Below are 143,679 nucleotides of genomic sequence, written 5' to 3' on the forward strand. Positions count from 1 at the left end.
TGGCCATTCAGCCAGTTCTTCACCCAGCACACCAAGTATCTGCTCATCTCACAACTGGACAACTTATTCAGAAGGATGCTGTGAGGGACAGTATCAAAAGCTTTACTAACACCCAGAAAAACTACATCCTCCGCCTTCCCTTCATTCCCTAAGATATCATAGAAGGATATCAAATCAATTAAACAGGACATGCCCTTTGTGAACCCTTTGTGACCATGCCTGATGATTGCATTGGCCTTTAAATGCTTTTCAACAGCACCCAGTACAATCTTCTCCATGATTTTCCCAGGAACTGAGGTTAGACTAACAGGTCTGTAGCTCCCTGGGTCTCCCCTCATGGCCACCTTGTAAACTGGAATAACACTGCCTAGCTTCTACTCAGCAGGGACCTCGCTGGACTCCCAAGACCTTTGGCAGATGATCGAGGGATCCTGCCATAACATCCACCACCTCCTTCAGTACTCTGGGATGAATCCTATCTGGACCCATGGACTCACGAACATTCAACTGATACAACTGATACCTTACAATTTCAGTGCCCACAAATGGAAAGTCACTGTTCCTGCAGTCCTGGTCCTCCAACTCAGAGGACCGGGCAGCCCAAGGTCTATCATCAGTATTAAAGGTTGAAGCATAAAAAACATTGAATGCCTTAGCTTTTTCTTCATCCCTATTTGTCAGGGATACTTTCCTATTTGGTGTTTTAAAAGGTGTGTGTTTCTGCAAGGGTTTGCCAGTACACAGCCAACTCAGTAACACCACAAGGCAAAGGAAAGCTTTCAAAATATCAGTTTGAAGTAATTCTGACACTCCTTTAATGCATACTATCTTTCCATAATGCTGCAGTAAGTATAGTTGGAAAACTACGTGTTTGAGAGTGTATTTTGCTAAAAATTAGCAAGAACAATGTATACATCAATACATTTCTGATAACCTAGAACAATTTTCTGTATTTTAAAATTATATAGTGAGCAATTAAGCCACAAAAGAATTTCTACTTTCATTTACTTTCTTAATGGAAATGTTAAAACAGAAAGAACATTCAGTGCCAGTAAAATTAGAAACTTCAAAATTTTATTTATTTTTCAGGAAAATGAAAATTACACATGAAAATTGAACTGATGTGGCACTACTAAGATGGGCATTCCTCATCGGCACAGCTGGAATTCCCCGGAGCAGGCCATGTGCCAGCCGGGGCACCTGATGGTGACGGCTCCCTGGCGGGCTGTACGCCCCTGCCACCCCTGGGACATGGCAGACGTGGCTGTGTACATGGCTGTACATGTACACGGCTGCATGCCCCCATGCCCCAGGTGTCGCCGAGGCCTGGGGCTGCGGCTGTGCGTCCCCACAGTTCTGCCAGGACTGCGGGCCCTGTGTCTGTGCCCTCTGCGGGGCCCTGGGCCTGCACCGCGGGCACCGCGTCCACCTCCTGCCCCACGCCGTCTGCCACAAGCAGACGAGTGTTGCCAAGGGCTGCGGGCCATGCGGCAGTGGCAGGCCTGGCCCGGCCAGTCGGGCCCACCTGCCTGTGGCCTGGCTTTGCGTTGTTAGCCAGTGGCTGTGGAGCTTGGCATTTGTTGTCACAGCGGTTTTGAGGGCTGTGGCAGTGGGCAGTGTTTTGACAAGTGCTTTGTAAACCCCATGCGGAGAGGGGCCAGCATGCTGTCACTGCACAGGGACGTGGTGGTTCGTGTGTGAGAGGGAGGGAGCTGTCTCCGAGTGCAGTCACAACCCAAGCACACACATAATGGGGACAAGGGGGAGGTGACATGTCAGGTCACACACAGCAACACTTTCTTCTCACACCTTGTGTAGTTGCCCTGGGGTGGGGTGGTGGTTTTTGCATTGCTGGGCTGGAAGTACCTTTGTCAGAAACACAGAAAATCAGGAGACGAGGAAAGGCCATTTCTATTTATCCCTTCCCCCGTTGCTGTAGCTTGCCAGACCACAGTGAATCCCCATGCAGGGAGCCTGTTCTCTGACGGCTCCATAGGGATGAGGGGCAGGGGCTGCTGCAGGTGAACCCTGGGAGGCAGCTGAGCACCACACGGCTGCCTGCTCGCTCCCCCTGCCCTGCCTGGTGGTACAGAGGAGGAGGAAAGGAAGACTAAAACCAAGAAGACTCGTGAGTTGAGATAAAAATAGTTTCATAAGCAAAGAAGAAGTGGAAGAAGAGGGAAAGAGAATAAAGCGAGTCATGCCAAGGCAGTCACTCACCACCTCCCATGGGCAGACCAGTGCCCAGCCAATTCCTGGGCAAAAGATGGATAAACCTACCTTAACCCCCTTCCTTTCTGTTTTGTTGCTGAGCATGACATTACATGGAGTATCTCTCTGGTTAGTTTGGATCACCTGCCTGCTTGTGCCCCCTCCCACCCTCATGTGCACTGTAGTATAGTCACATGTAAAACACAGCACCATGGGAGCTGTTATGGGGAAAATTAACTCCATCCCAGCCACAACTAGCATAAGGCTCTTCCCTAGGCTTTTTTTATTCGTCCCAGTTTAGCTGTCCATTGAGCAGCCCCAGGAGGTTTTGTAAGCTTGCTTCCTCCTTGCGCTTTGTTTTATTCAGGAGAGCATGCTGAGGCCTGCATGCTGAGATGCTAAGTTTGGAGGCTTAAAAATTAGTAACACAGAGGTTTGATGTTTGGAAGCTTTTTTTTTTTTTTATCTCCACAATTTCAGAGAGCTCCTTCCCATTCCTACTCTGGCATTCTGGAGCAGCGTTACTAGGAAGTTCCCTTGTTCCCTCAGACAGTTGTCAGATGCACAGGTCATGCCAAATTACTCTGGCATTTTATTGCACTTTGTGTTAGCAGTATGAGGGCAGGGGGCAGTACACTAGGCTGCAAGCAAACAGAAGCACAGGGGAAAGACCACTGAAGATTTCAGAGTGACTCAGAGCACTGTTCCTGCCTGCTGGTACGCTTTCATGTCCCTCTTGCAGCTGGGAGCTCACTACAGCGTTTGCATTCCCTTCATGACACCAGGGCAATGTGCAGATGCAGGTATCGTGTGGTGGCAATGTGATCTGAGCCAGGGTAAGGAGCACAAAGCAACAAGTTATGTTGGTTCCCTGGGAGTCTGTTGGCCACAGGGGAGCAGGTGCTGTGGATAACTAGCTGTTTGTCTCTGTGCCAAAAAGGAACTGAGCAGGGTAGAAACTTGGGTCCCTGTGTGACACTGTCCCTTGGAAGTGTCTGCTAACATCTGCTGGCTTAGGGCTGCAGAGATTTTGGGCACAAACTGTCAAAAGTAGTCATAGCCTAAGAGATAATATTTTGAGTAGTGATTTTCTTTGCTGGGTGAAGTTATTTTTTGCAGCCTTTGTGATGTGACATCAACCACAGCATGTGAGAATCTTCCTCAGTGCTTTTAGCAAATCCTGGCTGTGGATCCTAAGAAAAAATGAGAACCGTTGTGCAGGGTCCCTCAGCTAGTTCATCCCTGGATCTAAGGTTGTATAAGATCATCTAGAAGGAAGCTCCCTGTGCTCCTGAATGCAGGGCACAGGACCAGCATGCTTATGTCATGGTTTAAACCCAGTCAGCAACCAAGGACCACACAGCTGCTCACTCACTCCCCCCTCACCCAGAGGGGCAGGGAGGAGAATCAGAAAGGAATGTGAAACTCAGAGTTGAGATAGGAACAATTTCATAGGTAAAGCAAAAGCTGTGCATACAAGCAAAGCAAATCAAGGAATTCATTCACTGCTTCCCATGGGCAGGCAGGTGCTCAGCCATCACCAGGGAACAGGGCTCCAGCACACGGAACGGTTACTCAGGAGGACAAACACCATAATGCCAAATGTCCCCCCTTCCTTCTTCTTCCCCCAGTTTATATACTCAGCATGATGTCATATGGTATGGAATACCTCTCTGGCTAGTTCATGTTAGCTGTCCTGGCTGTGTCCCCTCCCAGTTCCCCGTGCCCCTCCAGCCCTCTCACTGGCAGGGCCCGAGAGACTGAAAAGTCCTTGACTTAGTATAAACATTACCCAGCAGCTACCAAAACCATCTGTGTCCTGTCAACATTGTTCTCTCACCAAATCCAAACCAAAGCACTGTACCAGCTAAGTAGAAAATTAACTCTGTCCCAGCCAAAACCAGGACAGCTTGATATGTATCCTGTGAGCGTGACTGGAGCTACAAGTCTCCTCTCTCAGAAATCCTTGCTTTTACAGTGTTTTCACTTGCGTGAGTTGGGGCATCCAGGCAATCCCTAAAGGAATGTTTCAGAGTTGGTTCCTCAGGGTGAATGACATGGGTTGCCTGCCACCATTGCAGACACAGTGTCTCCACTACCATGAAGCAGCCTGTTCATTTATCTCGGCAAAGCAAGTAATGCTTAACCATAAATGCTTGGGGTTGACATAAATATTTGCATATGATCATTCTTCTGAGGGAGTGAGTGCCTGAGGTGATGTGTTTTACTAGCAGCAAAGGAAGAGTGGGTTTTGTTTTGTGGTCTTTGTCAGTCTTAGAGGAAGAGAATGACATCTAGGTTGTAAAATAAATTGAGGAAGGCTGGTACATAGTAGAACTCCTGGATCTTCATGTGCTGCAGAACCCTCATGGCCCTTCAGGAACAAGACTGAAAAATTGTGGCTGGAATGAACAGCATGACATGAGTGTCTTGCTCCATGCAAGAACATTTATCTGTTTGCACAGATGTGCCTGTGCCAAGGGAATTCCAGATGCAAGTTTCTGACTTTATCTGGGAGCCCAATTTCTTCTGATTCTGTCATAATGAGTGAAACATTGCATGTGTTTTCAAAGGAGCACTTGTCAGAAATGCAAACTGTTGCCCATGAAGCAACAGTTACACTCAGTTTTTCTACCGGGCAGAGTTTAAATGCCATGCTGAGCTGGGGATGTTGCACTGAGCTAGTACATGTGCACGCACATGTTTTTCACTGGGTCCCAGGGGCAGAACAGGACACTAATAACAGCTACAGCTCTGGAGCTTGTCTGGTGTTTACTGACAGGCTCTGTTACAACACTGGTGCACTGAGAGCGTGGGGCAGCATTGCCTGGATCTTTCATGGAACTAATGACAAAAGTGCATCACCAAGTGCACCAAGACTGTTAAACTTGCTGGACAGAGGACAGCCCATTTTGGAGGGCTCTTGGTGAGAAACTGTGGAGGCTAGACATAGCAGAATATTAACGATGCTGTGCTGCTCAGTGCATCTCAGGGCACACCACAAGTATCACAGATCACTGTGTGTAGAGGGATTTTTAAGGGACCAAGGACATATGTTACCATTGTCCGGGTTGGACAACCCAGGCCTGTTAGTTGAAGCTGCAGAGCAGTTTTAAATCGTCCCGGGAACAAGCAGTGTGAGAAGGAAAACAAGCTATGCACAAACAAGCAGCTAGGTGCGGAGCAAGTCCTGGGAACCGCAAAATCAACACAACTCTCATCGGCACACTCTGATCAGGCGCCTGCAGCATGCCCACCGGTCAGCCACACGGACGCCCGCGTGGCCCAGAGACTTTTATCCAATCACCTGTGTGTAAAGTCTGGTGAGCGGTCTGTTTAAGTTATAAATATGACCTGTTTGTTTAATAAAGTGAGCACGGCATGTAGCCATATTGGTGTGATTGTCGGGACTTGGCCGACTCTCCACGGGGGACCCTCGTCGACTGTGATTACCAGCCAAGCTGATAATACTTGTTGTTGCAGGCATTCAGACTACATCATCACTGTAAGTGATAGTGGCATCTTTCTGATTGGTCTTTTGTACACTGGGAAGCATCCTGAACATTCACTGGGGTTTGACTCTAGACAGAGCCTCCCACTGGTGCTTTCAAGAACAGTACTTGGCTAGCTGCCCTGCAGCTGCTAAATGCACAAGCATTTAGTCGTCTTGAAATACACAGTGCCATGGATTCAAAGATTAAAATCTTTTTTTTTCACCCATAGGTTTCCCTGTTCCTTATGAAGATGGTACTAATTTTGTTATGAGGATGGTACTAATTTGCAAGCTCTCTGAATCTTTCCAGTATGAGGACCAGGAGCAGGTGGAAATCCTTATGTTTCATCACTACTGTCCTTAGTAAGCCCCGTAAACTGGGTGTTTCAGTGACATACTCTCCTATAGGAAAGCAAGTTGTATAGATCTCTGGTTTTTACATATGTTGTTTTGATACAATATTTTTTTATTTTGTTTCATTGCTGTATAGAAGCTCATGGCATTGTGCTTGAAGGATCTAGAAGAGATAAAAGAGCAAGAAGCTGGTAACCGATGAAGTGTAGAGCAGGCTGCTAATGATCTGAAGGTGAAGTGTGGTTTGCTTCTCCACTGGATGGTCATTTTCCAAGGACAGACATTTTGCTTTCTCTGTAGCTATTCAAAGACCCAGGCAGCTACTCCTTCAGGAATAGAGTCTATTCCCTGTATCCATCACAACATATTACTGCCAAAGGGAGAGAACAGGGAAAGAGTTTCCAAAGGCCTGGCCCTCACCCCCTGATCAGCCGAACATCTCTGGAAGAGCGGTGTTGAAATTTTTGTGCAGAGGAATATTAAATAGCCCCAACTACATTTTATTCTGGCTTCACTGATGTTGCATTGCACTGAACTGCATTATTGAATAGTCTGACTTCAGAGCTAAGTAAATGCAATTACAGTTCTTTGATTCTGTCTTAAGAGTGGGAACGTATGCTAAGCTCCATGTCACTTATAGAGCATGAAATGGCTTTTGCTCTGAGGAACATCTCTAAGCATCTCTGTTACAGAAACATCAGTAAGACATCTCTCTCTGTAGAGTTTTGGGACATTGTGGTTTGATGCCACTTTGTTTTGAAGTGGCTTTCTTTTCCTAGCAGCTCCCTGACCCTAGCTTGCTTTAAAAGTGGGCAAAGTGTTGCTACTGAAGGACCAGATCTGCTGCTTGTAGCATTTTGACCTGACCCTATTACATTCCAGCTGCAAACAGCCTTTTCTGCAAAAATAAGCATCTTGGAATCTGCCCTCAAGCTTTTCCATCCACGACATCAGCAAGTAAATCCTAGCTGCTCTCCCTTAAGCGGTAAACACCTGTTCCTCAAGAAATGCAGCAAATCAGTAAAATTCAACCAAAAATGTAACATTGAAAGCCTGGGAGAGAAATGCCTGTAAAGTTTATGGTCTGTTGAGTAGCGGGGGGACACTTTTCTGCTTCATCTATAGGCATGTGCCATTATGAGCAAAACGCAGCTGTCAGACAAAGTGACTGAGCTCCTGTTACTTCTTCAGGAAGAGGAGAGTCTCACAAAAAACTTAATTGATGGAAAGACTCAGGAAGCCCCGGAAGCACATGATCAGCAGTTGGAGTCCTGTCGACAAAAGCTTGTAGCCCTAGAGACTTTCTCACATCGAATCAGACAAATACAATAGCACAGTGATCCTGTTCGGTTGCTGGAGGTGGTATTGTATGGTCTCTTTCTACCTCTTACCCTCATAGTCCTTGGTAAACTGCCTTAGTGATCTCATCTGTAGATTCTTCTGTGCATAAGCAGCATCTTTCTCACTTTTTAATCCTTTTGTTCGTATTTTGGTGTACCAGTTTGGTTCCTGATTTTTGAGCTGTTAGATGTTCCTTCTATGGCATTGATTTCAACTCTATGAAATTCATGAAAACATATATGGAACAGAGTTAGACACATCTCTTAATCTTGAAGACAAATGCTGTATCAGGTCTTGCGTTATGTACTGTTACATGAAGGTCTGAGGAAAGACAGTCCTCTTAGGAACCTTAGGAGGAAGGCTAAATTTTCTCATTTTTTTAGTCACAGGAGATCCTAATCACCCTGAGTAATAGCCATTATTTTACTGGAGGGGAGCAGTGTTTTTCTTTTTGCCTACAGATAAATGTCAGCTTATCTTGCCTAATGAAATTCTTCTCCTTGCTTAGGAAGGGTGTGTTGCCATGTGCCTATGCCCTGACACAGCCAAAGGATGCCATTCTCCATGGGAAGGCCTGTGGTGCATTTTTACATCCTTGCAACTTAGCAGACTTTAGAGGTTTTGTTGTTGTGAATGACATGGTCCTGGCATTCTGCCAGGTGTGCTAGCAACACACCTCCACGTGGGAAGCTGCTCTCCATGGTTTGGGAGATATTTTTTGTGGGGGATGTTGGGTTCTATTCTTTAGATTGCTTTTAAAACTTAGTGGTTTAATGTTCCCGTTGTTGGGATTTTCGGCTGAGGGCCCTAGCCAGGTTAAACTCATTCCCATCTTGGAGTGTCCCGGAAGGGCCTCTTTTAACAATGACTGCTGGGTTGTCCATCTTCGAGGTAGGCCCTGGCTCCACTGGCAGGAGGAGCTAATGGGCAGGCTAATGAGCTAATAGGCAGGTTCCATAATGATGGAGTTGTCCTTGCTCTGTGGTGTGTGGGAGCTGGGAGGGAAGAGTCCATTCATGTCACTGTCTCTACTAACTGGAGAATTTGGTTTTCTGCCTTCAGCAATGCACAGAAATCGAGAAGGAAATGCAGGAGCCCAGGTACCTGTTGGAACAATGGCATCCAATACCTCTCTCATTTGAGCACATACTTGAGCACTTTGTGACATTTATTCAGTCCATTCTACAGAAACCACTGGAAGCCTGGCTTAAAGAAGGTACCTGGGAGAACGCTGTGAATTTTGCTTTCTCCTGGCCTCCTTTTAAATAAAGTGAGGCCTGTAAGTAAGAGCAGGACTTTTTACCAAATCAGATGGAGAAAACAGCAGCTTTTTGGGCATGGGTACTGTTCTCTAACAGCATTTGTGTAATGTTCCTATAGCGGTGGTGGTTTGGGAACATAAGAGCTTCCTCTTTCAACTCTGAGGATGGCCTTTTGTGCCTTAGAATTTGTCTGATGCTTTTTTGCAGCTTGATCAGTTATTTCAACACACCTACACAACGTAGCTGTTCTATGCTTTCAGTCACTGCTGGGTGTAAGTGCTGTGGCATGGAACATCAGGTATCTGGCAAATTTGAAAGCTTTTTCTAGTTGATGTACCTGGTGATACCTGTCTCAGGCAGAAATTCTCTAGCCTTTGGTACTTTAAAGATGGATTAACACGTTCAGCTTAGAGCTCCTTCTGTCTTTGAGCTGGTATTTCACCCTTAAGTGACCTTTGGCATGATTAAGGCAAGGAGTTTCCTAAGGAGACACATTGCCACAAAGCCAGATAACCATGGGGAAACCTTGCCACTTGTTGAGTTAGCAGGGCAACACACCAGCCATCACATTTCACTGAACTACTTTTTAATAATCCCTTTTCTGAGAGTTGCCACCAAGAACGGTAAAGCAGGGTGCAGGGGAAAATGGTCAGACCAGATCTGAAAGGACATTGCAGGATGTGTGATGAATTGGTAGACAGTACCGTGCAGGTACTCTGTAGCTAGCATCTGCCATTGCCTTTAGCTGCCTGACTCTGTTCTCATCTGATAAGGGTGCTTTTTGAGGTTTTTTGACGCATTTTGAGGAATGGGGGGTGCTTACTTGGGGTTGTGTCCAGTTGTGTGGTTCCTTAGCAACACTGGGATCCAGCACCTCCATACTGTCTGAAGAGTATAATGTCAAAAGCATACAGAATGATAGCTCTTCCCCAGCAAAAGTAACACAGTTTGTCCCATGAAGTTAGAAAATGGAGTCTGGCAGCATGTCTTTCCCCAGAACATGGGTGACATTCACACCGAAGAGGCAAAATCCAAATACCTTGTCCAGCAAAATAGTCCATGGTGTTCCATTTTTAAAATCTTCTTGACAGTACAGCCATGTTCTTCCACCGGCAGACTCCCTAAACTGTCCCTTTCCACCTCTGTCCAGACATTTTCAGTAGCCTTAATGCCACTGCAAAGAAGGAGCCTGGAACGGTGTTGAAAACCATGTCTTCTGTTGATTGGTTGCTTTTCTTAAAACGTAAGTATGGTTGAATTAAAGTTAGAAGCATTCCAAACACTTGTGGCTCTTGTGTTCTGTACAAACTTAATATCCCCATTGTTTTCCTGCTGGAAGTGACTTGGAACAAAGAATCATGATAGTCAGTCCTTCAGAAGAAAGAATCCTGTAGTGTGCTGTTTTAACTGCATAAATAATTCCTGTTTCCTGTCTTTTGTCACCAGCTGTGTGCACAGGTGTGACTTAGGACCTATTCAGGCCACATGAATGCCAATACTAGCTTTTCTAACTAAAGGGTGGTGGAGATCACAGGAAGATGTTGCATGTGTGAGATGTACCCCTGTAGTGGTACACTTTTGGAAGTTTTAACATTGTTTACAGACATAGTACCAAAATCAAAATCCTGAAGTCTTTCTTTTTGTTTAGCAAATGATGATGCTTCAGTTAACACCCACTGCATGTACAGTGCAATATATTTGCTTCTCCATTTCACTGCAGATTGCAGCGGGTAGAGTATCAGTAGCTGGCGCTCTAGCACCATGGCATGCATTTCACACACGAGCATCATTCTGTGCATGTCTTTGCCTCAAACGAAGCAACCGCTTCATCTCTGGTACCCAGGTGTGCGCAGTGATCCTACCCAGATGAAGATGATCTGTTAGTTAGGCTCCGTGTATAAAACAACCGACAATGGTGCATCACTGGTTCCTGTATTTTAAACACAGCTGATGTCAGAGTCCAGACCAAGGCAAGGAGGATGTGTGGGGTCCTCTGTATCTTATAAAGTATGTGTACTGCTTTCTTTTCTGAAACACTACAGACAAGTATTAGAGCGCAACTCTTTGTTGCAATTACATGTGTAGTGAATGGATTCTTGCTTAATGCAAGGTGTCTGTCCTCTCTTGTGGGCATTTTAACAGGCTACAGTGTGGGTGCTTTTTCACGGTGAATTTTGGGAGACCATACTTACTTAGCCTTCCCTGCTCAGGCAGGAAATCGTGGGAGAGTAACAAAGGACCAACAGAGAGTGAAGGGGAATGGTTTATGCATTGCTTTGATGGCAGAGGAGAGGATCCCAGACTGAATGAAAACAGCTTCTGGGCTTTAGACTGTGGAATATGCCAGTCAGTCCTGGTTAGACATATTTATTTTGGGGGAGAGGGCTCTATGCGACAATATAGGAGAGGAAATAGCAACAAATTCATTCAGTTACAAAGGCAGATTTCTCTCATACAGTAACCTGCTGTATAATTACCTTTCATTTCTAAGTTCAACACTGAAGAGCAAGGAAAATAATGAAGTTCTTGCTTCAGTGGGTCTGTTGCCCCCTATTTTGTGTTCCTTTAGTACTATGCTGCCTGTAAAGCCAAGTGAAAGACTGTACTCTGTGATATCACAGGTCCAGATATGTCATTTCAGATATGCAATACTGCAGAGAAATAAAGAAGTCTGGATTTTGAAATATTATAAACACTTGTTTCCCTAAGCCTAATTTAAAAAGCAATTTACTTAGTGTGAAAAGGAGATTCAGGATATTAAATGTATTTGTCATCTTTAAACATCTGAGCTTCAGAGTGTATTTAGACAAAGATTAAATTCATATTTGGTCAAAAAAAACCAGCTATGAACTGAGTGAAATGTGACTCAGACAGTTTCATTGCAAGTATACTGCTGTTCAGTCCGTGTCTGGATGTATTGTTTTCTTCATTTACGAGAGAAAATAGATGTGCTTATTATTTGGAATAGTTTTAAGATTACAAGTTAAGTTTATATCTAATAGCCAGTACTCTAGAAAGTACTGTAATTCATGAAAATGTATGTTCTTTTAGGTACCAAACTCCTGATGCTGGTTTTGTCAGGCTTGACAGAAAGAGTGAAGGGGATTGTTTAAGGATGCCAGATGCTGTTTTCGAAGGGAGGATCTAGATTGTTTCTAGAACATGAAATCAGAAAAAACATGCTAACACATGCCAATTATTGAGATAGAGTAAGTTATGAAAACTTTTGTGGGACGTGCAGCAATTCAACATTGTAGGACAAGTGTCTTGAGAAAAATCTAATCTTAAAAATCTTGTAGCTTTTTGACCTATCCTCTGTGATTGTGTCATTTCAAACTTGTTTGACTGTACTTTTTTTTTTTTCCCCTGGCTTTGTGATTTCTGGTCCTGTGACAGCTGCTTCATGGTAAAAATATTGTAAGCTGCTGCTGACTAAGACAGTGATTTCCAAGGTGTAGTTTCAGACTGTGATTTTTCTTTTCTAAATGTCCGGTCAGGTGAACTGCTATAAATCCCCTGGGAGCTGTTAAGTTGTTCCTTTGCAATGTACATGAGAAACAGACTCATAGTGCATCTTCACATGGGATTTCAGCGGAACGGGATCTCACGACCCATGAGTCTGCTCTAGTGCCCTCTAAAACCCTTAGGCTGCAATCCCACCAGAAGTCTCCCAACTATTCTGCATAAAGCAGCGTTCGCTCCCCACCTAGCTGTATTCATCTTCATTTGTAAACCATGCATATACTGACTTATATATGTCTTTTACTGACCTGCTTTATAGCCTATACAACTTTAAAGCATCGGTGCATGTAATAGTGCAATGCTTTCTATTAAAAATGTCAGGTTTTCCCTTGCAAAACTGCAGGTCACAAGACATGTCTTCTGCAGGTTTTTTATAACTTGGACTTCTTTCAAGAGTCATGATAAATGTAGTAAATATGTTTATGGCTTTGACTGCAGATGCAAGATCACCAACCTGGGAATACGACAGCCTTCATCCAAGGCTGACATTGTCTGACGACGGTCTTGTATTAAGCTGTAACCGGAGGAGGGTACTTTACCCTTGTGGTCCCCAGAGATTCGATAAAATTATGGCAAGTGCTAGGGAGAGACGCATTCCTCTCCAGAAGCCATTACTGGGAAGCTGATGTGCTTCACGCTGGAGCAGGATAGTGGATTGGCACAGCCTACCCTTCCACTGGCAGGAAAGGAGACTGAAACCTGTCAGCTGGGCTGGAATAGAGCACCTTGGTGCCTTAAGAAATTTGATTTTGAATACTGGGCATTTCACAAGGGGGAGAGAATCCCTATCTCGATAGAAGATGATCCTGATCACATTGGCATTTTTCTGGATTATGAAGCAGGAATCCTTTCATTCTACAATGTTACTGATGGCGTGGCTCACTTGCACACCTCTGCTGCGAGTTTACAGAACCAGTTTACCCAGCCTTGAGGCTCTGGGAAGCGTCCATTGGAATATGCAAACTAACATTAAGGATGTTAGTTTGCAAGCAGCAAAAGCAAAATAAAGCCTTCTATTTCATGCTTTGTCTATGAAAGCCATTTTAACAATGAGATACATGAATTAAATATCTTGTCATATGAAAATTGTAACTGTGATGCTTTCAGATGGTAACAGATAAGTTCAAGAAAACCAACTGTAATTTCTAAAGTATATGCATTTTTCAATGGGGGAAGGTGATCTGCCTTTTATAAATTATGTTGATATAACATTTAAATTGCCATATATATTTCTGTACTTTTTTCAACTTGCAAAATGGAAAAAGTTCAGTTGAAAGAAGCATATTACAACTCAGATTTGAACCTGAATATTGCCGTCTTTTTTTATGAACTTCCTCCCCTCATCTGCCTGGGGAGGCTGCAGTTGTGTATGGTGATAGGTTTAATTTGGCTCAAGTTTCAAGTTCATATATTGCAGATTGTTATAATTGACAAGGTCAGATTTGGATAATAAATGCACCAAGTGAATTAGCTCATACTTGAGTATCATCTTGGAAGAATCAAAAATTGGCACTGACTGTTGGGAAGGTCCTTTCAAGTAAAGAGTAGGAGCTTCTGTAGCCACACTTATTAGCCATTACCTGGTCTTAACTTGCGACACAGCCTCTGTACTGGGCTTCTGGGTGGCCCTGTTCTTCCTGCACAAAGTGGAAGCATGAGAAACAGTTCTGTACCATCCCAAATAGAAGATGAAATACCTGAAGGACCCACAGGTGCAATAAAAACACTTGGTCAGTAGGGCACTTGTGTTTAATCTGGTTTTGTGTCCTGTTTGCACAGGCTCTTTAACTGCAGCTGGATAAAGGTGTGCCCACATAAAACTAGAAAGAGAAACTTGCAAGTTTCTGTATAGGTATAATTTATTTTTTTCCCATTACATTAATTAAAGTCCTGGAAACTTTTGGAACGTATGTCTACAGCAGCCACTACCAGCCCTGCTGCAGTGAAGAACCACTGCTACTTGAAGCAGGTCAGGTAATCTTACGGTGTTAAAATACTGAAGGCCCTGGAATCATCACTGGTGCTGCCAGAGGAAAGGTCTGACCGTAGGCTGAAACACAGTAACAATGGCTTGTTTTATAAGCTAAATTAATTTTTCAAATTTGAAATAAATAAAAAAATCCTTCAACAATTGAGTAGTTTTTTAATGTAAGGCAAGCACACTGCATCAGTCAGAGCTCACATACAGTCAAGCACATGATTCAAAGAATCTCTGCTTCCTATATATGTATCCTATATAAAGGCAGTTTCCTCAGAACTGCAGAAGGGTAGACATATTAAAAGTTAACAGCTCACAAGTACAGAGACACCACCACCAAATTCAAAATACTTCACCAACCCAAGACAAAGAGGTAGCAAGTTCCCAATAACCGTCACTAGTAAATGATTCCACCACAGAAAAATGCAGAATTATAGCAAAGCAGTTTTAAGTTCTATGCTAACCAAGCTAATTGAGGGATGTTTGGTTTGCAGCTGCTGCCATATGGCTTCTTCCTGGACAAAGGGAAGAGCAGCAAGCTGACAGGAGTGGAATTGCATTTCTTGAAAAGCGAGAAGCTGTGATGCAAGAGCAGAACACACAAGAGGAGCACTGACAGTCACGCTGGAGCACAGTGATGTGATCTAGTCAAGCTGCCAGCCTTAGCTGCCTAAACCGCCAGTGTCGGGGGGTGGGGAGCAAATCCAATGTATTTTCTTGTTAGTACAGGAATAAGGCTGCTGAATATTCACAAGTATTTGGCCTCCTAACTGAGAGGTTGCGCCCAGGTACAAACAGGTACCCAAATGAATTGCAGAAGTGATTTAACATTCCAGGCATCACTCCGCTAACAACAGATGCTTTTGACATTTGTTTTTAAGCATTGGTTAAGTTTATTTCCACTGACCCATCCCAGATCTACTTTTCCTCCCTTAATCTTTCTCTTGACCCTTAAATGGGACCTTTCTACATATCCAGTTTGCTTCCTTTCTTGGTGCTGTCTCTTGGGAACTTAGCTTTCTCAAGCACCTCATTTTCCCCAGAGCGCAGACTCCTGCAACCCACTGCTTTATCTTGAGACTCCTTATCCTAAGGCTTTCATTTTGAGACAGATCCATCGGGTTGCATGTGTAGTCTTCTGTTCAGTGTATGTAAACTTTCACTCATCTGCATTCAACTGCAACTAGCATCCTGTTGGCGTAAGGGTAAGGAAAACGGCATAAAAGAGAGGAACATCAGAAGATATGGGGTTAGAACAGTTCAAAGGGCAGACAAAGTTATTGTGATTTACTGTATTATTAACAGAAAAGGAAAGCTGGAAAGCAGCAGACTGTGGTCTTAGGTTTGACAAAACTCCAAATTAATCTAGGTTAAGTGGAATGGAGAAAGGAGGAGCATGGTTATTTTCTAGACATAATTCTATACGGTTTCTAACAAAATTACTCTTCATCATTTAGATCCACTTGCCTCAGAACTTCCACTAATGAGAACCTGAAAATTCTAACCTGCTTGGATCTTCGTAATTACACCTCTTCTAATCTACCATGCTGCTATACTTAAATATGTTGTGCAGTAGTGCAGTACTATATAATGAAAATGGAATGGAGTGCTTTGGTTTAGCACTTCACTTTCTTGAAATGATTTTCCACTGCTTCCTCAGTGATGGTTTCATCTTCTTCAATTTTGTTCTTAACCTTCTGGCCCACCAGATCAAAGATGGCTTCTGGGGGAAATCCCTTAGGCTCTCCCACCTTCACCGTCAGCATATCAAGTGTCAGTACTGCACCTTCAGGAATTGTCACTTTCGCCACAACAGACTTTCCCAGCTACAGTCAAGAAATGAAAAAAAAAACCAGAAAGTTTTGTCAAACACATTCCTAGGCTCAGTATACCAAAAAAGGCTAAAAAAGTATTCTGCGGTTGTTGTGAACAGGTTGTGTGGAACTGCCCTCCCCATCAGTTCTTATTCCACATGAAGGTTGAGTTAGCCTGGAAACCTGGCCTGTAACTAGGCTGCTGGGAACATCCAGATCCTTTCTGAAATCAGATAATGGCTCCCTGAAATTTTTCTGAATCAGAATGGAGGGAATCTGATTAAGACTGACTAGTATTCTAACTTAGTGTAAAAGCAGCCCGTACACAGTCATAGAGACCTATTATTCCTATTTCTATTACCAAGTACTTTGTACTGCGTACTGGTGAGGCCACACCCTGAATTTTGTGTTCATTTGTGGGCCCCTCACTTCAGGAGGGACGTAGAGGTGCTGGAGCAACAAAGCTCATGAAGGGCCTAGAGAACTAGTCTTACGAGAAGTGGCTGAGCAAGCTGGGGTTGTTTAGTCTGGCAAAAAAGTGGCTGAGGACCTTATCACTCTCCACAACTGCCTGAAAGGAGGTTGTAGTGACACGTGTGTCAGTCTCTTCTCCCAGGTAGCAAGTGATAGGACAAAAGGAAATGGTCTCAAGTTGCATCCGGGGAGGTTAAGATTGGGTATTAGGAAATATTTCTTCACTGAAAGGGTTGTTAAGCATGGGAACAAGCTGCCCAGTAAGATGGTTGAGTCACCGTCCCTGGAGTTATTTAAGAAAAAATGTATAGATGTGGTGCTTAGGGACATGGTTTAGTGGTGGACTCTGCAGTGTTAGGTTAGTGGTTGGACTCAACTGCCAACCTAAATGATTCCATGATTCTACCCAACTTAGTTAATCACTGAATAATACATACAGAACTCCATTATACTCAAAATTGCCAACATTATGCTTTGCCAACAATGGCTACTGAGTGCCAGAAACAGCAGTTTATAGGAAATGACAGGTCTACACTTAACGTTGCAGTGGGCTAAGCATAAACACCACACATGCATTTTTGAGTGCAGAGGCAGAAATACTGCTGCAATAAACAATTAGCAAGCTATTTCTCTGAAGAGAGAGTTATTAGCTATAGGTCTAAGTAAGTTTCAGCTATGCATGAATCAAAAGCAAAAGTTACCTTTTCATTGCAAGCCATTTCACAGGGCAGGAGTTGTTTGACTGGAGAGCCCATCGCTTTTTCCACAGTACGGATGGCTTTCACTAACTCTACCAGTTCATTTGGCTCCAGGGATGCTTGGTGGTCACTTCCTTTCCATGTTTTGTCAAGAGTCACATGGCGTTCCACTACTTTAGCACCCATAGCCACAGCTGCCACTGAAATGGCTATGCCAGTTTCATGCCCCGAATAGCCAATGGGGATATCGGGAAAAGCCGACTGATATGCCTTGAATCATGACAGAGTTGGTCTGAATTACCAAGGTAGCAATTTAAAAGACAAAGCAAATTTAACAGTGATAACTGCAATAAAAACCATGGACACTTACTGTGCATAAATAAAACAAGCAGCTGGTTATGCTAAGAATGAATTCTTTTCTATATTCAACAAGTCACACTACATTACGGACCGTCATGTTCTAAGAATTTCACTAGGATTATCAGTACTGACAAGGAAAAGGCGTTATGTTCTATTCTTCAACTTCTCTTACACTTTTCCTTTTAATTCAGTTGTACTCTTCAAGGTCTTCAAAGCCTACACACATCACTGTAAGTTACAGTAATAAGAGTAGTGCTCAATTTTCATCTAAGAACGCAGTGGACTGGTTAAACTTAACCTGTATCCAAAGCAGATTTCTTCAACCTTGTATTTAAAATTTGAACCAATCCTTTCAGCCATACATAAGGGACAGTGACCCAATCCCAAAAGCAATTAAATGCATGCATGTCCTGTTCCACTAAAAATAACATACGTGTGCGTAAAGCTAGGCAAGTGCTTGAACACTGGCCTGTCTGGGGAAATTTTCTTGCACCATTATCAGGCATATCCAAGTAATATTTTCAGTGAAGGAAACTGTACAAGGTCCTAATCCATTTTCTTCATTGCTCTGAAACTCACATGAAGCGTTTTTAACAAAGGTTTGTTCTAGCCCTCTATTTAGGATTACGTCCTTAATTAATGGTAACAGTCTACATACTTTTTCGTTGCACTAAAAATCACAGCGTTAACCTGTTAACCATGTATCATATTTTCCTCTGTTTAATTGTGAATGCTCCAGTAATATCCTTTATCATATTCCTCAAAGCTGGATTCTTCTAAAAGAGGATCCAATGGATAATTTTACTTCAACACTTGCATGAATTAGAGGAACATGATACATCTTCTAACTTCTCAGAAGCAAATTCCAGCATGCCTAAGATCTGGAAATACATCTCAACAGAAGTGCACAGCCCCTCTCTGGTACCCTACCCATGCCACATTCTGGGTTATTCACTGACCGATATAACACGGAGATTGACATCCTCTGGCTGAAGTGGGTATGCACTGGTGCACTGCAGGAAGCAAAAGTTTGGATTGATGGGCTTCACGATCTGATAGACCTGATGCATGGTATTCATTGACTGCATCCCACTGGAAATCACCATTGGGCGACCTAGCCATTAGAAAACATGCACATGTTTTGTCCTACATCTGTAAGAAAGCTACACAAGATAAATTCTTGAGGTTAAACTAGACAAGAAAGCTGGGTGAACCTTTTATTCCCCAAGTCTGAGGGTGATTTTCTTCTAAAAGTACTGTGGAGTTTTTTCCAAAATCAACTAGAGGAAAGATCTAATAACTTACCTACACACAGCAATGTTTACCAAGATGGCTCAAAAGAAAATGCTTACCTTTCTTTGCAGTCTTTTCCAAATATGGAAAATTGTTTGTATCTCCTGATCCTACTTTGAAAAACGGAACATCTAGTTCATGTAGAAATTCCACTGCCATCTACAAGGAAAAGAAACCACTGCATTTTAACACACCAGTTCAGCTGTTATCAGAGTAGCACCATGCTGGCAAATATAGAACCCTTTAAAACAGCAAAGCCAAAGCTTAATTAAATAGGTTATATATATATATCAGAAATATTCTGCTCCTGAAATAATGCTTACTATTCAGAGGATATTAGTTTCTGACTTTCCTCCAGGTGAAGTATTACCTAAGTGCCTTCTTTTATACTTCTACTACAAAACCAGATTTTCCACAGGTTTTTGACTGTGATCCCTGTCCCAAGGCAGTCTCTTTGGTCTCCCAGCTGTAGCTGCTTAAAACAACTGTAGGTACAGCTTCTTAGTACAGGTGAGCTCCACTGCTCCTCTGACTTCAAAATGACCTTGCAGGCCACAGCATTCTTGCTTTCTTTTTTTGGCACTACCAGAGACAGCGACTACCTGCAGATGGGAGCTTGGCTGTTGAAGGGGAAAGGTACTGCATGCAACACAAAGAGTCTTCCTGCCACATACTTTCTGCAGTTCAGAAATACTAAACCACAAACAGTGTTTAAAACTGCAAGTAGTTTACCTGAGTAGATCTATCACTCTAAAAAACTGTCTGAGCACACTGAATAAGCACTTGTAAAAAAAAGTTAAGTGCCCCAAAAGGGAAATCCAAAATGCATGTGCTTCTGGGAGAGAGACTAGAAAATAAATATAAAATATGCCAAAAACTATAGAACAGCTTATTCAAATGTTAATTATACTTTTCCTTCTTCTAAAAAACGTGTATGCTATATTCAGAAATTATTGGAGGCTCCATGTAAATCAGTATTGCACCAGTAAGGGGCCTTTTGAAAATTAGTACTTTTAAGGGAGAAAATCCCAAACCTGTCACAGGCAAAAGATACTGAAATCCTCCATTCACATCCAGGGGAAACAATGAAATAGTTACCTAGCTTTGTCCCCTTTCAACCACCCACGAACACTTATTACTTCAGCTCATTCTTTGTTGCAGTCACAGTTACTTAGTGCCAGAGAAAGAGCACTAATATCCAGAAGAGAATCACACCTTCTTCAGTCTAATTTTTATATTGTCATTATGATGCCGATTCAATTTCTTGTACCTAGGATGCATAACATCTCCTTTATATAGTTTATTCACTAAGACGCATTATGCATGAAGACAATGACGACACTATATTAAAAAGCCACGTATCTAATCTGAGGAGATTGTACAAAATTAAGTATGATGGATAAACCTCATAACTAAGACCACTCTTTATTAGGTAAATACGTCTTGAAAATTGGCAGCTTTTCTGTAAGAGAATTAAGGAACAGGAAGTAATCTCAAATAACAGGGACGACGTTAAAGGGAGTGGTTCAATGGGATCCTGTTTTGTCTCCAGTACACACCGGAACAGAGCAGATAAAGGAGTTACTCATAGCTTTTATATTTACTTCACACATCACTTCATCGATATCCTCACACAGTTAAACAAATAACCTCTTTGACATAACTGAAGTTCCAGAGATTATGTTCAATTTACAGAAGTTGATGTATTCGCAAGGACTTATGAACGTCAATTTATGTGATGATGCTTGCCAAAAATTCCAAACCCGTGTCTTGCAGAAATGCCACCAGAAATCTTAGGAGCTGTGCAATGTAATTACTGTTCAAAAAAAAAAAAAAAAGCACAAACATGTACCAGTACTCAGTACTGTTACTTAGCTGATGAGGCCACACACAAAGGAGCACTGCATCTTGAGAAAAAGAGGGATCCCAGAGGTAGAAAGTGATCTTAGCTGCTGCATATGAAAGGTGTTTGGCATCGTACTATAGCCTTTAGAAGCTGGAGGTTTCAACATCGGAGTGTGATTTTTTCCCCCAAAAGGCATATGGGCATTTAAGATCCCAAAGAGAAGTCCCATATAGATCCCCTACAGAAGTCCAAGACTACTGGATTTAATTACTCCTCTTAAAAGAGTAGGTGGTGTTCACCAGGTCTCCTAGTCATGAGGGCAACAATAAAAAAAAACATCATAACACCCTCTTTTCACATATCTATTTCTAAGCCCATGGCATCAGGCTGTTGCAATACATGCAAAACACATTTTTGTCGGTCAGATGTCTGAAGCAATCTTTTATGGCATTTGGTGCTCACACCACCTCAGCTGGCACACAGCAATTCAAGGATTTTGGTCCATAGGGACAGCAAGTTAATACAAACAGTAACAGTGGTCAGAGACTGGAAAAGACAGCATAAAAACATGGAAGAAATTTAATTTGCTTAGTCCAGAGAACATAAAACAGAAAAGAGATGTGATAACAGAGTTCAAATACACAGAGAGGAGAGACAAGAAAAGTACAAACTTCTATGTCAGATGAGGGAGAACAAAAAATTATGAGAAAGGAGATTAAGCTGACACATCAAGAATTCTCTCTGATGGCAAGGAGAGTGAGGCACTGAACAAATCACCTTAAAACATTAAATACCCATTCTTGTCCCATCCTGGATAAGGCTACTTGCAGAAAGACAAGGACAAAGCTGTGCTTTGCCTTATGCAAGAGTGGCTAGCTTACTTCTGGAAGGCCTCTTTCAATTTGGTTCTCTGTAATTTCTAGGCCACGAAGAAAAGTAAAACAGTCTGCAATCTGATCTATATTGAAATTTAACTGTCACCTGATCTTTCTAGTTTACACATTTCAATTGTACCTTGCATTTGGTAATAACTGTAACTATCATTATTTTGAGGTAGGCAACAAGCAACAGTTAAATCTGAGGCAGAACCGCAGCAGGTAAGCTTTATAGAGTTTACAGGCTGCTGAGCGACTGTTCAAGAGCCCACTGACAAAAATCAGTAAATGCTTTAGGAGTAACAGGGCAAGGTGGAGACCCTCTCCAAGAGATTAATAAAAGAAAAAGGAATATAAGCATTTCTGCTGCTTAAAAACACCAGCTGAGGTCTAGTAAATAGTGGGGTGGAGTGGGGGGGGGAAGAGGAAGGGATTAAGTTAAGAAAGGAATCAGGTTTAAATACAGAGGGAAGTTTGAAATGCTTGGAGACAATATACCAGGCACCACCAGATAGTGGTCAGATTGCTGTCCTGATCTGAACTCCCATGATTGTTCATAGAGTTCAACTGAGCCCTGATCTCTAACAGGATTTACTATGTATAAATACCTCAGCATAAGTGACAGGCCTTCTGAAACATTCAGCCATTTACTCAACCACTGTAGAGACACAAATGAACTGGCAGAAGCACAGTTACTCTAGTTTCCTCATTTACACTCAACATCCGCACGTGTTTACTCTTTTTCATGTAAGAACTGTCACACCTAAGTAATCACCAACATACAGCAGCTGGACTCTGCGTTTCATTTCAGTACAGTTCACATACCTCATCCATGCCAGAAGCTGTGAAGAAAATGCCAATTTCCTCTGCGTATTTCTTTAGCTCTCTATATTGGTCATGACTAAACTCTAAGTGGCGCTTGTGCTCCCCATAGGTCTTTCCCCAGGAGTGTTTAGAGGTATAGGGCCTTTCTAAGGCTTTCTTGTTGAATTTGTACTCCAGTTCACTCTTCTGGAACTTGGCACAGTCCGCTCCACATTCCTGCAAAACAAGCCGGTGCACACTGAGTGGAACTCCAAGTGAAACCACACTCATCCCAAGTTTGAACACCAGGACTGTGCAACCAATGGGCCCATTTGCAGTGGAGTTTTCACATTACCAAGAGAAGCAATCACAGGAATAGTACAGAGTGACAGAGGACCTGCACAGCCGTGAGCCCTTTCATTTCAAAATGCCTGTTACACTTGGTAAAGCAGCGATCTAGGAGATCATACTAAAACTACAAAAGTGAACCGCCTCTTAGCATGCATGCCACTTATTTGAAGAGCTGATTTCTGTGGCATTTTCCAAGCTCAGCTCTCATGCAGTAATTTTACAAGAAAACAAGTGACAGGACTCTGTAGAAGAGGGATTATGAATCCAAAAGTTGTACGAAGTGACAATTAACAGTGAAGTTACATCCTTGCTGAGCTATTTTGCCCTTACACCACAGTCACAGGCCAAGTGCATTACACCGTGACTTCTCCCTCAGGGAGGATATGCTGTTTGCTAACACTGGTATACCTGATGTATGTGGCAACGCATTTTAAAGCGGCGTGGCCGTCTTCTGGATGACACCAGCATTCCCTCAAACACACCCTGAACTGGGGGCTGGCGAGGGACGGCTCAGCACCCCGGCCTCAGCCCGCGGCCCCTCACCGGCCACACACCGGGTCCGCGGCCCCGAACGCCAGCACAAGGGGGTCGCCGACTGCGAGGCACGGCCCGAAGGCCACCAAGCAAGCAGCCGCCTCGCGGGCCCTCACCGCCACTGTCCCCACGTAGCTGCTTTAAAAATTCCGCCCCGTAAGTCACCCCGCGGCTGCCACCGGGCGGAGACTGGGCGGTGCGGCCCGACCGCGGTGTCCCCCGCGGGGAGGGGCCCCTCCCGCCTTGTGCCGGTGGCCTGGGGGCCTCCTCACTCGGGCGAACGGGCCCGCCACCCGGCGCGGAGCGAAACTCTGCGGGGGCCGGGGCCGGGGCAGCCCTGCCCGCCGCGGGGCCCCGCCGCGCCCCCGCCCAACCCGCGCCACCTTGGCCATGCAGATCATGCGCTTGGCGATCGCCAGGTCGCCCTGGTGGTTCTGCCCGATCTCCGCGATGATGAAGCACGGCTGCTCGCCGCCGATGCGACGCCCGGGGCACAGCTCGAACTCCCGCGACATGATGGCCGCCGCCGCCCCGCGACTGCGCCGCCGCTCCGCGGCCCGCGGGACGCCACCGCCCGCCCCGCCGCGAGCAGCCAATCCGCGCCTGGGGGCGGGGTCGAGCGCCACCGCCTTCCGCCCCGGGCGCCGCCGGGCGGGGCTGCCGGGGCCGCTACGCGCGGGGTGGCCGAGCGGCCCCGGCGGGAGGGGCGGACGCGGGGGCTGCGGGGCGCTTGGCTCCGTCGGGGGCTCCGCGGCCGCCGCCGCGCTCTGGGGCGAGCGAGGCCGGCGCTTGCGGGCGGTGCGCGGCAGGGGTCCGGCGCTGGCGGAGGTTTCCAGCTTGGCGCCCATGGCGCGCAGCCGCCGGCGCCCCCCACCCCGGCCCGGGCTGGGGCACGGAGCGTGTGTCCGCGCTGCGCGGGGCCGCCGGCCAGTAGCCAGTCCCGGTGCGCCGGCGGGGGCGTCCCCGGCCTGGCCACGGCAGCTCCTGTGCGGCGGCCGAGCGGGGCGCGGGAAGCCGTGCCGGGGCGGCCTGCGGCAACCGCTACTGACACAGAGGCTTTACGGGGAGCACTGGGTGCTGACAGCGCTTGCACGGTGACGCCAGGATAACCCCCGGGCGCGCAGCAGCGCGGCGGGGCCGAGACACCGGAGCCGTCCCCGGGACGCTCCCGCGTGGCACCTACCGTGTGCCAGCGCGGCCCCGGCGAGTCACGCGTTACACCGGGCGGCGGCGCTGCCGGCGTTCCCGGTTGTTACCCAGTATGCCCTTTCAGCTTCATGCTTTTTATGACAGGGTCGGTTTCTTGGTTTATGATTTGCAAAAAAAAAAAAAAAAAAAAAAGGTTATTTTCCTGACGGAGAGGGATGTTGATTATATTAACACGGTCAGGATTTGCGTAGATGCTGGATATACTCGGATGGATGTGCCCTTAGCAGAGGCTGCTGAATATATTTACCCCCAAACTTACTACAAACGGTTCTTCATCTAATCTTATTGTTGTCTTTCCTTGCATAGAAGTGAACCTTGTGGAAACTTGGATTTCTGTTCAGTGAGAAATGCCAGAGCTTTGCACATTTTCAGGGAGGTGCACAGCAAAAGTATTTTAACGTTTTCAATTCGAATTACTTGAATGGATCAGAACGTTCTGACTGACTGCATTCTGATTTTGCCTTAAAATATACAGATAAGTAAAGTAAGACTACTTGTAATATAAAAATATTTTAACCGCATAAAACATAAACGCACAACTAACAACAATCAAATGGAGTATGGCGGTAAAAAATTCTTAATTCCTTTTCCCTTGAAGCAAAATTGACTCAAAATGGGATATATTGCTGTGGTTTCAATTAAACACTATTGTACCATAGAAAAAGTTTGTTACAACCATGTTAAGTAATGCTGCCCATATAGCCCTTCTTTCCACTCAAACTTTTGCTTTCCTTTTTTTGTTTTTTCCATGGTAAAACACTTTATACCCTTTGAACAGTGGTTTACGATTATGTTTCATCACGCTTAATTCTCATTCGCCCTTACGAGACTCGTCTCCATCTTTTTTTGCTTCCCCCACCCCCAATCTGGCATGTTCTGTGCGAGGGGGCTTTCTTTGCTCGGGGGTGGAGCTTTTGGTATGCTAATTAGGATAGTTCAGACATGCTGTCATTAACCATTTGGTTCTCCTTGAGAAAAAAGCAACCAGTTCTCTAGAAACAGGCGAATTTGGAGGCTGTTTCATAGCCAGGAAAGTTTCATGATAACTGAACCTGTATTTAGCCATTTCTACGGATCAATTACATTGACTACAGTCATAGGTGGATACAAACGCAGGCATAGCTTATTTAGGGGTGCCAAACCACAGTTACAAAAAGAGATCCGAGTAAAATACAGTTTCTACAAAAATGGTTACATTTTATGTAATGGATAATACATATTTTATATGTTTTTGAACAGTTTCTAGAGAGAGAATAAAAAGAAGTATTTTGCAGCTATTACTAATATACCCCACAATGGACCATAATAATATAATTTCAGGAATTATATAGGGTTAAAAGCCATGCCACAGTCTGTTGGATTTTAAAACTGCAAAAATTAACTATTAAAACACCTCACACTCGTTATTGGCTATGCCAAACAATTTGTGTCACCTTAATACAAAATGCATATAAATGCTGAGAATAATTATAATTAAATTTCCCCTGAAAGTTAGCTGATTGAAAAAGCAGTTCATTAAGAAAGTATTTCTTAATGGTATTATTTGAAGCAAGTCTCTAATGTGCTACATCTTGCTGAGTTTTGGTCTGCATTCTGAGGTACTACACTTGCCTATGAGACACCTCTCCAACTAAACAATATGGCTTGCAGCCCAAAGACCCAGCTTGTTCTTTGAAGTTCGTTAAGTGCTCTACATTCTTCCTACACAATGCTTACCACCAGCTCCAGAGAACAGACACGCCCTTCTTCCTTGGGGCAAGTTTCTTGTTCAACCATCAGGTGACAAGTAGGAAAAAGATGCCTCCAGAACAATTAACTCCTGGATAATTTTACAATGACAGAACATCGTTTTGCCTATCATAGTTCAAAAGTATAGAAGACTGAGCCCCTGTGCTTTTCTTTATCCAGTAATAGTAGAATTGGAGATAAAAGAATACAGAGCTATTGTAGAATCACAGAATAGTCAGTGCTGGAAGGGACCTGGAGAACATCTGCTCCAAACCCCAGCTAAAGCAGGTTCATCTAGAGCAGTTGCACAGAGTTGCATCCAGGCAGGTTTTGAATGTCTCCAGAGAAGGAGACTCCAAAACCTCTCTGGGCAGCCTGTTCCAGCGCTCTGTCACCCTCAAACAAGTTTTTTGTCATACTCAGATGGAACTTGCCGTGTTGCAGTTTGTGCCTGTTGCCTCTTGTCCTGTCGCTGGGAACTGAAAATAGCCTGGTCCCATCCTCTAGACACTCGCCCTTAAGATATTTCCATGTTGATAAGATCAGTCTTCTTTCCTCCAGGCTAAACAGGCCCAGCTGTCTCAGCCTTCCCTCATAAGGCAGATGTTCCAGTCCTCTCATCTTCACAGCCCTCTGCCAGACCCTTCCCAGTAGTTCCCTGTCTCTCTCGAGCTGGGGAGCCCAGCACTGGACACAACACTCAAGATATTGTCTCACCAGGGCAGAGCAGAGGGGGACGATCACCTCCCTCCATCTGTTGGCCACAGTGCTTCTAATGTACCCTAGGGTCCCATTGGCCTTGGCCACCAGGGCACATCACTGTCTCATGGGCAACTTGCTGTCCACCAGGACTCCCAGGTCCTTCTCCACAGAGCTGCCTCCCAGCAGGTCACCCCCAGCCTGTGCTGGTGCCTGGGGCTGTCCCTCCCCAGGTGCAGGACCCTGCGCTTGCCTTTGTTGAGCTCCATGAGGTCCCTCTCCGCCCAGGTCTCTGGCCTGTCCAGGTCTCGCTGAATGGCAGCGCAGCCTCTGGTGCATCAGCCGCTCCTCCCAGTTCTGCATCATCAGCAACCTGCTGAGGGGACACCCTGCCCCTTCACCCAGCTCATTGATGAGTAAGCTGGACAGGACTGGAGCCAGTACTGACCCCTGGGGTACACCATCAGCTACAGGCCTCCAGCTGGACTCTGCGCCATTGATCACAACCTTCAGCTCTGCCATCAGCCAGTTCTTAGTCCACCTCACTGCCCACTATACATATATAATGTAAAGTACAAAAGCAAGAAACGAATAGTAAAAGTACAGAAGCTGTGGAACAGTGAGAGAACTATTCCAACTCAGGCAGTTTTACAGTACCTACCGTTTACTTCATAATGAGGGTATGGCCACACCAATTCCAAAATTGTATTCTGTGAAACTCTGATGTCTAAACCCCTTGTTCTGTTGGATGTTTGTCTTTTATTTCAGTGAGAAAGCCATCTCATGCTGAGGATTTTATGGATATATTTGTGCATAATAATGAAAAGTATACTTTGAATAGAACAGAAAATTAGAATAAAATAGAACATTGAATATAATAGAATAGAACAGAACAGTTCCAGCTGGAAGGGACCTACAACAATCATCTAGTCCAAGTGCCTGACCACTTCAGGGCTGATCAGAATGTGACAGTTGTCACACTAGCCAAATTGAATTTACACGCAGTAATGCTTTATTCAGGAATTACACAGCTTGAGACAAGTGTGTGTAGTTTATGCACTCCAACACAAACAGATTTTCCTGGAGCTTCACTGGCATGATAAAAGACCTTTGACAAGTCATGGTCCTTGAAGCAGGTAATGTGGTTGCATCTTTGACATAGTTTATAGGAAGAGAATTCCATGAGGATCCAGTGATGATGACCATTTGCCAGCAGCAATTACTTTCAAATATCAATTTCTAGTCAATCAATTGACAAAATGTTTGAGTTTCTCAGTGGATTTTAAGTCTTTGGTCTCCTTTCCTTGGCCTATATGCTGTGCAACGCTGGTGGGTGTTAGCTTCCCCTGGCAACACCATTTTCTTACCCTGTTGTCTGATTACTTCTTTGACCCTTTTGTCATGTCTAAAGCAGCGTTCCCAGCTTTTAAGGTTACAATTCTTCAATAACCAGAGACTTAAACTAGCCATATTTCTGTCAGTTACTCAAAGGTACTTGTCAGCATTGCAAAGCAGTACAAAGTAGCATTCTAGCAGATGCCTCCCTTGTTCTGCATCTTTAGAGTCCTAAGTGCCCGTTCAAAATCCTAATATTTCCTGGGAAAAGTAACATACTTTGATAGATAACTCAGCAAACAGAAGACAGGATTTATTTCCTGCTAGCAGTTACCTAATAAATTTACTTCCCTGGGAGGCCAGCATGCACAGCCCCTGCCAACGCTGTGCCAGATCTTGTTCTTGTCAGTGTTCAGCCTGTGCTCCCAGCTGTGGGGCACTACTGGCTTTCTCTGACACGCTACACATAGCTCTAGTTATTTTACTCCAGACTGTTGAGAAAGGAGGTTCATCAGAAGTGAGCCTAATTTTATTTTTCTTCTACCTCTTGTTTGGCCTGTTCCATGTTCTCATGCTTGAACTTCACAAATAGCCCTAGCTGATAGACCGTTTTCCCCTCAGTGCTGCAATACCTGTAAACCACAGTGTCCTGCTCTAGCAGCTGTATTTTATGACAGCATGCATCTCACCATAACAACTGGTGTTTGAAAGCTCATACTATCATCTGTTATCTTGGACTTGCAAGACTAAATGACAGGAGATGTCGTTCACAGAAAAGAAACAATGCTATTAAAATAATATGGAGGAACTGCTGGAAAAAGCGATATAGTTCCATGAAAGCTCACAGTTCTGGTTTTATCCTCAGGCCCTTTGTGGAGAAAAGCTGCCCGTTCTACATGCTCATAGGCTACATGTGTGAGGTTAAAGAGGCGGTGAACAGCACCTATGCAGGGACCTGTGGGTACTTCAGAACTCATGCTCAGCCCACCAGAAGGGTGGCAGGCTTCTCAAAGAGGATGACCTTCATGTACAGAATGAGAACGAGGTTTCCCTGGCCCTGGTCTAGTAAGGGCAATTCAGGAAAGAAGGAAGATAAACATATTATGTCACAGCACTCTCAAAACTAGCCAGCTGTAACAAGGTCTTTTACCATCACGTACCAGGTTAACTTCAATAAGTAGCTAGCACACCTTGCCCTGGCACAGCCACCAATCCCCCACAAGGTCTCAAAGGTCCATCTACTCTTCGTGCTGTTTCTTCATACTCTTAAGGCCAATCCCTCTGCTTCTTGAAGGTCTCTTTTCATTGGCTGCTCCCCCTCCATACAGACCTTAGAGCTATTTAACTACTTAGCAGGAACCAGCCACTGCTGCATCTTATCCAAATCAGCCAACCCACCACCCCTGAAGCTACCCCACAGCTGTATATTGTCAATGTTAATTAACCCACCTTCATTCCTCTACAATTCCCGCCCCCCTTTTTTTTTTATTTTTCTTTTCCTTCTTAACATTTCATACCTTAAGTTTTTAACAATCATCGCAAGCATTTTACAAATAAACTTTTCATACAGTCCGGACAACTTGTCCCTGAACTCTTTTTTTCTTCTTAACATTTCATGCCTTATGTATTTAACAATCATCACAACTTTTTCACAAATAAACTTCTCAGTCCAGACAATTTGTCCCTGAACTCATACACATATTTCTTCTTTGCTTTTCATCTTCTGTGGGCTGATCACCTTTCTTCTCATCTGCTTTCTTGACATCTGAGATTTTGTTTTCTTCAGAGGGGGGTTCTGATGAGCTTATAGTACCTCGTCCTTTCACCTCTTGGGTCACACTGGACAGTAACCTGAGTGAGCCTGCAGCAGCAGCAGATCTAAAATACAGCACTAACACATCATTCTGTGTCCTGAAAAACTTCTTAACATCCTTGTGGTCGCCCATTTCTTCTACAAGTGGAGACACCTCAACAAGCACATAAACCCTGGCAAGAATAATATTACAATATGATGTTTGCCTATGCCCGTTTGCCTGGGGTCCCAACCAATGCACTGGTGGCTACCAGCCACGGCATGCTGATATGAGCTCAGCAGTCATTTTGGTCCTCTGGCTCAGATGGAAATGATTTTTTCTTCAGGAAGCAATGATGTGCTCAAAGACTGCTTTCCTTTCCAGAGGAATTAATGACTCTGTAATGATTTCAGAGGCCAGAAAGAGGGAGTAAGGTTTAATTATGAGAGGTTTGCTTATACTTTTGTGCTTCTGTGTTTTGCTTACATATGGCTGCAACTGACAGAGATGCTATGTAAAGCAGCTGCTCCTAGTGCAACATCAGCAGTAAGTGCCACTGGAGGAGTAACAGACCAGGTCACTGCCTCAGACAATTCAGAGGCATGACAGGAAACAATTGTCTATAGGTTTGGTCTTCCACATCATGATGACCTGTGGAGGAGTAGTGTACTCCCTTGGGATTGTGCTGATGAACAGAAATAGGTCTCAAACAGTTGCAAGTATGGTGATGGGAGGAAAGAGAACTGGACTGTGGGAAAATAAGCAATCCTGTGGATACTACTGTCTTGACCTCCAAGGGAAAAAAGTCAATTTATATTGTGACAAGGCAGGTGAATGGGTGCTTCCTATATGTTCAGATGACACATTATTGAGGAAGTGGTGCAATACCTTACCTTCTGTATTGAATTAAACCATAAACCTGTTGCTGTCTTTTCCACAGGAAAACATCCTGAGCGTGCACAGCTCCAAAAAAAATCTGGGATATCAACTTGCAGAGAAAGAAGCGAGCATATTGGTGAACATGGTTGTGGTATTACCAAATACATGCACTTTGGTTTTGTTGCATCTGGTGTGCTCAGCTGGAGATCACAAGGTCCCTTCTGCCTGAGGGCATTGTTTAGGCAGATGAAAGATGACCTCAGGAATATTCTGTTAGTCCAAATACCTTCTGACTACACCAGATGGAAAGAAGGGAAATGGGAAAATTCTGGCAGACCTTCAGAAGTTCTTGAACTCTTAAGTTTCCCATACAGTCAAACTACCTTTCAAAGTTCTTCTAAAAACTGGAAAGGTAAAAAGAAAAATCCCTGTCAATAAAGAATGACTTTTCACTTGTACCAAAACTACCTTCACTTGGCTTCCTCACCTTGCAACAATCTGCTGTAAGTTGTTTTTCTACTCAGCATGTACTTCAACAATACCTTTATTTCAAGTGGCTGACATTTATTTTAGGGTCAATTAAACCAATTTAAAAACATCACACTTTGAAAAGTAGTTTACAGGAGAATTATACTCAGAGTTAGAGAATTATATATAGTTGCTTTCTTGCATGAGTTGTTTCTATGCAGCCAGATTCATCTCGAACATTTGTGACCTGTGCTGGGTTTGGGCAAGGTGAGATACTTGTTCTGCACCTCATGGAATGCTTTTGTGTCTACAAATCAAATCAAGAAAAGGACACTACTTTATTGTTTCTAAGGAAGCCAACAGGAATTTAGTCCATGGATGTAGTATTAGGATATTTGCTAATATTTCAATTGGCTTTACTACATTAGGAGTTGCAGAAGTTCTACTGTCAGTGATACTGAAGGATTCAGAGAGTGTAGTGTGAAGAAGGAGCCTCAAGAATCCAATCTGTGGAACAAAGTTATAATAGAAACTGTCCAGAAAACTTGATGGGAAACAATTTAGTGAATTATTTTTTTTATATACTACTGAAGGGAAATTTTTCACTGAATACTTCTTTCTCACAATGAGAAATTTACAATTTCTGCTGTAAATTAAATAGGTCCATTCAGTTACATCAGAGAAATAAGAGGGTGAGGTCACAGAACATAAAGATATGGGCTTACTACCTGCACAGTTGCAGTCAGTTTGATCAGACATGCTAGGAAGGTAACCCCTGAGGAAAACTATTTTTTCTCTGAGGTCAGTTCTGTCAGGCAGGCTGACAAGTCTTCCTTTGGACAGAAGAACTTGACATGCAGGGAATTCTAAAAGGACAAGAAACTACGGAGTCAAACATACATATCACTGCTTTGCGGAATCAGGACTTCTGTGATATCTTTTACTAGTGAAGAATTCAAAAGGTTGTTCTGTGAACTTGTTCTTGAACATATGAATGAAAATTGCTCTTTTCCAGTCTTAAGGAACTCTCTCAATTGCCATGACTTTCAAAGATGATTAAGTAGCCTCACAATTACATCAGTCATCTTCTTTGTTAGATGGATGATGCCAGAGGAGAACAGATTAAACAAATTTAATAGGCCAGGAATTTGGGGCTTCAGCTGATCTACATGGTAACATTTTCTCCTGGTGATAAGCCTGTAACCTGAAAAGGGGAATCAATCAGCTGATTTGCAAATGTGTTCCAGAAATGCCTGCAAATAGGTAGTTTTTTCTTCTGTCTTTACATATTGCTTCTTCTTTCTGATAATTAACGGGTTTTGTATCAAGAACTAGTATGGACCCTTTGGGCACATTCTTTCTTGTGATTTATTTCATACAGGTCTGTCATGACAGCACAAAAATGCTAACCCTCACTATCTTTATAGAAATGGAACATGGCATAGGAGTAGCTTTCCTCTGTGCATTTCCTCTGATTTTGCCTCTTCCTTTCAGAAAAGCCGATGCTCTTATGAAAACAAATGGCAATGGCATAAAAAAGCTAGTCCTAGTTTTCTTTGTGCTTCTAAGGAAATAAGATCCATGGGGAGCCACACAACTATTGTTTCAGTATAAGACAATTGTCTCTATACTGGATTTGTATTGCAAATAAATCAAACACCTGGAATTACAGGTAAATTTGGAGCACTGTATTAGGTCTGCTGTAAGCATGATCCTACCATTCAGGAATCCCAAGGCTCTTCAATCAGAGTAAAAGTCTGCAGCAAGGAGGACTTACCCTGGGTGGAGGAGGATCAGTTTAGGGACCACTTCCTCATGGGTTGCACCTGCAAGTGCTGAGAAACCTGACTGATGTTATTGGGAGGCAACTTTTGATAATCTTTGAAAAGCCATGGCAACTGGGAATGTTCCTCAAGACTGGAAGACAGCAAGTGTCACACCTATCTTCCAGAAATGCAAAAAAGAAAAACAAGTAAACAAGAGGCCAAACAGCTTTATGTGAATCCCTGGGAAGGCAATGGAGCAACTCATCTTGGATATTTATTTCCGATCTCAGGAAGGACAAGAAAGTGATCAGGAGTAGTCAGCATGAATTTACAAAGGGGAAGTCATGCTAACCAACCTGATAACTTTCCACAGTGAGCTGATTAGCTTGTTGGATGAGTGGAAAGCAGTGGGATGTTGTTTATCTTGGCTTTATGTTATGGTTTAACCCCAGATGACAACCCAGCACCACGCAGTCACTTGCTCACTCCTCCCTCACCCAGAGGGATGGGGAGGAGGATCGGGAAGGAATGTAAAACTCAAGGGTTGAGATAAGAACAATTTGATAGGTAAAGCAAAAGCACAAGCAAAGCAAATCAAGGAATTCATTTACTGCTTCCCATGGGCAGGCAGGTGCTCAGCCATCCCCAGCAAAGCAGGGCTCCATCACACATAACGGTTACTTGGAAAAACAAACGCTATAATGTTGGATGTCCCCACATTCCTTCTTCTTCCCCCAGTTCATATACTCAGCATGATGTCCCATGTTATGGGATATACTTTTGGCTAGTTCGGGACAGCTGTCCTGGCTGTGTCCCCTCCCAGCTCCCCGTGCCCCCCCAGCCCTCTGGCTGGCAGGGCCTGAGAAACTGAGAAGTCCTTGACTGAGTATAAACATCACCCAGCAGCAACTAAACACATCAGTGTCCTATCAGTATCATTCTCACACCAAATCTGAAACACACAGCGCTGCACCAGCTACTAAGAAAATTAACTCTATCCCAGCCTAAACCAGGACACTTAACTAAGTCTTTTAACACTGTCTTCCACAACATCTTAATAGGCAAGCTGGCAAAGTATGGATTAGATAAACATGGACAGTGAGGTCAATTGAAAACTGGCTGAACAACCAGTCTCAGAGGTTCTGGTAGGTGGCACAAAGTCGAGTTGGAAGCAAGTCACTAGCAGTATACCTCAGGGATTGACACTGGGGACAATATTGTTTCACTTCTTCATTAATGCTGGAGAATGGGGCAGAATGGTACTTCAGCAAGTTCACAATCATACAAAACTGGGAAGAGCGGCTATTACACCAGAGGGTTGGGCTGCCATTCAGAGGGACCTTGATATCAGCGAAGAGGAATCTCATGAAGTTCAACAACGGGAAGAGCAAAGTCTAGCACTGGGGCAAGAATAACTCCAGGTGTCGGTACATGCTGTGGGCTGAGCAGCTGGAGCATAGCTCTGCAAAGCAGGACCTTGGGGTCAAGAAACTGACAATCCATGAGCAATACGCCCTCATGATGAAGGCAGCCAACAGCATCCTGGGCTGCATTAGGAAGACCATTGCCAGCATGTCAAGGGAAGTGATCCTTCCTCTGTATTCAGCCCATCTGGAGCGCTGAATCCAGTTTTGGGTGCACAGTGCAAGAAAGACATGGACATACTGCAGAGAGTCCAAGGCAGGACTACAAAGACCATTAGGGGACTGAAGCAGCTTTCTTATAAGGAAAGTCAGAAAGCTGGGACTGTTTAGCTTGGAGAAGTGATGGGTCATGGGGTTCTTATCAATGTGTATAAATGCTTGATGGGAGAAAATGAAGATGAGGGAACCAGGCTCTTTTCAGTAATGCCAGTGGCAGGACAGCAGCCAGTAGACACAAACTGAAAACAAAACAAACAAAACCGAAATTCAATCTGAACACAAGGAAACAATGAGGGTGGTCAAACACTCTAACAGGTTGTCTGGAGAGGTTATGCAGTCTTTGTCTGTGAAGAATACTCAAAACCAGACTGGAAACATTATTTAAAATAAATAATCTTCCTGTTTCTCCTAGAAGATGGAATTCAGGGAGGTCTAGTGTCCTGTCATGCCAGATTCTGAGTTTTCACAGGAGAAAGCAGGCCTGTTTTAATTGATAACTGAAGTGAAGGGAGCTTTCTGTCATACAGCATGAGTGTGCTTGCTCTTTTTTCCCTAGGAAATGATCTTGACAGTAAGGAAAAAAAGTGTAGCTCAATGTGCAGTTTATCTCCCACTGTTCATTTAGCACAGGAAACAACTGACGTGCAGAGCTACACTTTTTTCTGAATTTGGCCACCTTCTTAAACACATTGGAATGGGATTATAACATAAAACCTGGATAGCATACCTGTAATATACCAAGAAACGTACACACAGAAAGGCAATGGAGTTTACCAAATACCTCTTGCAGGAACTGCGCTAGCTTAAGCGCTGCCAGCATAATTTCCTTCTTTCTACATCAATATTTTTTCCTTCCCCTTACTCTCTGTTGTGCCAGTAAACTATTTGAAAATCTGTATGATAAACCAGATATAGAAACTGATCAGAGTAACTTTGTCATGAGAGTTGTATTGGAAATCACTGCCTTTGACATGCATACTTTTGTCAATATAGGGTTAATGCAACACAAGGTACTTGAAATGACACTATTTCAGGCTTCCTAACACCAGACAGGAGATATGCAGAATCACAACATAAAACGACTGATGTGTCTATTGACTTTAATCTGCGAGTTGGGATTTGTCTCCAAGATGCCCATGGCTCGATGTTCTGTTGGCACTGGTGTTTACACGGCACCAGTATCCCGTCTGCGCTGCAGCTCCTGCTCCGGTCCTGTGGCACGAAGCCAGCACAGCCTCCCCCTGCGGGGTGGTCTGACAGAAACGCAACGGAGAGTCAGGCCCCGCCGCAGACCAAATGTCGGTCGCTGCCTGACGCGGGAGCAGAGGCCGGTCAGCGCCGACCGGGCCTGCCAGGTCGGGCGCTGCGTGCCCGCGGCTAAGGCCCCAAGGCCGGGCCCCACGGCCTCGCCGCCTACAGGTGCAGGCCGCGGGCCCGGCTCCGCCGCGGGCCGCCTGGGCTGGGGGCCGAGAGGAGCGGAACGGCCCGGGACGGCCCGGCCACGACCGCGGCCCCACAACAGCGGCCCGGCGGCGCGCCACGCTCCCCCGGCGGCGCGCCACGCTCCCCCGCCGCCGCCGCCGCTCCTGGCGCTGATTGGCTCGAGCCCGCGGCATCGCGCGGAAAGTTCCGTTAGCCCCGCCTCCGCCGCCCGCTGATTGGCTGTTCCTCGGGGCGGTGCCGGCACAAGCCCTTCCTTTTCCGCGCCTCTCCTCAGCGCCGACGCAGGAGTCGCAGCCGCTCGCGTTCCGGCCGCCTCGTTTTTCGTCCCGATGGCCGATCAGCAGCAATTCAGTGCCCAGCCGGCGGCCGCCGCCGATAACGGGGTGCTGGACGGCGCCGAGGAGGATCCTGCCGCCGCTTTCCTGGCGCAGCAGGAGAACGAGATCGCGGGCATCGAGAACGACGAGGGCTACAGCATACTGGAGAGCGGCGAGGTGCCGGCCGTGCTGCAGGCTCCGGAGGGCCTCTACTTCGGTGCGGGCGGCGGGGGCCGGCGGGTGGGGTGGTGCGGGGCGGTGCAGGGAGGAGAGAGGTCCCGGCCCGGCGGGGCTCCGCAGCTTCCCTTCTCCCTCGGCGGCGCCGTGGCCGGGAGGGGGCGGTGCTGGCGGGCCCCTCGCCTCGGCCATCCGCCCCCGGCACCCGCCGCGGGTCCCGGGGTGGTCCCGGGGTGGTCGTGCCCTCTGGGCCGCCTCGGGCCGCCCTGCCGTGTGCGGGTTACCCCGGCTCCCTCAGATTCGGTGCCTGTGGCTTACATCTGCCACTGGAAGCAGGATAAGGCAGTGTCTTGTGTTCTGCCACTTGTGTTGCCGCCTTCACATGCAGTGATCGTAGTATTCTAGCAGTTGAGCTAATGTTTAATCTTGCTAAGCCTCTAGCCTTTGTTCCTTGGTAACCTTTGTACTCAAGATGAGAAAACTGGCACTGCAGAACACACTGTTGCATCCAGAGGAGTGGTGGCTACGTGTATGGATCTATACCAGGGGCCCTCAAACTACAGCCCGCGGGCTGGGTACGGCCCCCCAGGGTCCTCAATCCGGCCCCCGGTATTTACAGACCCCCTTGCCCCCCCCGCCGGGGCTGGGGGGGGAAACCAAGCAGCCGCAGATGGCTGCCTGCCACTGCATCCGCGCCGGCCCCTGGTTAAAAAGTGTGAGGACCCCTGGGCTAGATGTTAGTGTGTTTTCAGTTAGTCTAACGGTGGCTAAAGCAGCCCTTGAGGAATGCTTCTGATTACAAAAGGTTTAGGGTTTTTAGCTGAAGTCTAGGAGGAAAGGTGTGAATGTAGGATGCTGCTGCACCTAACTGATGTTGCAGCAGTCTCAGAAGACTTCGCTTGTCACTGAGTCCACAGGAATGTATCTGCTCTCATGTAAAGTTCCTTTGTCATGTCAGGAAGATGCTGCTCTTATGCAGCTTAGTCTGAAGAACTTTGCTTCCTGGTTTACTGTGGGAACATCTTTAGAATTAAGTCTTCATTATGCAGCCTGATTTCTGAAGTTACTAGCATATCTTATGTATGAGGATAGAGGTTCATGGTATCTCTTGGAATAAAGCCCAACTAGATAGACTGAGTAATGGAGACCTGCTGCTTTCAGTGCTTTTTTAGTGGTAGCACAGCCCTTAGAGTCAACTCATTCATAAAGTTCAAAACGTAGGGACAATGTATTTCCTGTAAAAAGGGTGTTTACAGGGGAGTATCTTGCTGAAGCACTAGAACATTAGGATAATTGTTATCAGAACACTGTCCTGTTTTGATATCGGACATAATGTGACTTCTGTATTCTATGTATAGTGCAGAAACAGACATAGTGGACACTTCCCCTCTTACTTTCAGAAGCCTTAGACAAACATTATGCCTTACATAGTCTTTACATTCCAAATAGGCTCTGGAACAGTAAAGTAACTGTTTTAGGACTAAATTCTTTGGAGAAAGTTCTGACATTGGCCTTTCTCATGGTGTGTGCAGCTAGGTCCATATGCAATGTGGGTATTGTAGAGTGATTCCTTATTGAAAAATCAACTTGTTAAATAGATATAGATTGGCTTAATATGTAAAAGTAGTTCTTAAGCTGCTTTTCAAGAGTGTTTTTTTTTCTCAAGTCATGGAAGTTCACTTGTCATGGAATGTAAAAGTGTTATTGGAGAACTTTCTCTAGAAAGAGGGTCATAAAATAATGAATATGGTAATTTGATGATCTAAGGATCTGTGAAGTCTAGGTGTGTCATCTGTATGTCATTCTGCTTTCTTGTATGCACTGGAATAGCATTTATGCTCTGGCCTGTTAAACAGGCATAGCAGATTGTTCTTGCAAACCTTCAGGGGTCCCATTTTGTAACAGAACATTAATTTGTTGACTGTTGGCACCTGTAACTCCCTCCTTGTGAAAAAGTGTGGACTGCAGCAGTGCAAAATGTACTGGTTCAACCACGGTGACAAATGATCTGATGAATTCTGTTGCCATTCGTTAGAGATTTCTTATAATCTGATCAATATCCTAACAACAAAATCAAACAGCTCTAGTCTATAGAGCATATTAGTTTATTAAACTGTTTTGTAATTAAGTTAAATAGGTGAATGCAAATTTCTCCTTGAACTGACACAAATTCTAATGTAAATCCTTTAAGCATTGTGATCAGGGGTTTGTGGATTTACTACTTTTAACTGCAGCCTTTTTGAACTCCTTATTTACAGGTCTGTTGGATAAGTTTTCTTTCTAAACACTGGGCCAAAAGTCCTAACTTGGGCAGCCTCACAACTGAAATTTGAAAATCTTCAGATATTGTGAGAAGCAGTCACCAACTTCTTGAACCACACTTGTAAGAAACATGGTGTCTCATATAACAAATGTTTTTTCAAATTGCAGCCTCCTAAAAAAGAATTAGACAAATATGTGTATGTATATCAGTAGTATGAACTGTTAATATCAGTATCAGGAAACTGATACTGGTTTATATTTCTGTTAAATGTAGTAATGGTAGATACTGAGTGAGTATGGGGAGAATGGCAGAATGTTGCCAGGCTCATGTGTCTCACTCAGCAGTGCTTCATGCTGCCAGTTGGAATACCAGCCTGAACCAGTAGGCCATTTATTTCTTAAATATATATATATATCTCCTGTTCAAGCTTCCTGGGCATGTGAAAATTAACTTTATTTCCCTTGACAGATGAAGTATCATCACTGCTTCAGAAAATAGGAAGTACTGTATAAGTCAAGTAATACAGTGCTGTTGCTGAGTTGTTACAAACTTGGTCTTCTGTGATATTTCCTGTTCAGTGATAAATAAATGCGTGCATTTATTAACAGTCAAATTCTTCAATTCTCTCCAATCTGACAGTACTAGGTCTTCAGGTTATAGCAGTTCACTTGCTACATCCTTTGACCAGGAGACTGTGAGTTCAGGACCAAGTGTATGGCTTCTAGAACCTGTATGTCAATATAAAAACCTTGTGACAGCTTGTCAAGTAGCTTCTTACAGAGGATTACATTCGAAGACAAGCAGTCATGTGTTAACATGGATATACATAAAAGTTTAATGTAAGCTGTCTAGCCTCAAACATTGCCTTCACTGCTTCAGGCTCTGTCATTTTTGTGTGAACTTGAATGAATGTTGTTTCTCCATCTGAAGAGGCTCATGACCCTGTAGCAATTAAGAGGCTTAATTGGGTTCAGTCATTTGTCCATAAACCACATTTAATAGCCTTTCAGGGACTGAATATCATTGCTTGAAAATTATTTTGGGAAAGAATTGTTTCCTCCTGTCTCTCTGGTTAGCACTAGAGAGGGAAAGTTACTTGTTTGTGACTATCAATATCTTTTCTTGGTCATTTGAAAAACCATTGTTCTGGGTTTTGCTATTTAGTCAGTATCTTGAGGCCTCAGAGCACCATGAGGTAGTACTGAGAAAGATATAAATAGGTGGTATCTGTTTAACTTGTATTTGCTGTCACATGTTGATACTGCATTATCATCAAGCTCATCACAGGAAAACATATTTTTCTGTTTACCAAGAGGATGCTGCATCGGTTGGGAAGTTACAGAAGCTTTTATGGTGCAGCATTATTGGAGAGAGAGGAAGGTATGACCTGGTACTAGCCTAGTGATTATATTGAAAATGAGTGCACTTCAATGGGTTTTGTTACAACGGCAGGTTAGAACTAAAACACAGGAAGGAAGCAGCCTTCCTGACCTGCTTGCTTTGCTTTGCATACTGGCATGAAATTGAGTTATGGCTGGAAAAACTATTTCTTCTCAGTTTCTTGGATAACTACCTAAACGAAAGCTTCAGAGAAGATTCTTCTTTCTCATCCTCTTATGGATGAGAGGTAGGTGAAGGGGAAGCATGATCTGGGCCCAAAAGAAAAAGGATGGGAAAGTAGCCCTTGAGCGGTGAAGTTACTTGATGTTATGCTGGAATGTATTAAACTTGATTATGGGCTTTTCTTGCTGGAGCTATAGCTACTGATTCACTCAAAGTAGCAGTGAAGCAGTACATATTGTTTAAAAGAGATGCTGAAAGTAGCTCATAAAAGTACTTTTATGTGTGGTGATACTGAAGTTCATTTTTCCTTATGAGGGTATTGGCCAAAGCATAGCTGGATAGGAAGACCTGAGGAGGAATTAATCCATGTGTTAGGAAATGGTTGGACTTGTGTCAGAAGAGCTACCTCTATAAATTCCTGCCTCTGACTGTTCTGATAGCTGTCTTTTGCATTGAGAGTAAGACCTCAGAGAGGCAAGTGAACAAGACTAAGCAGACTTCCTTTTATGCCAAGTAGTACTGAGTCTGGTATTTATGCAAGTAATTGTCTTCAGAGCAGTTGATCATCACTGTGATAAGCATCTGAACCCGTATGTGACTTGTAGGACAGAAGTGACAAAACTGTTGTATTTATCTTCAGGGTACCCAGCCTATTCTTTTGTAAGCTATAGTACATGTGGAGGGCAGTGATTCTAGCTGTCTGTTTCCGGCAAGCTTGGCTGTTTTTTCTCTTCTGTGAATGCAAGGTAGCTGACATGGCTTATCCTCTCTGAACCCTTCTAGACTGTAAAAACTATCTGGGTTGCTATGTGGAAGTTCATTATTACCCTATTGTCAGCACATGTTACAGAACTGTAGATGTTTGGACATGTTCTTTGCAACAGTATCCTTAGAAATAAAGCTTTATCAAGTTCAGAAGCAAACATAGAGTAATACAGATCATTACTACCTAAAATAGTTTTAGATGTGCAATGTTAACTTCAGGTGCTTCAGGATGCAATACTGTGGTAGGATTGAATGGACTCTGAAGCTGGTAGAGAGCTGTCATTGTCCATGGGCAATGAAAAGATTATGATAGCAGTAACACTACTTGGGCTTTTTCTGTGGACAGTCAGGTATGAAATGACATGTTTCTGTGGACAAAGAAATCTGATAACACAGCTAGCACTGATTACTGATACGAAGGCTGGCAAGCTGATAGTTTTTCTAGACTTAATGCTGCATTATACGAACACTGAGACTGGGGAGTTGACGTGAGAGAGTGTTTGACTATTGGTCTTGTTCCAGATAGCATACTTGTATTGGCATATAATAAATAGCATGCTGGTACAGTGCCATTTCCTCTTCTGCTTGCAGTATGCTTAGTCAGCATGCTGACTCTGCAACTTAATCACAAGTTCTAGGGAGTTCAAAACAGATGGGAGGTGTGTTTTAATAGTTTTAATACTTCTGACCTGGGGGCCCTCTGGAAACACTTAGCTCTGTGCCAGTTAGTGGCTGCTTCTATGTAGAAGCAGCCCAAAGACACACAGATGTTTTGTCTTAGCTGCAGCCCTGAGCAAGAATGTTGTTCCTTTTACCTGAACAAACTACCAGCCTGAGTACTGAAGACCTTAATAAATGTTTTTTTTGTCTAACAAGACACAGTTCTTGGAAGAATCTTCAAGACTAGTAAGTTTTGAAGGGAAGAACAGGGAGACAGACTTTTGTGTGTGTGTATGTGAATTGCTCTCTGCTTTTCTAGACTAGTGGTGTGGTTTAACCCTGGCTAGTGACTAAGGCTCAGGCAGCCACTCAGTCGCCACCCCCCAGTGGGATGGGGGAGAGGATCAGAAGAGTAAAAGTTAAGAAACTCATGCATTGAGATGAATACAGTTCAGTAGGTAAAGCAAAAGCCACATGCGCAAGCAAAGCAAAACAAGGAATTCATTCACTGCTTCCCATGGGCAGGCAGGTGTTGAGCCATCTCGAGCAAAGCAGGGCTCCACGATGCGTAATGGTTACTTGGGAAGACAAACACCATCACTCTGAACGTCCCCCTGCTTCCTCCTTCCCCCAGGTTATATATACTCAGCATGATGTCCCATGGTATGGAATATCTCTTTAGCTAGTTTGGATCACCTGTGCTGGCTGTGTCCCCTCCCAGTTTCTTGTGCCCCTCCAGCCCTCTTGCAGGGAGAGAAACTGAAAAGTCCTTGACTGAGTATAAACATTACCTAGCAACAACCAAAACCTCCGTATTATCAGCACTGTTTTAACACCAAATTCGAAACACAGCACTGCACCAGCTGAGAAAATTGACTCTATCCCAGCTGAAATCAGGACTGGTAAACAGAGTGGGCAGCTGGCTTACTCAAGCTGTTAATGTCAGTATGAGTTAAGAGACCCTGGCTTAACTTTAATTCCAGCCCTGTCAAAACAAGGTGAACAGCTGCAGTGTGTCTGTAGTGCATATGGGCTTAGAATGAAGGACAATCAAAGAAAACACGCTTACTCTTGTTGTCTGTAGTCTTCGTAAACTCTTTGTAAACCTGTTTAGTAGAAGTTAATTGTAGTTGGAACTGCCCACGTCAGTGTATGTGCGGTGATCTCTGCAAAAGTCTGCTTTGAAGGAGCTTCCAGGTTGGTGTTAAGTGATGTGCAGCATAGCTGCTGTGAAGCAGACAGATGCTGTTAGCTTCACATGCCTCTCAAACCACTTTTTGGCTCCTGTGACTTGCAGAGGAGTAGCAGTTAGACAAAGTAGCTATCATGTTCAGACATAGGAGTCCAGTTATAAAATACTAGGTTCTTATAACTGAAAAGCTATTTTTTTTTCCTAATTGCTGTCTATAGGTTGAAATTTTTTAGCTATCAGCAGGTTGAAGGAACCTCTTAATTCCTGGACCAGACACTACTTATTATGTGCTCTTGCCTTCTACTTGCCATAAACTGACTCTTGTGAAGCTCTAGGTAGACTTCCTGAGATAGGATTAATGTCCAGAGATCAGTTGCACAATTCCTTTCTCATCTGCATGCTTCTAGAGAGCTGGAAGGACTTGCATTTTAATTTTCTGCTCTGGAAACATCTGTCTAGTAAATACTTAATTTCTTAAGTCAAAAACATTCTGAAGCAGTCAGTAAAAGTCCCACTACTCGAGTCTTCCCCTACTGAAGTCAGTAACTGTTTTCTTGGAAACTGGTATCCTCCAACTTTACCATGTTTGAACTGATGACTTTACAGTCCTCTAGCTAACAGAGTTAGGGATGGTTATTCAGGGCTCAGGGAAGGGTTAAGGAGTTAATAATTCTTGCCTAGTTCCCTGTTACATAAGAAGCTCTTCATACTCCTTTGCCATTTAATGCTACTAGTGTGAAACTGTAGTATACATAGCCACAAAGAAATAGAGGATACAGCAGCATAGTGCTCTTAGGTTTAGGTCGTTGACTATCTTATTTAAGGTGGTGGTGCAAAATAACTTGATTTTGTGCTTACTATTGGGTAACTTTGTAGTTAAAGAAGAGACAGTACCAGAGTGTATTAACATGGCAGAAGCACTTCTGTGTGATAAGTTTATCCATGGTAGCATTATGGGTGAGACACAGGTAGCCACATGACTTGTTATATCATGCAGATGGATGTTATGTAGGACTGTTCAGAGAGATGCCTTGCTGTGATTTAGTAGTTTTTGAAACTCGTAGTGTGTTTTGCATAATCTGGAGATGTAGACAGTTTCACAGACTCAAGTGTTTGTCTTACAACTGACGTGTATCTCTGTGGCTGTGTTTCAATAAGATGAAACATTAGGGTTCTGTGTCAAAGTTTCCTAGCTGATCCTGTTCCTGAGGTTCTACTGCCAGTGTAGAGGGAATAATGCTGCAGCTGAAGTAGGAAGCTATCAAGCGTGTCATCACAGGAGGTAGCAGAAAGGTGACTTTGCTAGGGATGTTAGCTGTATCCCTCGAGCTGATTAGGAATTAGGAGGTAACCAAACTAGGATAAGAATTACTAAGCGTTGGCTGCAGGATTGTTAATCTTCCAGGTAGAGACTAAAACAGTGAGAGTCATGCTTCGTAACTTCTGAACAGTTCTTTAGAATTCAGCTTCTAAAACAGGGAGGAGAAAGTGGGAGAACTTTCAGAACATTGACTGTAGCTTCTCAGCAGTAACAGCTTTGCTGTTTTTGTAGTCTGAAGCATGAGCTGATGATGAAGAAATGACCTTGTATCACTGGTTGTGCAGAATAATGACTCACTTGGTTTCTTGTGCCTAACTGGAAAAATGCAGACATAAGGAAGTGACTTTGCAGGGTATCAAATAACCCTCATTGGCATAACTTCCACATTAGGTATGCTAGCAAAGCTTTCCATACAAGTTACTGAAACCAGTAAATCTGGTTGTTCTGTCTCTTCTCAAATGGCTAAATTACGGTCCCTTCTTTACAGGTGCTGCTGATGAAATGTTTAATGGAGATTTCTATCAGGTAAGATAGAAGTATTTGGTACTTGGAATGTGCTGTTCTACTGAGAACTCTAATTCATCTAGACTTAATACTTCCCATTTCTTGTCTCTAATATGCTTCCATCTCTAAAGAGGAACTTGTATTCTGATAGTTCATCTCATAAAGCTGTTAATACTTTTAATATGCTCCTCCTCTGAATTTAGAGGTAGCTTAAAGCAGCAGTCCATTTTGAATTACGGCTTAATAGGACATAACCACTGTAAGCAGACTGACAGACTCCATGGTATGACTTAACATTGACTTGACACTGCCTAATAAGCTGAAAGTGTGCTCTGACTATCTAGTTTAAAGCAGAGTTTTCTGGATTACTTGTTCTTTAAGGACAATTCATGTGTCCTGGTTGTCTTATCAAGACTGGTCTTACAAAGAGCTGACTGAAAACATTATACACTTCTTAGTGACTTAAAGTTGCTGGAATTAAGCTGCTGGCTGAATAGCTCAATCACTATGAAAGCATGTTAGTCAGCGATGGTAATGACAAAAGGAGATACTCACTTTATTAGCATCATAGAAGAATGAGGCATACTAAGGCAATCACTGTATTGTAAATGAGTTTTCCAGAGTGTGGCTAAGGCAATCTGGTAGCAGAGTTGGCTGGGATAGCCCTGATTAAATGAATTCTTGAAGGGGGCAGCATATGAGCTACTTCTCTATAGAATTTTAAGTGAACACTGAGCTTTTTGGAGACACAAACAGCTGTCACTGCTGCTAACATTTTTATATCCTCACCATTGCTGAGGTTGAGGGAAAACTGTATTTTACTGGCCCTTTGTGCTTCCTTATACAACTGAAGGCAGATGAAATAATCTTGATTTTGTGTTTGCAATTCTAAGTGACAGACTGCTTTGGTTGATAGACCTTCCTCTTAATGAGGACAAACAGACTGAATGGGCTGTATGTAACTTTTATTTTAGCTACCTGTAACAAGTTTGGCTCTGCAGCTGGCCAATTTATTTTGTTTTGGATTGAATGTGAAGTCTGGTGCTCTGGCACCAGCCTAGCTCCTTCTCTTTGCATTATTCCTTCACTGAGGGCTACAGGAGGTCCAAAGAGGGACAAGACACAGCCAAATCTGTTATTAGCTGCAATCTGTCTGGTACTGTCATGAGTGCTGGTTCTTAGGTTTGTTGAGAGTAGGGTGAACCAATAAAAGTTGCTGGAGTATCCTCTGTGGAAAAGAGCGCTATATTCATTAGCTTTGTGAATCAGGTGTGTTAATAAAAGCCCTATTCATTGCAAGTCTTTGGGCTATTATATAGTATAAAGTATGCTAGTAATCACTGTTTTGATGCTTAAATGTCAAAATGCTTCTTGTGTTCTAAGGTGCATACTGACGTGCGGAATTAGACTCTATAACTCGAAGTTATAAAGTAGGTATGTTTATTGCACGCAGATGCACGGGGGATCGCTCCTCCACAAGCGTGCATGCCCGAAGTGACGAACCATCTCACATTTATACAATAAAACAAATGAATATTCAATTAACGCCTGTACATATTGGTTACCTAAACCCGCTTACTCTCGCTTCGTATGTTAATTAGCTTATCAGTCCTTTGCCTGGAATGTGGTGGTCTTGCAGGTCTGTAGGTGATTCATGTTCTTGTGACCATCCGATCTTCTTCAGCAAGGAGACTTAGCACTCCCTCCCTCTAGATAGCATTGGAATATCTCTCATCCTTTTCTCATTCTTTTTTAAAATAGCCCCTTTTGTTAGAGGAAGAAGGGCAGGCGTCTCCTCAAAACTGTAGGAGTCTCCTCAAAGCTGTGTGCCTATGTGACCAGACACCGCACCCATGACCAGTCACCATACCCACATTCCTGGGCAGACATATACAATCACAATCGATGTCCATTGTCCCCATTTCACACTATTTCTCCATATCAATACAGTATTTAAATTCTGTAATGTCTTTAAGATACATTGAATCAGGTGTGTTAATAAAAGCCCTATTCATTGCAAGTCTTTGGGCTATTGTATAGTAAAAAGTATGCTAGTAATCACTGTTTTGATGCTTAAATGTCAAAATGCTTCTTGTGTTCTAAGGTGCATACAGTATTTAAATTCCATAATGTCTTTAAGATACATTGGCTTCTAATACCAGTTAAGTTTGCAGATGTCTGTGGACAAGTAAGTTACAGAGAATGTTTTAAACTGCTATTCATAAAACCATTCAAAAAAATTACTATCACAGTAAATATTTAAGGTGAAATGAACTGGAGGATCTCTAGGCCTACAGCTGCATTGTCTTCTGCTTTCCTCAGGTGTAGAGCTCTGGCACAGCTTGACTTCCCAGTCAGCTTGAGTGTGTGTTTGATCCCTGATTGCCAGAGGCAGTCCTCTATTAATTTTCTTCAATCCTGCTGTAATTTGTGGCAAGATGTTTTTCATATCAATAGTGGTAATGTGGTTTAACATCAGATGAATGTGTTAAGTGCTCAGTTCAAATAGTCTGTTTTTATGTAGTTTGCAGGCAGTTATCTGAAATATTCAGTCATCATGTATAAATAACATTACTGTTCATTCCCTTTAAGGAGAGTGATGGTCTAACAGACTCCTGTGCTGCCATATCCCAAGTAGATCAACAGCAGTCAGAACCGGAGAGTATCCGTAAGTGGAGAGAGGAGCAAAAGGAGCGCCTGGAGCAACTTGGTAAGGAGGGTGTTTGTTGCAGTGGTGCTCTTGCTTGCGAGTAACTCAGTGGCAGCTTCTTAAGAAGCAAAATTCTCAACCATAGCTTCTGGCTCTTGGGAATTTAATATGCTTCTTGGGTTTAAGATCAAGTCTGGTGAGTTTTCCAGTAAGCTGCCTTAATATTAATGTAGGAGTCAGCAAGCAAGTGGCTCTCTGAACCTTAAGAGTATTCATGTGGCCTGCCCTTTATTTACAAATAACCTTACAGAAAATGAACAGCTTTTATAAGCAGAAAAGGGTGAATAAATACTGCAGCCATCAGCAGTTTTTTCAGAGGATAAAGATTGCTCATTTTGTACTTGCTGAAGCCATCTGCTGTCACATGGATCTTAACCTAACAGCTAAATTAATGGGCAAAAACCTAAACTAAATATAGGTGTCGGAGGCAGTGATACCTACCTGTGGACAGCTTCTAAGACCCTGCAAACTGGTGTGCTTTTCACTTATATTAAGGAGGAGGCTTTGCCTGAAACTGTTAGTTCCGAACCTTCTGTACAATGTGATTCTGGATAGAGCTGACCCTCTTACACCTCTTCTGGGCTAGTAACAGCAAATGAGCTTGTCCTGAACCGTACAGTGGGTGTAAAAGCATGCTGAGTTCCAGGCTCCCTTGCTTTGTCTAAGCACAGAGGCTCTACGGAGCTTTCTTCTACACTAGCATAGCCAGTTGACTGTTCCTGGTTTTGAACTGTTTGCAGTCCAACAGAATTACTGGATCTGCATTAGTCCACAAATGCTTATCCTAAACTGAACTGTCCTAATCATGCAGTGCAGACATGTTCTGAATGTGCGTGGTGGTTAGAGTTCTCACGGCCTAAATCAGGAAATCTCCCAACCCATATCTGAGTAGATCAAGGAACCATCTGCACTAGAGCACACCCTGAGCCATCAGCTGAAATGTAAGCAAGATCTAGCTGGAACAAACGTGACTGACAAATCAATTCTTAAACTTCAGATGCGAACTCACGAAAGCAGGAAGCAGAATGGAAAGCGAAAGCAATAAAGGAGTTGGAAGAGTGGTATGCTAGGCAAGATGAAAAGCTCCAGAAAACAAAAGCCAGCAACAGGTAAGGTTTCTCCAGCCATCTGAAGAGTTATGGTTCTGGATATGAAAATAATGTGGGAGAGAGGTTAGAATACTTCTAGTATGTCCTAAGGCACTAGTCCTTCAGATCATTAGAGTAACCTTTCCTAAGAGATGTGTCTCCAGTGGCAGACTATCTTTTTAAGTTTTCTTAGAATCCAGAGTAAGTGTCCAAGAATAGCAAGAGAAAGCATTAAGATAAGGAACTGGAATTACTGAAGACTCCTGAAGACACAAAATTTGAATGTGGCCAGAAAAACTTAGTCTACCCACCTGTTAGCACATTCCTAGCTGCACAGGTTGTCAGTGATTGTAATTAGCCTATGCTGAGGCTAGCAAGCTTGCTTACTGTCTTTAGAACACATGGAATTGGCCTCCTGGTTAGTCTTTTTGAACAAGTTATTCATTAGGTATCTTAAAACCTTTGGCCACGCCTTTTGGAAGTGCTGGAGAAATAACCTGAATCAGGTCTCCTAGTGAAGAACTAAATGCTGACTGTGTCTATGTTGGGTTTGAATTGTCTAATTATGGGCCCTGGGGCAGAAGCTAATGACTTGGCTGCTCGTCTAATAAGCTCTTAGACTCTCTTAAGAGGTTCCCTGTGGAATTTTGACTTGAAGCTATGTAAAAGTAAATGCAGTAATACTGACTGAATAGCACTTAGATCTCTATTTCGGACCTAGGGCTGCCAGTGTCATTCTGTCCAGGTAATCATCAGAGCTGCTTCATACTTTGGGAACCCACAGACTTCAAGCTGAACTTTTTTTTTTGAAACACCATTTTTCTTACCAAAATGGCCAGCAGGTTTATCTTGAGTAGGTAGAGTCCTAGGTGGACTCTGTTTCTTACTAAAGGAAGAAGGGAGGCCTACACTAACTACAGAATTATGGATTTGACACTTCCATTCACTGAGGTACAGTCGTTTGGTAAGGCCAAGAAACAAATAGGATTAGCATTCTTCTAGCTGGTGGCCAGAGCTCATGATACCCCCATAGCAAATGTTGGGCAGAAGGAGTGTTTGGCATTCTGATCAGCCTGGTGAGATCTCTCTCCTAATGGTAGTTTCTATCCACTGAAAATAGCTTAATGCTAACAAGTGGGACTGTAGCCCTAAGCTGGCTGGTCCCAACTTCTAAGATACAGCAAAGCCCCTTTTTGAGTTAATGGCTTAATTGGTACATTCCATGTGGTAGCTGCTTTCGTGTTACAGTAAGTCTAGGTGATAAAAGGTTAACATGCTTGTTAAAACGGCCTTCTGCTGTGTTCTGTACTTCTCATCCTTATCTCTTTTCTCCTGCCTGCTTGCCTGCCTGTTTGGACTACTTGCTACCTAGGGTGGCAGATGAAGCTTTCTACAAACAACCCTTCGCTGACCTGATTGGTTATGTGTATGTTGCTTAACTACTAATTCTGTTTGCTAGTCAACTAGGTCATGAGGAGGATCAGAGATAGTGCTGAATGTCTGAGGGTGACTTCTGAATATTTCAGGGCAGTATAAGCTAACATAAGTTCATAGCCTTTACTTTTTGGACTGACTCTGATCTGCAGTATTAAGTACAGTTTTCCTGTAAGGATCCCATATGCTGTGCAGCATGCCGCACTTTCAGATTAAGTCATAAGGTATACATACTACTGGAATTTTGTAATGACCTCAGTAATCTTTAGATGTAGGTGTTTATGGTTGTCTCCAGGCCAGTGAACACTGCTTAGCCAGATGCTTTGCTGGGTATGTGGGTTAGTGTCTGCAGTCTCAAATGGGTGCTGCGTTTAGTTCTAGTCCCTTCCCCAGAGAAGCACAACGTTTAACTCCGCATTCTTTGTAACAGGTATTGAGCTCCTGGTCTCTACTCATTTGCCTACATAACCAGAAAAATATTCAAGCAATGCTTGCACATAAATCTCTGTAAGCCAAGGAAGTTAGAAAGGAATCACCTGCTATAAATTGGGGTAGAAGAGGAGTGTGCATATAGATAGAGGATGCTGTTAGAGAACAGATGAAAAGTACAAGGAGCTGATATTTGAAAAATCAGCATTAGCTGCTGGGAGAACACTTTGGAGTAGCTCTGTGTAGACATTTTGCCATCCTAATGGATCAGTGAGAGCACAGCCATGGCTTTCAAGCCCCAGTGCTTATGCTAGTTTCCATGGGGCTGAAGGATTGCAATGTTCATTGGCTTGTTCATGTGTTTTGATTTCTTCCCTTAATTTGTAGACTTGAATTGAAAGATGGCCATATCACAGATTCTAAAGTGACACCTTTAGAAGGTGTATTCGTGAGCCATGGTGTGGCTATGAGTGCAGTAATATTGAAGGTCCAGTGTGGAATTAATTACCTAACTGTAGGTGGATATAAACCAAGACTTGTGAAATGATGGATTTACAGGTGGTGTCTGACTTTTCTGAAGTGTCCTGGAGTGGATTTTGACAAATTTTGCCAATAAAACATTTATTTTTGTATATCCAATGCAAATGTGCAGTCTAAGTGCTGCATAATAAAATTGGCAGCCTGTTTCCTGAAATTGGCTAAGCTACTAGTGCATGCCAGCTGATCATCTGCATTAAACTCATTCTCATCTTCTATATCTGACTTAAACTTTCTCTCCTTGTTTCTTTTCTTCTCTTCACCTTTAAGCACAAACATAAATCATCCTTGCTACAGCCTAGAACAGTTAAGTAAAAAAATCTTCACTGCCCCTTAAAACTGTCATGTCACATAAAGTAGCAGTGTTGTAGTGACCCTTGTCTTCAGTGGTGTCTGTAACCTTATCATCCCTGTGAACAGTGCTGAACCCTCATGGGAGAGTCATCTTCACTGCTTTTTCTGTACTGCTTGTTGGAGTAGATGGATTTGGTTTGATCTCTTGATGCTTACTGCTCTTGCACTCAGGCAGCTACCAGGGCCCCACGGTTCATGTAAACTAGATGCTGGAGTGTTACCCCTGCAATGAAGCAATGCTGTTGGCAGCATAGCAGTGCCAAAAGGATACAGCTGGGAAGCCACTGGCTCTAATCTCTATGTAATGTACAAATCTTCCTTAGGGTGAGAGCAGGGGAAATGTGTTTATCCTGTGAGCTGACCTCAAATGAGACATTCCCTCTGCCAAGATACACTTCAGCCTATAGGACCCGCAAGCCCGGGATCCGTGACTTAAATTCCTTTTGATTCATGCTGCTTCACTACAGCATTGGAAATCATCAGCAGATAGTTTTATGATGGCCTGTAGGCCTTGGGGCTGATTTAGTTCCTCAAATGGAATCTGTTTTAAGACATGCTTGCAGGGAGTTGTAAATTTCCAGTTGGCAAGTGTCCAATATAAGCCATCAAGTGGCAGAGGCTTAACTAGTTAAGACTTGGGCATTTCTCCATAAATAAAATGCCTACATAGGAGTACCTTACTTCCTGGCAGTTTGTGGTGACTCCTTAAACAAAGACTCAGTAACTATTCTTAAAACCAAACACCTGTATTCCAACATTTTACACAGCAATCCTCTGCACTGCTTGTGCATAGCATATTACTGCAACCTACTTTCATCTCCAGGGCTGGGGCAGTGGGAGCTTAAGTAGCCATAATGTCCACAAGCAGCTGTCAGGTCACATTTCTTATGAAACATGCTGAGAAAAACTGCATCCTGTAAGAGGGAAGGAATGCCTTATGTGCTGGGGCATTAACACAAGGTGCATTGCATTGCTTTTAGGGCAGCTGAAGAAGCCTTTGTGAATGATGCAGAAGATGTTTTTCCGGGCACTGAGTGGGAACGTGTGGCTCAGCTCTGTGACTTTAATCCCAAATCTAGTAAGCAGGCAAAAGATGTGTCCCGCATGCGTTCAGTTCTCATCTCACTCAAGCAGGCTCCACTGGTTCGCTGAAGGAAAGCACAATGGAAACACTACAAATGCGGTATCTTAACCTTACTCGGAGAAGCTGTTTGCAGTAATTGGATTAATTGTTTCAATGTTTTTTGGACCAAACCTCATCATGTATCTAGAGCTGATCATTGTTCTCGCTTGCATGTTCTTCCTCGTGTTTCCTTTCTGTGTCTGAAATGAGAGAACCTCCAAAACTGTAGTCTCTGTGCTGTTGTGCACTGAGGTGTCACTTTCCACATTACTGATATTAAAGATGTTACAAACAACAAAACGTGTTGACTTCAGATCATTTAAGGTCTCCTGCTCCCTTTTGACAGGTGGTGTTTGAATTGAGTGTAAGCAAACACTTTTCTTAGTTGCTAGTGACCAGCCAGCAATGCTCCTGGTCTCTGAGAAGCTGTCCTGCTTGTCTCTGTAAGCTTTCTTAAAGCTCTGAAGAGTTTTAGTTTAGAAACTGCTTCCCTATCCAATTTATCGCACAAGATAGAAGCTCTAGGAAACTGGAGCGGCAGACTTCTTAAGGAGCTTATCTCACTTTGAGTGGAACTGAGGACACTGCCTGCTGCAGGTAAGCAGTTCTGTGTAGTTTTCTGCTGTCACTCCAGCTGCACACCTTAGGTTAGACATACAGTACAGAGCCCTGAGTATTTAAAGTCTATGATATTCTACTGCATTGTAGAATGTACACAGAACTATACATTCTGCCATGTGTTCAATGCTGTCTTCATATGCAAAATCCTGTTGTGCAGAGGCTGTTTGGCTGTTTTTGAACTGTCCCCTTGTCCTTACTGACTCTTGCAGTCACTTTCTCCCACCAGGGTGGTGGACTGGATGTTTGGAGAGCAAGAAAAGGGAAGACTTGCTTCTACTGCTGCTCATCTACTGGGTTGGAGCTCTGGCTGCCAGGGCGGTTGAGTTTGAAACAAACTGATCCAGAAAATCTTGGTTCTGCTGCTTCCTTGGCTCTGTAATCTCACCCAACATTGACAGGGGCTGTATTCTAGCCTTGCTCTGGTAAGACTTACCTTAGCTGTCTATCTTGTAAGACTAGTCTGTTCAGTTTCATTTCACCATTTTTATCAAAGATATAGGATGTTAACTAGTGTGTAACAGAAGTGCTTTAATAGCTTTTGTATACAAGCTGGAAGGTAAGTTCAGGCAGCTGGAAGAGGACTGCAAATGCAGATTAAGAAACTTACTGAAGGTCAGGGAGTTGCTGCACAACCGTTGAACCAGCTGCAGTGTCGCTTTGGTGGATAAGATACTGAATTTGCTGGTTGGGCTTCAATAGTTAAGCTGTACCTTACCATTGCCTATACTGACAGGAGCTATTCCCATGTTGGCAAGTGTGTTCACAAGCTATTTAGGAGTAGTGATTAAAATTACAGGTCTGCAAGCTTAATTCCATGGAAAACAACACAGGAAAAAATTTTCTGAATTGCACAGGGATACCACAGGTGAGTTCAATAGGACTGAAGCACAGAGCAAGTCCACAGAATAGTGATACTCAGTGCTAGCCTTGACCAGTTATGCATTCACCTTGACTGAAGACTTCCTTTCTTTTACTAACCCCAAAGCTCTACAAACAAAGGCTTCTAAAAATAATTGGTAATTTAATAAAGAGAACTCCACTGCATTAAATGTACAATGTTTAAAATGTTCATTTGGATTTACTAGAATTTCAGAGATCAGCAGATTAGAGGGGTTCCTGCACACGGAGTTCTGGAACTGATTAATCACCACATTGTTCTATCTTGTAGGACATTTTATCTATACTAAGGCAATCTCTTTTTTTGAGTTTTGAGCAGCAGCCCAAGAAAATGGGTCAATGACTTTCAAATTCAAGGCCAAAGCAATATTACAGAAGTGAAAGCAATGTTTTATAAGCTGGGTTTGCAGGGGCTGACACTGTCTGCAGTTTTTTACGCAATCTAGCTGGATCACTTAACAGGCAACTCTGTGGGTTTTCGTTGCCTCCTCTAGCTCTTGTGCTGAGATTTTGTAGATTCTCTCTTACGCCTTAATTTTATATTCAATGCTAGCTCACTGTCTCCCTTCTACCTCCTGTATCAGTGCTGTCACAGAATGGCTGAGGTTGGAAGGGACCTCTGGAGGTCATCTGGTCCAACCTCCCTGTTCAAGCACGGACACCTAGAACTGGGTGCCCAGGAACATGTCCGGATGGCTTTTGAAGATCTTCAGGGAGGGAGACTCCGCTGCCTCTAGGCAGCCTGTGTCAGTGCTTGGTCACCTTCACACTGAAAAAGTGTTTACTGGTGTTCAGGAGGAGCCTTCTGTTTTTCACGTGGTGCCCCATTGTCTCTTGTCCTGAGAAGAGCCTGGCTCTGTTGTCTGTGCACGCTCTGTTGTCTGTGCACCCACCCTCCAGATACTTGTACACATTGATGAGATTGCCTGTGAGCCTTCTCTTTTCCAGGCAGAGCAGTCCCAGCTCTCAGCTTTTTATCACAGGAGAGATGCTTTAGTTGCTTAATCATCTTTGTGGCCTTTTGATGGACTCTTTCCAGTATGTCCATGTCTCTTGTACTGGGGAGCCCAGAACCCAGCACTCCAGGTGTGGCCTCATCAGTGTTCTGCTCAGACTTTCTGTGTCAGAATTATTTTAGATACTATGAGCTTGTGACACAGCTTTATTTGGGCAAATAGGAGCCCTTGTCTGTGCTTCTGAACACTGACTTGTTTCCTTCAGATGTCAGCATCTGTCACTTTGTTTTGTGACTTCATGTGACAATTCTGGGCTACCTCTGGCCTAGCTGAGTGTACTTACTCCTCTGTTCACTGTCCGTAACTTCCCACTGTCGCTGCTTAGCTCTATAGCATGTAGCTCATACAGAAAACTGAGTCCGCCAGTGGAATCTGGAAAAAAAACCTGGACACTTCCTATCCTTAAAACAAAGCCTCTGGTACATAAAGATCTCTTTCAGCACTGAGGGTGCAGAGTCCTGCTGAATGCATCTTGAGTATAGACCTTGCTTTGTTTAGCTTGTGATCAGGTGGCAGCCAGCACCCAGCCAGCCTGACAATCATAATGAGCATTTGTAGAGAAGGGGGATGGAGGGAAGGTCTCCAGTTCATCAGAAAGCAGGGAGCTTGAAAGCGATAGTGCTGCACCTTCATCCTCAGCCTGAGGAGTACGAGTAACAGCTTTAAGTAGTCATAAACAAACATGCCGTGGCTTGCCTGTTGCTTGATGGTTTTTTTGCTAAGCAGCTGGTGAAAAGGGAAATGTATAGTTTATGGGCTTGTATTTTAGAATGAGTGAAGTGGGTGTCTGTTGTTTCTGCCAGAAGAGTTATTTTTCCAACAGCACTTGTCATGTGGGCGAGCTTGTTCCCCTGCAGAATGGTGCAGGACACGGTGATGCTGGGTGGTAGTGTGCCTGGGGTAGCAGCAGATCTGCAGGAGCCTCAGATCTTGTACGATTACTGACAACCCAGGCCTTTGTGGTCTGACTTCATAGGGGACGGTCTGTTTAAATGTTTGGCATGTTCTGGTCTGAGAATGGGCAGGCTGGTTTCATTAGATCTTGCATCAGTAATGCAATTGTCACTTGCGATCATGTATGATTACAGCGTTGCAATGCCTTGGGCTATGGGTACAAGAACATATTTAATCTCTCATTGTATGTGGCTGTTTACTGGTCATAGCTGGTTACTACCTGCAGAAATCTTACTATGCTCAAGGCACGAGGTATGAATGAGGTTTGAAAACTGCTGTATCCATACTTACCACAGGGTTGTGATATTGAAATGAAAGATAAAGGAGCCTTTGGGAAAAAAAACAGGCTATTTCTTCAAAATTTTACTTTAGTCTTCATACACTTTCTGTTCAACTAAGCACGGATTTGGCAGTTTATTTGCATTTAAAATTTCTGTGTAATGTGCTTCATGCAAAAAAAGCTGGAAGACCCAAGTATTCAGCACACCTGCAGATGGTTACAGCAAATGATGGTCTAAAAGTACATGCAAGGCAGAAGTGCTGTGGAGATGTTACTTTTTTTAGACTAATAGAGAAAACTGTGCTTTTAAAGCATGCAAAGCCTTCTTCAGCTAGCAGTAACAGCCTAACAGTAATGTGTGATTTCTTAAACATCTGATATCTGTGTTAAGTCAGAAGGAGTGTTGTGAATCTGAAAGCTTCCCTCAGTTATGATAGCAGCAGAAAGAACTGTCTGTATTACTTATCTTCTCATTGGCCTTGCTCAGCCTGAAAAAGCAGTCATCTTTGATTTTATACCAAATTGCAATGTACAAGCCACGGGTGGTTTGGGCACCACAGCAGAGTATATGATTTGATCTTGTTCTGTGTGAACTTGCCCAGTGAACCAACCTAGGAATGCTACAACTGTATGTGCAAACTTAAGCAAGGCTTAAGAAAAATTTGGCTTTCTGTTTCTTTTTCAGAATCTCATGAGCAATTTTAGTTGTTACTAAAACACATTGTCTGCCCACAGTACAAAGCATCTGCTTTCAGATTATGAAGCTAATATAGCTTGGGGCAAGACTAGAACAACTGTACTAAATACTGGGCTGCCAAAGCACTAGTTCTAATGTGCCTTTGATAAACCATTTTTCCAAGCATAATTATTGGGAATAGTCCAGGGGATGTATAGTCTAGGTGTTTGATGCTTACTAATGTCTGTGAACTCTCCACAGCCTTTGAAAGGGACCTAGCGAGCAATTTCACGGGTGCAGATGGAATCAAGAGTATAAACACTGCACCTTACTGTCAGTGCTGTCAAGTTTGTCTCACAAAACGTTTCCTCCATTGGTAGTATGTCCAGGTTTGACAATTTTGCTATACTTAAATGGAGGAAAAGAACACCAGAAGGCTGAGGCATTTGTTAATTCTAAGTGTCTGGATGGCAGGTCAAAGACTCAGAATACCAAAAAAACTAAACCTGCTGCTCAGGATACCAAAAAGAAATTCCAAACCTTGATGCTGTACTGGTTAGCTATGTGGTTTGCAAAGCACCAGCAGCGATCTGTAAAGCTGGCTAGCTCATGGTCCTAAGTCCTGGCTGGTTGGGTTCTATGCTTAGGCAGAGCTGCCAAGAACAAAGCAGTCTTTTTCTACCAGAGGCAAGGCTCAGGCACTGGTAGAGGTGTTACATTTGTTACATGAATTATAAACTACAGCAGGAAGAACTCCAGTTTTAAGTGACTTTCCAACCTTTTGGAACTCTGCTGTTTAAGTACTGCTGGTACTTGCTCATGCAATGCTCATTATAAACATGCATGTCCATGAGGGGTCTCCTCATGATGAAGCTTTTGAGTGTCATGTGCAGTTCTGCCTAGAGGGCTGGGCAGGGGCATTCCTGGTAAGGCTTTAGCAGTTAGGATACTACATGCACTTCCCAAGGACAACGCAAAAAACAAACCTCTTCCTACATCTGGTAGTATTAGCAGATGCTACCAGTGCAGGTAATGAGAATGCACTGCTTCTTTAGGCTCTGAGGTGCTGTTAACAGCTGGGGAGAGAGAGCTCAGCTGTTGTCTTGTGCTTTTGCTCCCCTTCTTCCCTCCCAGTAATAGATAAAAATGCTGATTTGCCCTCACTGGAGCCCATGACTTTCAAGGCGTGGGCTGCTGTAAAGGACATGGGACTAGCATTAAGTAATGAGATAGCAGGGTACTGCAGGTATCCTGTGAACATCTGATGTTCACTCCCCCTGGGATTGGGTACAGCTGGGAGCTAGTGACCACAAAACCTCTGGTCCACAGCAAAGCAGAGCTTTCTGAACCGGGGAGGAAGGAGAAATAAAAAAAAATAATCACTATGTATTAAATACAATTTTTTTTATTCTTTCTGATATTACAAACCCACAAACTTCTCAGGGAAAACTGTAAGGATTTCTGTATGTCTTGCACATACGCAGCAAATTCTTGTCCAGTTGACAGAAAAAATATTTTCAAGCATTTTAAGAACCATTTTCTTAACAGGAATAAACATGAAAAGGTGTTTACAGTAGAACTTTTCAAGTATGTTTTAGTCTTTCATGCTTTCTCTATGCCTGCATCCTCCCTTCAGCTGCTAAAAAAAGAATAAAAATATGTATCTGGAGTCTGAAGACATTAAAAATATAGAGCTTCAGCAAGTCCAGAAGGCAAAGCCTGGTCCCACTTTTAGACAGGCATTCCTCGTGATGCTAGAGGATTGAGAGATCAAACGACAGGGCTCTTCTCTGTTAGAGCCTCGATACTGTTACTCCTGACCTAAGCAACTATCACTGTAGAGCAAAGCCAAATTCTCCTTGACCTGCTCATGGAACTACCGCTTTGGTACTGGTCAGCAGCAATCGCCAAGTAAACCAAGACACATAGGAAAAGGAACCCCTGGTGACATAAAGCCTACTATGGCTTTGGAAATATTTGTTCTTAACCATTTGCTGATTCTGAGAAAAACTACAGTATAGAGACTGCACAGTTATTCCTGGAGACATCAAGAAAGAGATCTGGTGGGCTTTCTGAAATCTGCTCTGAAGATGCGAGTTCTCAGTAAGCAATCCTTGTGAAGAGAGGATGAGGTGAAGGCAACTTGTGTAGATTATATCTCAGAATTAGCCTGTAGAGTGGTATGTTATACTAACAGGTATTCAGTCCAAGATTATTGTACAGCAGAGTGCACTGGTTGCAGAAGCTTGTTTCACTTTGGCTGGAGAAGTTAAAGAGTAGGGAAACAGCCCCTTTATTCCCCTGTACTAGTACATTACTGGGCTTCTGAGAACATAATCAGTGGCTGAGTTAGATGTCAAAATAGGCCATTAAGTACAGGACAGAAGATTGTCTTGTGACTGTCCCTCCACACATACCTTTTTCTGGGATATCCAGTCAGTTAGATGGGTCTGTTTTTCAGTTTCTGCTTTTGTCAGGTAGTTATTACTACAGTATATTGAAAGTGTACTAAAAAGCAGCTGGATAAAGACAGAGCTATGTATCAAGAAGGACTAGTTAAACACAGGCAAGCTTTCATTAGTATTTGACATTATTCACTCCCAGGCTTCTGAATGTCTTGAAAGTGAGGATGGGGCTTAGATTTGACTTTCCATCCTCAGGGCTGATGGTGAATGCAGGACAAGAACAGTGTACCTGCAACCACCAGAACTGCTGAGAAGATGGCACTATGTCACCCTGCAGTGGAAGGGTTTTCTTGAAAGGTAGAGTCTTTATGATTAGATGTGCCACATGGCTGAACTTCAGCTAACTGGCTACCCCCTCTGCTAATTTGGCAAAGTAGTAGACCTAAGTCCCTTGATAAAACCTCAAGCAACAAAACTCAAACAATTTATTGTTGGCCACAGCCGGAAGACAAAAGATGCTCACTGCTACACTTGTCAGTTTGGACTGCTCTGCAGGGTATAAGCTCACTAGACCACACTGTTTTTCCTTCATACGCAGAGCTTCTAAAATGGGACTCTGCCCTATAAAGATGGTGGAGGCAGTTACTTTTTACATTAAGTCCTTCATGAACCACAGTTTCTAGAGGCAGCCTTTTGGACGAGACAAATTCCCTTGTTTCCACTCACTGAAATTACTACCTGCTACTGGTGATTACAACATAGTTTGTGGATGGAAGCCTGGAAACTGAAAAGCTGGTTACATTGTAGATTTCTCATTTCACATAGGTGGGAAATGAGATATGGATCCCCAAGTGCTAGATATAATTTGACACACCATACACACATTCCCCACCATACATCAAGATACACTCATAAATAAATTCAACTACACTTAAAGCAACATACGGGCTTACCAACAGAGGTCATTAAAAACCAGCATTGCACAGTAGTTCCTATGAAGCCAGATGAAATTTAGGAAAAATACAAAAAGATAATACCTCAATTAAGAAATTGAAATAGTCACTATTTAGAACACTACTCTGATTCAGTAGCTGCTCTCAAAGAAAAATTTTGGGCAAAGTATTCCCTCCACCCATTAGGAATTTGAATAGTCCATTTCTAGAATGCTTCCAGGTACCTAGTATATTCTACGTGTAGTATAATCCAGTACCAGGCTAGCAGCTCCAAGAAGAGCAGGATCTGCTAGATTTGAGACCACCACATCCACAGTTTTAACAGAGGACAGAGCCTGTCGATTTATCACATCTTTGACAGCATTAACATAGTGGCTAGCTAGAACTCCAGAAAGGATGACAAGAGAGGGGTTCATGGTGTGCAGAATGTTCACAACTCCAAGGCCTAATGCTGTTCCAGCTGAAAAGATAAAGTAAAAAGAAATTAAGTAGAATACTTGAAGCAGTCCAGGTATTAGTAGTTGAAATCAGGTCTGTTAACAGCAAATGACACATCAGGGAAGTGTTCTATTCCATATAGCAGGCAGTTTTATGTTATCAGACAATGTGAGTTTGCCATTATTTTGTCTTTCAAAAGTGAAAGAAAAAAAAGGCATTTTTAGTGCACAATAATGCATTATTCAATGATACAGATGCAGAAGACACAGCAATGCATTACCATGCTTGTAAGTTATGACCTTCATGCTATCAGCTATGTATGAGGAAAAGGACTATGTTTAAAGCTACTAAACCAGTAAGATATCCCATGTAAAGTAATATGTAAAATTGCCTTTCTTGCTCAAACTAGCCATTCACTTGCCTACAATGGAATGTCCCCAATTTTTCCAATATGAGAATGCTGAGAGCTCACTTTTTTAAATTGATCTTTGCAGAAGCTTTTAATCCTCTCTTTTATTGCAACAGAGACTTCTAGTACACACTTCTGCTTGCGTTTCCTCCAACATGTATTTTTAACGTTTCATTACCATTATTAATTTTTATAGAGAGAGGTCCTCAATATGTAGAGTTCTGCTTGTAGTGTTACAGTGCATTACCATTTCTGTATCCCCAAAAATACAATCATGAGAGTGTTCCACCCTTTGGGATGTGTTCTCACCTGTTCTGAGAATGCTGTCTGCTTTTGTGTTCCCAAGTTTAGCTGCCTGAATGAGATGTGCAGCGCTAACAACTTCCTCCTTCTTCATTGACATTCCTTCTACTAAAAGCAGATCCTCTGTTTGAAGAGAAGGAAAGACAAGAGAAAAACATGTTGATGTGGTAAGTCAAGAAAAGGAAGGCGACAAACAGGCTGTTAAGATCTTTACATCTCTTTTACTTGCACACTGAAGCCTGGATCCTGAGAAATCTGTCCAACCCTGAGTTTAGCCAACGTGGGCATATCGGTATTATTCAGGGGACTACTTGTAGAAGCAGGTCATCAAACTGGAACAGGTATAGTATAGTATGGTAATTCACTAGTCTTGTGGGCCTGAAAAGTTAATAAAATAAAAAAAAAAAAATGTTCTCAAACTTCTCTAAGACTGAGAAGCTATTGCTGAAAGACAATCACTGTGAAACCAAACCTCATAGAATACCTGTCCAGTTGCCTTACAGCATGCTTAAAAAGGAAAGACTGAACTCTACTACTTGCTTCTGTTAATTGTGAGATCAGTGGTTCTGCATGCAGATTGCCTGGGTATTGTCATCACTGAAAGAGACTTGTACTATGCAGGTTCTGGCAGCTCCTGTGTTGACCATACAAAGGAATCCTACCTGGCTGTCTGTACACCTGTTCTTGTTTCCTCCTAGAAAAAGATGGCAGGTCTATTTTTCTTAATGTCATCTTTGCAAATTTCTTCCTATACTGCAATTTAGTAATCATGTTTTCAAAAATAAAGTACATAGATACCGTCATGCAGTTTCTTAGCTTCTCTCTGTAATGCTATTCCAGAGGCATATGCTTCTATACATCCTTGGCTACCACACAGGCACTCTGGCCCATCTAAAGATACAACAATATGCCCAAGCTCAGCAGCGCAGAAAGAACTGCCATGGATTAATTCGTGTTGATGAACAATTCCACCTCCAATTCCTGCAAAGATAGGAAAACTTCTATGATTAAAAAAACCCCAAAAAACCGAACATAAAATACAGTATTTAAAGGTCTCAGTTCTGCAGGACATTGACATTTGCTTATTCTAATAGAAACAAGATAAAATATGTCCATCAGTAGTCTATACTGGAAAACCAAAAATTACTGGTTATTAAAGGACTCTTCTCTGTTTGACACACCTAATAAGCTCCCTTCTATTCATATCTATATCAAAATTGTATATAACGCTTCTCCTTTCTTAAAAAGCCTATGGATGGTACTAAACTACTATGACAGATCTTTTAAACTTGTGAGTCTTGCTCTTTATGCACAGAACTAACCTTTCAAGTGGCCTTAAAATTCTGCATCTTAGAGGAGATGTTTTAATGCTGTATATGAATAGTTAAGCCTGTGTGCTGAAAAGTCAGGACACTTACCTGCAATCCTCTGCTGCTGCTTCCCAAACCCTGGGTGGGGATTCAACAGCTAGTTATTACTGTCACCTTCCAAAGGACAATATAGTTAACAAATGAGGAAAGTTACCCCACATTTGCATCTGAGATGCAAGAAGTATCATCTCTTATACTCATTTTGCTTAACTGTGGTACATATCCTGATTTGACTTTTTATTTCTGTAGCTGGAACAGAATTAAGCTATAAAGCTGAAAAAAGCAAAATTATTCCATCTGAAGTTGCTTGTATTTTCCTTATTTTGAAAAAAATGGTTTGCCTGCATAACTGTATCAGCAGGATTTCTTTTATCAAGAAACTTACACTATGCAAAACATTTCATTTGCCCAAATAAATTTAAAAGTATCTTAAAAGAAACAAATAAATGTAGTGGCAACAGGATTTTTGGTTTAAGAACCTAATATATGAGGGTTTTCCACGCACAGTGGTGGTGTTTACGCTTTTAAGATCAGCTGAGCCTCTGAGTGATGGTGCTGGTATTTAGACTTTGGGTTTCATTGAGCTGTAACATACCCACCTGTACCAGTAATGAGTGTTACAAAATTTTCTATTCCTTTTCCATGCCCAAATTTCCTCTCTGCTAGAGCAGCACAGTTTCCGTCATTGTCCACCCAGACTGGCAGGTGCAGAGCATCAGATATTGGACTTCTGAGATCCACAGAGCTCCACTCCTGAATGAGTTTTGTAGAGTGTAGTACAATTCCTTCTCGGGGGTTTACCCGTCCACCTGTGGAAATACCTAAGTCCAAAAAATACAGAAGAGAAAAACCAAAACTAGATCTGTGTAATACTTCAAGTAAAGATCTGTTTTTCTCTTTGCAATGACAAGTACTTTTATTTCGAATACTAGGTTTTGAAGCGAGCGTGAAAGTAAAAATTTCTAAGTATTACTGGCAGTGCAATTTCTGACATGTAAAGATAATTCATAGAACTCCATGGCTCTACTGACAATGTACCCAGTAACTTAAGACTAACTAGATGGGTAATAGTTACTGTCAGTCAGACAGTTAATGTTCCTACTTCAGGCAAGATAGCATCAAATCACTTAATACTTGTGTTTCTTTTTAGTCAGGTATGAAAAATATAAAATAGCAAACTGTACAAAATAAATTGTTCAAGCCCTGGGACAGCAGAAGTGTCCTGAAATCTGCTGTGACTCTCAAGACTTAGAATGACTGAAAATAGTCACTGGGCTTTGAGAAGTGATTTCTACCTAAAAATAGTATTTTGCAGAAAAATCAAGACTGTGTTCAGAGACTTGTATACTAAACAGCACAATGGCTAATAACAGGCAGTATTAGCCAAACCAGTTTTCTCTAGCTGGAGAGGCTTCCAAAGTTCATGGACTCTGTCAGGACCTTTGAAAAGTAGGCCATTTTATTATTGAGGTATTTAGCTCTAGACAACAAGTTATAACATTTTATCTATTATTCTTGTACAGAGATTATATAATTGTGTCACTTATCTAAAGATGTTCAGAAAAAAAAAAAAGTCGCAGGGTTAACACTATAATAATAAGCAGCCACAAAAGCTACAAGACAAGCAGCTCAATTGAACATTAGAGCTGTAAACCCCCTGAAAATCTCACTTTGTAAGGAATGAATAATCTGAGAACCTGTCAGCAAGTATCTAATGGAAATGATATTCCCAGTTTCAATCTGTGAATGTCTCCCTAGGATTTTAAGAACCAGATGTTTATTACAACAAAACCTTACTTAACATTTGGTTGCTAACTCAGCAATAGCTTAGTAAAATATCTACTTTTTCTTAATTACTTAATTTACTTAATTCTGTAATTGATGTGACTATGGGAATCAGCAGGAGCTATCTCTTCATCCTCTTTTCTCTACTAGCTGCTCCAGAAAGATAACTTAAATACTGCCTAATAGTAAGTAATAAATAGATAGCTCCCAAAAGTATCTCTATGCGACATTTGTGTAGATCTGGATCTCCTTTGGTTTAAAATTGGTGTTTTGTAAAAGTGAAAAAAAAATATGTCAGTAGCAGCTGCTAGTTTTCTTTGGGCCTGATGGTCTTTACTTTTCCCTCATTTTCATAAATCTGTTTTTAATATAAATGCTTTGTTTTGAGTGAAAAAAAACCCAACAAAACCAACAAAATTCAAACTAACTGCAGAACTGCTGCAACCTAGATTTACCTGATCAAAACAAAAAGATTTTTTGAAAATTATGTTTGCTTTTGGGGTGGGGGTTTGTTTGGAAAAAAAAACCCAACCCAACAGTCCTACTTTTTAATCACTTTGCAAACCTGTTTTGTGTAAGTGGGCGTTCTTCAGCTGCAGTTATGGTCATGCAGCTAGTATTTTGAGTGCTGACAGCAGTTTATAGGACTAAAAGGAGAACATTTTTTGTCATTGCTTTCTGTTAGTAGCTATTTCTCCTTACTCAGTTCCAGTGCTTATTACTTTTACCCTTACCTATGACAGCTGGAAGAAGGCCACTGTTCCTGATAAAAATTCCAGGATTAAGTCCAGTCCTTCTGCTCAGTCTTGCAAAAATTTCTCGCAAGTTATAGGAACTCTTCATCTTATGATTATTAGCCTTAAGGAAATGACTAGAATCTAATACATTAATTATTCCCACAAGAATTTTTATGTCATTCTCTAAAGTGACCTTTCAATTTCAGCTAGTATTCTGACTCAAACTGTAAGTCTGAATGAGGCAAAGAGCAGCTAACAAAAATAGCCAGGTAATAAATTTCTTAGTAGCACAACTTCTCCTCATTACTCAGTAATTGAACAGTAAGCAATCAGTCACAGAAGGAAGGGGGCTCAAGAATAAATATGAATGTAATTCTTGTAAAATGACAAACAAAAGAGAAGTTTTCCCCATATATAAATCTCACTAAACCAGTTTATGGTTTCATTATCCTAATAAACGTAGCTGACTGTAAACAGTTCTTAGGTAATTGCAATAGTGACTACTGCAGAATTTACCATCTTCTCCGTGAGATTTAGAATTTGGACACCATAAAATAATCAGGGTAGTTAGGTCATGTGTATTACCCAACAGACAGTCTGAAAATTTGATTTGAAGGTCCGACATATTTCTTGTTATGGCTTTGTGTACTTAACATTGTTTTGAAAAATACTTTCAAAAAAGAAGTTAAAATTAACTTTTCTTCATACTGTGTGATTCAAGCAAGTTTTAGTCTGGAGCAAGCTTCTTTTGGAGCATTTCTCAGGTGAAGTGAGGATTTTACATCCTCCTTATAAATCCAGGACATATTAATTGTCACCTTCATAAATAATGTCTAAGACCAAAGCTCCCACTCATCATTACAGTGAAGTCCTGTCTGGTGTAAACACACAGTTTAACTTGGGACTCTACTACAGCGTAAGTAAACTGGAAATAAGTAAAAAGGCTGCTTTTGTCTCAGTCAGCTGCACATTTGATCCAATGTTCTAGCCTTTTTAGTCTGCCCTACTGTAACTGAGAATTCTGCTGCACAGTTGATCCTGGCCGTAAAGAAAGGTTTACAGACAGTAGAGGAAACCTGACTAAGCTGCCTTTGTTTCAGCTTCAATATACACTGAACATCCAACTCACAATTCTGAGAGGAGCTTCGAAATCCACAAAAATCTATACAACACACATCTTAGATATAGTTTACATATTAGAAACTTAGCAGATTGCTTTCATGGCCGTTACAGACTGGGGCAACTTCAGTCTTTATAGTCAGCTTCTTATTTTCAGACATTTAAAAAAGTTTTTGTGTCAAGAATACAATTTAAAGAGCTTAAAATACACAAGATCTGTTTGAGAAAGGTGTTTTAAATTAATCAGCAATGATTTCATTTCGTGTTGAAAAACTGAGATGAAAAGACAGAGTATTTGTTAACTTACCTACTCCCAAAATTCTGCAGTTCACATTTACTGCCTCCGACGCAGCCTCTACACACATCTTTAGAATTAAGTCTAGTCTGTCTTCATAAGTTTTAGGGTTGAGCTGGGTATACTTCTTAACTATTTCACCCTAGAAATTAAAAACAACAAAACATGCCCCACAGAAAAGTACTTCATGATCAAGTTTTTCTTCAATTTAAACTACAGGCCAGTTTAAAAATGGAGTCGTAACTTCTGTCTTTAAAAAAACCCACACAGATGCATGCCTTAGATTTTGTTTCTACAGGCTGATCTGTGCAAGATTACTGACAACTCTGAGGGACAAGTTTGCAAGATTAGGCATTATGTTCTGCTTCTGTAATCAACCTCTCATCTGAAATAAAAGACATATTTTAAGGAATATGGGGATTGTGTAAGGAAGTATCACAGGAGCTAGTGCAACTGTTGTTTGGAATAAACCATGACATATCAATGCACTTGAGCTCAATACTTAAGTGTTAAATTAAGAGTAGCAATTTCAAAAAAGGACAGAAAACCCACAGTGCTGTAAGAATAAAATGTTTCCTATTTGACTACAAGGAAGATTTGCACGGTGTCACAGACACTGCTGTTTTGCAAAATTTACAGTCTTTTCAGAAATAACTTTTCTTCTAAGCAATTGTACTTCTGAGTCACTTTAAATAGTTATAGAGTACCATTTACTGTGATGTATGTTGTATAGGGGAGGGACAGTTCAGGAGGAAGGGATTATTTTCAACCCTAGGAGTCATGCAGTGGTAATGAAAGCAATTTTTAATGCACCTGAACCTGTGGGTACTATGGAAATAATCTTAATGTAATGTTAATATTGCAGGATTAAGCTAGGACACAGTAGAAGATATGCTGCTTTGCAATGTTATTCTCCCTATTATGTCCCGTGTATTCTACAGTAAGTGAACAGCATCATATTAATACAGCCAAGCAAAAAGGAGTTACAAAGACAGTCTACATGCAACATGGCTGAGTCATTGTTGCCAAAATAACAGAAAATTCCATGACTTCAGTGGTCTGAGTATTAGATCCCACCACCTCAGCAACTGAGTTTGGGGATTTTTATAGTTTCCTCTTCACTTTTGGTTTGGAGAGGGAGGGGAATCAGAGGAAGTTACTTTGGAAGACAAGGCTTCAGCAAACATTATCAGAAGACACAACAGCTTTTGTAAGAAGCTTCTGAAAACTCACTTTCTTCATAAAAAGAAAACTAAAATCTAAACCTTCAATTCTGCCATTTCCTGTTACATGCTTAAATCTGTTGTGTAAGTTTTATTATGAAAGTCTGATCCTTTTCATTCTGATTTGCTAACATTTCAATTTTGATAAATGCCACCTCAAGCTACACTCTGAAAAATGGACAAGATTTTTTTTTTAATTAATTTTTTTTCCAGGCTGAGTTGGCAGAAAATGTAGTATCAATTTTACCGCTGAAGACTTATACTTTTAAAGGTTGTCCTTAAGGCATTAAAAATATCTGTAAGACATCTCCTTTTAAATGAATACAAACATTCTGGGCCATTTACATAGTCCTTTATCTTTCTGCAGGCAACCTGCTTTTCTTTCTGGGTAACTATGTCTAACTGATCTAGTTATATGAAAGTATGCAGTGTTAGTAGTAGGAATAATTATCCAGCACTGTTGGGAATAAAAGCCAAAGACTTCTCAACATGAACTGTATTCACATCTTTAAAGTGCTGCAACGTTCAGGATTTTTGTGGGGTTCTGCCCCCTACGCCCCCTGTGAACAGGAGGAAGGTAAGTAAGTGAGCTAAAATTTCTCAGTCCTAACTATCCTTTCATTTATCAACCCGGATAACAATTATTTCAAATATTTTTACACCATCAACAAGTAATTTTTTATCCTATAAACTTGAAGCTTACAAGTTTGAATAGAAATTCTGTGGGGTTTTTTTTTCATTGATCTGGATGATCAGCTGATGGTCATGGGTGTATATACCTGCGTCACTGTAAGATTCCTTTGCAATTGCTCTGGCACACTGTTGATACTGATACCATTCTGGTAGCCTCACTTGCTGTTTTAAGACATCAGGTTTTGTTATGTCTGCCATGCAGGAACTTCCATCTAAGTTAGCTGTCAAACATTTGTAATATGTTGTCTGTGACTGGCAGAGCTATGCAAGCAATGCATACTTGTTAGTGCTAAGACACAGGCAAAGCAAAGCTTCCTGCTGTGCCATTACCAGAGAAATGGGTTGAGAACCTTCTAAGGATGGAGACCATTAAATCAAACAGTATCCCTAAACATGAACATCCCTGCGTACAGCCTTTACAAGGCTGTAACTTCAAGACTATTTCAAGTGGGTTATTTAGAGGAAGAGAGGCACTGCAGACTCAAAACTCACTCAGTCTTTAAAGTGTCTGTGAGTTCTAGTGTATGTATCATATTCTGTTTATTCCAAGTGATGGTCTTAAACCATCAAGCACCTCTTTTCAGTCACCAAAGAACAAAGTCAACTCAAAACCAAAAAAAACACAAACCAAAACCCTGATAGGAATTTTAGAAGATCATCAAGCAACTCAAATCCACAATCCTTTTCTAGTACATTTTTAACCTGTTCCTGTTACTTTGGCAATGAAGACACGATACTCTTCCAAGACTATCTATTCCAGTCTTCTCTTACATTGACTGCTAAGGTGGATGAAAAGAAAAACTTCAAAGTATTTTTCCCTTCCACTGTTTTAAGACTTTACTACTTGTTCATGCACAAATGAACCTGATTTTTCTCTTCATGGAAGAGGATTCTACGTATCTGAAGGTTGGGGTTTTTTTCCCCCCCAGTGAGTTTCCTCTCCAATTGGTCTACATCTCTGTGGTATGATTTCATTACAGTGAACACTGTTCAGCTAAGGCTCAGTACTGTCTTACTGATTATGCTTCTATGCGGAAAGGTACTAAGATTTTTTTATTACTGGCTGTTCCCTAGGTAGAAGAGATGTAAAATTCTGTATCCTGAACCCACGTACCATGAACCCACCATTCTCCCTCAGTGAATTCCTTTGCTAGATGCTGGTTGTTGCAAATGGGCTTTGCTAGTTTAAGAGTAGTCATAGATGAGCAAACCCGCATGCAAGTTGTATGAAGACTATGTAAGAGGTGTAACAAATGGGGGAAAATCTACTTTACCCCTCAACAGCAAAAGCTAGTGGGACTGCTTTGTTCTGGAGCTCTTTGCATCAGAAGCCCATATCCCCACTGTAGGAACAGAACCACAAAGCCCAATGGAGTTTACAGAATCTCTAAAAGCAAAACAGAGTATTTACCTTCATACTGACAATTGCTACTCGAAGATTTGTTCCGCCTAGATCCACAGCCAGAGCACTCTGTGTCTCTAGAATATGGTCAATATCTTGAGAGATATTATCTTTGACAGGAGGAAAACAGAATTTCTTTTGTAGTGGCTCTTTTAGGTCAATAGACTTAAGGAACTTCAAAATCCTTGGAACAGCATTACCATCTCCATATATTTTTGAGCTATAATATGAAAAAAAAAATCCATTTAATTGGAAAATAAACTGCAATCTATAAAGTTTTTTATATGACAGAGGGCTGTAACACTGTGTCATTACAAAATTAAGATATGGCTACTATAACAATACTGCAGCTCACACTACTCAAGTCTGTCATGGAATATGGTAGATAGTGTCAGTAGTTTGAAGATCCCACAACAGATTGTGCAAGTTTGGCATTAGCTCCATTTTGGAATATGAAACACATAACGTAGAAAATTCAAAAGCTAATAATGCAAAATAAAAAAAATTAGAAAGTTTAATGAAAGGACCTACATAATAAAGCTCTGAAATTATGTATATGCTGAAGTCCAGGTAAGATGTACTTATCACACATATGACAACTACTATAATATACTATACATTCATGTGAGTTTTCAACATACAAGTCTGGTTTTAAAATATCATACATGGCATCTGACATTTGATATTACAGAATTCAGTTTTATTACTCTATTGAGGTTCTTAAGAAATAGACTTTTGATTCTTCTCCTTAATTAAATATTTTATCTTGAAGTTTAAGAAAACTTATACACTAAAGAACTGTAGTGTAAGTTCTTTAGGAACTCAGCCTAAAGGCTGAGGAATAATGAAAAGCGTCTTGCTACAATCCTGCAGCTCCCCGGGAAGTACTCAGGACTCTGTGTATCATGCCTGATGTCAATTCAGCTATAAAGCAGTGTGTCCATCAGGCATGAGTCAGAGGTAGGCACACAGGATGTTCTCCCCCATGCTGCTCCTATGGAACAAGCGCTTTTAATCATGCTAGCAGTCTAAGCTAACATCAATTTTGTTCTCTTGAACTTCTGTTGGATATTAAATTACTAGTTATATCAAGATATTACTAGTAACATTTTGCTTTACAAATCTGCATACTGGACATTGTACTATGACTCTGAATGAGGTATATGGAATAAAAAATAATTTGTAACCTCAGATTATTGCATTAAAAGCACTCTAGTCAAATATGATGAACTATCTCAGGACTAAACGCATTTTACTCTACTGCTTTAGCATCCCCTCCAATGAAGGGAGATGAATGTACTTACCATGGATACTGTTTACCAAACTGCAGCTGTAGAGCATGCAGAATCTTATCTTGCGTATCAGCATCACGAACATGTAGAACATTTTCACCTAGATGACAGAAGTTAACATAATAGGGCAGGTCAGCTCCTCAGATTATGTTAGGGGATAAGAACTATTTTAGAAATGAAGAAACAGTTATTTTTGTTTCCTCTGAGGGGGAAAGACTCCAGCCAGATTGACATTGTGCTTTATCAATTATATGCCTCCCCTCACTGCTGTTAAAGCCAAGGTGGCTTCCTACGATAACGCTGTCATGCATTGCAGAACACTAGAGAGTAGAATATTAGCCTTCAACAGAATTCTGCTATTAAATTAAAAATGCACAAATGAGAACACAGAGTAAATGACTGTTTGTGTCATATCTGCATGTCCATGAAATACAGTTACTTCCTGAAGTGGTGAAGAGTCCGTATATTTTAATTATTAATCTCCAATCGATTATTTCATAATATAAATAATTAAATATACAAATATAACTATTTGATAATTAAATTAATTATTAATTAAAATATTTTAATGCACGTCAAATATCAAACTAGCTATAAAGGGAAACAGTTGCCTATTTTGCTAAATGGAACCCACTGCAAACGGAGATATATTTTAACTTGTTTGTAGATAAAATCCTCATTATCTTATGTAAAACACACAAGCAGCACTAACATGATACAGGAAAAGCCAACGAAGCTTTAAAACGTGTCTAAAATTATGTTGCATTGATACTGCAAGACAGCCTCTGTCAAACATTCATTTGATTTTATCCTGTGGAAGAAAAAAAATTTTAGAACCATAAGGAAGTTGAAGTAGTTAAGTAAACATGTACCTGTTTCTCTTCCTGTCTGACGTGTCCCCAGGTTAATAACAGGTGTACCAAATGCTCCTACCTCTCTGACACCACAACTGCTGTTACCAATCATACAACCAGCATGAGCCACTAGCTGTATGAACTGGTCGAACGGGACGTGCTTTACTGCCCGAAAATTGGGATGATGTTCAATGCCCTTCTTCCTCATCACCCGAACCATCTCTTTGCTTCCTATAGAAAAACAAGAGGTCGAATGAATGATTCAAGTTCTTTTGTTAAACTGAAAGTCCAAACGTGCAAAGGAGCTAACAGTTGTTCACTGACTTGCCAGCTCTGAGTTGGTTTTGTTCTCTTTCTATTCTCAGTGTGAGTTGCAGAGCTGGGCATGTAAGCCCAAGTTTGATCCCCAAATCCACTGCAAAAATCTTTTCATAGTCTTTAGTTAATTTAAGAGGCACTAATATTGCTTTTACATGTCACATAGTTTCCCTTCATCTTCCTCCCCACACTGAAAAGCTTAAATATTCTCCAGCAATACAAACGTGGAGCTGCAAGAGATGTGCACATGATGCTGAGACCATCCAGCTATTTCCATCTGGCTGGAGGTTCTCAGATCAAAGCACTCCATATGAACCAATGTATGCTTTAAAGACAATCTGTTATGTGTCCCTCTGTCATAAAGGTATTTCACTCACCTGCATCCACATTAGGGAACAGAACAAGCGTTCTCTTGTTGAAGGAGATGAGTGCATCTAGTGTCAGCTCAAACATCTTTATGGAATGTTTAATATCTGTGGTTACAGGGTGTTGCAAAGCAACTATATAATCTCTGGTTTTGACATCTTCACCTGTCCAAATGGAGCCCAAGAGAAGTTCTTTTATTGTCATAGAATAGTAAGAGTAAGGGAGGACATGCTTTTGAAACTACTGATATGAAAGCCTGAACAGTCAAGGCACAGAATGAGTATCTTAACACAAATTTCAATGCTATAATAAAACTCAAGGGAGTAACAGGAGGATCTAGCTTGTTATTTGGCTCTCTAAGCAAGTTTCATAACTTTATAGAGACCACTACCTAAACCCCAGCGAACTCTTAACTTGCAGGCCTACCTCTAAAGCTTTGCAAGACTATACCAGGGTCAAGAGCCTGTTCTCATACCAGTGTAAATCTGGAATAACATGAAACCTCCGAAGCTGCTCAGGTTTTCTGTCATTTGTCCATCCTCAAGCAAAGACTTAATTCCCACTGCTTTAAAAAGTCAGTCATACTTAATACTACACAGATTCCATCTACGCATACATATATTCCAACTACACAGATTGATGTGCCATAAAGGAGATATCAAAGATAAAAAGCAGACAAAAACCCCCACAGGAATTATTATTAAGTCAATGAATATGAAACACCAAAAGCCTTTGTTGCATGTTGCCCTGCTGCAATGCGTTCCTCAAAATAATGTTCATAATCTGAATTCCCTTTGATTTTGTTTAATTAGCCCTGAATGGCTTCGATTTTATTAGAATACATCCTTTATACCAAAATAATTACTCATCTAAGACACTTCTGTTTTTAAATTGTTGAGCTCACAGAAATTCCCCATTTGAGGTGTTATTTTTTTGATTTGGCAAAGGACTAGATGTATCTACTAGGACAGATTTGTAGCTTTCCAGCTATGCATGGTAGCACACATAACAAAAGAAAAATAAATGTAGCAAGAAAGAAAAAGCAGATACCATTACCAAATATATTAGTTCTTTTGAGAAGCAGCAAGTTAATGCTTCATAATCATGTCCAATTAAGCAAACTTACTAGCAAGAAGCCTGTCTCTTTCTTTCCTGTACTTTTCTCAGAGGTACTGGTCAACAGATCCCACAGACTGATAATCTGGTTACTGAGTTTACCTAGTGCTGAAAGTTGTATGAAAAACATAAAAGGTGGGCTGCTCACCTAGCCACATGCGTATAATACTCATGTAGTCCTTATTTTTGGCAGAGAGAAGCTTGTCATAGGAGGGACAGCCTGCTAAAAGGATGCGGTCATGGTCTTCACACATGGCTATCAGGTGCTGCTCGGCGCTCCTTGTGCAGCACACGTGGTAGTGGGCCAGTTTGGTTATGGCGTGTCTGATAGAGTCATCAATGGTCCCACTGACCTCCCCGCCTTCAATGTGGAGAATGCGAATGTTCATCAGGGCTGCAGACGTGGCCAGGGCCAAAGCATCGAATCTGTCCCCATGAACTATCATTATGTCAGGTTTGAGGCGGTTCAGTACGTCCGGTAACTTGACCAACGCAAGGCCCACTGACTCCACCATAGCCGCCTCATCCTCGCCTCTCACAATAGTGTGCAGTCTTGTATGAATATCAAAGTCATCTTGTTCAATCATACGATAGGTATTACTGATGGTAAAACAGGAAAAGGGTTAGATTCAATACAGCTTGGTTTTACAGCAACATAGCTTGACAAAACAACTGCCTATCAGAACAATCATACTGGCTTTGAACAAAGGCCTGCTTACCACATCTGCATCAAGGAAGCTAGTTTTTAAGATTTCAACAGAATTTTGTCATCCATATACGGATGCTTCCTCATATTCCAAGCATCAAGTTTTTCTAGGCACCTTTAACGAGGAGCTTTGCTGGAAGTGTTCTGGAAATCCTCCGGAATCAAGCTCTTTGTTCAGGTGTTTGCAAAGCCTCTAGGAGAATAGATATGGCATGATTTCCTTTCAGGAAAGGTATGTTGACTCCTCACCAATATATTGACTTTGTTGGACAGATATATAAATACAACAGATATGATGCAAAGCTGAGGCCTTTATGTTGAAGGAAAATATCCTGCAGCTAGCACACATTTTTCAGATTTTGTATTTGAGCTGTATCAAGACTTACACACTCACAGATTTAAGGCATCACTGCACAAAGATGCCTTAAGTTCAAAGAAAACAGGCTTTTGCACTAAGGGAAAAAAAAAAAAAAGTGTTTTCCACACATGTTACCAGCTCCATTCCATAACAAGAAAATTAAAATAGTCCTTGAATACTGAGAATTGTTATTGTTTACAGTTATGTATTTGGAATATGCCAGATCACACATCTATATGATTATCTGTGTTCCACATTCAGTAAATCTGACCCAAGTAAGTCTGCATACTCTGGGTGGAGTAAGAGAGTAAAAACTCAGAAGTTTTCCAATGTTGTCTTCAACTCCACATTGTCTTATTCAAAGACGCTTTTAAACTGATTTAAATCAGGTTTAACTTCCATTAAATCCACTCTGCAATTCACATTCTACAAATGAAAATCTCGCAATCTGCAAGCTGATCAAAGATAGCAAAGACTATAAAGTGCTTCAGCTCAAGTAAAGAAGCAATCTCCATTTGACATTAACTACAGAAAACCCTATCTATTCAATTCTGCTCGCTGCTGTAACGTACCAGATACGTTCCTACAAATAACTTGTCTGGTAGGTTTCTGGGTGTTGGTTTCTTTTTTAGGTTTTTGGTTTGTTTGGGTTTTTTAAGGCAAATCTTTTTTATAGGACTGAGTGAAGTGGGTCAGATTTTTATAGCATAAACTGCATTACATATTTCCAACTCCATTTACAATTACACTTCATAGACCTGCCTTTTTCCCTACTATGTGCATTTATACCAAGAAGCTTTCTTCTCTTTTCTTCTGTATTCTTTTTCTTCTGTATCTTTCCCTTCTGAAAGGTCAAAATCTAAGGAACAAACAAGATTGTGTTCTTGCCGTTTTGTTTCTTCTACCATCCTCCAAGCATTTCAGTAAAAAACATCTCACAGGATCACTATCATTTCAATTCTGCTACTGTTGATTACCCTACTCAAATCACTAGAACACATACGCTTTAAGGATCCACTAATTCTCTAGGATCCTCCAGGACTGAAGGGCTATGTCCCCAAAAAACCCGCAGTACCAGGTTTTAAGAACACTTGCCACAAAGCAACTGACGGCAACATTTGTCAAATCAAAATACATGTTTCTTGCTTTGTGCATTACAGTTATTGTAATTATGTACATTACACATAATACAAACAATACCTGTTTACATCAGACAGACAGGTACTGGACAGAACTGGAAAAGCAGTATTTCATATTAATTTGTACAAGTCTTGCAGACAGCAAAGAGTTCAGGACTGTAGAAAAATCAGGGCCATCATTCCCCTCTTCAGCAAATGAAATAAGGATTACATTGTTTCTCCAATCAGGATGTTAATTCAACATGCTAACCTGGCAAGAAATTCCATTGGCATTTTTTGTTTGTGTTTTTAAAAATCAGGTTAGTTTTGTGGTGTTGAATTCACCTCAGTACGTTATTAGACAGAAAGAATGTCCAGTACAAAGCAAGGAACAGAGCACTACACTGAGAAAGGGCAGCAGTGGAACTTCCTGTATTAGTAGTTTGAGGTAATGTAACTTCCTCAAGCTCTAACTTATAAAGTGCCAAAATTTCCCATTCAAAAGTCTAAAGAGTCTCTTTACTTGAAGATACGTATATTCTAAAAGTTCAACAATGCTGATATGCTGCAAGCCTTATGCTCAAGTCTGATTTTGACTTGCAAAGTAAGCATTTTCCTATCTATTTCACCCCATTTTTAAATGGGGTGAAAAAAAACCCCAATCTATTTTTATGCCAAATTTGGCAAATGCAGCCTGACAACATATGCAGAGCATATGCACCTGGGATGTGGGAAGTCCTTCTAAAAGAAGGGATTTGGACCAAGATATTCTGTCCTCCCAGGCAGATGATCTGACTGCTTCCTTACAGCGTCCAGCAGAGGGGCCCCTATCAGTTGGCACTCTCTTCTGCCAAACCATACCTAACAGATCTACCAGTTACTCATTTTGTCAGAAAAAGACAATGACCCTTTCCTTCCTCCACATTCCTGGAAGTAAGAACTAACAGTATTCCCCTGGGTTATGGAATATTTAAGTAGTTTTTCCAATAACTGTGCAAAGCAGAAGAGCTGAAACTTAAAATGACCGAAGGTTATCTTTTCTCTGTGAAAATTAAAAACCGTAGGGCATTTCTTCGGGATATCTGAATGAAATGAGTTTCTCACTTATAGTCTGTGATCCTGCTGAAGATCTTAGTTACAGCATTTACACAAAATCTTCCTAAAATTCCAAGACTGGTTGAGAAAACCCCCAAAATACAGAGCCTCAGAAGATGCTGCAAAATGAAATAAAATCTGAAAAAAATACATTTAAAAATGTGTTGTGTACATTGATGATGATGACAAGGGTTTTTGTTACCTAACATTCATGACATTATCACTAACACCCCAAAAGCAGATTGGCAGAGACACAGAAATTCACCTTACCCATAATCATCAATCAGGTGGGAACCAAGCACCACAACATCAAGCTCAAAGAACTGTGGTTCTGCCTTAATACCGAACATAATGGGAGCTAATTTTGAGTAATCAGCACGGTTACAAGTAGCAACACAAACACGAAGTTTGTGGTTGTTTCCATTCTTCTCCATGACTTCCTTTTGCTTCTGTTTTGAATGATTCTTGAAATACACCTCCTGAAATAATAGGGGTAGGGGGTATGGGGAGAAGTAGCGTTAATTAATTATCTTTACAGCAAGTAAGTAGTACACTTCATGAGCAGCATACACAAGTGCAGCCCAGAATTGTGGACACTAGTACCTCATCCACTGATAACAGACAACTGATACCTTACAGTACCTATCATTAGAAGATTTTAGAAAAGGTCTGGTTTATTATTTGTTTTTAGTTAAAACTCAGTTTTAATACTTCTATTTATATAAATAATATATAAAAATTCTATATCAGCAATATTTAAGTATTATGAGGTTTAACTGTTAGTGAAATTGCTTTTCCCTGTTCAGATGGAAATGTCTCTAGAAGAATTAGTGATGCCTTAGTAAATGAAAGAAAAAAAGTTAAATCGCATATTCCAAAACTACAGAATGGAACAAACTGCTACAAGATGTATCCACTGAGACTCTGTAAACAAAAAGAGAAAGCTTTTGCCAGAGTCAGTTTACAAGTCCGTTAAACACGTTTTGGTGAGGAAGGAGAGTTAAACATTGACTTCTAAATTCTGCATACTGTTTTGCAGGCCAAAGTACATCAAGATATTCAATAATACAATATTAGGTTACATTAGACAACTTTTGGAGACTAGTAGACAAATAAGGCTGATGATGATCTGGCATTTTGAAGGCTATTAAAAAAAGGGGGGGGTTCTGATGACAGAAACTCGGTATTTTTACAAGCAACATCAACAGTTACTGTAACAAGATGTTTTCTCCAATCCAATCTTACAACTTATTTAGTATCTGATTAAACTATGTAATAATTTTTAATGTCTACCTATCCTCTGTTTATCATTTTGCCTTGATGTTTTTATTCTGGGTTATTTTTTTCATTTAGCAATTGGGAAAAAAAAAACATTTTAGAGAAAAAGAAAAGCCTATTAAAAAAACGACAGAGCAGTAACTCCCCCAAAACAACCCAAATTTCCCCTCCCCCCAAACAGAAACTACTAAGATGGTACTAGAGGTTATCAAACTGACCAGGTATTGATCAGTTTTTTGCTGTTCTTCTGAAAATAACTGTATTTTAAGGAATTATCATCTTTCTGGCATGAAATCTAATGTTATGTCAGATTTTCACTCCAGTTTATTGGCAAGTAAACTTTTTCCAGATTAATGCGGAAGGATTGTTCATCTCTGACTCGGAGCACTATCAATATCTCTGCTGGTTTTGACAGCTAGCGAAGCTCTTTCTGAGCAGCTGCTATGCAATCATGACAACATTGATATCCAATTTCATGCTCCTTTTATATTGCCTTTAATTTTTTTCAGTGAGTTTTTAAAAGAAAGGTTATTGTGGCATCCCACTCTTACGAAACTTACAAAATTCAGCAACTTTTCAAAGATTTCCCTTTTCGTATCACAGATTAGTTTAGGTTTTATCACACATAATAAAACAATGTTTTTGTATAGTAGTAATGTTAGAGTGATCAGGAACATATTCCAAGTTGTCAAAGGTCACCGACATTTCTAGTCTTCACTTACAATCCATTACAGCACTGCAAAACTGACTTGCAGTGATGGTTTTTCTAGTTTAGCTCTTAACAACCATGATTCCTAAGAGAGTTTATACTACCTTTCAGAATAAAATTGAAGTGGCAAAAAGTAAAGACGGCTGCCATGACGAAGCTCATTAGAAATGGCACTTCTCATTTATTCAAGTAAAGCAGCTATGGCTACACCAATCAACTTCAGCAGAATAGATACAGCCTGAAATTTCAGCATTTGATTACTATCCTGACAAATTAAGATGAGTTCTATGGATTCAGCCATAAAGTAACAGATTATTTGGTTTACACTGAGGCCCTTCAATTTAATTTACATTTGACCGTTACTTCAAATAACTAATGACCGTTTTAAACTTCCAAAGGGTCAGATGATAATCCTTCAGACAAATTAATTATTTCCTCGTGCTGAAAACATCTGCAGTTATGTGTGTATATGATGGCTGTTTTAATTTAATCTTGCCATTCTCTTTGTCCAGCAGGCTTGAAATATTTTAAATCTATGTAAGAAAAATTCAGTACCTTATTTGAAAATTTAGATACAGTACTTTGCAGCATTTTAAATGCTGTATAAAGTTAGATCGGAAAGCATGTTGCCCTGTATCACAAAGTGAAACTTGAAACCACATTAGCTAGACTCAGATCAAACACAACCACTGCTTTCTCATTTCTGAAACAACCTCTTTTTGGAGATTGTTCTCAGCAGGACATACTGTCATTACAGATGTAAAAGCAGCCACTAATTCAAATAAAATCACGTTCAAGACGTGAAGGCTGCTTCTGACATCCCTATATGCTTATCTTTGAAACTGCATGAATAACGTTAGTATAATTAGAAGCAAACCTCTACAAAACTCTTCCAAGTCAGCCACTGCTGTATACATATTCTATACAACATAAACTGAGAAGCCAAAGTAAAAGTGCATAGTAAGAGAGACAAAATGAGCTTAGCTGAAGTCTACTTACTCCAAGTTACCTGCCTAAGCTAGAACCATCACTTCCCCTCTGACAAACCAGTTATCTTTTCGTTTATACAAAACGGGCTGTTAACCACCAGAACAGTTTCTGTTCTTGATCTTCAAGCAGCATCTAAAATTCTAGAACCTTACAATCCAAATTCGGAAAATACAATCTCCTAAAATAATAAGTCTGTAAGTTGTAACAAACAACAGCAACAAAAAAATCTCATGGTTCACAGAACTGAACCACTAGACCATACATCTTTCTGGCCACACAGATCTCATTTAATTACAGATGCTACTGGCTGCAGTAATGGTCTCCTGAAATAACTTCAGAAGCAAATGTGGAGATACTTGAAAGGTATATGAACTGACCAGAATCAAGAGCAATTTGTGCTGTATGTGCCTTTCAACTTCTGTTAACAGTAGGTTTCAGTAAGCCCCAAAGCACAATTATTTTTAGTACTGCCTCAAAACTCTGTAACACAGCAGTTTCAGAAGTTGCAAGTAGGCCACGCACAGGCCTTAGTGCAGACAGAGTTTTCCTGTTGCTGTCAGTTTCAACGTGTTTCTTCTGAAGAACTAAAATATTTATCCTACCAAAAGGACTGAGAAGTGCCAACTACATGGGGAAATCTACCACTAATTAAACCAGTTTATTGTTTTTCAGGTCAAGTTGGATGATGATTTCCAAAGAAATGGGTGATGTACTGCTTCATCACAGTTTAAAACCAGACAGCATTCTATCTTGAATCCAACCTATGCTGCGCCTGTAAATGCAAAAATAATTCCGTATTTTCAGATAGCACTCACTGTCAACAAGTAATGGCAAAGTCCTTTCGACCATTAACAGCGCATTCCTCCCAGTAAAGCTGAAATGTCCTAGTTACATAATTTTGTTACCATTACTATTTTAGAATTTATTAACAGGTTTTGCAGGCTAAACATTTCTTTTCAGAACTGTTCACTGAAATTCTTTCAAATAATTAATCACTAACAGTTGCCTCTTAGTTTCTAGGTGTTTGTATACCAAGTTTGATCTATGCAGCTGTGTCTAGTCTGGGACCTTCCTGTTCCAAGGTCTGCCTCTTCCACCTTGCTGGGACAGATAATCTTCAGCAGAAAGGAGAAGAAACAAAACAGTGCTCCAAGAAGGACTACCTGAAATAATTAATCCTTACTTGTTTTGGTCTACTGCTCTTCCATATCCCATCTTAAAGCTTTCAGACTATTAGAGGTTAAAGGACTTTTTAACGCTGGGGGTTCTGGGCCAGATTCTGCAGCAACCAAGTAGATACTACCTCTGTTAGCAGTCTCAGGTGCGTGTGACGCCCGCCCCTTTATTAGTGTTTTACAAATGATACCACTTGTATATTCTGCATTCACTTTTCTATCCAAACAGATTATTTCCAAAATCAAAGAGCCTGGAACACTGCTTTTTTACAGTCTCTGCACATGCCTGTGTGCTTGTGGAGCCATTTGACCTTCCCAGTTTCTTCGCTGTGTGGTACACATATAGGTTACACTACCCAAAACTCTCCCCACACCATGTGCAGTACGTGTGCTCATGTGGTGGCACCCTTCCGTGCCCGTGGAAGCGCGCACAGCTGGGGCGCGCTCCTGCAGCCCGGTGCAGGTGACCACTGACAAAACCAGGTCCCTCAGCAACCCCCTCGAGCGCACCAGCGCCAGTGGGAGAAGCGTTGTATCACCCGACACATCTGCTTCTTCCATCGCCCTGCGCATACATTACGCCACGCTACGGCGAGAAACCCCCTCCCACCGCTCCGCCACGAAGGGGATCAACCCCCCCTCCCCACCTCCACCCCCCCTCGCTTGTGCGTACGCGGGATCGCCCCCTGCGCGCCTCTCAAGCGTACCGATGCGCCTGTCACCCGGGTGCACGTCCTGCCTTTCCGTGCCCGCTTTCTGCCACCCCTGCAAGTGACACCCCCGCCGCACACCCCGCCCCCCCCCCCCCCCCCCCGCGAAACCGCTCGGGCCGCGTGACAGCCGGGGCGCGCGCACCCGCCGGCGGGGCCGCTTCCCCCGCGCTCCCGCACCCGCCTCGCTGCGGCAGCCCCTCCGCCCTCCCCGTCTGCCCGCACGCACACACCCACAGCCCCGCCCGCCCGCCTCACGGCCCCGCAGCAGGCTCCCGCGCACCTCTCCGCTCGCCGGGACTACGGCGCCCTGCATCACCCGCCGGCGCGGACGCGCACACACGCCTCGGCAGCGCCGCTCAGCCCCGCAATGGGCACAGGCCCGGCCCGCCCCGCCGCCCGGCCCAGCGCCCCGCACCCACACCGCCAGCCGCGCTCCAGGCGCATGCGCGCCCACCGCCAGCCCCGGCGCCGCGCCGCACGGCGCAGCCGGCAGGCGTGGGGCAGGTGTGGGGCAGGCGTGGGGCAGGCGTGGGGCAGGTGTGGGGCAGGTGTGGGGCAGGCGTGGGGCAGCCGTGGGGCAGGTGTGGGGCAGGTGTGGGGCAGCCGTGGGGCAGGTGTGGGGCAGGCGGGGGGCAGGCGGGGGGCAGGCGGGGGGCAGGCGGGCCCGCGGCTTCCCGCCCCATGGCGCCCCGGCGCGGCCACCGGCCGCTCTGCGGAGCTCCCGCCCCTCCCCGCCCCTTGCCGCCAGCCGGCGCCGCACGCCTCTCCCTCCCCGCCCCGCCCCACCCGGCAGCGCGGCCTGAGCGGTCCCGGTCCCTCCGGGCGCCCAGATACCCGCGCAGGCCGGCAGGGCCTCACTCCGCGGTCACCTCGCTCCGCGCCGAGGCCGCCACGGTGGCGCCGGAGCCCGGGGCATCAACGCCCGCGCCGGCACGAAGGCCCCGCCCCGCCTCGGCGGAGGGCCGGGGCAGGGGCTGCGGGGCCCGGCGGAGCGGCGGGCTGGCCGCGGGCTCTCTGCCGGCCTGGCGCCGTGCGGACGGGCCCCGCATGTGCCTGACGAAGGGGCGAGCGCGGGGCGGCCCGTGGCGGTGGCTGCGGCGCCCTGTGCCGGCAGGCCTCGTCCCGGGGCACCGTGCCCTGTGTTAGGGCAGCCTCTTACCTCGGTTTATATAGGGAACGAACCGATGAAGCATGCGACAAAGCAGTTGGAGCTGTTCAGTGATCTCACAGCCTCTGCGAGGATTACCGTCACGTTAAGAGTTTTTAAAATGAGGGCTGTCGGAAAACGGCGACCTGTGAGGCTACCCGTGGGAGACACAAAGTGAGGGCAGACAAAGCGAGCAGCCCACAGCGATGCGAGGGAGAAGGAGGTGGTGGCGTTGTGTTGCAGGCTGCGAGGAACCACAGCCCTCTGCAGGCGAGAGCCCTGCCCGTAGCTCAGGAAGTTTCTGGGTGTGCTGCGGAGTTCGATGACTCTGGTATTAGTTCAGCCAAGAGTGCCAGCACGTCCTTACATCCTGTTGACTTCAGTGGCATGCAACGCAATCAAGAAAGCTGTTAAACCAGCTGTCAAGTTATTGCTGATCATCTCTCTTTCAGTTGATTGTATGTGTTTTGTTTTCTCAGACTGGTTGTGTTTTGGGGTCAAAGTGGTCTGTTATTAGTGACATTACTGTGACTTGGATCCTAGTTCAATACCCTAGGCACTGTGTGTAAGAATAGCAACCTATGTCCACTACATTTTGCTACAGAAGCACCTAAATAAAGTGTTTTGGTATCTGGTGTTACACAATCCTAGTAAAATGAGAATTCTTCACCCATTTTTCTCCCTCTGATAGATGTCATATTTGTGTGGTTGAAACCTGACTATCGAATGTGGTAGGGCTATCCATCTGATCAAGCCTCTGCCACATTCAGCTGTTTGGTATCTGCACTCCGACACAGTTTTTCAGTCCAGATTGTGTCTTTGTTCATCCGTATCATAACTGAGCTGTCTCAAATCCCTCCTGCTTTTGCCCTCTACTTCTCAGAAGAACTAGCTTTAATAGTGACTCTTGTGTCTGAAATACCTAAAAGTAAATAGATGCAGGGAATAGGAATGGTTGTATTCCTGTCCTTTACTAGAGAGAAAAAGCTGACTTTTCTAGTAGTTACAAATATTTGTTTCGAAAGGTTTTGAGGAACAAATACTGAAGTCTTCAACTAAAAAAATAAAGATCTTAAACAGGAATTACTGTAATTTAAAGAGTAAAGTAAAAAAGCTTTAAGACTTTCCCCTGGGGAATTTAAAGTTCTGAACTGTTTCCCAAGAGAGAGAGAATATCTTATGGTGACATTCAGAAAGTCTTGACAGCTGTGATCCAGTGAGTCATAGCTCCTCAAAGCCTCAGTGTTTTGAGAATACACAACGACTTCTCAAATTACCAGGGACCTTAACTTGAAATGCTGACCAGAGGTAGTAATAGCAACTGGAAGGGACCCACTATTTCAGGGTCTGCAACAGCCAGTCTTCACATCTCTGACCACATCTTCCTTTCTGGCGAGTATCAGATCCAGGTTTGCATTACCCTTGCTGGCTCATCTGGCTGCTGTGCTAAGAACTTGTTCCAAGACACACCAGAAACCACCTGGACTCTGCACACTGCTGTGTTCTCCCTCCACAAAATGCCAGGGCCATTTGCAGTCCCCAGTGAGGCCCAGGCTTCTACATCCAGAGACTTCCTTGGGGTGCTTAGGTTCAATTTATGTCCCACTTAAGTTGTTTTCATTGTTCTCTGCATCACTAGATTTTCTTTATGCATATTGCACATTGCTCAAAAACCTATGTGCATTCTGGACATGTCATTATAAGTCAGTTTGTATTGTTTCCTGTAAATGCTTTCAGGTTATGGTAAACTCACCTGTACGTCTACAGCTGGTTTCACTGAAACAAAATGCTGAGGAAGAGCCTGAATCAAATTTGAGCATGAGTGTATGAAAGTGTGTATGCATTTACAAATGATGAATTATACTACTACTTATAAAGCTAGAAGCAACTACACTGAGGGTTAATTATTCTTACAACAGCATCAGTGCATCTCTTCATGTGTTTTCTCCAGAAATGTTCTAATGGTGTTTCAGCATCTTGCTGCAGAAGGTGGAAAGTTGATGCTCCTTTCGGCAATTTCTCCCCACCAAGAACTCACATATTACATAAACAGGATAAAATTTATCTTGTGTAACTAACTGAGCCCTGCTGGAGAGACAAATTCTCTCCAGAAAGATGAGATAGGAGCAGAAGCCTCAGCCCATAACCTGCCAGCTCCAGTCAGCCTTATGCTTTGCTGTTCAAAATCTCTTAACGACATCCTGAAGATGGCCTCCTGTCCTTGCCAAGCCCTGAGGCAGTACTGGGGCTCACGAGAGGAGTAGGGGGTCTCAGTGTTCACATTAATTCATTAGCCCTCTCCTCATCAAAAAGCTATGCAGAAATAGTAACAGCCTTTGAGGGACTAAACAGATATTAATACACAAAGTGTCGGGAAATGCTGGAGATTAGGAACTTCTTTCTAGAGTGGCCATGTTTCTTAAGATTTGAACAGAAGGACCAAGATCATCTGGTTTGGTTTGCAGCTGGCTCGAAGATCAGACTGGAAACCCATGCTGAAGGAGGTGAAAGTTGCAATACTGTGGTATGACAAGGGATTTGTCAGTGTGTGACTATGTCCGGGAGATGGATAGTGTGGACAGTCAGTCAATAGCACTGTGATTGTCTGCACTGGGGCTAAGCACTGTGTTACTTCTTCCCTCCTGAAAGCAAATTAATATGTCTTTTAAAATCAACATCTGCATGGGGTAGAGCTTTAATTACTTCTTAACTCTTCATTTACACCCATTTTATTTGTGTCAAAACCTGTTGCTGAGTGCAAGAAAGTGAAAACTTAGGCTAAGGTTTTCAAAAGCAACTAGAAGCAGCTGTCCATGTAAATTCTGTACTGTTCAGCCTAAAACACTTGAAAGCAACTTGAATTTTAAAGGTTAGGGCCACAGTGCTTTCAGTAGAGCAGGTTCTTCTGACACAGCCAAACCAGTAACTTTTGAAGATTCTGGCTCCACTGTGAATATCCCTTATAAGAAAAGACCAAGTAACACATAGTACATGATATAAGGAGAATATAAACAGATACACACAGTAGAGAAAGCATAACAAGTTACTACCTTCCTGCATTTTCCTGTTTGCTCTTCCCAGTTAAAACAACCAGGTGAGCTGTGCAGATAATAGTAACTGTAAGCCACCACAGCAGTGTGTTAGCTAGCCCAGTCACTTCATTCAGGGCTTGCAGCTTGTGTGTGATGTTTCAGAGAAAGGGAAGAGGTGGAGTATAAAACAGTGACATAAATGCTATGCAAAGGGAAATTTGGGGGTTTACGCTCTCCTCACCACAACATAGATCTCACATCTTTGCTGAGTGTCTTATGCTAACAGAAAATGAGGAGCTGCATGTAGGCAAGATTGTTAGGCATAGAATTCCTGGCCAAGGGAGAGGAAATCCAAAACCACGTGAAAATTTTGTTCCTTGTTTTGGGGTGGATATGTGCCCAAAGAAGAGCAACAAAGCTGGTGAAGGGAGCTGTCTTATGAGGAGCACTGGAGGGAACTGGGATTGTTTAGTCAGGAGATAAGGAGGCTGAGGGGAAACCTTATCATTCTCTACAACTACCTGAAAGGAGGTTGTGGCAAGGTGGTGTCAGTCTCTTTTCCCAAGCAGCAAGAAATAGGACAGGAGGAGATGGCCTCAGGTTGCACCAGGGGAGGTTTAGATTGGATATTACGAAAAATTTCTTCATCTAAAGTGTTATCAAACACTGGAACAGGCTGCTCAGGGAAGTGGTTGTGTCACTGCCCCCGGAGGTGTTTAAAAGACATGTAGACGTAGCACTTAGGGATGCAGTTTAGTGGGGACTTGGCAGTGTTGGGGTAACATTTGGACTTGATGATCTTAAGGATTGTTTCCAGCCTAAATTATTCTATGATTCTATGTTAAAATCAGGTGCAGTAAAGCCCCAGGTAACCAGCAGAGTTGTGAATCTCATTGAAACAACTAGGAATGAGCTAAAAAATATCACAGGATTTTCTTTAGAGCTGCCAATGTTCTACAACAGATTAACAGCCTCTTCTTTCTCACTGGAAAGGTAGCACATGCTGATGTCTGGTATATTGCAATACAAGACCATTTCCCTATATCCTATAAAATTTGAGTCATTTCTAGCAAGAGTTGTAGGATGTGATAGAGGCATGGTATGAAAAGCAGCCTCCATTCTCGGGGATTCCTTGGTCAGGGGCAGGGAGGTGAGATAGGACCCACCTGAAACCCCATGCAAAGCACTGGAAAGAGTGCTGGCAACCTCAAAAGGATTTTTTTCAGTTCATTCAATCTCCAACAACAATCTTAATTTCAGCTGAAAAAAACGCCAACCCCACAAAACTTTTCTTTCCCACTCTGAAAATAAAATAGTGGAACTGACCCACTTCTTGCCATCATTATGTGATTCACTCTGCTTGTGTGATCTGCTTAGTCCTTCAAAGTGTCCTTCGAAATTTACTTGGATTAAAAGCTTTTAAGGTTATGGTTTGTCTGTTGTTTCTGAAGCTCCTTGTTCAGTTGATTGCAATTGCTTATTGTTGACACACATCAAACATCCACTGGGGAATATGATACGGTTCACCATACCCAAGCTGGTTTGAAACCAGTTGGTCTTGAACAATGATGGCAGCCTAGGCTGGGATTGATTCTTGGGGTGGAATTCTTCCTCTTACTGTGCTGATGCTTGTGCTGGGCATTTGAACCCCTGATCAGTATACAACATGGTTTGCTTAGAACAACTTGAGGTACGTTCAAACAGGAATGAATAGAGCTGCTGTACATACTCAGAGTATTTGGACAAAAGCCAGCAAGAGTCAATTTGATTGGAGGGGGTCATCGCTAGGTAAAGCAGTGGATAAGTTTGCCAAATACCAGATCCCCGTCTCCACCTCAGCTACAGGTGGGAGAATTATTTGTTATGCATACTTGGTTGAGGAAATCATGCAGAAGAAACAGCCAAGTTACCTGGATGCAAATGACCAGGAAGCAAGTTCTGATCACTTTGGGCTTTTATCACAGTAACAAATTCAAAAGGCAAGTTTGCAAGACTAAGCTTAATTCTTTATGCAGCTTTCAGTAGGAGCTAAACCTATGTTGTTTCTGCTTCTTTCCTACTGTATTATCACAATTTTAAAGACGGAAGATACTAAAATTACCATGTTCCAGTAGTGCTACAGTTCTAATTTTGTGTTCTGCCCTGCACCATGCAGCCCTCTGCCCTCACTCCAATCTTGCTTTCAGTGGGTGCAAAGGGACAAAGGGTGGACTGCGTTGTCTGTTCAGTGAGAAACATCTGTGTATGTGGGTCTGTGGAGGCTTGTGAGCTCTAATAAAGGTGCAAGAGTTGTGCTGTCTCAAAGCAGGAAGTCCAGCAGGCTAGACGCTCGGAGAAAAGAAGGGGAGGAGCCAGAAATGATCATCTAGTGGTAAAACTGCCCAATTTTTCCACTTAAAATTGGCATACAGTGTTGAAAAGAAAGGTAAATAGCTAGCACTAAGGAGGAATACTACAGCAAACTCTGGCCTCTTTTACTATGTAACTTCTGTGTAGTGAACAAGTCTAGAGGTTCCCGTTTGCTTTTCTTGTCCAACTAGTATCTCTTTTTTACATTTTTCTCAACCTTTCTGAGGATCTTTGGCATCCTACTTGCATGCAGCTGTGTTTTCAATGTGGCTGTGGCTGAAAAATATTTGAACTATTATGTCTCTGCTGGTAATTCCTAATTTCTAATTTTAAGGGGTACTAATTCTACTACATAATTAAAAAAGATATATCTGTTAAGCAGAGATGTATTGTTAGGACTAAAGAATGATAATAGTAACCATGTATTTCCATTTTGTTTCCATATTAAAAGGATATGTTTTGTGTGTAGCTTGTTGACTTTTACTTGGCTATTAACTGCACTAAGAAAAAACCTGAAAGAAGACAATGTGATTGTAAAGATGGTTACAGTACAAAGCATATAGTCAGTTTGCAGTTTTAAAGAGATGAGGAAATTTTGAGAGACAATATAAAATGGGCAAAGAAGTGTAGCTGTAACTGTTCACTAAGGGTATATATGAGTTATTCAAATGTCTTGTTTAAGCATATGACTTTTAAAGCAATGTTAAATCCTAAACTATTACATGGCTATTATAATTTCCTGAAACAATTTCAGATTTTTTATTTGAAGAAGCTTGCAGGATTGTAATGGAAAGCTCAAATGTCTGTCAAAAGTATTTTTTTTCTGTATCAGGCATCACACAGAAGTATGTCTTGGGTTTTAATTCTGGGTCAAGAATAAAATGTCCTGATTTTTTGTTTGGAGTATCTGTAGCCCTTATTTTCATTACCAGTAACCTCCAGAGACAGTTTTGTTTTTCCAAACATAAAGCAAAAGGCAAGGAAATGTAGAAACAAGCATACAATTTTAAGAGGTACTATCTCTAAAGAGTGGATACAAAGCCTTCAACTAACAAAGCTTTTGTAAATGTGCTTTACTTGGACAGGCAGGCATGACCTTGTAAATGATGAAAAGCAAATGTTTGGAGTTCAGGATGACATTTAGTTTAGTTTTTCCTTACAAACATTCTAATGTAAAACCTCGGAGGATATGCAAATGTTCTGTAGTTTTCATGAGCACCCTTGGTTTCCTTAATGTGAATGGGGAGCTTTGTTAATTTTCACTTCTGTCCCTAAGCTGGTTTACTTTTTAGCATCTGATGTACTGACATTTAGGAAAGAAAAAAAAAAACCCAACAACCACATGTTAAATGGCCATTTACTTCTTTCCTTCCTTCTTTTTGGTACTTATCTGGAAAAAAAAGTCACATGAAAAGCATCTGGGCCGGGTGTTATTTTGACTTAACCTTCAGGGTAGTCTAATTCTCTCAGCTGGAGTTGCTATTCATGTTCTTTTATTAAAGGTTTGATTTAGTACTAGAAGTTTTAATGAAAGATGGTCCAGAATTACAAAGAAATAAAAGCAACTGCTAAAATATTTCCTGATTTTGCAGGAAGGGCAACTCTCCTGATAGATGTTCTGACTTCAGCACACATGTCCATAGGCTATGCAGAGTCCCTCTGGGAAGACCATACACCATCCATTATCCCAAGGACGTAGGAGGCTACTCAGAATCATGTGGTTACAGAACAGTTTCTGACTGGCCTGGCTGCTAAGGCAGTATATATTAGAAATTCAGCCTGAATGTCCCTGCCATTTGGCTAGCGAGACTCCATGTTGTGAGAGGTTCTCCGTCTTTTCCTGTACTTTCTGCAACCTCCTCATGTGTCTCTGAAAGGCAGTTATGAAAGACTGACATTGTGTATCATGCTCTCACACCTGTATTTTCCCATACAAAGTTCTATGTTCCATCTCAGTATCTTATAATAGAATTGGAAGAAAAAGAACATGATTTTCGAAAGGACATTTTGTATTTTCAAAACTAAGTACTTAGTGGGAACATCACTATGACTGGCTTCTACCACATGAAATCATGCTGTTTTATGGAAAAAATAACAGGGATCCTTGACTCTGCCCTAGTCTCTTTTTTACACAACCCATAAAAATCCCCTTTCCTTGAGTAGCACAGTGCTGAGGGGAATCTCTTTTCCTTCATTATTTCCCCTAGTGTGAGCTGCCAACCTTCTTACTAGCTAAAGTTCTCCAAGCTGCTGGTAGACTTGTCAAGTATTATAAGCAAAAGAAGCAATGCAGCAGAGGTGAGAAAACTTCTGGTAGAAGAGCGGTCCCAAGTCAAAAAGTCCCTTTAGTTTTTCCTTACAAACATTCTAATGTAAAACCTCGGAGGATATGCAAATGTTCTATAGTTTTCATGAGCACCCTTGGTTTCCTTAATGTGAATGGGGAGCTTTGTTAATTTTCACTTCTGTCCCTAAGCTGGTTTACTTTTTAGCATCTGATGTACTGACACAGTGGTGTCACATTTGATCTTAAAGCACCAGAAGGAAACAGTGCTACAGGAGGGCAAAAAATGTTATTGATTAATTTCTTACTTAAAAATCAGGACAACAAGCAGTTTTCAAGTGCTTGGTGAAATGTATTTCTTTAAAGCCTAAACCTGAGTTCTAGATGGATGTCTTTACTGGAGAACATATAAGGTGATGATACTACTCTCACCTCCACACCTGGAGCCAAATCCGAATTCAAAGCTGGTTGGGAGGCAAGAGGGAGGATATGCAAAGAAATATTTCAAAGGAAGAGGTGTTTCCAGCTGACATGGTAAGACATTCAGATTCGAATGTGACAGGCCTTCTTTGCCTAATAGGAACATGTATCTTGTTTTGTATTTTGGCAGACATCACCTCTGATGCCTTTTCTGCACCCCTTCCGCATGCAGAGAGCCATATCCCCTGGTAGCTTGAAACACCTGAAAGGCAGCCACAAAACCTGCTCTACAGGTGGCAAAGCAAACAGCCTGGGGCAACAGCACCAGCAGAAGGACTTCTTGCAGTGGGAGTGTGCTTGCCAAGGGGCAAGGAATCAGGACCACCCCCAGGCGCATTGGCTGGCTCATCGGTCCTCTCTCTGTTCTCTTTCAAACCTTTCTGGACCTGCTGTCCTTCTCCCGGCTGTATGCCTCTTCTCTGCCTTTCCTTCAATGTTGCATTCACTTCACTTGTTAGCTGAATGCCTTCTGACAAAACCTACCTAAAAAATTACCCCACAGAGCTCAAGCCCCTTATTACCCGGCCTGCATTCACGTCTCTTCTCCCAACGCCTGCACATACCCTGCTTGGATGTGAACCATCTGAGGGGCCATGCCTTTCTCCCCGCCGTGCCTGTACAGCACGTGGGATGGTGGATCCGTTCCTCATTGCCACGGGTACATCAGCAAAATGAAACTGAATAATAATCCTAAACCCCTGCCACCACCTTCTAGGTAGTACCCCAACACTGGCCAGTCCAAACCTTATCTCTCGTCTCCCAAATAACGGACAAGGAAGTGACAGTGACGAGGCACAGAGTGCTAGCTTCGGGAAGGTCACCAGCACCCCGCAGTTTGCTACGGACTGAACAGCGAGGAACCCGGGAGCGCGGATACAAAGGAGCGACCCCCGAGCACCGTTCCCCGCAGAACTTCTGCACGCCCAGCGCGTCACCGGCGCGGCCGCAAGCCGGCACGTCAGGCGGAGGAGCGGAGGCACGGACAGGTCCCGCACCGGCCCCGGAGGCGGCACCTGCCGCCGCCCCCGCGCCGACCGGGGTCCGCCGCCCGCCCGGGTGCCGGCTCAGCGCCCCCCGCAGCGCTGCCCCGGGGCCGCCGGCAGGACGCTGCCTCCCCCGGGAAGGCGCGGGCCGCCCGGCCGCTGCCGCCGCCCCCGCTCGCCGCCCGCCGGGGCACGGCCGCTGACGAATGGCAGCCCCGCAGGCGGTCCCCCGCCCGCACCGCCGGGCCCTCCCCCCACGGGGCCCGCCCCGGCGGCCAGCCGTGCCGCTGACTTACGTGGGGGCCGCGGAGAGGCGGCTCCCGGCGCGGCGGCGCGTTGGTCCCCATGGCGGGCGGCGGGTGCCCGGCGCCCCGCCGCTGTCCGGGCGGTTCTGCCGCTGACACGCCGCAGCCGCCGGGCAGCCGCGGGAGCGGCACCCGGGGCCGGGGCCACGCCGGGCCCGCCCCACGCCGCAAGCGCCGCCTCCTCCCGCCGCCGTGTGGGGGCCGCGCTCGGCCGTGGAGGGCGCCGCGGGTCGAGGGGCGCCGCTGCCGGGCCTACCGGCTGCTCGGGATGAGCCCGCGCCGAGCCCGGCGGGGTCGTCAGGCGTGCGGGGGACACGGCTTTAGCACGGCATTTGCAAAGGCCACGCCGGTACCCCGGGGGGGCAACGTGGGAAACGGGGGTCCGTACCCGCGGTGCCCGTGTGCTGGGCGGCATGGCCTCCTCGGGCGTTTGGGCCTCGGGGAGCCATTTCCCTGCTGGGTACCGCTGCACGCACAGCAGCGCGGAGGTACAGGAGGTACAGGCGGCCTCGCTGCTGCCGAGCCTACACTCTGTGTACCACCAGCTCGCACCGATGACACCTTGCGGTTTGAACGTTGCCGAGGCTGCCCAGATCCTTTCAGGACATGAACCACTAGCTGCCTCAAGGCAAGGAGCTTGGGAAGCACGTACGGCACCTGCATCAAACGAGGGAGCCTGCCGGGCGCACGTCTGGGAAGACAGTAGCTGCCAAAACTTCAGAAGTCTGATTCCAGCTTCTTCCCTTCATATACGCCATTTCGAGTCTGTGTCTTCCTGTGGCTTCTTTGTAGCTGTTCCTCTGACCGCTTTCAGGTCCCAGGACCTGCAGGTTTGCCCTGTCCCAAGGGAGCCCTGCAGTCGCCCTTCTCACACAGGACCCTCAGCTGCCATAGGCACCTTTGTGATCCCTGACTTGTCATCTTGGGGTACTTGCAGTTCTTCGTAACTGTCTTTTGATACCCAGTATGTGGGCCTTAGTGCTTGCAGAGAGATCACTTGTGTCCAGCCATTCTCTCCTTTCCTGCTTGTTTTTCCTGAAACACATGCATTCAGCATAATGTACATTTATAGCAGAAGCACCCCAGTAACCAAGTCAATGTGCCGCACCCTTAAATTTTACTGACTGGCTCTTCCTCTGTGACCAGATTTATACCTATACACAATTCAAGAATAGCCACCGTGACTATAGCTGAGATATTTTTTTAACTGGGGATCAATGTGCTATGCTGATGTCGGTTTTAACTCATCCCTATATAGTCATGGCAGTTTATAATTTTGTGTCATTTTGTTAGCAGTGTCTTTCTAGCTGCTCATTTTATCCTGTTATATGTCTACAAGGCAGGCTGCTAAATAAAGCATCAGAAACAAAGGAAAAAAATAAAGCAGCAACTGAAGACTTGAAGAGGATGAGCACGTGTAGAATTAGAGGACCAGGAGGTACTTCATGAGTTTGCTGTGAACCTTATATTGCAATTTTTTCCCATTTCCACATACATACATATATATCCGTGTGATTCTTCTTTCACAAGGTATTTCAGTTGTGAGTTCTTCTGCTGCTTTTAAGCTTTCTGCTTTCTTTATCTCAGAAAAATACCTTTTTTTTTCCTGTCTGCAATCTAATCTGAAACCCACCAGTGTTACACTGTTCTACTGGAGTCACATCCTACACACACATGCTTGCAGTTCTTACTGCTTCTCAGCACTGAAACATTTGCTTAACGTATTCTTTTCTCCCATGGCTGCATTATGCATGTGTATGCATACACATTAATATATATGCAGGTACATGGGGTTTTTTTGAATGTGTTTGCCAGTTGTGGGAAACAGCTTGTTCAGTAAACAAGCTGTATTCTATATTCAAATTTCCCTGTATCAGATACTTGGTTTCTAAAATCTCTCCATTGTTGAAAAAGGAGAACGTTATATTTGGAGCCTGAGGCTGATTATCCCTGGGACAGCACTATGTAGAAGGAAGAGCCCAAATTCCTTTGGGCTTGTCCAAGCCCAATTCTCTTCTTACTGCACTTTTCCACTTTAGCAGATGTTTGTCATCCTGCTTCTCCAAATCTCATTGCTCCTTTGCCTGGCATGGGACCTTTATTTCCTACTCTCCTGACGATTAATCCACTTCCAGAGTGATAGGCCTTTGGTTTGGGTTGATACTAATGTAAGTTCTTTTTATTTAAGTCAAGTGCTCCTTTGGTACTGTGTTATGTAGCACTGTGGAAAGTTTAAGTCAGGAACTGTGTCTGCTGGGCCACTTCCGTGTTAGCTTTACCTCCCAGTATAAGGTCTGTCTTTTTCTTTTCCTGAAACTTTGCTAGAGAAGGAGCCCCAGAGCACAGGATGTTAGTCTGAGACATTCTTGAGTCTGCTCTGAGAACTAACCAAATGCCTTGAGACAAACGAGCATACTTATGAGCTTGCAGGAACAGCCATGTGTTCTTGTCCTGGTCCCCTGTGCCGTATAAGTTGTACTAGTGTTTTTGCCAATATGCAGGAAAACATGACCACAGGCTTGGAAGGTGCAGTACAGTACCCCCCAAGGTGTTTGAGGCTCTGTACCAAAGTAGTGTGAACAGCTCGGTGTTACATGCCTTTGTCTTGGCTTTCTGAGCTGAAAGATCATTGTCACTCTCAGGCAGGCTGTACAGACATACATGTCCAGGCATGGTAATACGTAAGTATAGGGGTTTCGGGAGGGTGGCTGAGGGATGCATAGAGGGCACCTTTGAGAAGGTTTTCCCTTACTGTCCCTTGGCTCAGAGTAGCAACAGGTCATTTCTGTGATTTGTTCACCACTCCTTCTCTGCAGAAATGATAAGCATAGGAGGCGGTTGTGTTGTCCCTAATCTTGACCGAGCTTATGAGTCACCTAAGGATGTACAAGTTATTTGGGCCTAGCTGAGTGCCTATCTTCTCACACAGAACCAGATGCTCCAGTGCCATATCTCACCTGGTCTTCTGGCCTCTCCTTTAAAGAACAAATCTTGGTAAAATGTTGTTGCCCAATGTCCACTCAGCCTACAGTCTAAAAAATTATTACATTTTTAACAACACTTTGATCAATTTTTATCAGTTTGGTAGTTTCAATTCCTCCCTCTCTTCCCCCCATTTAATCAGACCAGTGGCTTGGGGATGGAGTTAATCCCTGTGAACAGGGGTGTTCTTCTGGGGAACAGGCTGCATGATGAACTCTAACTGTGCTGCTTGCATTGCCGGTCAGGCTGGGCAGCTGGCACACAGCTGACAGCAGCCCAGCTCTCTGGTAACGAGAGGGGAGAAAAAAAAGGCTTTGCCTTTGCGCAGTTGTATAGTATGCTAAAATGAGGGATAGTGTAGTGATATATAGGATGTACACTGATGGCTTCAAACATCCCTGCCTGTTCTCCACACCCCTCCACCGGCCTTTCCCGTTGGAAGGCAGGTAGCGCCCCTTCCCCTGCCGGTTCTGCCTGGGCTTTCAACAGCAGCTGAACAGCTTCACTGGATCCCCTGTTTTGCAGGTTATGCAGTCTGGAGTACTCTGCCCTGCCTAAGTGAGCAGGCATTTGCCTTAGAGGAAGCTGAAATGTGGACCTGGAGGTTTAGCAGCAGGTTTTTTTGTGCTTCTGTATGGGAAATCAGAGCCTCGAGCTGGTGTTGAATCTGAGAGTAAATGTTAACTCTGCTGACCCCTTCTAGGGTATGCTTACTTTTCTCTGCTTTGGGGCAAGGAGGGACAGAAGGCACCTTTCAAACAAACTCTGATTAAACAATTAACCTTGCTATACTAGGTTTTCTTGTTCTGCCCTCTTTGTCTCTTTATTTGCCTCCAGGCTGTTCGTGTGAAAATGGCATGTGAACAAAATGAACTCAGAAGAGAACGCTCTTATGTAGTTCATGAGGGCTCAGTTTCAAAAATGTTGCTGCAAACACTGCAGGAATTCAGGATAACAATTAGGACAGTGAAGTTACCTAAGCAGAAAGAAAGGGCCTGAACTTCCAGAATGATAGAAACCTAAGAGGTGGTTTCTGCGAACTGCTGCAAGGAGGGACTGTGTGCTCCTCAGGCCAGTTGGGCGCTTCCACTGGCCCTTTTCATTTCCTGCTTAAGAGCCTGGCCAGGCAGTCTGGCAGGAGTGGAAAGGGGATCCTGTGCCCACAACAGTGGGGTCTCCGGGTTGAGAGGAAGGTGAATGGGAAAGCTCTGTGTGGAAAACACCTGGCTTCCCAGTAGCTTATTCAGATTCAAATGGATGATGAATATTTTAAAAAAGGCCAAAGCTCCATCCGAAAGTCCAAGGGTGTTAATATGGTAAAGACAGTTGAGTTTCTATAGCTAGTGGCATACAGTGTGGTGAATGGCTAATACATTTAGTTAGCCACAACTCACTAAAATTAAAATAAATAGCATCTGAAATATAATAGCATCTCTCTGCTACCAGGAGAAAAACATCACATTTATTTACATGTCTGCAGTCTGTTCCAACACTCTGAAATCAGATCTTACTCCTGAGTCAGGTTTTGATTAAGTCCTTTGTTGTGATCCCAATAATGTGGCTGTATGTAGTAAGGTTCTCAGAGTAATGATTTAGTACACAAGCTACGTGGTGCCAGAGGAAAGCATGTTTACATCTGCTTTTCTAATCTGAAGATTAGAAAAAGCTCTGCTGGACCTGCAGGATCCTGCACAGCTGGAGTTCAAGGAATTATTTGTAATGATGGTTATCTTCTGACTGTTCAGACAGCGCTGAACTACAGTCCCTGCTTCATTCTTGAGAAGCAAGAGTCTGGGAATGCTAGGTTTATATATGTGTGGAGGCAGGCTGGAGTTAGGATTCATTGGAGATAGCATGGGATGTTTACCTAGAAAACAAGAAGGTGTCCTGTATTAAAAAAAAGGGTCACATTTTGCTTGCAGATTTTCACCTGGGAGGACTGCAGATCCCCACATACATTGGCAACTTACATTGACACTTGCTCTAGTGCTAGAAAAGGCAGATGAAGTCACCAAGTATTTTGAGGGAGTTGAGCAATTAGCTCAAGGAAAGCCACATGGGTTTCACAGTTTGCTAAAGAGGTCTGTGACCATATGCAGGAGTCATGAGGTCTAGTTAATCTATCAGGAAACAGATCCATGCGACATCATGATGAGGCCAGGTCACACATGATTTTTTATGGGAAAAAGCATGCAGAAAAGAGCACTTGGTTGTTACAAAGACAACACATCAGTTAGAGGATGGTCCTCAGACAACCTCTGCCCTTACCCAAACTTTGGAAGATACCTTTACCAGCCTTCTACCTCACTGCTATGATGGGGTATAGCAGAGGGACTAGCCAAGACCCAGCACTTCCCAGTAACCCTGGTTCTTCACAGAGTTGGCTGTTTGTGGAGGGAGCGCCATGGTCAGGTGTCTCTGAGCATGACAGCACTCTGGCTGGTGGTCTCAGAGCTCCCTGTCAGGTGTTCTCTGACAAAGCAGTGAGAGGCACTGAGCACCTCTGTCCCAAGTCTCAGAGTAAGCCTTACCAATTTTGATAAACCTTTTGACACTGTCTCCCATAAGATCCTCAGAGAAGCTGATGACATATGGATTTGATGAGTCGACAGTGAGGTGGACTGAAAACTAGCTGAATGTCCAGGCCCAGAGGGTAGTGATCAGTGGCACAAAGTTTGAGGCCAGTAACGAGTGGTGCACCCCAGGGGCAATACTGCATCCAATACTCTTTCAGCATCTTCACTAATGAGCTGGATGATGGGACAGAGTGAACTCTCAGCAAGTTTGCAGATGACACCAAACTGGGACGAGTGGCTGATTTACCAGTGGGTTGTGCTGCTGTTTAGCAGGATCTTGACCTCAGACTTAGCAAAGAGAAGTTCAAAGTCCTCCACTTGAGGAGGAATAGTCCCCTGCATTAGTATATGCTGGAGACCAACTAGCTGGAATGCAGCTTTGCAGAAAAGGACCTGGGGTCCTGGTGGACACGAAGTTGAATGTAAACCAGCAGTGTGCCCTTTTGGCAAAGTAGGTGGGTGGTTCCCTGAGCTACATTAGGAAGAGTGTTGTCAGCAGGCTGAGAGAGTGATCTTTCCACTTTGTTCAGCACTGGTAAGGTCACACCTGGAGTACTGTGTCAAGTTCTGGGCTCCTCAGCACAAGAAAGATATGGAGCTACTGGAGAGAGTCCAGCGAAGGACCACAAAATTTATTAAGTGACTGGAGTATCTTTCATATAAAGAAGGTTGAAAGAGCTGGCACTCTTTCAGAGAAGGCTCAGGGGGAAATCTCATCAAAGTGTACAAATATCTGAAGGGAGAGTGTAAGGAAGAGGGAGTCAGGCTTTTCTTAGTGGTGCCCAGCGACAGGCAATGGGCACAAACTGAAGCACAGGAGGTTCCCTCCAAATGTCAGGAAATACTTTTTTACTGTGAGGGTGGCTGAGCATTGGCACAGGTTGCCCAGAGAAGTGGTGGAGTCTCCATCCTTGGAAATTTTCAAAAGCTGCCAGGACATAGAACTGGCAACCAGCTCTAGGTGGCCCTGCTTCAGCAAGGAGGTTGGACCAGATGACCTCCAGAGATTGCTTCTAACCTCAGTCATTCTATGATTGTGTGATAGAAGTTGTAAAGTACTGAAGACACGCAAAAGATCCTACAGGTCATGTGTCAGCAGCTGAAGGCCATGAAGGATGCTTAAAGGTCTCTAAAATGATACCAGACACCTATGTTTAAACAACTGAAATTACTCTCTGAGGGCAGTAACTTCTCCACAGAGCAAACTTGTTCTACTCAGTGTTCCAATCTGTGGAAAGACAGGGGCAGGATGTGGACCCTATTGGAGAGGAAGAAGATATTTGACTTGCAGGTGTTGGCTTGTTTGGTGTGTCAAATGACACATTGCAGAAATTCCTGCAGACCTTTTCCAGCCAGATGGGTTTTCAAAGTTGTTTTTACTGTGGGTTTTTTCCATATTTTTTTTTCATGGTCAGGTTTTGATGCTATTGTTCGGTGTTTTGGGTCCTTGTAGGACCAAGAGCGTGTTTAGCTTTTATGGTGGCAAGGGACAGTTTGAAACATGTGGCCTTAGGCGTCAAGCTAGAAAAGTTCTGGGAGCCTAAATACCTTAATAGATCTGGTCCTTGCTGCTTGATACTTTAAAGGTGGAGATTACAGTCTTGGTGGCTTTGAGACAAGTGCCTGGACTTGGTGCTTTTGGAGAAGTCTGAGCCAGGAGACTCTGACTGTGTTGAAATCAGGGTTGGGTACTGGTGTCTTTAACTGAGGGGCTGGGCTTGGAGTCCTTTTGGGATTTGGGATGTGCTAAATAGCAGGAAAACCCCCCTTTATTGATAAGAGAAAATTTCCAGGACTGTACTACAGTTGCTGACAGGCACACGAACTTTCCATCCTAGATCACCTGCCATCCCATCCTGCCTATTTCTGACTACAAGCTAGACTAAACCAGAAAGCTACAGACACCATTATACTGGAATCTTTTTTTGTGGAGAATTTTAGATGTTTGATTTTTCCTTTTGCCTCATGTGAACTATTTGACAGGATGTCCTTGCTTTCATGACTGTTTTTTACTGTTGGAACAGGCCCAAAATGAGAAGGCCTAATTCTGTCACAAGAGTTTAGGTGAAGACCTGAAATGTATTGGATATGAAATGTACTGAATCTATATCTCCAACAGATCTTTGAAAATCCAGGGGTGGGAAAACAAGCCCAAGATAATGCAGATTTCCTGTATGTAGCTGGTAGAGTAGGCATTATTTGTGGACATCAGGCAGAAGGGAACATATACTAGAGTCAAACTCCAAGGAGTATTTGTTAAACAAGTTTTCCCACAAAGACAGAAAGGCAGAGCCATCTTCTTGCAAGTCACTATTCTTGCATTAAATGGAGTAACACTGATTGTACTGTGTGAGAGCAGCCCTGAAGGTGAGTTCATACTTCATGTTTGAGATGAACAGGGCACTGAGCAGGTCTTTTTGTTCTTGGCAAAGGTATTTGGAATAAGCTGTGTGGCTGACTCTCCTACAAAGAAAAGACAAAGCTTTCATACATATTGAGGCTAGTTTTTTTGAGTTCACCTCAAAAATAAGTGAGGTCCTTACTTACTTTAGCACTTTGCTCATCCAAAATTACTGGATGCTGTACCAGCAAATTGCTTTGGCAACAGTGCAGCTCTGTGAGTAAACATGTCTTACACTTGTATTAGTTTTGCTCCAAGAGCAAGATATGGTATCTCAATAAAAGCCCAGGTCTGTGACCCAGATGAACCCCTCCTGTGGAATTTGTGAGCACTGCTTTGTTAACACTGCTCTTTGGCATGCTCCTGCCCCTCAGAGCTGTGTTGATAGAGGTGGTGGTCTGAAGCTTCCTTCTGGGTCCTTCCAGAAACTGACAGTACAGGTCCTCATTGCAGCAATTCATTCTGGTGCTTTCATTCCCTGAATGTCTGTTGGAACTTGTTCCTGAGGCAGTATTGAAGAAACCCTAAATCCTAGCTCTGCAGCTGAGCTGTTCTGTGGCTATGTGCTGCTGAGCTGAGGGACATCTTACCTGTCTGTGCCGCAGAGACAGGAAGGCTCTGGAGGACATTCTTGTTTATGTTATGTCCTCACTGGGTTTTCAGTCCAAGTGAGGACCCTAGCAGACTTTTCTTTAGGTGAGGCCAGCAGGCTAGTGTAAAGGGAGGGTTTAGGAAGAAGAGATGTAGGGTCTAAGTGACAGCTCTTCACAAATTCTGTAGTGAAAGGCTACCTCATTGATTTCACCAAGCTTCTCTGACATTCACTGCTGTACAGACCCAAGCACAGGGTCCTGATGTGTATATCCCCCTCTAAGCTTTTGAAAGATACTCTTTTCCCAGGGCCCCAGGGTATCCATCTTCATAAATGTTATGTATACTTCTAGAAAAGGTAAGAAAGCATGTGTAGGGTGCACAAGTTTCAAGCATTCCTAGTATTAAATTAATTGAAAACTTTTATTGCTCCATATGTTCTGCAATTACTCACGTATGGGCTTTCTGGTATCTGTAAAGTTTTTTGCAAATATTTTCTTCTTTGCATTTCAATTACTTCCAAAATAGTCAAACTGAAGTACTTCACAAAGGAGGAAAGTAATTCATCTTTGAGAGGGTAGACTAGAATATTTCAGACTGAAAGAGATTTTGTTTGAGAAAGTTATGCACAATGAAGAAAGTTAGAGGTGCTGAAACACATCGTAGGCCTAGCTGAATTCTTCTCAGCCTGGTTTTGGAAGACATTTTTGACAACTAGGTCTTGCTGAATTTCAGTTGAGGAAGGGCAATTTCTGAAAGCTACTTTGGCACTTCAAATGTAAAAAGACACCATTGCAGTTTTTGAATATGCACTGGAAGGTACTGAGATTCAGAACTCCCCTTCCCTCTAGTACCTAGTCAATTGGGATCTAACTCAAGACCTTCCTCCATCTATAGGGACTGCTGTGTATTTGAGAAGCTGATGCTATGATGACCAGCTTTGTCCTGAAGCAGAATGCTCTGAGGCTGTTAAGAAACTGAGTGCAGTCACTCTGGACGTCAGCCCTGGCTGAAGGTAGGGACAGTATTAACAGACCTGTAGGAGGGCTGGCAGGACTTTAGGACTTGGTACCACCTGTGTGGGCTGTTGCCTCTTCCTCTGTGTCAGAGGACTTTCAGGGGTGGCACGTCATGGCACAGCAGGAGCCAGAGCATGGTGAGCAGCACTTGTTTTGCTTTCTTCTTCCCTTTAGGTCACACAGTTGTTTTAACAAAGAGGTATACTTCTCACACCAGCCCGCAACCCCACCCTCTTGTGTACGTAGTGCCACAGCAGCACTGTGCTTAGCAAACTGCTGCTGCATGTTCTGCAGCCTGTCTAATGGTGTAGTGGAAAAGCAGTGTGTGTGTGCTTTTACTCCTTGCATATGACCCTTCTCACAGGGCTCTGTTTAAGCTGCAAAACTCAGGGCTACGTAGTTCTCTTAATGAAACAGCAGCAAAGCTTTTCTGCGGGGCAAGAATCTGCAGTCAGGGAGAGAAAGCTGTAATACTTGTGTGAGAAGATATGCCTAGCAACCCGACAACTCAAGATTGGCAGTATTTGGCTAAAATCTGCAGCATATAATACCTGACACAGACCAGTTTTTCCCTTCTTGAAGAATACAGATAAGAACAAATCAAAAGTGGCTCACAGAACCTGCTTCAAACATTCAACAGTGAGCAGGTTAATGGGCAGGGCTGTGGTCAGATGTCCTGCTCTGGCTTCTGGTGATTAGGTATCTTTCAGCCACTTCTCCATCAGACCTGGGATGTCCACCACCACTACATAGATGGCTGTTTTTAGCATAGCCAATCTATATGACCCAGTTTAGACACATATTTAAGCTAACTCTAGATCACTGTGGCATCCATCTGTATGCATTTGCACGTGCAAGTTGTGCTGGCCAGACTGAATGAATAAAAGTCTTTTGAATTTAACTACTTGAATTTAAGCATATACTTCTTTCCTATTGAAATCAGCATGAAATCTGTCTACATCTTGCTATTTTTCTGACTGTTGTTGCTCATTCATCTTCACTCTAGTTGTACTGTTAGGCCTCTCTTGTTTAAGAGAGCTGTGAAGAGCTACAGTGTGGGAACACCTTACAACCTTAATTCTGCATGTCTTAGTTCTTAGGGCTTCTCCTTCTAAGGCCATTTGATGACTGTAGGATGTGGCTTTTGAAACCCACAGGTAACAAGGTGTGTGCATAACATTCCCTTATTCATGCAATTTTATTAGCGTGTTCATAGAGAAGAATGTATTGGTAGGTGATATAATTTATGTCAGAATTAATAGCAGTGTCGCATACCTATAAACACTTTCATAAACACAGAACATTTAATACCTAAGTCCAAGATTCTCAGCTGGTGAAGGCAGTGGGAGATCTGTTGCATAAAACTTCCAAAAGACTCAACACATGGAACTGTTCCCCACACTTCTACAGGAGATGCTGTACTCTTCTCCCTGCTCCAAGTCCTGGTAGTTACTTTCCATTTCAAATGGAAAAATAATTAACTCCTGAACACAAATTTAGTTAGATAATTAATCATGACCATGTGAGCAGGATATGCTAGCTTTTTGTCAGAGAGAAATGAATGCTGCTGCTTCGAGACAGGTGAAAGGGAATCATTTTATTCCCTTTCACCTCGTAGATTCACTGACACTAGAAGCTTCCTTGTACTTACATTTATTTACCTAGCCTCCAGGAACTTAATTTTTATTTGCCTCAAAGATGTCATCAGAAAATGACTCACTCAGTTTTCCTTTTCAGCAGAAACCCAGCTGATCTGTACCTGAATGTTTGTTATTAGTCAATCACTATTTTGATCAAGGGGTGTTGTGTTTGTTCCTTAACCTGTACCTCTTCCAGTACATATTTCACAAGGGGTTGGGAGAGTATTACATGCTCTAACAGAGATCAGGAGGCATTTTCTCTCTAGAAATTAAGGAAATCTAAAAGAGTTAGTGTCAAAATCCTCCATTACCTTTTGGGAGAATAACAGTATAAAAATTAAGTATCTGGGATTCTCTCTGCTTTGCCTTGTTCTCTTTCAGTTCATTTGAACCCAGTTTCTTTTTAGGAAGAGAAACACAAATACATTTCCTGATGGTGCAAGGACCTTATGATCTAAGGAGACTGTCCAAGAAAACCTGTACTGTATCCTGAAAGTCTGCATACCTACAGTTGCAAGCACAAGGGAGTCCTTCAGGGGTTTCTTAATGGACTAAGCTTAGGGACAGTGAGGAAAGCTATGAACATCTACCTTACTATGGCCTTTTGCAGGGAACGATTGCCTCTGAGAAATGCTGTGTGATAGGGTAAGGTGGGCACTTCCCTGTCAATACAAATTGCTCTATAACTACGTCACAAGAACTGGTTCAGTGGAGTAAGACTGGTGCAAAGCAGTGGGGGAGGTACTCACATGGGTCGTCTGGGTTGTCTTTGTGAAGCTTCACAGTGTGTTTTATTCAGGTCTTGCCAAACAGACTGTGCTAGAATGTAAAAAGTCAAAGTGGAGCCGAGGAGTGCAAGGACCAAGAAGAGCTATAGGCAGGTGTCTAGAATTCATCTCCAGCAGTAATGAAGGGACCAGGAAGAAGTGATTTTAAGTAGAGAAACCAAGTCCCCTTTAAATTGGCTACCTCAGGCACTGTTACCTCTTTTTGATGTGGCTGAACACAGCTCAGAGTAGATTAATGGAGTCTTCCTGGGAGAGTTCACCGCAGCTCTGTGTCTCACTCCTATGAGTACAGCATTTGAAGCCAACATGGGTATCATGACACATGAATGTAAACATGGCTTCCCCAGAAGATCAAAGGACAGGTCATGGACAGGAAGGCCACGTATCAAAGGAAGCTGTAGGCAGGTTCACCTAAATTAAGCTGAATCTTTTACACTGGCGAAATTTGGGCTGCGTTTGGACAAGGGCTGCTTGCAAGGATAGTCAAGAAGCACAGTGCTGTCAGTGTTAGCAGTTCAAGTGCCAGTCTCATGGTCCTTGATGTCTGAATTTGGATTTGGCATTTCTGTGATCCTATTCTGTTTGTGTCAGTGGGTGACTAATCCTCATTTCCTACCGCAATGTGCCAGCCTCAATAAAGCAAATGTTAACATTCAAGATAAAACAAGAATCCACATGCTGGACCTTTGGACCTCTGGCATATATACTTCTGATACAGAAGAAAAATCATGCAGTTGAGGTGGACAATAGCTCTATTCATTGGCAGAACAGGGAGGCTCAGAACCTAGTGTGCTGAGAGGTGCAGTTTGCTATGGGGCTTCCATACTGACAGTGGACTAACTCAAGCATTTTCCTGATGCTGCTCCTTTGATCTGCCAGTCCAAGGTTTTGTTCCAACTCCAGCTGCAAGCACTGCACAACAGGAAAGCTGCAGTGATACTGATGCAGGGCTTGGAGGATGCTTCTCTGTGGAACAATGTGTGCTTGGAGCTGATGGGCTGTAAGGCCTGGAATTTTTGCCTCAGCACCTTCTTACTTTTTTCCAGGACAGTTAATGAGCAAAGCTGTGGTGGAACTGTGGTGGTATGTGATAAACTTAGCCCTTCTGAATAATTTGAACTGCGAAACAGAAGCTGTTATCTTCTAACAAAGCAGAGTTCTTCATGCACAAAACTGCATCTGAGCCTGTGGAGGCATTTCCTTGCTTAGTATGGGCTACAACCTGTAATGCATTGAGGCAATAAATGTTTTCCTCCTCCATAAAGTTTATTGTCCTTGATGTTTTTCAGATGTTTATTTACCTCTGTCTTTTTTGCATTATTTAGTCAGTCCCACTTGTAAATGTAGAGCTACATTTGTTTTCCATTCTAAGTTTTACTGTTGTCATGTTTCTGAAGGTGATGATAGCATCCTGTGGTGCAAGGTGCAGCCAGGAAATTCAGGGCACAGCTCCTACCTCAGACAGCAGACAGACTCTGTGTCAGAGCTACTGTCACGTGGACAGGCCAGACTGTGAGGAGGATGAAATAACATGTGGACCTTGGCAGGAAAAGTCTTAGCTCTTCTGCAGGAGGCAAGGGGGACGAGGAGTAGTTGTCTAGAAATAGTGTCAAAAGGTCCTCAAATGCTACGTTTTGTACAGTTCATTCCCACTTCGGAGCACTGTTCAACTGTTAGAAAGATGATCTAGGTCAGAGTCACAGCTGTCTGAAGAGCAGGTGCCACAGTACTTGCTGTATTCACAAGGCCATGCAGCCTTTAATACAGAGTCCTGGTTGCTACTGTTGCTGAAGGGAATCTTTCCACTCTTCCAACCACCAGCTCAGAGCAGTCAATTAGTGAAATGTATGAGCTGAAAATAAACACGATGCAGTAGTTCTGAGAACACCACCTGTTTTACACAAGGTAACTGAAAGGTGTTTCGCAGACCTATGGCAGCCACACATGCAACTTTTCTACACAAGCCAGTCTGAACGGGTCTTTAAAGGTCATTATCTCTATGCAAACGTGCAATTTCTGGTTCTGTACCTGGCTCTCTTGTCAGCTTTCTCCTGGCTGTGCAGAGAGATGAGATGATGCTCAGGCTTATGTTAGGCAGCAGAAGCTCAGCTGTCAGCCTGCCTGTGCCAGCCTACAAGCAGCAGTCCCCTCTTACATCTTGTGCCTGTTCTGGGTCTAGGAGGACAGGAGTGTGACAGTTCCTCACATGTCAAACAGAGCAGGGATAAGGGCCACGTGCAGCAGCAGGCTGTTCTGTGCCCAGGAAATACCCATGTTGGCATGTTCCAGCTAAATACTGAAATGTTGCATGTTGCTTCTTTCCCCTGTTGGCTGGATCACACCATGGTGAAGTATTCAGACCTGGCTGAGGTATGTCACTAAAGCTCCAAGGGATGTATTTTCTCTTTTCATCTGTTTCATCTATTCCTATATGGCTGGCTTGCCATTTGGTGAGGGCTTTTTATTTGGACTGTCTTCATTTCACACCTGGATCCTCACTGTAGTTGCTCCAGCTGCTTTGAGGTCCTCATAATGTTTGTGCAAGTTAGCAGAATGGAGTTCTAATTCCTGAGCAAATAATTTATTTTTAGCTTGCAGACTTGTATACAACCATAGCGGACCTGGGATGGGTGAGCTGGAAACCGTGTATTTTATAGCAAAATGACTAATCATCCTTGGAAATCAACAGATATTTTTATTTAAATATGCCAGCCAAGCTGAAAAAAGGTTTCCTTTTAGGCTGACTGATAGGTCACCAACCAAATAAACAGTTCTGGCCACCCAAAGCCTTTAAGAGTTTTGTTCAGGGACAAAAAGTTTCAGTTAAAAGCAAAACATGTCTCTTATTTTTGTTTGTTTGATTCAGCTGAACTGAAGTAATGCATTCTTGTTACAGATTAAAATTGAAAACTTTTTTTTTGAACCATGAACATCTGAGATTTTGGAAGAAAAACTAAACATTTGTTTCTTGCTGACCAGATGGATTTGCATTCAAGCAAACAGACAGTTTCACTGAAATAGTTTGCTTTCTCAGCAAAAAAAGTCTGTTGAATTTTTTTGTTCCACTCCACTTCTCAGTTGAGTCTTAAGAAAACATTCACGAGCTCCTTCTGGGAAATGCTGTTAAAATCCTGTCTGGCAAGGCAAGTCTGGCTTGTTGAACTATATATATTCTAGTCTCTGTAAAATCAGGGAGGGGATGTCATATAAAAAGCTCCCTCTCAACAATGAAAAGAACCATATATAATTAACCAAACCAAACCTATGTAGTTGTCTCATGGGTTTTGCTATCCAGGAGACAAAGCTACAGAGTGAGACAGTGGGAGGTCAGAGAAAATTTCACTGGTCTTTCCTTTCTCCTGTAGTCAAATCCTGACTACACACGAGTTACACTTTCACATCTAGCAACCAGGAGTTGTTGAGAAGAAACAGATATGTGACATTTATGCTTTTTTGCACCAAGTGCTGGTAAGTTTTACTGGTGAAACAGATTAATTTAGCTCTTTGTGATTGCTCCCGTGAGGGAGTGGTCCTGGGGTGGTAGCTTTACTGATGGACCAAAGGAGCAGGTAACATGGCAAGGGAGATGGTGCCAAAGGTCATGTAGGAGCTGTATGAGCTCCACTGCCATTCCTGGATCTGCAAAAAGGTGTGACAAGAATCCTTGTATCCCGTCAAGAAGTGCTCCATGATCCTGCAGTGGAAATCCTGCAGGAGGTTTGCAGCCTTGCCACAACCTCAGAAGGCAACTGTTGCTCTGCAAGTCTGGCAAAGAGTCACACTGGTAATTTCAAGCACTATGTCAGTAATACCATTGCCCATGTTCTCATTTCTCCAAGTCCAGTAGGAAGCCTGTCTTAGAGTTTTTTACCTTCTGGCAGAACAGGGAATAATTTAACTCAGGAGCTTCAGTGTAGTTTGTAATTTTTCAATGTTAGAACTGGTTTGCACATCAGATGCTCTACTGATACTTAACCCAGAGAACATGTGCCACAAAATACTGTATTGCTCAAGGCTTGTGAGTAGGTTGTAGCATTTCATTCAGGAGAGGAAATATTTTTCAAGCTCTCTTAAAAGGGCATCTGAACTGTGCTTCATTCTTATGTTCTTTTCAAAGGGTATCACTAAATCCAGCTTAGAAACCATCATCTATAAACTGAGAATCAATTTACAGTTTCCCTGTGGAACTTAACATTCAGTTCCTACTAAGAAGAAATCAGGCAAGACTGGGCACCTCTAATCCCCAAGAGTTCAGAAAATCTCTATTATTTTGCAAAGTAATTTAAAATTCTTTACTTTGAAAAGTATTTTCATTCCTCTGCACTCAAAAAAATACTAATATTTACTTAAAATCATAAAGCAATATATTTTGCCTTTTATTGTCCTCTTTGGGTCTTTAAGTCTTTTGGGTGCCCTTTTTTCCCCAAGGTTTCCTCTGCAGCTATGAAGGTCAGCACCTTAATTTTTGGTTAATAAGAAGCAAGCCAGATGATTTGACTTCAGAAGCCAGGACTTTAGGCAAAAATGGAGTACTTGCCAGCATAGTTAGTTGAACCTTCTGTCTTCAAACAGTATCAACTGTGTATTTGCATTTCCACATAAGGCTCCTGGAATAGCCTGAGTTATCTGCTCAGTGGACAATGTGCCTCAGAGGCTGGTTGTGTAAATGACAAAACAAATGACTCTGCATGAAGCATTCCTTTTTATATATAGGGCAGAATTTCCTGTTTGGCTGTGATAAGAAACAACTAAACCCTGCCACATTCCCAACATTCAGTGAACAGAAAGCTGAGGTGACCCTCCTGGTTACGTAGGGGAAACTGGAGAATAATGCCACTTTCCCTTGTACATTTTCACATCAGATGAGACAGGAATCCACTTCTCTAAGTTGGACCTCATTCCTATAACTGTCATCACCTGGGTACGACATTGTTGCAGATATAGCCTATAGGGATGGTGGGCAGAGGCTAGTGGGGGTATCAGAGAAGGGCTAGACTGTTCTTTTGCTCCTGTCCTCCATTCTTTCTACAGTCTTCACTGACAACCCCATTCATGTTTCAGTCTAGAAGGAGTGGGAAAGGCTTTTCCCAGGAAGATAGGTGAGATTCCCTCCAAAATGTCCCCCAGTCTGTGTGTGGGAAATATTTTGGTCTTTCTGTCATAGGTTAAGACCAAGACTCTGGTTATGACAGAGTGGAATGTGGATGGAATAATCTTTACTGCCAGAGTTGAACCTCTCTGCTGGAGCTTGTGAACTGTTTTTCTTGGTGACCCTTGTCTTGGACAGCTCTTTTCAGAAGGGAAAAATGTAGCAAAAGGCTCCCTGGCAAGCAGCAGACTCCAAATTGTCTCCCTGTCTTTCTGCAGTCAGACAACAAGCAATGGGAAATGCCTGGAAGTAGTTTTCCTTCCTGTAGTGGCAAACGCGTCCTACACAAGCAGGGATTGTAACAGGGAACAAAGCAACCTGTCTGTCACAGCAGGTTGTGATTGCATCCAGTCTACCAAAACATATTGGGATTGGATACTGCAATAAGAAAAACAGCAAAGTCTGAATTTGCAGAGAAATAAACAGTGGCCCAAGAAGTCTGTCTCCAAAATCAATTTGCATTTTGTAAGGTTTCACCAAATCAGATTAGCAATCAAATTGTGAATTCTTCAGGAATACACCTGTCCAGCCAAGTCCAGTGATCTCATGAACATCTCCAGTGCTATCATGTACTTTTCAGAAAGCCTGCCACAGAAGTCTGACATTATTGTACTAGAGATTATAAATATGCATAGCCACCTCTTCCATAAAACGCTTTGCTTCAAAAAAGAAAAAAAAGAGGAATTGCAGGAGGGACATAAAGTTATAGGGTGATTAAACTATTTGCCCAAAATGTTAGTAATTGCAGCAGGAACATTTCCTGCATTTCTAGAATTCAGAAATCTGCTGAAATCTCTGCTGAACTGTTCTTCTGCGTGGTTTTGTGTCAAGTTTGCGTCTAAAGCCACTATAATCACATCCACCTTAAGAGATCAGTTATATCGGTGAATCAAATCAATATGTTTGGTGGCTTAGATTTCCAGCTGAATGTCACTGTGTGTTAACTAGGCAGGAATGTGGCTTTTTTTCTACTGACAGGCCACTGAGCAGAGCTGGATAGAACATTTACATCAGAGTAATACCCTCTGAGAAATAAAATTCTGAATGAGTCAAAGTGATTCACAAAATTGCTGTAGTTTCAACGACATTTAGTTGAAGAAAACCAAAACTAAATCAAAATTGACCCTAAAGGCTCCATGTCAGTTTTATTGCCTAGGTCCATTTGAAGAAATAACTCAAAGCAGACCAGTGTTGTAGGGAATTGCTTAAAGCTCATAGAAACTGAAAACAAAAAAAAATTTGGTTCCAAAATGATGTTTTCCATCTCAAATTGGGATTAATATATGAATATGAAATGTCAAGTGTTTCCTATAGCTTTTCTTCCCAGTGTAGGTCTGAGTCATTATAGCAAGGTACTCTGAAAATCCACCTGCCTTCCTAGGAATGAAGGTCTAGTGAAACACTTCATCACACAGCACTTACAGCAACAGCTCTGCTCTGTTTGCAACAGATGTTACATGTTGCAAGAAATACTTATTGCAGATTACAGGTTTAAGTCCAGGAAGGCTGAAGTCCATTGAATAAGGAAAGAAACACTCAAGTAAGGCTTGCTGTTTCTTTTTTCCCAGCCTTCTATGCTGTGTCCACAGCATTGAGTATTTCCATCCTTGCTAAAATTCATTCACAATATTGTGCAACAGCACGCAGCATGAAATTTCTAACTATCTACTCAGGTAGAAAATGAGGCTGTCATTGGTTACCTTGCTGTGCTGAAAGCAGGCAGCCTGGAGAGTGATGGCAATGATGCAGACATGTTGGTTCTCTCACACTGGTAGAGCCTGGGCAGTATTTCACAAGTGACACTGGCGTCACCTCTCTAGGGTGATCCTAACAACCGTGAGTCCTGCAGTGCCGTTTTCACACTTGACTCTAGCAGAGCCATTCCTTGTGTTTGGCACCTGTTCTTTGAAGCCAGAGATTGCAGGCTTCTTCAAGTGATTACAAGAATCCAAAGGTGGAAGATTAAAATAAACTCAGCAAAAATAACATCACAGCATGGGAAGGAGACCTCCTGCTGTGCAAGGGGAATGATTAGTAAGTAACCTGTTGTTAGCGTTCTCAGGTAAATGGCAGTGAATCACCACAGATTACCCACACCTGCTTATTTATAAATAGTTTTCTGAGACACAGAAACTGAACAGGTCCTCCATAGACCAAAAAGTGTTTATTTTCTTCTTTTTCCAAGGAAAGCACCGTATGTCTCACATGTCTAATCAAATCAGAATTTGCAAGGGGAAATGTTTTGATATTTGGAAGTTAACCTTTGTAGGCAGGATGCCAGTGTTTAGGCAGATGGATCTGTGAGAAAACCATACAAGGCTGGTCTTACCTTTTGATGGACAGTTATCTTGTCACTTGACAGTTTCAGCCTGCTCAATGGGTAACCACCTTGAGTCTTTCAAGGGGTCCTAAGAGAGCTAAGTATCTACATTTTCACTGGGTTTTCTCCCATTCCTCTTTTTAAGTGAAGTAACAGGATTCTTTCTCAACAACTGATCTTGTTAGCGTGCTAAACCTTTCTGTTTTAAACTGAATTCTGCAATGAAACCCCCCACATTTTAAAAAGAAAAATGTTGCCAAAGTTAGGTAATCGTTTTATCTTTCTTTGTCTTGTTCACAGTGATACTTTCTTCCTTCTTCATCAATTCCTGCAGTTTATTTCCCTTACTAAGTCAACAGACAACTGTGTTTGCTATGATAGGTTTGCATGATAAATGTGACTGAAACGGGCTGTTTTTTAGGCCATAGATGGCATGCAATTGTGCTCAGTGTTGCAGAAAATGCCTCAAGTAATTCATGCATGCCTTAACACAGATAAAAGCCTGAGCTGTGTGTAGAGCATATGGCAGTATCACATGCTCTGTGCTTTTGTAATTAAACTGGCCCAACTGGTCTATGATAGCCTGGTGTAAGTTTTGGACATTATTGGTAGGATAAACTCTCTCCTAATCTAATCAAAATAAGAGAATAACCATAAGGAAGTAGACCTGTGGAAACCTGCACCCCATCTGAATGTAGCAACACAAGGAGTGCGGAAAGAACAATGAGTAACGTTTCCCACAACACAGTTTCTTACTATGCAAGTCCATGAATCCAGTGTCAGTCTTTTTTGACCTTGCAGGTACCACTAAGGATGGCCATCACTGCCCATGTGGCAGCACGAATGTTTCGCCACACCCACAGGGCAATGGGGATACGGTGGTGAGAAAGGATCTAACAGACTTCAGTTTGGCAAGCCTGGGGAAACTCCACAAGCTCCTGAATGCTGCTCTGTTTTTCTGATGGTGTGGTGTGGTTTAGGAGTGGACCTCATTTGGGCCACATTGCCATCGTGGGGACATGAACAAATCCCTGCAATGGGGGCAGGTGAGGGATAGATACCAGCTGTGTACAGTGCTAAAGACCCCAGAAGTTGTAGGGAGTCATCAGTTCACTGTGGTTTTGGCCTGAGAAATGCTAGACCTATGGGGAGACACAGTCAGCAAACCTGTGTGCTGTAAAATAGTGGAAAAGAGAGCATTTTCAGATATTTCTCAGCTCCTTTCTTTAAGATTGTTTAAATGTGCATAAATTGAATTTTAAACAATTTTAAGGAGTAATTCTAGCAAAATAAGACAGTTTGACTGACTGCAAATCTGCTCTTGGCCTTTTAAGTTTGTTGCTAGGAGTCAAGACAGTTTTTGTTTTTGATAAAGTTGAAACTTTTTAGTTGTTTTGGGAAAGTTGACTTCTTTTGTAGGTGGCAGATACATAGTTCCTCCCACCTCAGGTTTCCAAAAAACCATAAAAACTACTCAAAAAAGGCACTCAGCCCACCTGATTTTGATCCCTCAGAAAGTTATTCTCCGTTGCCTTTTTTTTTTTTTTTTCTTTTTAAAGAAAACACAGTTGTTCTCCAAACTGGAACTGAGACCTCCTTAAAACTTCATAATATTTGTGATACCAGTTGCAGACAGCTGAAGGCTGTTCTGTTAGGGAACCAGGCAGGATATATGTCCTACAGTCCCACAGACTAGTCTCCCCACTTGCGTTGAAAGACATTTCTGGAACATTTCCTTTATCAGAAAGAGGAGGGAACTTGGCCACTTTTGCAGAGGCTCAGTTCAGGACTGAATGTTGCTTTTCTGGTTTGTTTTCCTTGCTGGCGGCCCCATGGGACCAAGTTCCTGCTTAGAAACTGCCACATCTGGCAAATGCAAGGAGTAAAAGACTTTCACAACCCACGTCCTCTTGTTTCTGCAGATCCACAGTACAGCAGTCTTTTCTGCATCTGGTCCCTGTGCACCAAGGGCAGGTGGTTGGTCTGGTCTGTGTGCAGCCTGTACAGCTCCTGTTGACACAGAGCCAAGGGGAGGATGGAGCACATGCAAAAGTTTGGCATTTGCCTTGCAGGAATTAAGTCTTCCCTGTAGCCCTTACCGAGCTCCATCTCTCAGCACTGCCTAGAATGGGGCCATGTCTACTCTGTGTGCCTCCAGCAGACACTTGCCAGAGCACAAAAAGGAGAGAAAACAGAAAGGAAAAGTCTTACGTCATATTTTGGGAGGCAGGGGTCCTGTTGGAGGTAAACCGACAGTACTTTTTGCACCATAAAGAAATCCTCCCTTAGCGGAAAAACAGAAGAAGAGCCATGTGTGCTCAGAACTTCCCATCACAGCTACAGCCTGTCAAGAGAGAAGAAAAAGCACAGGTCAGCCCAAACAGCGCTGTGTGCCTTAGTTCTGTGCTTGGGAAAGAGGGTTCTATTCCCTTCAAGTGTTGGCTCGCTTTGAATGCAATGAACAACATGGGGATAACAGAGCCAGGGGAAATGCCTGGAGGTGAGTTTGTAAATCATAGAGAAGAGACTTCTGTATGGGACAGAGCAGCAAATGGGACACTGGGAGAGGTGTTGTACACTTAGGACAGCCAAGGAAAAATAAGAGTCACTGTGTTCCTGTCACCTGGAAGCCTTTGGCACACTAAGCTTAGGGATGGCTCATTTGGCTTGCAGCAAGAAGGAACAAGCAAGCAATTCTCACTTCTGCAGCCAAGAGGAGCAGGACAGTTCAGCTTACACTGAAGCTGTATGCAATGAACTGAAATGCAATGAGACAGTGCACCTAGCCAAAGTGTGTACAGAAACCAGACAGCTCAGGCCAGTGGAGAGCACTTTCCTACCGTGGGCTGCCTGCTGTGTGGGAAGAGGTGGAGGAAAGAGAGGGTATGGATCTTCATCCACCAATCTTCCTTGGAATGTGGCTATTAGCAAACCATGTAATGGCTGGGCTGGGCCTCAGGACAGTTCGGGGCACCACCCTTGTCTGGTGGCCTCACACCCTTATGCAGTCAGAAAACTGGAATGAAAGGGTCATCCACCCCAGAACAGGGACACATTCCCACCCATAGCCCAGGCAGCATTTCTGGGAAAGGCAGAGCCGTGCACAGAGACCTGGCTTGGGGTGGAAAGCAAGAAAAAGCCAAGACATTATGGTTAAAGTGCTGGCTGAAGTGAAGGATTTGGGTTAGCACCCATTTTTTACCTCCTGTTGTGGTCGCGGATATACTTTATGACTGTCTTGGAAATGGAATGGCATCACAGAGTAACTGTCCTTCCCATGTTGTTTCTTTTCCTAACGGACATACTTGGCAAGGCCTTAGTCTTTAGCTGGCATTCCAGCCAGAGAAGACAAACAGGCACACAGAGGCTGTACATAAATAAAACACAAGAGGTGCCAGAGTGAGTGGCTGAGCTGACCCAAAGTAATGAAACTGAGGGTATGCTGGCTCCTGTTGAGTGGCAACTGGGCTCTATCAAGAATTTCAGCATTACATTTTGTGTTCCTCTGCCTCTTTATGCCTTGTTATTTAGTACAGAAGTGACCTCTCATGCCAAGATCTGCCACAGTCTTTGTCCTCCAAAAAATGTTTTATTACTGTGGACCTGAACTGTTGTCAGGAAAAGAGCTTCCACTGTGCATGCCAGTGTCAGCCACCTTGGGCTTCTCACTCTTACAGAGTCCAGAATTAGCACTCAGGCTTGAGTTCATTCACCACCTAGGCAAATTCTACCCTGTCACTCTAACTGAATACCATTTTGAGATTTGCTTTGGTACAACTAAAAAATTTGATTGCAGCAATGCAGTCCTGCATCCCATTACACTTAATTCGTCGATGTCACTCTCTCATCTGAGCGATGGAGATCTCTGTACTGTTGCAACCTCTTGGCTGTCAAGAACATAGCAGGGTCCCGGGCACCCCTGGTATCATGCTTGGCATAACATGGGACGTTTTGCAGTTGAGGAAGGGTATATTGAAGGGAGGTGGCAGATCATGGGTAAGAAGTGAGGTAGTGACAATGCCAGGAAGTGTCTTGTGAGGCCTTCAGCAGCAGTCACTTGAAATGGCAGAACCCCTGACAGAAAGTCGGACCATTTTCTCCATGGCTTAGGGAGGCTGATACAGTGGCTAGAGCTGGGCCAGAGGACACCCATGCTACTTGCCACTGACAAAGAGGCCAAGCAGAGCAATAGCATGGCTGCATCTGTATGAGTGGGAGCCTGCACAGCCTGTGCTGCCATGGGATGTGCAAGCACACGCAGCACACTGCGTATTGCTAACAGCAAGGCTACAGTCCCCTAAATTGTTGTCTCTCTCCAGGGCTGCCCTTCTTTCCACAGAGGAGAGCCAGCTTTTCTGCTGATGACCTGCTTGAAATCCCTGCTTTCTAAACGAAGGTTAATATTTACCTGACCTTGAACTTCAGTGCTCTCAGGGAATCCCTCGAGCTTCATAAGGAGCTCCCTTTCTTCAGAAGGCCTTACTCCTTTCCAGCTCACTTTCACCTCTTAACAAGCTGTCACAGTTCTTTGAAAAAAGATTTCTTTTAAAAAAGATGCCTGCTCTGGGCAGGTGCAGGAGTCCCTGAACCGCTCGGTCCGCGCTGTCTTTGACAACCGGAGAGGCAGCTCGATTTCCAGACTGAAATTACCGGCCCTCCTTACTGTGCAGGCGATCACCTCTTGAGGAGTAGCAGTGACACCCGGTGGCCATTAAATAAACGGAAAGTCCCCTTCACCTGAATTCCGCCTGCCTCCCCTCCTTGCCCACCCTTGGCGCATTTGCAGGGACATTTAAATACAGAGTGCAGTAACGTGGCACTCACAAGCTCCGCAGACAACCTCATTCAGCTCCTCCGCATCTCTCAGCCATCCAAGACAAACCGCGAACAACAGATTTCTTTGGTCTCCTGGGAAGTGTGGAATCAAGTGCCAACTGTGTTTGTTGCATTACACAAGCATAAAACATCTCTGGGAGATTCAAGATCAGATCCTAGGAACAGGGTGTATGCAAGGGAAATGTCTTCCCTAAATCAGCTGTACCCAGCAAGTAGCCCAAGACTGAAGTGATGGTGATATGTAACAGTGTACCCCAGAGCTGCCTAGAACATTTTTGCAAAACTTGAGGAAGACAGGAGTTAGAGCTTGTACGGTACACAGGCCAGCTACTCCTTGCAGTAGCAGGCAAGTACTTGACCACTGTTAATCATCAGTAGATTTTATTCCTTTTCCTTTTTGCTTTGAGAAAATTGTGAATTACATGCAAGCAGGAGAACACCTTTCTACAAAATTACAGTCAGACCTGGCAGATCCTGTGCAGCCTCCCTAGCCTACAGCTGTCCGCAGAAGTGTTGAGGCTTGCAGACACCACCTGAGATCATCCAGTGAAATCCCTTGCTCAAGCAGGGTCAGCTAAGGCAGGCTGCCCAGGACTGTGTCCAGCCAGATGTTGAAAAGCTCCAGGGACTGAGACTCTTCAACCTCTCTGGGCAACTCATCCCAATGTCTGACCACCTTCACAGTAAAAAAGTCTGCTCTTGTGTGTAAATGATGTGTCATGTATCTTAATTTGTGTCCATTGCCTCTTGTCCTGTCCCTTGGCACCACTGAAAGGAGCCTGGCTCTGTCTTCTGTAGTTCCCTCCTGAGGGGACACATTAATAAGACGCCCAAACCTTCTTTTCTCAGTCTGAACAGTCCCAGCTCATTCAGCCTTTCCTCACATGGCAGATGCCCTGGTCCTTTAATCACCTTAGTGGCCCTTTATTGGACTCTTTCCAGTATATATCTACGTCTCTCTTGTACTGAGGAGCCCAGAACAGGACACAGTACTCCAGGTGTGGCCTCACCAGTGCTGAGTAGAGGGGAAGAATCACCTCCCTCAACTTGCCCAGATGCCTGGGCTTACCCTTCCTCAGATGCGTAACTTCACATTTCGTTCTGTTGAACTTCACGAGTTTCTTCTTGTCCCATTTTTCCAGTCTGTCAATGTCCTTCTGAATGGCAGCAAAGCCATCTAGTGTATTAGCTAATTCTCCCACCTTTGTGTCTTCTGCAAACTTGCTGCAGGTGCACTCTACCTAATCATCCAGAGCATTAATGAAGATATTACACAGTATTGGCTCCAGTACAGAGCCCAGACCTCCAGCTGGACTTTGTGCCACTGTTCACAATGCTCTGGGCCAGCAGTTTGGACATTTTTTTCATCCACTTGGGTTTTTAACCTGTTTTTTTCTTACCAGTTTCTCTTTTAGGATGTTATGGAAGACAGTGTCAAAAGCCAACCTAAGTCAAGTTAAACAATGTTCACTGCTCTCCCCTCACCCACTAAGCTAGTCAACTTGTTGGAGAAGGCTATCAAATTAGTTAAGCATGACTAGCTCGTCACAAATCCATGCTGACTAGTCCAGATCACCTCTTTGTTCTTCGTGTGTCTAGAAATGGTTTCCAGGATTAGCTGTTCCATCACCTTCCCGGGACTAAGGAGAGCAGGACCAGCCTGTGCTTCCCTGACTCTTTCTTCTTGCCCTTCTTGAAGACAGGGTTGACATTTGTTCTCTTCCAACCCCCAAAACCTCTCCCAGCTGCCTTTCAAAGGCAATCAAGAATGGCCTCCCAATAATATCCACTATCTTCCCTCAGCACTTACAAGTGCAAGCTGTCAGGTCTCACCAACTTCTGCCTGTTCAATTTGTCTAAGTGTTTCCTAACCGGATCCTCTTCCACCAAGAGAAAGTCTTCCCTGCTCTGAATTTTCTTTCTGGTCTTAGGAGCCTATGGTTTATGAATGTTAGTTTTACCAGTAAAGGCTGAGGCAAGGAAGGCATTGATTACCTTGGCCTTTTACTTCGGCACCATGTTCCCTGCTCAGTTTAGTGGCAAGCACAGGTTTTCCTAGCCTTTCATTTATGTACTTGAAGAATCCCTTCTTGTTGCCTTTCACATACCTCACCAGATTCAATTCCAGATGGTCTTTGGCTTTTCTAATCCCATCCCTCATGATCATACAGCATCTGTGTCTTTTCACTTGGTCACAGTCCCTCCTGTTCCTAGTCATCCTCACAGAGGAGCTTTCTCTATGCTTAGGAATAAGCCAGAACTAATACATTTGACACTGATGAAGCTGGTGGTGTACTGAGACCACAGCTGTTGCTGTGTTTGACTACCTAAAAATGTTTTGTTGCTTCCTCCAGTCTGTTTCCTGCTTTATGCTTAAACATAAGCTCTTTTAGGCTGGAATTGCATTTTTTTCTTGTTTTGCATGACAACTAGCAAAGAGTTCAAGGAGGAGCAGCTGTAAGTATATGATACTAAAACAGGTAGCATGAGCTGCACTGGTAACACTAAATAGTTTTTGACTTATTGGTGTAGGGAAACAACATGCAAACCTGCTACTTTGTGCATTTTTTCACTTGTGTCATAATGCAAGCAGTATTTTCATCTGTGTTTCTGCCATAGAGCCACAGAGTCAGCCAAGTCTTTAAGTGCAATGAATAGCAGGCAGATGAGCAGAAAAGGCTGAGATGTTGGGGCTTGCTTTTGGCAAAAGGCCTCCCTGGGAACAATTCTCTCATCCTCCAGATAGGCACGATCCATCGGGATTCCAATAGTTCCCTGCTGTGCTGCATGTCAGACACTTCCCCACTAGACAAGGAAAGGAAACTGCAGGCTTTAAAAGAAACCAGATGCCTTTTTTTTTTTTCAAAACTCCTGCTACAAGATACACTCAGCAGGGGTCCTCACACTTTAACCAGGGGCCGGCGCGGATGCAGTGGCAGGCAACCATCTGCGGCTGCTTGGTTTCCCCCCGAACACCCGGCGGGGGGGGGCGGGGGGCAGGTGGGTCTGTAAATACCGGGGGCCGGATTGAGGACCCTGGGGGGCTGTATCCAGCCCGCGGGCCGTAGTTTAAGCACCCCTGCTCAAGAGGATCTCAAGGATTTAACTCTTAAATGACCCAAATGTACCCAGTGGAAGCAGTTTTCCAAATGGAAAAAGAAACTCCCTATAATTACTACAAAAATTAGGAGAGAGCTGTCTTACCTATGGTTGCACTACTGGTGATGTGCTCAAGATAGCTGGATTTTTTCTTTCACAGTAATAGCTGGACTTCCTCTGCAGTGAGCATATCTCTAACCCATTAAAAAAAGCCAATGGAATTATTGCTACTATGAGTGACATAAGCTCCCATTCAGTGATTTTATGAATTATCCTGTAGCTCAAAATGCAATTCACCTCACTCAACTCCAACAGAATTATATCAAGCAAAGACAAAGGGATCAGTCCAGAATGTAGCTAATGAATGCTGCTGAGAATGGTCATTGCTTATGTGAACTGGATTTTAGCAACTAATTTTATTTGTGTCTAGAAATGTTTTCCATTTAGGCCAACTCTTAACTGCTTAGATCAGATTTGTATTAGTCATTTTTATGAACTATGGTCTTCTCAAGCCTTTTTTGTTCGATTTGGTGTTCACTAAACTGCTGGTGAAACTGGAGTTTCAAGTTTATCACTTGTTACTGAAATGCATTTTTATGTCATACATAAAGCACAGCTCTGCTGAGTTGTGACCACACATTGGTGTTGTGGTAATGCTGTTGACTGATCATGATACTGGGAACAGCATGGTTTGTAGCTTTTCTTTATAGCCAACGTTATGCGGAAAGTACATATATTTCCGAAGCAGACATGTGAAGTAAAAAGTTGCTTTTTTAAGCCTATATCCTCAAAGACTAGGCAATGCCATCCTCACTCTGAACAGCTCTAGCAGCTTGACTGCCTTAGTCCTAGCTGACCTGATCCTTACTCATTTATTAACCCTGCTTCTTTCTTGTCTCTGTGTTACAACCTAATGCTGGTATGCCAAGGGTGAGCATGGTATGTCAAGGCCTTACTGCAGTTTTGGTGAGAACATTGAAAAGAAGGGTATTCCCTGAGGGCTAGGCTAATCAGGACTGATGCTAAATACCAGTGTGGGTCTAGTCAACATGTTTTTTTTTCCAGTAAGGGGAACTCAGCTCAGACCTTATCTGCAAGACTTGTCTGCATCTGTTCTAATGACCGTTCTGGCCAGAGATCATGTAGTCCAGCTGCCAGTTCAAAGCAGCTCTAAACAGACCAGGATGTTCAGGGCTGTGTCCAGCTGAGTTGTGACTACCTGCAAGGATGGACATCCCACAAATTCTGTAGGCAATGCCATCTGATATTTGACCACCCTTATGTTAAATCTTTTTTTCCTAATAACTGATCAGAATTCCCCATGTTCCAACTTGTGCTCATTACCATTTGTCCTATCACCATGCAACTCTAAGAAGAGTCTACATCCTTCTTCTCTGTACCCTCTGACCTTGTAAGTTGCAGACAGCAACTAAGTCTTTCCTTGACCTTCCCTTCTATAGGCTAAACAGTCCCAGTTCCTTTAGCCTCTCCTGATATGTTATGTCATTTAGCATCCTGACCATGTTAATGGTCTATACTGGACTGGCTCCAGAATGCAAAATCTTTCTTGTAATGAGGAATGAAGGTGATAGAGAACTGGCTTGAAATGATATCTGCATCCTGCTGGATGTATTCTATATGAACCTATAGACTTGTGTATACTAAGTGATACCTAGCCCTACCTTTCTTTTCTGTGGGTACTACTTCACTCCCATAGATTATGCTGGGAAGCTTAGAGACCTGAGAGGCCTGAGGACAAGCCTTACACAGCAAAACTGTGGCAAAATGGCACTGAATACTTCACTTCTTCCTGTGTCCCTTTTCATTAAGTCTTCTGCTCTAAGCAATGAGCCCACACTTTCCTCAGTCTTTCTTTTGTTGCCCATTTTCTTATACAAACATTTCTTATAGTCCTTCAGACTCCAGATGAGCTTTGACTTCCCTCATCCCATAACTATGTGAGTGGGCAATGTCTCTGTAGTCCTCCCAGGCAGCCTGTACTTGCTTCTACCTACTGTGTACTTCCTTTCTGTGTCTGAGCTTAGTCAAGATCTCTATGTTTATCTGTACTAGCACTCTGCCATGATTACTTGACTTCCTGTATATTGGGATGGATTGTTTTTGTGCTCTGAGGAGGCTGGCTGTGAAGATCAGACAGTTCTCCTAGGTCCCTTTAAACTCCAGGGCAATTTCCCTTGGGAGTCTTCCAAGCAGGCCCCTGAAGAATTTAAATTCTGTTCTTCTAATGTCCAGGGTTGTAATTCTGCTCTTTATCTTATTTGTTCCTCTCAGGATATTGTTCTCCACAGCCCTATGTTTGCTGCAGCCAAGAATGCCCTTAAACTTCTCACTTGTTATTAGTTCAGCTTTGTTTGGAAACTGCAGGTTGAACAGAGGATCTTTCCACATCAGTTCATCAGTCATCTGCATCAGAAATTGCCTTGAGCACATTCCAGATACATTGTGGTTTCTCTCCATCAGCTGTATTGCTGTTTCAGCACACACCAATGTAGTTAAAGTCATCCGTAAGTATAAGGCCTGTGATAGTACTTCCTCCAGCTGCCTAAATAAGTTTCATATGTATCCTTTTTCTGATAAGGTGGTGTGTAGCAGACACCTACTACAACATCACATTCTCTGGTTTTTCCTCTATCTTTACCCACAAGCTCTATACTGCATTGTCACCTGCTTAAAGGCAAACTAATACACATTTCACCTACTCCTTCATGTCCCTTCGTGTCTTTTCTCCTCACCTTCCCACCCTATCTTTCCTGAAAAGCCCATATCCCTCCACTGCAGCACCCCACCATTGCAGCTTACCTCCCCTATCCATAGCGCCTTGTCTCTGTAATACCAGTAAGGTCATAGCTCTGCCACTGTGCATGGACTTCTAATTCCTCTTGCTTGTTCCTCTTGCTTCATATTTCAGTGTACAACCATTTGCGATAAGCTGCAAGTTGTACTACTTTTACAGTGGAAATGTGAGAGCTTCCCCTGTCATTCCCCCATGTCCCCCACATTTTCTCAGCCCCATGTGCCCTCACTTCCCTGAAGGTTACAGTATCCCTCCCAGGCATAGCTAGTTTAAAGCACTCCTCACTAGGTTAGCAAGTCTGCTCACAGATGCATGCCCCACTTTGTCAGATATCAGTACTCATAATTTCTGACAGTAAGTCAATGGTCATAGAAGCCACAGCCCTGCCTTTAACACTTGCTATGCAGCTAGGTGTTAGGCCACTCAGTAAGTCCACTTCTGCTTGAGCTTTTCCCCTTTACTGGTGGGATTGAGGAGACACCACCTGGGCATGCATCCCTTTTATCTCACCCTTGCCCCAAAGGTCTGTAGTTGCTCTTGACGTGCTTCAGTTTCCCTAACAGACTGAAGTGTTTCTCAAAAATGTGGTTTTGTAGCCTAAAGATGTTTCTCAAAAGTATAATAAAAAATATTTTTTGAAAAGAAGAATACCTCTGTTTTCTGTGGAAAAGGAAAAAGAAGAAAAAATCAAGAAAAATCTAAAAAGCCCTCTCTGTCATTGGGCTAGATGGGTAGAATCTGGGTTTAACTGTAATTACCCGTAAGGCGTTCAAGGCAATTTGCAAACAGGAAAAAAATTAAAGTTTATATTCAGTAATATTTATTCTGAATTATATGCTAAGCTCCATAGAGGGAGCTGATATTCTTTCTAAAGCTCCTTAAAATCTGCCTGTTGCTTCTCCTTGCCAGACTTGCATCTTCCAGATATGAGTAAATAATTATTTGTATGTACATTATATGTACATTTCCCTACTTATTGTTCATGAATTGTCTGTGAAGCGATAATGAAATCCTCATTATTTTGGCAAGTGTTTGTGCATTTTCTGTAGCTAATCTTGATTCACTGCAGACAGTCATAGCCCTCTTTGGTTAGTCCTGAAGGTCCTATAGGAGTATTTGAGTTTCACCCTTGGGTCACTGAAATAATGAATAGAGTTTTTGAGCATTTCAGATGACATGCTTGATTTCTGAAAAGAAAAAGGCACTACAAATAGTTTCTTATATGTAAAAGTAAAAATTAAACTCCTTAAACGGAGTTTGAAGGCTGAACAGTAGTATTTATGGTAAAAAAGGTTGAACTTTGATAGGTTTACACAAAACTTATTGTGGAAGAATGCTGAAATATAAAGAAATAAAATTAAAAACTCTCAGTCATTTATGATAAAATGTGGGCAAACTCCAGATCTGGCATTACTTGATAAAAAGGGAACACCAAAGTATTTGCTGTGGCAGATTAATTTTCTGCCTCACCCTGTTTCCCTCTCTCATGTCTCTTTCTGACACTTGCCCTTCTTTCTCTTTCCCCTTGCAGGCCTGTCTTGTCTTTCTCCCTTCACTCTTTCTAACTGTGTTTTTCTGTTCTGTCAGACTCTCTCAGCTCTTTGTCTCCCCATCTTGCCCCTTTGCTCCACTGCTGCTGCCCGCCCCGCCCCGGCCACTTTTCTAGCTCTGTCACTGTCTGTCTCTCTAAATGACTGCCCAAATGTGAAGAAAGATGTCTTTTCCCCAAGACTTCCCTATTTTTGGCTCTGATATTGGGTGGTCTAATTAAAGCTACTTTTTCCTCCTTACACACTCTGCATGGTTAATTACAGTGCAATGCAGCCACATAGCCACGGATATCTTAAACCTACAGGAAAGCAAGAAACAACTATTTCAGTCAAACTACCTGTATTAAATGCATAATCCCAAGCAAGAAAGTCATACTCCAGAGCAAGACACTGCAGCTGCATCAAATTGTTTGATGAAAACTGGCAAGGTCAAAATGGACTTTGAGAAGCAAAAGATCTCTTTCTCCTAGTACTGAATAGCTGATAAAGCTAAGAAGCAGTTTACTGAGCAGAGATACAATTAACTTACTTATGACATAAAGCTAACTCATTTGGAGAGGCTAGACCACGTGGGTGGAACTGCTGCATGCAGTTTCTGTGACTGAAAAGTCACCAGAATTCATGAGGCAAATGGAGAAAGGGTTTCTCAAAACCTTTGTTGTATGGACCTTTGCTCCCTCTTTCCGCGTGAATGTAGGCTCTGAATGACCTAAACAAGGCACCTCAGGAATCTAGGCCCAGATCTCAGTTGCTCTTTAGAGGACACCAATTGTCTTTGCAATGGCCTTGTTCAGATGTTTGCTTCATCACACAGCTTTGAACAAGGACTTGTCTGAAATTGGCATCTGAATTTGTCAGAGTGAATTGGTTTCTTTTTTAATCTACCTATTACAGTGACTTCAATTCTGGCTTTTTTCCCCTGTCTTTCAACATGGCCTTACAGACTTTTATTATTAGATAAAACCATGAGATGTAGGCTGTAATTTCACTTATACATTAAGCTAGTTTAGATTGGGACTCTAAGCTGAAGAAGTTGTCCAAGACACAAACCCAGACTATCCTCCTGATTCTAGTTCTCCATGTGCTTGAAAGCAAGTTTTTCGCTTGTACAACAGAGGAGACAGTTGTAACAGTGGTAGTGGGGAGGAAGAAAGTGGACGGTTTCTTTTGAAGCCACAATTTTGATACATGACCTAATAATCAGATGTCATTCCAGCCTCTGATCAGATTTTGGTGGTCATGAAGACTTTGAACCAAACTTATCTGTTCTCTCTGCAATGTCTTGTGACAGTTGTTTGTCAGTTCTTAGATACTGTCATCTTGACTGAGAAAAATGGTGAAAGACACCATAAGACTAATTTCCCTTCTGTAGATTTACAGAAAGGATTCAGTGGTGTGTTTTTCTGTAATAGCAGGATTGGTTTTTACGATCAGAGAAATCCCCTTCTGTCTCTTCTTTCTGTGGCCTTGAAAGGTACACCTGCAGAGATTTGGCCTCAGGTTACTAGTTTGTAGAACTAGAATCTGATGAATACTGGTCACTGTTGAATTCCTACTGAAATAGAAGCTGAGTTTTTAAACAAGCCCTTCCTGACTGTTTCACCCTGTGAGGTCTTGCTTCCTTCTCCTGCTGGAGCTGATTTCCTATTCTGTATTCTGCTTTACTTCTGATTTTTTTTTTTCTTTTGGTAAGGCAGTCACTTGTGTGAGAAACTGTTTCAGGTAATTTATCTCCTTTCCACATGCCTTGACATGGGAAGCAGGATTTTCCCAGCTAATATTCCTGAGGTATTTTCCAGTTCATTTCTCAAAGAATCTCCGTCTTCTACCTTCTGGGTTTTTTTGCCATCCACCCCTTTGGTTTATATGGTCTTGGGCTGTTTTTTTGCTTTTGTTCTTTTAGTTCCAAAATCATTGCTTCCTGACATTTTAATTCTTTTCCTCAAGGGTAGTTCAGGCTTAGGTCAGTAGAAAATTGTGACAAGGTCATTTAGTTAGGCCCAGATTTCTTCTCTGCCTTGGCACTGTGGGTAGTTACAGGGATGCCGAGAAGGAACCTGTATGGCGGGTTTGTTTGATCAGACCGCTGTCAGATGTTGTGGTGCCAGACAGAAGGTGCTGCTATGCTATTTGAGCAGTTGTCCTGTACAGTATTTCCCAAAGTCTCCCAAACTGGCTGTTCAAGTATTACACAACTCTTTCCCCTCCTGTTTTCTGCAGTGGTAGTTCTGTGATCTCTGACTGAGACTTTTCTGTCCATGCCCGTGTCCCCACTGCCTCTTTACTTTTACAGACACCAGCCAGAGCAAAGTTCTGGACCTGGCAAATTGCTCCTCCAGTAAGTGTAACCAATGTGTCATTCAGCTATTGGTGAAACAGGCAGGGCTCTGAGCTAGTGCCTGAAACAGGATGCCAGTATGGAAATGGTAGGGTGATCTCATTTCCTTCTATCTGAGTCTTTTGCTGGGGTGAGACACTTGTTTATGGGAGGGTGATTCCTCCAGCTTTCCCTTTGCAATATAACGGGCTTATCCCACCTTCTTGCAAGGAGCCTGAAAAAATCTCCCTGGTTGCATGCATCTTGACAAGTCAAGTGCCAAGGGAACTCAAAAGTGAACGCTTTAGTTTGGGGGTATTTTGGGAAACAGCTTCTCCCACACATGCCAACAACCTGTTGTACTTCCCTGAGTAGATTTCTGCCATGAAAGGACATGGGTATTGAAGATGACATCAGGAACAGAATAACAACTCTGAAGCACTGAAGTCACCTTTTCTTTTATCTCTGCACTGGTCGCTCAGCACTGGGTGCAACAGCACAAGGTGAGGCTCTCATTTTCCCACTCATCACATCTTTGACATAAGAACTTTGAAGATTATGTGGTGTGCAGGGGCTGCATGTGCTGGCGGTGTTTGCTAGAGGAGAGCAAGTACTGCTTAGAGGAGCACCACAGGAGAGTTACCCGTTTATGCAGAACTGTTGGGACATGAAGTACTAGCTTGCCACTGACCTGCAAATGGTGACCCTAATTCCTATGCTTGATGAAAGACTCCTGTGCTGTGTGTTTCTGATAACTGCACTCTGCTGCAGGACAAGGCAAAAGCAGTGGTCTGCTCACGTGGGTGGATCACATCCTCACCAGTGCTGGCAAATATCAGAGAAACATGCAGATGCTATGGTTATGGCTATGCAAATTCACATTTGGCAGGAGCCTTCTCATGCATGCAGGTTATCACAATAGCTCTGACAATCCTCCAGTGGCCAGTCAGGAAGCAAAGTCACATTTTGGAAAGCAGCAGTGTCACAGAAGGCTATGTGTCTTCAATTAAATTGTTTAGAGGGCATCTAACAATCCTGGGAATTGTGTATCATCACACAAGTTGGGATGAGTCACAAGGTCCCCCTTAGAGTACAGTTATCACTGCTACAATTATTTTGTGTTATCATTGTATGTGAATCCCATCTTTTGTCTGAAGGGAAACAGTAGTTTGTCCTCAGGGTCTCTCTTACTTTTCCAAGTTAAAAAACCTTGATGATCCTTTCAAAAGGAGCTGTTATTTGTTATTCTTTATTGTTCTTCAAGTGAACTATGCACAGAAGTTTTACGTCATGCCCAAGGAATATTAGAGATATCTGAAGTCTTTCCACAGGGTAAACTTCCTGGAAGCTCATAGACTCAGGAAGCTGAGATCTGTTTGCAGAAGAATAAAGAGAGGATTTTCTTCTTTATAAATAAAGGATTCAAGTACATTCAGTTTATTTTTTTTAAGCTGCCATGGTAAATCAGAAAAGGTAATCTGAGAAAAAGTATTTATTTAACACAGAGAAAAAACTGACTTTTAAAAATACCTCCCTTTGAAGCAGCACCTTGCATTTCAACTTCTGAATCATTATTCTCAAGTATCTGCAAGTGCCCAGTGTGATGGAAATTCACCATGACAACCACCACACCTTATAATATTTTTATACCCAGGGCACTGACATCCTGCTATGGTTGAGATTTCTGATGCTTTGGTTAATATGTGAAATTCCGTTGGATACTGCCCTGGTTTCAGCTGGGATAGAGTTAATTTTCTTATGAGTAGCTGGTGTAGTGCTGTGTTTTCGATTTGGTGTGAGAATAAGGTTGGTAACATGCTGATGTTTTTAGTTGTTGCTAGGTAATGTTTATATATATATATAAAGTGAAGGGCTTCCCAGTTTCTCAGGCCCTGCTGGAGGGGCACAAGAAATCGGGAGGGAATACTGCCAAGGCAGCTGACCCAAACTAGCCAGAAGGATATTCCCTATCGTATGATGTCATGCTCAGTATATAAACCGGGGGGGAGCTAGCCAGGGCTGGCTGATCACTGCCTGGGAACTGGCTGGGCATGGGTCAGCGGGTGGTAAGAAATCGTATTGTGCAACACTTCCTGTGTTTTTTTTTTCCTTCCCTTTGGATTTTATTTCTCTCACCTTCTTCTTTTCATTACAAGTGTTATTCTTCTTCTTCTTATTCCTTTTATTTTATTTTATTTCAATTATTAAATTGTTCTTATCTTAACACTCAAGTTTTACCTTTTTCTTGATTCTCCTCCCTGTCCATCTGGGCAAGGGAGGGAATGAGCAGCTGTGTGGTACTGAATTGCTGGCTGGGGTTAAACCACGACACATACAAACCACCTCATTGATTGCCTGTATCAAGCTGCCTGTGTAAGAACTAAAAGTTGCCTACCTCACAGGACACCGTTTGTTGTCTGAGAACAAAGATACAAAATAAAAGGCAATCAGGTCATTTGTGATTTCAGTTGCACAGAGAGAGTCCTTCTGAAAGTGAATTTTGAAACAGTGAATTTTCCACCTGTTATAGTTATGTTCTTTGTCTAAAAAAAAGAAAAGAGGACACTGGAACCTCAGCAACTTGGGACCTACAGAGTCTGTATTCCTGCTTCATGTATCTCATTAGAGAAATTCAAATAGGGATTGATGGTAGGGGCAGAGGATGGTTTAAAGAAGCAAAGAGCAATATATGTATGAAAGATGGTGCCTTAACCTCAGGTCAAATTCAGGTGCTGCAGTGAGTCTGGCACAATACTCCTGCCTGAAATTCAAGTCTTTGTTAGATAGAGAAAGACTCTGGGTATCCTGCCTGCAAACATCTGCAGATAAGGAGTGAAATACAGGCCCTGGCTATTTCTGCCTCTCTCCTCTGCTGAGCTGTTGCTGCCTGTTGAGAGCACACTGTTCTCAAAGTACACAAGGGTAAAATGCAGCCAATAAATAGGACTGCAGTCCAGACTGCAACTGGACTTCAGGAGAGCCAACTTTGGCCTCTTCAAGGACCTGTTTGGAGGAATCCCAACGATTAAGGCTCTGGAAAGTAAGAGGCCCAGAAGAGCTGGCTAGTATTCCAGCATCACTTCCTCCAAGCTCAAGGTAGGTGCATCCCTATGGGTAAGAAATCAAGCAATGGGAGCAGGGGACCTGCATGGATGAGCAAGTAGCTTCTGTCATGGCACCCTTCCCTCTTACTGGTAAAACAGAAGAAGAACATAACTTGGGCACCAATATTTTTCATTTGCACCCCCAGGGCTTTATAATCTTCCTTGATTCTGCCCAGGTTCTAGCTTGTGGTGTCATTAGTGCCCACGTGAAAGAGTAGTAGTGGATAATAGTCTGTGCTCTTGACAAGTTGTGGCACCCTCTCGGCAACAACTTGGACCTTAGCTCCTGAAAGGCAGCATACCTCACATCACTCCCTGTCAGGCTGGCAGATGGGGGCCTCAGTGCCCACTAACAGGGAGCCATCGACTGCAAGAACTTGATGTTTATTTTTATGGTATCCATGGTGTGCTGCTAGTGTAGTTTCTCCTTTCAGACTTTGTTTGTGGGTGTCTGTGGCTGTTAAAGCTTCATGTCTGTTTACGGTTGTGATGCTGGAGGGTGGAGAGTGAAGCAGAGTCCTGCTTTTGTGGGTCACTAGGGTCCGAGGTGCCTCATTCTCTGTGGTGTCCACTACAGGAGCATGGTTCTGAAACCACCTGGCAATCTTGGTCTTGGCTTCTCTAATACTGCACAGGCTTTTAACTGTTTCCTGCAACCCAGCCACGTGACATAACAGATCACCAACCTATGTGCACCTTATGCAGGTACTTACCTTTTCTGCAGTAGAAGGGTCTGGGCACTTGTTGCAAACTATGGTCTGTACTGAAGTCTTCTTCCTTGCCTGTTCTGTCTGGGTGGAAGCATCAGACATCTCAGGGGCTCTCTCTGTAGAAACAGTGGTGTTAACTCTGGAGTGATTGCCCACCATTATGGCAGAGACCTAGAGCACTCTGTGGGCTGTGAGCCTACAGGCAGGGAGCAGGGCCTACCCTGTCATGCTGGGCTCCTCACAGCCATTTAAATCTGCCACAGCTGCTCCTGGCAAGGCCCAAGCTACATCAGCCTCACTTGCAAGAGCTGCCAGCTCCTGGCAGGGCTTTCAACTCTTGCTTGGGTTTTCCTGACTTCAGGAATCCCCCTGTCCACCTCGATCTAGCGCTCAGCCACAGAACTGACCATTGCCACCGCTGTGTGCCTTGCCAACTAAGAATATTCGAAGGAAGGATTACCTCTTGCTTCCCCTGTTTTTGAACTGTCCTGCAGATACCCACTTCTGGCTGTCATGTCAAATGAAACCCTGGCCCAGATGACCCATTCAAAAGGCGTGTTGGGCTATAATGTTGTCCTCTGTTACTGTGTAGCCCTGTAACACAGTATTGCCATTGCTGGTAACAGACCATAAACTTTTAACCTTTGGTAGTGAGTTACTACCAGGCTTGCTTTACCTGAACTTAACAAGTTGTGCCTACAGCTTGTTTCATCTGATTTAGCTGTAACAGCAAATTTTTCTGATTGACCAGGTGCTAATTTGTTTTGCTTTGCTTTGCATGGTTTTATCACTCTAACATAGTGCCATAGTGTAGAGAAATACAGGTTTGGTAGGACAGCAGAGGCCTTGAGAAGTGGAGACAGAGGATGTGTTGTAGAGGACTATAGGCATGGGATGATAAAAGACAGGGTACAGGGTTGACAATGGAGATGCCACAACTGAGTGCTCTGCCCCCAAGCTCCATACTGGAGGTCCCAGAGGCAAGGGGAGCACTGTAGTGTTCCCTTTGCAAGCCTGAGAGTGTCTGGCTTGATGCTGGCAATGCAAATCAAACAGCTGTTGTTCCATAATGCCACAAGATAAGGCTGTGTCAGAGCATTATTGTTTAGGCTGGTCTGCTATGAAAGCACTTAGCTTGTGCCGGAGTGTACAAAGGAAAGACTGATGGCTGCTAAGATCTCATAAGATAACCATCCCAGAGAGAAACACAGCTTCTATTACCCAGTTAAAGCCCCAAGGGCAGCTGCATTGTCTTCTGCCCTATGGTGTCAAAAGTCATGACTCCACAGCACATAGATGGGATAGCTGATATTTAGTCTACAAGGTTAGACAAGAGCTGATCTAGCCTGTAGCTGTTCAAGACAGAATTGAATCTTTCTAAAGCGTTCCTGACAGGAGTTTGTCTAATGTTCTCTTTCTATCTCCTGTACTGGAAATCCTCCTTTCCCAGGCAGGCAGTGTTGGGTGCCATTACAAAATAATTCCTCATGTCTAGTAAAACTCTACTGTGGTGCAGTTTCAGCTCACAGGATTTGTCCTGGGGTTTTTTTTGCCACTCTGAAGTGTTTGGAGCTTGTGTTTCTCCTAGCTTCCCATCATACCCATAAGCAGCAGAAAATACCTTTATCTAAAGAAAGATTAGGTTGTTACATGATATCAGGGGATAAGGCCTTCTAGAAACAACTCCTTGCAGCGCTGAATACAAGGCCACTTACAGGTACTTCAGAATCCTTATTTGGCAAAGACAATCCCTTTGTGTGTTGAGATAAGAACAGTTTAATAATTGAAATAAAGTAAAATACAACACTACTAATAATAATGGTAATGAAAAGCAAGATAACAAAAAGAGAGAAATAAAACTCAAGGAAAAAAACAAAACACACCAAGTGATGCACAATACAATTGCTCACCACATGCCAACTGATGGCCAGCCAGTCCCCAAGCAGTGATCCCTACCCCTGGCTAACTCCTCCTGCTTATTTACTGAGCGTGATGTCACATGGTATGAAATACCCCTTTGACCAGCTCGGGCCAGCTGTCCTTGCTGTGTCCCCTCCCAATTTCTTGTGCCCCTCCAGCCTTCTTGCTGACAGGGCATGAGAAGCTGAAAAGTCCTTAATTTAGTATAAACACTACTTAGCAACAACTAGAAACATCAGTGTATTATCAACATTATTCTCATACTAAATCCAAAATACAGTATTACACCAGCTCCTAAGAAGAAAGTTAACTCTATCCCAGCTGAAGCCATGACATCAGAATAGCACCTTAACTAAAGTTTTTGAAGGCCATTTGGAGTTGATGAAGCTGTTGGGTATTTATGCATAGCCCAGAACGAAGTAGAGCAGACTAACACAAGTGTTTGTACACTTGTGCAGTCACCCTTCCCAGGCTGCTGCTCTGAGACACTCCTTGACAGTAAGCATGCATCTCTAGTTAAAGAGGATGCTTCAAGGAGAACAAGGAAACCTCTTTTGGAAGGAGGCTTTAGCCTTATGCTTTTGGCAGTGCTGTCTGCTCCTCTTGTCTCTCAAGGAAAGTTGTCTGTTTGGTTCATCTTCATGGTGGGTTGTTTGGTGAGCAAGGGAGGAAGCAGCATTCCTTTTGAAGTGACTGTTTAGACTACCATCTTCCCAAGTGAAAGTCTACAAGATGATACAGGTCTTTAAGGGCTCAGCTCGGTAGACATTTTCTACTGAAGATATTACCATAGTGGAAACCTGTTAAGAGCTGTGACAAGCCATTGAAGATCTGACCAGAAAACAAACATTCTGTTTAAGCAGAAAACGCAAAGTTCTGAGACCTATTTTCATGGTTCTGCTGAATAAAACTGAGGCCTTTCTAAAACTTACAAGGCAATGTTAAGACCTTGGGTCCTCCCTTTAGTATGACTCCAAAGTATTTGCAGATACCTGCATTTATGTCTCTGTTCGGTGTTATACTGTTGCTCACACTTGTCTGAAGAGGGTGTAAAATATTAACTAATTGACAATATGCAATGTAGGAGTTTTTACTCTCAGCTAGAAAAACTCAGAAGGCTCTTCAGTGTGTAGAAAAAGGTTATTAACAGAGAGAAGGTTAGGTGTCTGACTTTTGCTAATCATTAAAGGCTTTCAAAAAAACTGAGCATCGAATAGAAAGAAAGACAGACAGACAGACAGAAAGATCAATCACCAAGAATATCTTGGACTCTAACATCCTATAAAGAGACAAGAACCACAGAAAATGGGTTTGCCTTTATCTGAGATTAGAAACCAAGATGCTTTCAGGAGTTCTAAAGCAGAACAGCTGAATGAGTTTTCTATCTCTATGGAAACAGATAATGAGGATATGCCTAATAAGCAAGAGATACAGCAACGTGACCGTGTTTGATATTGGGCAGGTAGGCTTGATTGGAACAAGGAACATGAATGTAATGTTGCAATTTAATTGTGGCACTGTTGGTCATGGGCTGGGAGTAGGAAAGTGCGTAAGAGTCAGAAGACAGTCAGGTGAACCTGGAAAGCTGATTCTAGGGGTTGGATGGTGTACTGGGAACCCTGCATAAAACACGGTGTTTGAGGATTTAGTGGTCTTGAACAGGCCATGTTTACCTTATTGGGCCTTGTACTTAAGGCTTGAGCAGCCTGTACACTAGCTTGAGTAGCTGCTGTATGGGAACCTGCAGCAATGTTCTGTGCTGGGCTATCAAGCATATGAGTGGGTGCTATGACAGAAATAACATCCCAGCCTGTCAGGAAACTTTGTACTAGCTGAACAGTTTACTAATGTAATCTGTAAGTTATAAAACCTTTGAGAAAGGTAGACTGTATGTGGTTCAAGGGGTGGAATGTATTAATCCTAACTGGATGACCATTGTATGTTGAAGAGGTAGTGGTCCACAATCCAGTTAACCGGAGCACACCCAGACCTGTTTTGTGCTGTGCTGCACATAGAGCATGGCCTTCATGCCTGTGTTGTGCTGCAGAATCCCATGGCTGCAGGGTAAATTCATCCAGCTCATTGTAACTGCAGGCAGCTCCTACTTGGCACCAATGATTACATGCTACGCCTGCATGGTTTTGCCTTTATCTAACAGAACAGCAGAAACTCTTGTGAGAACATCCTTTACAAATATAATTGTTTTCTTGTAAGAAAATAATATAATATCTCAAATGACCAAAAAGATAAAAACTTCTCTCCGATATGATCTGCAAAGCATGCTGAGGTAAAATCCATCCAGAGTCCATCCAATGTTGCACAAATGTAGGGTTCTCAAAACATGAAGGAACATAAGATTTACTACTAGCCTTATTCTCTTTTTATTCCATCTTATTGAGCAGCTATTTTATTACACCATTTGGTTTTGGGCATTTTTTATTGAGATCCAGAAAATGTCCTGCACCATCTCTGCCGCTTTCACCCCTAGCCTTGCTGGGGCAGAGCAGATGGCATTGCTCAGGCAACCGTGAGCTCTGACGGTGCCCCAAGTGAGCAACACATGCGAAAAAATGTACAGGTGAGTTAGGAAGCAGGGGTCATGGTACACCAAGTTCACCTTTTTTTGACTACACAAGGATTACCTCAAGATGGAAGCAGCAGCATATTCCTGTTCCTTCAATGCATACCTGGTAAGCAGGCTTCCTGGGGCAACAGACAGTACTTTTCAGAAGAGTTTTGGGGTACACTAAGGGGAAGACAGAAGATGTACTTTCATGCTGATAAGAAATACTTAAGTAGGGAAAGTGCTGTGGAAGGGGTAGTCAAGCTGAAGAGCTCTGGCAAAGCCTTTCTCCTACTTCTTTTCCTAAAGCAGTTGGGACTGGGGGGAGGTAAGAAAACATCTTTCCTCTGAAAATTTACCTCAGGAGTATGTGCTGGTAAGTCAGCTGAGGATCTGAGCAGCCATATACCAAATCCTATGCTCTTACATCTTTTCAGTCAGGTGTGCATATATGTATGTGTGTATAGGCATATGCGCACACACAAAAACATTTTGTGTGCTGCTTTCTGGCTAGTTGAGTGCAACTGAGTACAGCTGGTTTTGGTATGGAAATTGCTTCTCTTCTCCTTTGTCCTTCACGTGCGAATAAATCTGCACAGTAACTAAACAAGAGCCATCCATTGAAAGCTGTTCTCCATGACACAGTGAGTGTCATGTTTGAGTCTGCAGCAGAGAGGGGATCTCTATACAGTCTTATGCAGTAAGTAGCAACAGTTAGTTATTAGTCCTGTGGTTTGGGAGTACCGTGGACAATTTTCTTATTTTTTCTTCAGTGACAGAAGTTGTTACTGTGATTTCATCTACTCTCATATTAGTTTTTTTGAGGATGTTTATGCTGTTGTCATAGCAGAGTCCCTGCTGGGAACCCTACAGGGCAACAGGTATTAAACTCTTAGACCTTTAAATTCTGCTTTGTAGTCTTGCTACCCACCTTGAATCATTTAATCTTGCTTTGGTCTGCTTCCTCCAGGGAACTAATCCTCATGGTATTTCACTACAATTAAAATCATACTGTCAGCCAAAGCTAGGCTAGGTGCTCTGTTCTTTCTAATAATGTCTGGCATCAGTAAAGCAGAACAAATTTTGGGGATGGAGAGAAAGGAGAGTGGGTAGGCAACAAGATGCCATCATGGGATCTGTTTCTCAGCTTGACTTTCAAGTGACCTTGAAGCAGGGCCAGAAATAGAAATGTTGCATAACAGGGCAGATCTGGCTCAGTGTTGAGGAGGAATCTTTGTGGTCCTCCACCACAGTCAACTCAAACAGAAGAAGACCCATTAAACCTGTCTCTCCCACCTTGGACAGTTATAGAACCAGCAGATCTTGAGAAACACCAGCACCAGGCTTTGAGGTATGCTCCATATATTTCTGGAGCAAGTGGCAAGGGATAAGGAATGAGCTGAGCTGCTCAGGCTTAGACACAGAAGAAGCCAGCTAAATTTCTGAATAAATTTGGTAGGTCCCAGGTCAGTAGAAGACCCTAAACAATGTCTCAGACATGGGAGAGCTACAATGATCAAAACATTTAGCTTGTGTAGGTCTTCGTCCCCCATCACTCCCAGAAGTTACTGGAGCAGCCTGTGGGAGCACCTCTTGAGCTGCTGAGGATTATATCATGATCAGTGCTGCCTGGGATTATGAATACCATTCCCTGGGCTTCTTTCAGCCTCTCTAAGCTCCTGTCTCTGGGTACCCTTTCTTGCCCTCCCTTTCCTACTTAATATTAAACATCTCCTTTCTGGCAATGTCTGGGCAGATCTGTCTCCAGCTGAGACTCCAAGCTTGCTCACTGAAAAATGTTTCTCTTCTTGCTCTTTCCTTTATGACCATGAGCAGGCATCTTATAGTGTGAAATCAAGCCTAAAACAAATAGTAATTTTGTAGTTTTTTATTTTTCCATGAGCCTGCAGGGTTCATGGGCCTGTGTTACTTGTTTATAGTAAAAGTGAGTTTTATCTGTGTTTCAGTAGAGCACATTTGAATCCACTGCAAATATATAAAGTGGGGGGAAAAAAGAACAAGAAAGTTTTCAATTAAACTGCAGTCCTCTCTTTTTACAAATGGCTAAAAATGACCAAGTTATGTTAGGAATAACCTGAATTATGCACAAGTCTAATTTTATAATTCCTATTAATTTTGACACCAAATAAAAATGACAGCATTTTCTCAGCTTTGAATGGTTTTCCATAACTACACGCAATGCCTCTGTAGTAACTATGAACAGCTTGAAGAACGTCATTGTAATGAAGATGTTAACAGTGTCTTTTGGTTGGAAATGTCATTTAAGACATCTCCTAAGCAGTCTATTAAAATCACTAGTCTGGGACCTTAGTAGGAGTTGGAACTGAAATCCTATACATGACTTCAAAAATAGTTTAGAGAGTTTCTCTAAACTTTTCTCATGATTCGCAGTGCATATGTAAGGAAAATTTCATTTTCTTAGAGTGTAGGAAATCTGTTTAAGTATTTTGTCTGCTCCCATGTTAAACAAGCCCTCCTGAGGCAAATTACTGGAGAATTGGAGGTTCTTTGCTTTCCATGTCTTCTCCCTACTTTAAAGGATTTCTCAAAAACTTTCATTTTTTTTTTCTTTCTCTGGCATTTCTTATGGTGTGGCAGGCAAAATCCCATTTGCCCTCCTAGCACCCCAGAAAGCAACACAGATAAGTTAGGAGTTTTGTCCTCACTGTTTTTCAATGCTTTCCTGTCATACCAGCGTCACCAAACATTATGGGGACAGGCAGATTCTTTAGGGTTTCTCAGCAGAATGATGATGCAACAAAGTTTTTAGAAGCAGAAATTTATTTTACCCAGACCCTTTGCAGACTGGGTTATTTTAACACATCAGTCATAACCTGAGCTCATACACACAGAAAAAGTTGCTCAGTCCTTGGAGGAGGAAGTAGCTGATGGTGGAGGTATCCCTGACCACTGGGAGATCACAGACCTGCTGTCTAGCAGGAGCCACAGTCCTGTTCCCACCTGGGACTTGCAGCTGTGCGTTTTTATAAGCAGTGCCCACATCATGTTATGCTTCCCTTTTCCCCTACACGTGTCACCATGACTTCCAGCGCCCAGGATGCTTTTAAAAGAGGAGTGGGTGTGTGACCAGCTTGTCTATGACTAATGGCCAATTGCTTCACCAGATGGCACTATTAATGCAAATCATAACACCAGGGGATAGCAGTAGGGGGCACCAGTCACAATCAGAGAAGAACATTTGGCAGAAGATAGTTTATGTGCTTCACGTTCATTAGAAGTTTCTGTCAGAGCCCTTTTAAAGACAGCTGAACTTACTACACCTTATTACATTTGAGTTAAGGTGGGGAAAACCTGAAGTTCCACAGACAGGCAAAGGCCAACAGGAGCCCTAAGCTTTCCAGGCTCAAAAGCTTCTGGATGGTTTTTAGGGTTTTTGACCTGTCAGTCAGGAGTTGCAGACAGTAATAGGTGTGGTGAACTTCCTGAGGTCTCCTGAAGGCATTGCAAATATGTACCTTATGGTTCCCTGAAGGCACTCATGATAGTTTTGCACCTTCCAAGGCATATTTATGTTTACCACTGTATTTTCACCTTCAGTGGGGCCTTTGTGTACATAAGGCTAACACCATGTCTCCTGTTTACAGCTATGCCCACTGGAGTCTGCTTTCAGTGTACGTTCATAGAGAGCACTGCATTCATGTGTCCAGACAAATGCTGAAGGCCTTTAACTACTGTTGCACTGTATTCCTCTGCTGGGTATCAGACAAAATCAAGAGAAAGAAAGCAATCTGAAAAAAGAGCATCTATTCTGTGTGTACCAATGCCCAGGCAGGATTTGAGTACAAGGGCAGGAAGAATAATTTGAAACAGATTTGTAGATTTTCTGAAGGTCAGAAATAGCTCAGGATGCTCACTGGAGCAAGCCTATGACTAGCCTATGTTCATTCTTCCTTCCTTCAAAATACTAGGGTTGAACTACCTAGTGAAGATGGTAAGAACAAGGAAAGACTGGTGTGCTCTCCATCACCTTGTAGTCTTCCTGCTGCTGTTGATATTTTCTTTCTCCCTTCTCTTTCTGTCTGAAAAGGCCTGTAGCATCTGTCTCTTGCCACTGCTACTAACCAGCTCTCTGTTTTTCTGCAGTACCCTGTGCCAGCATGTGAGGAGATATAGTGCATTCAGAATAGTGAATTCAATTCTTGCTTTGTAACAGCTGATTTGGAAGTAATAGGATCATCTCTTAGCTTCCTATGGCTTCACAGTGATTCAGAAGGAGAGCAGACGTACTGAGCTGGCGCATGGGCGTCATTTAGGTACACCGGTAGCCAGAAAAAGCTCACTGTATTACCAGGTACTGTAGAACATGCTGGTTATGGCCCACACGTTCTGCACATTGGCATACAGGGACACTTCCAGAGCAGCAGATCCCTGGGGATCTACAACATAGTGTTGCAGATGTTTTGTCTCCTGTAGTACACTACTTTCTTAAGCACTTGACTGAAGTGTGAACCATGCTGCTAACTTGCTCTTTTAATGTATAAATAACATTCCTGGCAATTTCAGAGAGGGTGATCATGTGTGTCTGAGGGCAGAATGTGACCCTGTGATGTAGGAAAATTATGAAACCAGTCTGCTGCCTCTGGGATAACTGAAGGCTAGTTATTCTTCATTATGAACTGATTACATATACTTTGGATTATCTTTTGTGAAAAGGCTTAGTGGGGAATTTAAGAAATTTTCCTTAGCTCTTAATCTCATGCAATTTTTAGTCATGATACTAAAAGCAAACAGCAACATGTAATGTTTGCTTGGTCTTGCAGTCAGTGACTTTCCAGAAAATGTGTCTGTTGTTAAATTGAACTTACTGCAAAACTTTCACCAAAACCGGTAGAAAAAAATAGGTCAAAATGAAGTCTTTCTGACTACAGAGATGAATGAAGTATTCAAAGTTGCAGTTTGCAAAAGAACTCATCTTTGCTATTGCTTCATAGCCTCATAAGAAACAGTAGGCACAATCATGCTTCAGACATGCCCATTTCCAGCAGTGGGGGGGATCTGACCCCATTTTTGATACTATCAATGGATGACATGTAGTACTGATCACAGGTGACTGAGATTCTAGAGAAAGTGACTGTCCACCCACAGCCTGGAACAGTTGTGTAAAGGAAATTCCTAACATTTTCTGCCCTTCTTTGTACATGCTGCATTTCATGGTAAAGACCATATTCATGTGTTAGCATGTTTTAGTTTGTTGACAATTCCATGGTATTAATTTTCCTTTTTTTGCTTTGATTCTATGCATTCTGCTTCATGTATACTTCACAGTTTATGCCAAGAGGCAGAAAAAATTAGTAAAGCCAGAGAAGATGGCATGACCAAAGCAAAATGAAAATGTTTTCTTGAAATCTTAGATAGAATTAGGGAAAATAATAAATGGTTTCATGCCAAAGAAGATGGGTTGGTGTTACCTCTTCACTGTCTTTTCTAGTGCAGAACCCACAGTAATGATGTGAAACTAGTTGCTAGCAGATTTAATACAAATGAAACAGATGGTTCTTCATTTAGTTTGCAGTTAAGTGAGGAATACCATACTGTAGTTTGTTGAGGATGCTGGAAATTTATGTTGTTTCAGAAAGGATATTGGGCAAGTCAAGGAAGACAAATCCTTAGAGGGTTATTGAATAATCATCAGCTGTTTATTATTTGCTTGGCCCATAAATTGTTGCAAACCAGGGAAGTACTGGAGGGCAGTAAACTATAGGGCTTGATCTGTTCTTCTGTTCTTACCTAGTCACCTGCTTTTGGCTACTGTGAAGGACAGGACACAGGCATAGTGGAGTTGTCAGTGTGGTCTAGCATAACCTTAGATTCTTCTGAATGAAGGTGCATGAGAGCTGCAGAAGAGTAGAAAAGACAGGATTTATTTGCGGTGTCTAACCAGTATGGCCAGAAGGGATACTTGGCTTAGTAATGAAAAGAAAATGTTGGGAATTAAAAAGATTGAAATTCTATCAGAGAAAATTAGGGAAGTCAAGTGATATAAAGTATGAAAGCATTTGACTACAACTTGAAGAAACCAAGCACCAAAAAAGCATGATCATGAGGTGTAGCAGAGAATGTTCTGTAATTGGCAGCTGCTACATCTGCTATTCTAGACACCAAAACAGGTGCAAAGAGGCAGCAGGAATAGCAGGAAGGTCTGTTCAGGAGTGACTGACGTGAGGGTTCACATGGATTAGTTTCTCATAGAAAGAAGACCGGACAGGAATTCATCTTATCCAGGGGATGAGAAGAGGCCACAGCAGAGCATTCTTGGCTAACTGAGATCCCAACACAAGGCTGGGACTTGAGTCATATCTCTACCTGCCGGTGACCAAACAGGGCTTTGGATCTGGGTGAATGGGATTCTGTCCCTCAAAACAGGGCATCTATTGCTACTTTAGAGAGGCTTGTGTATCCCACCTGTTCTCCAATATCTAGAAAGGTAGGTATCTCCCTTAGCCCTTTGTCATGTCTCCTGGGCCTTGGTGGGTGACTTGAAGACACCCAAGGTGTCTGAAGGTTGGCATTATATCGTATACTGTTGGCACTATCACTGAATGCTGTACAATACATTCAGGTAACTGTATCCCAGCAGGTAGCACAGTGAAGCGTGGCTTTTTGGCAGAACCATGTAACTACTTCCCAACATTTTAATATGTACTTAGACATCTCAGCTTTTGGAACTCCACTGGGATGCTGAGTTGCTATGGTAAAGAGAACCCTGTGGTTCAATATGGTTGTGGAAGTGCAATATTAGCAGAGAGCAACAACAGCCAGAAACAACAGTGTTAAACCCTCTAGAACTATGCAGAAAACTCAAGCCCTGCAGATGAACCATGTAGTGAGAGGTTCACACAATCTTCTTTGGCCCACTGAGTTCACTTATAAAATATGTTGCCAGAAGCTTTCCCAATATGCAAAGGCAGAGGGGAGTCATTTGGATTCCACAAGCCTGTTCGAATAAAAGCGAGAGCAGTGCAAGGGAACAGGAATGGGAGTAAAACTGTTCTGATACCGGCACTCACAAAGCTTGAGAATGGTTGAAAGCATTGTGAACATACCACAGTAAAATGTCTTCCAAGTCTTCAATGCAGATTCACCAGCTGGACTCCAACACAGGGAAAGGGAAAAAATTTCAAGGCTTTGGTATCGAGCGATTTCAAAGGAATACATACCATACATACAAAGGAAAATATACCATACCCACAGCTCAGTAACAGCCACTCAGCAGGAGGCGTGATGGTAACCGGACCTCGAAGTCTCTACTGGTGTGAGCACAGTAAGGCAGAAAAACAAGTGGGAGTGCTGGCACCAGAGAACACTTTGGCAGAGAACAAGTGAGCTGCACAGGAGAATGTATTCCCAGGTATGGAAAGAAATGGTGGGAGCAGAGATTCCTTGTGTAGAGGATAGCAGCAAACAGCACTTCGGAGTGGTGCCTGGTGCCATGGTGTGGGAAGAGCTGACCACCTGGCCAGTGAAGCTCTGACATGGGATATCTTGCCTGGGAAGCAAGGTGGAGGTACAGTATGATGTACCACTGTGTTCTCTACAGCCTCATGATGTCTCCCTGAGGAGGACTGTTTAGAACAATTTTTTTTCTAGCTTTTCTGAAGCCGTGAGGCAGAACTCTGTCTCTGGTGATTAAAAGAATAATGCTGACAGCTAGTAATACTTTATTAAAATCTCTAATTTATAAAAAGAGATTTTATTTAAAATGCTCTTGGCAAAGTTGGGAGGGCTAATTAAATCCAAAACAAAAATTGAAGTCACATATGTTTTATTTTATCTTTTAATAAAAGCAACAAATGCCTTTGGATCATTTAAATAACAGATGGGTTATTTAAATAGAAGATTACTTTTTAGAATTCAAGTTACTGTTTACTTTGGTCATCTATTGAGTGTAAAAACTCTTTGGGTTCTGTTGCAAATACAGGTTTATCATTTTGGAAGAGAAATCAAAGTTGTAGGAGAATTTCTTTTGCTCTTCCTCTGATTTCACTATCATAGCCTAGACAAAGAAGTTAGTTAAGGTACTGGACTGGGAATGGCAAAAAAGGTATTTCCAACTCTGCAAACAACTGCCTAAATTCCTTGAATGGATTGCCTTTTCAATCCAAAGGAGCACAGAAGAATGTATGTAGAAAAACCTGTTTGGAATAGTATGATGCCACTTGACAGATACCGACCTTCAGTGGCCAGTAGTGTGGGTGGGGTATTCAAGGGTCTTGGGTATTTGAAACACAGCCTATGAAAATGGTAAATGCTGGTTCTTTTTACAGTTACCTTTTTCTTCTCTGTGCCTGGAAGATGAGATGACCCTTGGGAGGATTTTTGGGAATGAATCAGCCCTTGTTTATATATGTCCCTTCCACAACCGAAGAAGCTGGTGAGAAAGGAGAGGTGGGATGAGACTTGAGT

General features: G+C 43.0%; 4 protein-coding genes across 10 annotated transcripts; 2 read left to right on the forward strand and 2 right to left on the reverse strand.

Moving 5' to 3' along the window:
• Nucleotides 1-1,282: 1,282 nt before the first annotated feature.
• Nucleotides 1,283-13,218, forward strand: LOC119141487 (tripartite motif-containing protein 14-like). Its single transcript, XM_037373862.1, is given in 9 exon segments — nucleotides 1,283-1,465; nucleotides 6,195-6,290; nucleotides 7,184-7,417; nucleotides 8,462-8,615; nucleotides 9,812-9,904; nucleotides 12,622-12,746; nucleotides 12,748-12,875; nucleotides 12,877-13,076; nucleotides 13,079-13,218. Coding segments are annotated over 9 exon segments (1,353 nt in total).
• Nucleotides 13,219-14,024: 806 nt separating this feature from the next.
• NANS (N-acetylneuraminate synthase) lies at nucleotides 14,025-23,773 on the reverse strand. Its single transcript, XM_037372940.1, has 6 exons — nucleotides 23,594-23,773; nucleotides 22,347-22,562; nucleotides 18,860-18,959; nucleotides 18,467-18,621; nucleotides 17,151-17,417; nucleotides 14,025-15,987 (listed from the first exon to the last, which is right to left on the reverse strand). Exons 1-6 carry the CDS (start codon nucleotides 23,723-23,725, stop codon nucleotides 15,778-15,780), a joined length of 1,080 nt encoding a protein of 359 aa, XP_037228837.1. The 5' UTR covers nucleotides 23,726-23,773; the 3' UTR covers nucleotides 14,025-15,777.
• A 12,653-nt stretch (nucleotides 23,774-36,426) lies between these two features.
• On the forward strand, nucleotides 36,427-52,910 carry CLTA (clathrin light chain A). 3 transcript variants are annotated; one of them, XM_037372945.1, is made up of 7 exons: nucleotides 36,427-36,707; nucleotides 44,919-44,956; nucleotides 47,528-47,645; nucleotides 48,643-48,754; nucleotides 50,106-50,159; nucleotides 51,404-51,439; nucleotides 52,468-52,910. In XM_037372945.1, the coding sequence occupies exons 1-7, from the start codon at nucleotides 36,503-36,505 to the stop codon at nucleotides 52,637-52,639; spliced, it is 735 nt and encodes a 244-aa protein (XP_037228842.1). In that variant the 5' UTR covers nucleotides 36,427-36,502; the 3' UTR covers nucleotides 52,640-52,910. The 3 variants fall into 3 exon arrangements, with proteins under 3 accessions (XP_037228842.1, XP_037228843.1, XP_037228844.1); XM_037372946.1 differs by lacking the exon at nucleotides 51,404-51,439; XM_037372947.1 differs by lacking the exons at nucleotides 50,106-50,159; nucleotides 51,404-51,439 and having other exon boundaries at nucleotides 36,430-36,707.
• Nucleotides 52,911-58,439: 5,529 nt separating this feature from the next.
• GNE (glucosamine (UDP-N-acetyl)-2-epimerase/N-acetylmannosamine kinase) lies at nucleotides 58,440-92,976 on the reverse strand. Of its 5 annotated transcripts, none has more exons than XM_037373258.1 (12): nucleotides 92,846-92,975; nucleotides 77,680-77,888; nucleotides 74,281-74,732; nucleotides 73,028-73,180; nucleotides 72,351-72,563; nucleotides 71,491-71,578; nucleotides 70,196-70,406; nucleotides 66,881-67,010; nucleotides 63,532-63,753; nucleotides 62,361-62,543; nucleotides 61,569-61,685; nucleotides 58,440-60,872 (listed from the first exon to the last, which is right to left on the reverse strand). In XM_037373258.1, the coding sequence occupies exons 1-12, from the start codon at nucleotides 92,894-92,896 to the stop codon at nucleotides 60,637-60,639; spliced, it is 2,265 nt and encodes a 754-aa protein (XP_037229155.1). In that variant the 5' UTR covers nucleotides 92,897-92,975; the 3' UTR covers nucleotides 58,440-60,636. The 5 variants fall into 5 exon arrangements, with proteins under 5 accessions (XP_037229155.1, XP_037229159.1, XP_037229156.1 ...); XM_037373262.1 differs by lacking the exon at nucleotides 92,846-92,975 and adding an exon at nucleotides 83,434-83,652; XM_037373259.1 differs by lacking the exon at nucleotides 92,846-92,975 and adding an exon at nucleotides 82,555-82,694.
• Nucleotides 92,977-143,679: the final 50,703 nt, after the last annotated feature.

The sequence above is a fragment of the Falco rusticolus genome, chromosome Z (assembly GCF_015220075.1).
Source record: "Falco rusticolus isolate bFalRus1 chromosome Z, bFalRus1.pri, whole genome shotgun sequence".
NCBI classification, from domain to species: Eukaryota; Metazoa; Chordata; class Aves; order Falconiformes; family Falconidae; genus Falco; species Falco rusticolus.

Coding starts and splice junctions, on each gene's coding strand:
- NANS (XM_037372940.1), bottom strand. CDS start 23,725: ATGTCGCGGGAGTTCGAGCTGTGCCCCGGGCGTCGCATCGGCGGCGAG. Junction 22,563..23,593: donor GCATGATCTGCATGGCCAAG/GTGGCGCGGGTT, acceptor CTTGTTTTGCAG/GAATGTGGAGCGGACTGTGC. Junction 18,622..18,859: donor GGAAAAGACTGCAAAGAAAG/GTAAGCATTTTC, acceptor TCTAATGGCTAG/GTCGCCCAATGGTGATTTCC.
- CLTA (XM_037372945.1), top strand. CDS start 36,503: ATGGCCGATCAGCAGCAATTCAGTGCCCAGCCGGCGGCCGCCGCCGAT. Junction 36,708..44,918: donor TCCGGAGGGCCTCTACTTCG/GTGCGGGCGGCG, acceptor CCTTCTTTACAG/GTGCTGCTGATGAAATGTTT. Junction 51,440..52,467: donor CCTTGCTACAGCCTAGAACA/GTTAAGTAAAAA, acceptor CATTGCTTTTAG/GGCAGCTGAAGAAGCCTTTG.
- GNE (XM_037373258.1), bottom strand. CDS start 92,896: ATGGGGACCAACGCGCCGCCGCGCCGGGAGCCGCCTCTCCGCGGCCCC. Junction 63,754..66,880: donor CTGCAGAATTTTGGGAGTAG/GTAAGTTAACAA, acceptor TTTTGGACTTAG/GTATTTCCACAGGTGGACGG. Junction 60,873..61,568: donor AGACAGCATTCTCAGAACAG/GTGAGAACACAT, acceptor TTATCTTTTCAG/CTGGAACAGCATTAGGCCTT.